The sequence below is a fragment of the Manduca sexta genome, chromosome 6, assembly GCF_014839805.1.
Source record: "Manduca sexta isolate Smith_Timp_Sample1 chromosome 6, JHU_Msex_v1.0, whole genome shotgun sequence".
NCBI lineage: Eukaryota > Metazoa > Arthropoda > Insecta > Lepidoptera > Sphingidae > Manduca > Manduca sexta.
This window is the reverse complement of record NC_051120.1, coordinates 6,832,341-6,957,345: the sequence shown is the minus strand read 5'-3', so window position 1 is coordinate 6,957,345 and position 125,005 is coordinate 6,832,341. Positions and strand designations below refer to the sequence as shown.

The 125,005-nt window shown below is 34.0% G+C and overlaps 2 protein-coding genes across 3 annotated transcripts in view; both read right to left on the bottom strand.

The window, feature by feature from the left end:
- Nucleotides 1–46,157: 46,157 nt before the first annotated feature.
- LOC115442198 (RNA polymerase II degradation factor 1) lies at nucleotides 46,158–105,494 on the bottom strand. The gene is made up of 6 exons (XM_037447402.1): nucleotides 105,359–105,494; nucleotides 56,820–56,932; nucleotides 48,634–48,689; nucleotides 47,865–48,066; nucleotides 47,517–47,771; nucleotides 46,158–47,347 (listed from the first exon to the last, which is right to left on the bottom strand). The coding sequence occupies exons 1-6, from the start codon at nucleotides 105,378–105,380 to the stop codon at nucleotides 46,226–46,228; spliced, it is 1,770 nt and encodes a 589-aa protein (XP_037303299.1). The 5' UTR covers nucleotides 105,381–105,494; the 3' UTR covers nucleotides 46,158–46,225.
- An 18,386-nt stretch (nucleotides 105,495–123,880) lies between these two features.
- Nucleotides 123,881–125,005, bottom strand: part of LOC115448242 — a 14,472-nt gene continuing 13,347 nt past the window's right edge. For both annotated transcript variants that reach the window (XM_030175614.2, XM_030175615.2), the window contains exon 3: nucleotides 123,881–125,005. This exon is cut by the window's right edge and continues 1,678 nt beyond it. The gene's annotated coding sequence lies outside the window, so the exon portion shown is untranslated.

Genomic DNA, 125,005 nt, shown 5'->3' with positions numbered 1-125,005 from the left:
TTATTGAATAGGTTCTTGAACTCAATAAAATAAAGTTTCTATAAGATTTAGTTGAAATACAGTAAATGATACCAGAGAGTCACGAATTGTCGCACCCACTATAGCAGGTGAAAGAACTAGGCTCGTTCAAATATTGTATAATTAGTGTCACCTACAATATATAAATTTACAAGTTACAATAAAAAAGATACTGTAGTGGATGGGAAGAAGAAAATTCAATTCAAATCTTCGTGGGGTTAACATGTGTCATGTTACTTTTTATCCTACTCATATAAAAGGAAAAGATTTTGTAAATGTTTTGATGTTTGTCAAAAGTAGTCATAAACAGCTGAACGGATTTGGATGAAATGTGGCATACGTTTGGACCATGTCCTGGATTAATACATAAGCTATGTACTATTCCGGTAATTTGCTCACATGGGTAATAATATAATATTTTAAATTGATTTTTTAAAGAATATTTAAATCTAATTAAAATATTAGATTATTACAATCGATATAGTGTTTTGTTTAGGAGCGGCGATAGCCTAGTTAGTTGTGAAACGGACTGCCGAACGAATGTCCGCAGGTTTAAATCCCAAGGCACTTCACATTAGTAAGGTGGTAAATATAGTACTAGTTTTGCTGCATATGAACTACATACCGTTGCATTTCAGAACGAATTCAAACGAACTATAAACTAGAATTTCAAACGTATTTCACAAAACTTTACGTCTAAAATATTTCATACGTCATAATAATTCAAATGCATATTCCATATATGAGTTCAAAAGGACTATAATGAAAGAATGCCTTTTAAGAAAAACTCATAACTGGTAAAAGCTAGCTTATAAACAACCTTGTGAATGTTATGTAAAATACAAAGAAGTTGGTATTAACCAGATTATGAAGCTGAGATTCAATTCAATTGGACGTCTTGCGCATTTGCATATTTCATACTGCATAATATTATACGATATAATGTTATTATTGTTTTGTATTGGATAGATAGATAATAAAATGATTTTTGTTAAGCTCTATTTCAAAAGAACTACGATAGGAAGACAATTGCTGTTCGTCTCATAATGATAGCCTTTCATGTTTTAAATTTCTCGTTTTGAAAAGAATGAACCTAAATATGAACAAACATTTGGCCTATTTTCCAACTATCTCTTTTGTCTTATGTAAATAAAAATCAAGGATTCCTGAGGCCGCAGTTCATACCTTTTTACAATCGTTCACACTAGTAGAGAATCGCGGCTCTAATGTTTTAGTTTTCACCCGACATTTCGAAGCCTTTCCAGCCTTCGTGGTCACGGGGGAGACGGTTTAATTTTAATAACTACTAATAAAGTGGTGCACGGGAAAACAAAATTCGCAATAACGTTTATTTGGACGACAAACTTATTCCAGATTTTCCGTTTTAAAAACATTACTATTGAACCGATATTAAAAATATTGTTATGGGACAAATAAACAGCAATTTTTTAAATAAAAATTCCAAATCGTTTCATAAATGACTGAGTTCTGAGATTACAAACATAAATAAAATACGTGTCGAATTGATAGCCATACGTATTGAAGTCATTAAAAATATGGAAATGACATGCTATCAATAAGTATATGACTGTGATGTGTCATACATAAGGTTAATTAAGGCATTTGGGCTACGGACTTGCTACCATATCAATTTCACTAAATAACAAGCCACCATGTAAAACAATTCGTAATATTAATACCAAAATAGATGATAAAACAAACGAAATGCCCCAAAGTGATTTATAACGTTTCAAAAATATTGGAGTGTGAAATATGATATGTATGAACAATAACAATTTCCTTGTCCTATTCGATGATTGATCGAGTGGTTTCATATTATTTTTATATTCCGATATTTCTCTCAAGCGTTTATGGCAGTCAATCGGTGAAATCAGTATCAAGTGCTTGTTCATACTTGTGTCTACCGTCTTTGTTGCGTTATAGAATTTATTGCTAGCCTTTCTATGGGTCATTATTTCTTGTCGCTGTTCATTTGGTTTGGTTTTATGGTACATCAGTATTACGGATTTGTTACCAGTCTCTTATAAGGACGATGTTTTGTTCTTTTGTCAAGCCCCTCTTAACACCCATTTTTTTTTAATTATATAAAATATATTATAGAAATGCTCCGATTTTGGAATAAATACCTATGGACAGTAGAGATCGTTTTCCAATTATGTAACTTGTTTACTTATCGTTTTTCTGTTACACACAAAAAATCTCTAATTTCTAGCCATAACTCACATTTAGCAAAATATTTAAAAAGCTCGCATCTCGTTGAAAGCTGAGCGCTAGAAGCTCATGTTCGTCTGCAGTCTGGCGTGGACTCAAACACGGGTTAATTTCAGATTATATAATTTCATAAGCGACTTTTTAGATCAAATTAATGGAGGTTTACGAACTTAGGGTTTAAATCATTATCTTTAAGAACGAAAATAACTTTCTGCTCTATTTATCTAAAATATAGTTAAAGCTAAATTTTATTATTTTGTATTACAATTACTGATTTTTCATAGTCAACTATAAAATATATGAACTACGTACATTTGGTATAATTACTACATTAAAATATAACAAATATATTGGTATATACATTATAACCGCGTTATATTATGTTAACGAATCTATAAATCATAGTTTAAGAAAATAAAAAAATGTTTGTACTCAAGTCAATTCGCAGTGAGAAAGTTACTAGTTCAGCAAAAAGACAACTAGTTCAGTCACACGACCGGAATTCAAGAAAACTTCTTGACTAAAGTTCCCTGTCTCTCTTCCAGTTATAGTGTAGTGCCAAAGTTTACGTTCAGAAGTTAACGACCTAATGGCATTTTATTTTCTACAGGAAGTTAAATGATTTTTAAGAAATATGAAAAGTTGATACGTCGGTATAATTTAATCGGCACTAAAAATAAGGACGTGTTTTAAAATAAAACTCTTGCGTATATTATCGCGCTTCTAATATGATTATTTTCTCAAGACGTTGTGGACTGGGAACTCGTGACTACGAAGGCTGCAGTCTCCGAAATATCGTTAGAAAATTATAATATAAAATCCGCGACAATTTATGCAAAATGGTTTTATTTTAATTTTTTTCATTCACGTAAACATAAGAAATCATTAAATACGTGTATGTATTAACTTATTCATGTATCGATATCAATTCCAATTATAGTTGAAACCGATTGAAATTCAGATAACCATGGCTTTTAAGTAAACTATCGTATCTAACTAGGATTTTCAATTCATGTTGGTATTGATTATTACCAAACTCATAAAAGTAATAACTATACATAACATTTAATAACTATAATTTAATGGGTTTGGTAGTAAAGAGTATCTAGATAACATTACGCCACAAAGTTGAAATCGTAATTTGTTAGATATGATAGTTTATTAAGGAGCTATTGATAGTTGGTGCAACGCATTGTCACACATTCTACCATCGTAAGTGTCATAAATACCCTTGTTTCAACGTAAAATCTTGGAACATCCGTAACTCCTTCTACATAAACATTGACAAGCTATATTATATAAGTTAATGCAATGAACGGGGTAAGGTGATGATCGTTAAAGAGTTAACACGTGGCTTCATTGACTATAAAATGTACACTTAACTTTATAACTGTTTACTAATAATTATGCATAGCTATAAAAACCTTTCGTTTATAAAGAACACTTGCTTAAAACAATTGTAGATGTATCTTTATCTTTCCTGCTTGTTCCGTCACTTGTAGCTTTTCTCATATTTCTATACATACTGAATAAATATCTAAGCTAGGTAGCTTGGTAGGTACCTAGCTTAGATATTTATTCAGTAGGTTAGGTTTACCGGGGGAGTTTAATTAGTTGGCACAATTAACACTAAGGTGCAGAGGCATGTACCCCAAACTACCGAATTAGGTGCACGAAGTGTAATACCAAAGTTGCCAGTGTAGTACTTTTTGTGATATTGTGGTACCATCCTAGTCAAGCTAGTCCATTTAAGGAATGAAAGAGTCTAGACCCTAGTGCTTCCACTAATAAAATTCATAGTAAAAAGGGAAAAATGTTTCCAACCCTATTTTCCAAGTGCTGTTTATGAAGATATTATATAATTAATTGCCCACTCAAGCAGCTACAATTAATTAAAACTGCAGCTAAACGATGACGGGAAAATCATAGCCCACCTGCACAGTACGTACTTATTGTGTAGGACAATATGTTTGCTCTGGTTTACTATTTTTTCAGATTTATTCAGCGAGAGGATGAACTTAGTACACTTGTTTGGGGGGCATTACCCTAACCTTCTAAATATTGTTAGAAACCCATTGTGTTTTGAAAACTGATGGTATTGAGTATAATTATTATGTTATAACCAACTTGTAGAGACCAATAATCATCCACAGAAACTAGTTCTGTAAAGTCGCGTTGTGGAGTTAGCTTAGGCACCCCGGTCGCATTTTAGTGATTCTCGAGATATTTTGCTTTCTTAACGGCTGACGTCATATGTGTACTATACGCCAACAAGTGCAGTTTAACAATGTTGACAAATATAAATATAAAGAAACTGATATTTAAATGAAAAATGTAGAGAAAGTTAAGGAGGTAATGGTCACAAAATATTATTCTGCATATAGTTTCTGTATTGTGGTTCTGTATTTGATGAATAATGACACTGTCGTTTATGACAATATATTTATTAATTAAGACTATAAACATTATTGTAATGAGACATGACCAGGCCAACCATATCGGGACGTAAAGTGTGCGGAAGTGACAGTGGCCGGAAGGACGCCACATAGTGATGTCACTTTAGTAAGCTGAGACTACATCACTATGTAACAGTTTCCACTCGTATACAATTTATTAATCGATTTACTTTTTTAAATTTGACCTAAATTAGCCTTAGTTAATACCCGCAAAATAACGCAAATAAAAAAAATCATAAGTGCCCTATTACTCTAAATACACCTCTGAACAAGAGAACAAAAAATATGCAACTTTGATATCGAAAGGTTACACTAAGGTTTCAGTAAATGCCACTATAAAAGAAATGACTAGAATCCATTAGGCGATGGGAGTGACCTATTAACGATGGTCACCATCATTTATAGAATTTAGTGGCTATTACTGAATAGCCATAATAAAGTCTGATAAGTGTGGTCAATGTCTTCGTTTTGTGGTTAAATTTACTTTATTTTAAGAAAAATATTTTGCATTTATTTTTATTTCTATAAGGAATGTGTGAGGTAAACTTCATTTAATTCTAAGCGCCTCGTTAACTTCAGAAAAAGTTGGAACAATATAAAGAATAACGATTTTCATCATTAGTAAATATAATATGACTAAAAAATCGGCTAGGAGTATTTTATCAAGTAAAAATCTCTTCATTCAACATTTTTTCCATTAAAATATTTTTTGTAGAGTACTTTAACGTACTGACAAATAAGTCGCATGTTCTCTATTAGCTCTACGACTTCGACATTTCAGCAGTTGAGTTACGGAGTGGAGGAATGTTCCAGAAATTCCAAAATACTCTTACATTGAGTGATTTAAATTTCATTTCGTCGTACCTGCTTGCTATTTCCGATATTTCGTTAAAAGCGTGATCAATTTTAAAACGTTTTTAATACAAAGTGCCATCAGTGACTGCATATATATAATTATACTCTATGAAATAAAGTCTATAGTTGTCTGCGATAAATAGTAGCTTGAATGTTAATTCAGGCCGTGGTCGATCTACATACCAAATTTCATGGAAATACGTATGGTTTTTGTGTTTATTTCTAATTAGCTTTGACTCGTGGTTGCGCCGTGTGTATTATTTTCCGGTATAAAAGTCCAGCTATATAGTTTTCCAGGATTAAAAGTAGCCAGTCCTTCCCAGGGTATCAAAGTACCTCCAAATGAACTTTTATCGAAATCGGCTCAGTAGTTCGGCTCTCAAAGCGATACTCACAGATTTACTTTAGCATTTAAAAATATGGATTGTAATTCAAAGTTCTGATTAATGTTTCAATTAGTCGTCGTGCACTCAAACGATTTGTTAATCCTTTAGTTGCGAAGAGTAGGCTAACTATTTTAACTCTCAAAATCCCACAATTTTCTATATCTCGGGTGTTTCTTAGTTTTAAACTATATCCAAATACACGACAGCCCGATGTTAGTATTGAAATTAGACGATTCGATGCCAACATACTAAATCAATAAATCGATTAAAAATTATAGATAATGTACATAACAATGACTACCCATCGATATATATTATTATGTACTACGTACTAGATTTGGCGTTCCGAACATTTTCTGTGTTCAACTGAATTGAACAGCAATCCGTTCAAACTGACTTTAGTATAGTGTCAATATTGACAACTTGTGGTTCTGTACGGAGCGGCGCTCATAATATAACAACTCGAGTCTAAGTCTAAACCTGAATGTAAATAAAAAATATTAGTCAAATAAGTAAAATTATTTGTCGTTTAAGTAAATAAAGAGGTTGTTGTTTTGGTTGCCATTTTAGTTTAGATATTGATCAAATAGTTTATATGGACATTCGTGTCTATAGAATATACGTCAATGTGACTACCAAAATCTTTTATTTATAGTTCTAGCTGACTTCGATTTCCAATCCGCTTTAATCAGTATCTGCCAATCAAAAGCGTGTGATGTCACTCCAATTTGAAGTTCTGAACGAACTGGATTACTTTCAGCGATAGTTTAGACGTAGAATGCCCTTGATCGTGGTTTATTTATTGCTTAGATATACTCGTAGGCGCTTACATTAATAATATACAGGGTCATTTTGACATTGCGTTTCTAAATGAAAACACATACCCATCTTCACCAATGCTGACATTGTGCCAAAAATCAAATTATAACTAATATTTTCACGAAAAATGCTGGTTTTAGTTTCTGATTTCTTGATCATTTTGTATTTTAATGCGAATATGGCGTGTGCTTGGGTGTATTTCTGACTGAAAGTATGATGTTGCTAAAGCAACGAATTCTCCTAGAGCAATAGTGGTGGCTTTAGGGCGCCTAAAGTTTAAACTACTTTTATTAATATTTATTTTGTTCGAAACAAACACTTTTTTATTTTAACTTTAACACTTTTTTAGTTTTTCTATGGCTCAAGTAACGTATTGTAGTGTTATTTCCATATATATAAGTATGTGGTTTCCCTTAGTAACGTGATGCCAAAATAAGCCTGAATAATATTACACATTCTCGCCTTTTATCCTCGAAGGAGTAAGCAGATGTACAACTGGTGTACCCACTTTCTGCCGTGTTTATTCCGTCCCATGATGTAATGGGGTGAACCTATCGCCATAACGGGTACACATTTCAGGTTCCGGACTAATACTGAGCAGCAAAACCGAATATCGCTGCCCGTCTTCTATCGAACCCGAGGCCTCAGCACTCCAGTCGTACTGTAATACAACTACATCCCCGACGCGCCAATTCAGTTCAGATTTTGAACAAATAGTTTATATGGACGTTCGTGTCTATAGAATATACGTCAATCGATGCAGTCTTAATATTATCATACATATTTTTTTCATTATATTTTATGGCATCAATGTTTCCGTGTAAAACAAAATAATAATTCTCAATAAAGCTTACGTACGAAGGTTCACACGGAAAGGTCCGAGGCTTGTTTATCAGACTACGTTGGACGCCCGTCAGGATTTCATTTGCCCGCACTACGGATAAATCAAATTGGATCCGTGACTGGAAACACTGAGTTCGGACTTGTTTTTGCGTGTTTTATCCGGCGATCAGTTGGAATTTTCGGTTATTGATAAGTATTGCAGATATGTTCAGGACAATTTTTATTTTTATATATAAGGTGTTACGGCTAATAAGTTTTATCATAATGGTATATCCTTTTCAAGGGTAAGTGGCAATATATCGTGTATTAACAAGTGATACAGTTTTTCGTCCAAATGAAGATCTTTATAGATATTTACCAAACTGATCCTAACCGTTTGCTTTACGGCTAATAAGTTTTATCATAGCGCTTTTTCCTTTTCAAGAGTAGGTGGAAATATATCATATTATATAAACACACATATTATATATCATATTTTTCGTCAATCTATATATGTTTATAGCTATTTACCAAACTAATCTTAACCATTTGTTGACAAAACAAATTTACTGGAGAACCAACCCGGGAAATTACCACGAAAATCGAACCGCATATGTCTCACTACATTAACGAGACATAATTAGTGATATTGTCACAATATAGAAATAAAAAAAGGAATATTTATTGCTGGCATTAAATCACAAAACAAAAAAACAATAAGAACGTCTATATATCTACAGAAGTCTGTTCGCACGTTATATACATAGATATGATATGTTTTAATTCTTATGTTTACGCGAAGTTTAGACATTAAAATAAAACTATTTTTCGGATTTTATCGGGGTTTTTTATTATAATATTCTCCCGACGTTTCGAAAACTTTGCAGCCTTCGTGGTCACGGGGGATAAAATTCGAATAATAGTTTTTCTTTTAATTATATGTTTTATAACAATATGCATATACAGGTATCTTATAGTACTAACTACTAGTCTTATGAGTGTACACCGTAACATTAAGAAGGCGGTTAGGTTAAGATCCTTGTGCACTGAAGCGATGAAGTTCATTTCCTTTACGATTCGTTACACAGGAGTAAGTCGTGTTCTAGGACTGTCTTACGAAAGACGTTTTGTTGTATGTCTTATTCAATATGTTTTCACACGTATGCAGTACATTCCCGTTGTTGAAAATACGGTACTATGGCACATAGAGACAACTCTTATTATTTTTTTCATGGCTATGAATATACAGAGTCGTCTTGACATTGCATTACTTATGAAATCACGTCTCTTGTTAAAAATAACATTTTACAATGAATTACTCGAACTGTAGATGTAGTATAAAAAACGCGTATTTAGAATATAAATATCAATAAAAAACAATTTTAATTTTTCGCGGCTTAACTCACAGCATCAACATCATTTTTAAGTAAGAAATATGCACCTGGTATATTCGTGTTAAGCTACAAAATTATCATAAAATTAAAAAGTAAAATCGAGATATTTGATTAAAGTGTTCGTTATTCATGGATAATTTTTAACACAATGTTTGAAATGGTAAGGCGAATTTCGTTTTTAACACTATGTTAAAATGACCCTGTATATTGCCAGTTTATTTATTACGCAGCTTTACACACAATAATAGAGTATACTATATGTAAAAAAAATAAGTGGGTACTTTTTGTCAATGAAAGAATTTTCTAAATCAGTTTACAACCTAGAAAATAATAACTATAAATAAACGAAACTGCTATATAGGTACTATAAAATTCTTTTTAAAGCAGGCCCACATCCCCAAGCTATTATAGTGGAGAGCCTATAGCGTAATCTCATAATGAAAAATTGCAAAAAGCACCTAAGACTTTGTTTAATATATCGAGTTGTAAACATTACTAGCAGCAAGGGAAGGCAGTATACAGAATGGTTGAGTCCCTCAACAAAGCTAACTAGTAACATAATTTTTTGTAGCAATATACCGGCTTATACTCTAGGACATAAGTAAGTTATAAGTAGTAGCTTTACGCGGCTTCGACTATGTGAAAAATATATTCCAAGATAAAAGTCACTATACATTTTCAGTGGACAATAACTAGCCTATGTCCTTTCCAGGGTGCCAATAGATGTCCATATAAAATTTCATCAATCCGTTCGATAGTTTATGATTTTATTGCGTTCATATAGACTGGACATGGCAGTTTTTTTTATAATATCTAAGGATTGTCGCGAGGTTTATCGTACAGGTTACAATATGAGAACCTGTCTTATTTATAATTTTTGGAGTGCTTTGTCTCAGAGGCTCGGGATTTGTTCCATTACTTTTGGTTATAAGTAATGGACAACAATTAAATCAAGTTAATATTCTAAGTAATCTATTTAGAATTTTTACAAAGATTTTATAGTACCGCTTATTGATCTTAAAAATCGTTGATATTGGCGTAATCACTGATGAACTGTGGAAGCCATCAGTGGCGAAGGGAATCTTTTGAAATCTTTCAAAAGATAACCAGAGGCAAAAAAAAATGCTTTGGTTAACATATCATGACAACAGAAAACAAGAACTGTAGGAATCGGATTGTATGGACGCTTCGCCCCTGGAAGCCATAATATAAAAAAAGCAGAAGATTTAAAAAATCTTATTATAGGTACATTATTTATACAGGGAGATCAAAAGCCAAAATTACTGCATTTCGATAGGTACCCAACCTCTTTTTATAATTATCTTATACCACTCGAATGAATTATTTTTATATAATTAATCTTCAGACAGAAATTTTATATCAGCAAGACAAAATCCCCGCCAAACGCTGCAAATTGGAAGCTTAAATATACAGCCAAGTTGACATTTTGTTACAATTGTCATCATTAGGCTTTGAGATTAATGAGAAAAAATATATTTGCTTCATTAAAAATCAAAGTATAAATAAAATTTTTAGGCATTAAAAGGAACAAGAAATTTTAATGAAGACACCCTTAAAAATAATTATACTAATAGTATTTGATTTCATCATTACGCGGCTCATCCTACCAGGTCAAATAAGGTTTTCCTTCATTACAGTCCTAAAAATAAATAATAATTATATCAACCCTGTATTATATACTGTCCTACTGCGGGGCACGGGCCTTCTCTACTACTGAGAAGGATTGGACCATAGTCCACCACGCTGGCCTAGTGCGCATTGGTAGACTTCACAGACCCTCAAAATTCCTACAGAGAACTTTTCAAGTATGCAGGTTTCCTCACGATGTTTTCTTTCACTGTTAAAGCAAGTGATAATTCACAAAGAATACACACATATTTTTATCAAAGTGTGCTCTTGGATTTTGAACCTTCAGACATTCGTCTCGACAGTCCGTTCCACCAAAAACTAGACTATCGCCACTCCTTACAGTCGTATATAATTAGTCAAATTCTGAGGTTTCTATTTATTTAAATGTAAATTTATTTTATATAAGACATGATAAAAGCTTACCACTATTTTACTGGAGCACTTATTTTTGCTTATAACATGGACGGTTAACGAAGATTAATGTTTCGAATAAGAATTTACAAAAATAAGATAAAATGATGATGTACACGCTCCATTAAACATCAGGGGCGCATATGTTTAAAATAATTTTACAATATCATTTAAATAATGGAGGCAATTTAAATGGCATTACCATGACTATTATTCAACATTAGTTAACCCCGAAAAATTCTTTGTTTTTTGTACCAAGCATCTGAGATTCGCAGTTGAACTGGCCGGTATAATTATTTTGAGGGGTAATGGATGATCTATTGTAATTCTATATTCTATCTGCCACTTTTTTACTATTAGGTGCAGTAAAATCACTTTGTCGTAAAGCAAACCGATTTCTTTAGGTATACCAACCAGCACCTCTATGTTTCACGAGGTAATTGTAAGACTTAACTGAAGGAGCACACACACACGCACGCACACACACACTCATGCTTTTTATCCGAAAGGGGTAGGCAGAGGCTCAATAAGTGCTCCCACTTTTCGTCATAAAATATATCTTGTCCCAAGATGAGACTGAAGAAATAAATTCGATAAAGCAAAATACATACTGTGAAAGTAACACAGCTGTTACTAAACAGTAAATATGACCGCGGAATATATCCTGTTTATTTTCGCGAAAATCTTTTATGACATCATAATGCTTGAGTATTACCGGTCCACAATATACGCGTGGTTAGTGGACGAATCATAAAAAATTATATAAACCTTGACTTTGACATGGTGTGCGCTAATCTTAGGAACTTTCATTTCACTAATAGGAAACTATGGTATTCCCGAGTAATATAGGTTAAAATATACAGCGGGATTTGTATCCTGGAAAAACATTTTCACGCGGGCGGTGCTGCGAGCAAAAACTAGTATTTAATATATGTTTAATTAATATTGAAGTGATGTAGATGAGATTATTTTTTATTAATTGATTATAATCGATAATGATGATAATATGAAGAGGCTCAAATAACCGACTCTAAAAATAACTTTGTATTTTTCTTTATGTTAAGCAGATTACCTTTTTTCTTTGAAGTCAGGGCCTAATTTTAAATATTGTTTATTTGTTACGTAGCTTGGTTTGCGAATGTTGCGCTACTATAACAAGATATAATGTAGTACCTTCAGTTTTGATTTTTGCTTGTCATCATAAAATGGAAAATTGATTGTTAATTTATCCAACGAAGAATCAAATATAGATTTAGATCAACCTAAAACGCATTAAGAACTATACACACGAAACTACAATATGAATATTTTAGAATAACAACATATACTTAAGCTAGATTTAAGTGGATATATTATTCAGTCCTACTTATAAATTTGTTTTAGCGTTAAGAGGTGATTAAGAATTGCTTAAATAGCTGTAAAAACATCACGAGTTTTCTAGTTTAAAACTTATTAAGAAGCAAGATGGCGGGTTTTGACTTACAGCTGATCGAGTAAATTTGTGTTTTAACGAAGCATAGCTTTGCAAATTTTTTATATGTAAGTAAGACTGTATGTGTGGCCTGCGTCGACTAATACTCGATGACTGATTCAGATCATAGCATCGTAGACAAATTCTTCGTAGACAAATTAATTTTTTAATGCTTATTATGTCATATGTTAAATGTCATTATTTTGAGAACATGATAAATTAAAAAAAGTGATTCAATATATTTGACATGTCTATATACACTTAACACTACATGATAAATAAAAAAGGGATTCCATAATATATTTAGTCAGTCTATATTCATTTACCACTAAGTATGCTTATGTATATTATTGATTTAAAATCGCAGTGCAGCTTTTAACGGCTGATTTCAAAATGTAAAAATTACTATGAAATGTCTTAGATCGAAAATTCCTAATAAGTTCGATTAAACCTATGCTGAACAGTAAGCCTATCAGTGGTGAAGAGTGAAATATTTCAAAAGATAATCAGAGGCAAAAAATTGCGTTAGTTAACATATCGCGGCCAAATTAACAGAAAACAAAATCCAAGACAAACGTAAATAAAACTAAAAGGGAAGCCGGTGGGTATCGGGTTGTAAGGACGCTTCACCACTGATGCCTGTTGAGGGTCGCAGGGAAGAATCCAGAATTCCGATAAAGCATATGCATCATGCCCACTATACTGAAATCCAACGCTGATGGATCTCCTGGAGACTCTTGACTAAAGAGAGTTATCGATCAATGTATCAATGACTCGACGGCATCAAGCAAGCTAAGATAGATTAAGTGCTTTCATATATTTCAACAGTCTAGATACTAGGGGAGTAGCTACCGCTGTATCAGCCGCATCAGTGATTCGGGGCCCCCGAGTTTTGGGGTCCCCCTTAGCCCATACCTACATTAAACTAAGCAGGCGCCTAAAAGTTCGCTATGCCCTGAAGAGCCCCCAAAAAATATAGATATAGGGCCCCTCTGTGCTACGCTACTGCTAGGTACACTACGTATATTATAATATTTTTTTGTATAATATGTTTGATTTAGAACCGCACTGAAGCTTTTCTAACGGTCGATTTCAAATTTCGAATTAACTATCTTCGAGTTGATCGCGAATATACCAATCAGAATATATTATTTTTGCCGGCTTATTTTGATTGGTTTATGTACGGCCAATTAGAAGTGCACACTGACTTGATTCGTGCCAAATACAAAAAACTTCGTTAAAATCATCGATATATATGTACTACGTACTAGTTGTGGCGTTATATTATTTGTTGTTAAGGTGAACAAATAGGTTACAGCAGTGACTTTTCGTTATAACAAATAGTTTATACAGACGTTCGTATCTATAGAATATAAGTCAATGTTACTCATTAAACAAAGCATAAACTATAATTAATTTAGGAAAATATATTTTTATTGTATCGATTAGGTCACGGATGGGTTATAAAAGTGGCGGTGGCACTAAACCGGCAGTAAACCCATATCAATAGGTTACGAGGACTCGCAAGTAGGTTACACCGAGTGACGTCACCCCTGACATTTAACCTGTGACGTCACGGGATACCTTTGTTTACCGAGCTAGGTTTGCTCGATTGATTTATAATTGTGTTAAAGATAGTTGCAGTATCGTTCATTAGAGGAATTATTTACATTTTTGATAAATGGTTGTTTAAGTAATTTAATGATGTTTATAACTTCAGGTAACTTTGTTCAGATAGAAATAATGCAAAATTAAATCTTACAATACAATAAATAACTCTTTATTGCACACATGAAATACAAATATAAAATGGACACAAACCAAAAATTATTCTTTATATTTTTTTCTTTGCTTAAATCACTTTACACAAACGAGATGCGACTTTAAGGCAATCGAACTAACGATCTGTTTTCAACTCTTCAAGGAAGCTGTCAAAGGAAAAGCACTTACGTAATGCGTTCTTATGCGCTTGATTGCAAAAACTGAAGCAAGATTAATGATGTTACGTACCGTTTTTGCTCTTAAAGTGCTATTGCTTTTAACGAAGAACACTGAAAATAATAAGGACATCTTTTATTATTTATTACTTTATGTTTGATCGTAGAACAAGACAGGATTTTATAATATTGATGGTTGAAAGCCTAATTGGCTTAAGCGACATTTTTTGTGAGACAAGTTTCATACATATTTGAAATTACCACGTTTTTCTATGTTTTTCTTAACCTAGTTAAAAAAATCGAAAAAATGTCGCGCGATTAGCCTTTTAACCATCGAAATGCATATTGCGAAGACAAAAGAAGAATATGGAGTCATTTATCAGCCGAAAGAAAACCATTTAACTACTTAGAACCCATTTGTATACCAAACATTAAAAAAATATCAACTTGATGGCCTACTAATAAATACTGCCAATATGTATGTATTACTAAGACATTGATACCAGTATTATATTATTATGAATTTAAGACTATTTTTGTACGTGCACGGGAAAGTGAACCCAATGTACCTAATGATAAGTGGAATGGGGTCCAGTAGAATGTCAACTGACGAGAGAAGATTACTCCTCGGTAGTCGACACAATTATGCCGGTCTATTCAAACCGGATATATACTGGGTAATCCCGGAACGCGACACTTGTACGTGGGCCACTATGGCGGGTTTAACACCTTGCTTAATGGTCGCTATCCGGGCGGATATAAAATATATCGTACCACTAGGAATGTTCGCCATATTTTTATACTTAAAAAGAAGTCAATGAAACTTTTTAAAATTATAATGATTCTAAGAAATTCAATAGAGTACACCGGCGGCAAATATTTGACAGTTTGAAAATTCTAAAAGGAAGTTTATTGACTAGAGATTACTTTGACAAAACGGCTTGTAAGGCATTCTGTGATAGTACTTCAAGAAGAACTATTGGAAAGATTACTAGAGGACTGTGGAATAAAGAATAATACAAGTTACTCAAAAAAAAAAAAAAACTTTAAACTAGCAGAAGATGGATACAATTTTTCATCATACCCAGGCCCTGTATTGACTTCTCCAGAAGAATCAAAATTCAAAGAGTGTAAGTAAATTATTGTAAGCTTATTTCACCGTAACTATTATATTAAGAATTAACAAAAAATATGTTCATATTATAGAACTGTCTTGTTTTTAATAGAAAATGTTATACAAGAATATGAGATTGCTTTAAATGCCATGAACTTAAATATTGTGAAAAAAGGCTTCTCACACAATCTTATGATTTTTAATCAACCTTAAAAAAGGAGGAAGTTATCAATTCGACGTGTAATTTTTCTGATAAAAGATCTGATATTCTTGTAATGAATTTTCTGAATTTACAGTTGATGTTTCAAAATATGAAAATATATTTTGTTTATTCTTAGTACCTTAGGACTTAACCGATCATTTACCAATTTGAGTTTCTTTTATTTGATAGAATAAACTTCCAGATTGGTCCCATAACTTTCTTCAAAAACGCTTTATACAGTAAAATTATAACAACGCAGTTATGTTTACTCACATCCAATAACAACTCGCATAAGATTTATTTATATTAGCTAAAGAATGATAAGAATATAAACCCAAAATTCAATACACAACCTTTTCCACGATATACAAAACACATGATAAAATGAAGCCGTAATAAAAATACATCTTGACAATTTTCAATTCGGTTCCCTAATTACGTCGCCTCGAAGGCTCGAGCCACGAAACTCCGGGACTTCTAATGAAAATCGCTAAGGGCTTTCAGATTTTCAGTTAAATGAATGTTTCCCGGGTTGTATTCATATTTCTGCGGGAAAATTGAGGTTTCGACGAGCGAAAATTGCCGACCTGTGCTTCAACTTTCTTATGTACGAGCTTTTATTTTCCACGTTGATATAACTTTGCATACAGTAATGTTTATTTGCTTGTTATAAATTATAATTAGGAGTATTATTTGATGTGGGTGGTTTGTGGTTCTAAAATGTAAGAATTAGTTTAAAGAAATATCTGTATAATAGCAGTGAATTTATTAGGTTGACAATTAAACTTATATTCAACAATGTCGGTATTAAGTTATTTTGGTAAATAAGGAGGAAATAGGATTGCATAACTTTTTTCTACTCTTAAGGGGTGTCCAAAGACGTTCTTCGTTCATAATATATTTATTTGTTTTGGTCAAACACTATAAATTAATGTGTCAAACTGCTAGAAGATATTCCACCGTATTTCAAGGCCGACCTTCAGACTATTTTTTTACGCGGTAAGAAACACTATAAACAAACAAAAGACAAATAAGACGGCTAAAACTAATAAACAACTTATCCACATCCTCAAAATGAAAAACAAACAGTTTGAATTGCCGCCAAAAAGTCTCCGAAGTTTTTTCCACTTACATTACAAACTAGCTTTAGCCCGCGGCACCGCCCGCTTTGAAAAGTTTTCCCCGTATAAATATTTTCCTCGGATATAAAGTAGCTTAGCATTTCGAAGTTAATTAGCTTTCTATTAGTAAAAGAATTTTCAAAATCGGTTCAATAATTCCAGATATTATCCCCTACAAACCTACAAACAAACTTTTAATCTTTATAATATTCGTATAGATAAGTAAGGATAACACAAGGTAAGAAGGGATAGAAGTCCTGGTAACTTACCCAGAAGCGTACTGGTGAATTATTTCTCGAATGATTGGTAGGACGTACATGACTACACGAAGTAGCTTCTGTCGTAATCGCTAGAGGCAACTAACGTAATTGAATTATAATATGATACGGATAACAATGTTATTTTGTCGAAGCTCACTGTTATTCATAAAAATATTACAGTAAACCCTAAGTATTATGAAATACAAGAATAAACGTTATTTTATTTATGCTTTGATAAAGCAGTTTGTTAACTTAACATGACCATAGACAAGGATGTTGCAGAGTAAACCATAAAGGTTTTAATTCTGTGGTTTGAACTATTTTTAATGAGTTGTCATGCTGCACTCTGAGTGCTGCACCGTCAGTAAAAAAGGTTTCTTGGAATAAGTCTCAATTATTCTTTTGTTTTAAAGTAGCATGTATGTGCGATATTCCAAATAAGATTATAAATGTTGTATGTTTTTGCTTTTTTTTGGTTTTAAAGTAGGATGTATGTGCGACATTGCATATAAGAAGAGGTTTTCAATTCAATGTTTATTTAAGCACGTCGCTGACATCTATGAAATATGTTAAACAAATTAACTCGTGTTTAAAATCTCACGATAAATTTTGGCCCTGCTTAACACATTGCCAAAGTATCTTTTGTACAATAAACTTGAAACTATGGAAAATACCACAACAAAGGAAAGGATCACCCTTTAAAGCTTTATTAAGCTCAAAGCGCGGAAAACCAAAGCCTTGACGGCAAGTTATTAAGCATTCTCAAAGCGACGGATATGCGAACTGATGTTGATGTCGCTTGTACTGACACTATTTATTATGCAATAGTGTTTTCATATTTCTTATTGTGTCAGAAATTTATTTGCTCACTGCATTGTTTTTTTTTTATATTCGTGTAAGACAAAGTGACTCTACTGTACCTGATAGTAAATCAAATGAGGTTCGATAGAATGTTGACTGACGAGAGATGATTACCCCTCGGCAGTCGATATAATTATGCCGGCCTGTTAGAACCGGATATACACAGGCTGATCCCGGAACGCGACCCCGTTATTCGTGTAAAATAAAAGAGGTTTTACCTCAAAATCAAATTGTATTATCAAATGTTTGGTCAGTAACATAATGGTTTTTATTACATGTATGTGAAAGTTTTATCTATAAATTATGATCAATATTGATAATTATCTTCATTAAAGTAAACCGATTATTGCTAAACTGAATTTTATTATTATTATTCAAGTATTGACAACTACGCCTTAAATATTCTCATGAAAAACGGCTTTTAACCGTGTTAAGGGGTAATCTTGGCTTTAAAAGTAATATATTTTCTCCTGTCAGATTACAACGTGAGGTTCGTATCTTGTTTTGACACGTTTATTTAAAGACGCCGCGTCCCTTGATTGTATTTTTACAGACTTAAAAAAGAAATTCTCATTTACTTACATTACAAACATTGATCAAAATCAAACACTGTTTGATATATTTTAAAATGTAAATAACTTAATAATTATAAGTATTTGCCATTTTTGATTAGTCATTAAGTATATATCTTTTAAGTGTAATAAAATAAAATTAAAACACTTTGAAAAAAACACTCTCTTTATTAATTAGGAAATTACGTATTGAATAGTATATTAAATATTATTGATTAGAATTATCTTGTTTTTTTTTGCAGCAGGCCGAAAAACGGGCGTGTTGTCTTGTATTTAGTTTTCACTGTTCATAATGCCTTTCATTTTATCAAGAAATATTTTACCACGATGTCTATTTCTCAGAGTAAGTTAATGTTATAATGTTATGAGTAACAGCAAGATTTAAACTGACTGTAAACGAAAGAATATATAGTGATATAAATAAATACCACCACTCACCATACCATACAGTCAGAGGAATTGTGAAGGCGTTAGAACTAGTCTTCAGTCTGATTGACATAAATTAATCAAGTCTTGGACGATATTCGTATCAAAGGAAATACCTATTTTAATCTTTGACAAACTTATGTCGTTTATATCGTAGGTTTTGAAAATACAAACATTTTACAAATGAGCTATTCCATCAACACCTAAATAGGTGTAACGCTCCTTTTATTCAGACGTTAGATTATTTCTATAAAATGTAATGAATTCACCTCTAGTTCCCTTCATGAAAACTTAGAATGCAAATACTTTATTAAAATATTCCGTCGCAAAATTCCATTCAGTTTACATAAACCTTTTAGTTGGTACAATTTCGTACCGTATTCAGCAATATTTTCAGTGACGGTACGAGAATAAAAATCCAATTTTTCACTGCATCATTTTCTCGATAGTGCTCAAATTGAATCTGATTTGTCTACTGCAATTCTTTGTCCTACATCTTATCGAACATCTTTGTGTCTATCGAATGAAATGTTTGAGGCAGGTTTGTACTCGATGCCTATTCTTTTATTTTGATAGGTACAGCTTGACCTGCTTGCGATTTGTGTCAATTTCTTGCATATAAGGTACTATATAACTGATTTAGTACGATTCTGTTTCAGCTGATAAAGATGGTTATTGTGATGGTTTTAAAATATTACGAAGGCTCTGGGTGGGCGAATCCGACTAAATAATGACGTAATATTATTAAAACTTACGCGAGACATATTAACCCTTAACTATGGACGTCATTTTTTTGTTACACTACCATGGACGCGCGGTCTCACGGACCGCTATGTTTTGAGTTAAAAAACAACGTAAATATTAGTTTTATTTTTACGCTATTATATTTATTATTTTCTAGGTATATTAAAATGAAATAATTTAGAAGCTTTTAATCAATCTTTATTTATTTCTCACCTAATTAAATCATATTAACAGTTAAAGGCACTATTTGGCGTAAATTTACTTGAGATCGGTTTTAGGGCTGAAAACTTAAATAACTTAAACTTTTTTAAAAAAATAACATTTTTATCTATAAATCTAAGGCATATTGTAACATAAAATCAAAAAAACGTCTTCTCAAATTCAAATATAAAAATTTTGACAATGGTCCAATATGTATCAAATTATTGGCAGTTTTTACACTAGGGTTTGGAACACTGTAACCATATGACCTGTTTATAACTTATACAATTAAAATTGGACTTTCTCTTTAGTTTTGGGGGACAAAGGCGACATGCTGTGCGCTTTGACGAGTCAGTATCCTGACTAGGGGGTTCGTCTAGAGCAGAGGTTCCCAAATTTATATTTCTCATAGACCCGTTCAGAATTTTGCTGGTTCCGGTGGATCTTTATATTTTTTTAGGTTTCACAGAGAAAGTGCATTACAACTACCGCCCATACATCGCGGGGTGCTTTCTTGTGGTCATCGTGCCTTTTACGACTCCTATCAATATTATCTGCCTGTGTTGATAGGTGACGTCAAGCCAATATTTTAGTACTGTACTAGCAAACTAGATAAATTTTCGCGGGCCCCTGCTTGGGGCTGATACTCCTTATAATGTTATCGTCTATGCTAGAGACATCGGTATTATCTTCATAGTCACTTATATATTTTCGAATAAAATAAGCTTCTGATAAAAAGTAATCCTCAATAGTTTCCTCGTTATCAGACTGGTCTGACTCTAAAAGAAGATCATAAATATGTTGCAGCTGTGACGTTGGCATTTGTATTGACGTAGATGTACTTTCATTAATATTTGTTAACATTATAATGAAAATAACGTAAAAAAAAAACAAAATAGGCGTAAAAATTTGTATCGGAAACGTGGACGTGCGGTCTCACAGACCGCAGTCAAAGTTTAAAGAAAAATAACTGGCCTTATTTGCAGCCGCCGACACAGTCTCCCGTTTTAACATACGTTACGCCACTAAAACTGAAGCTACTGAGCGCCTTATACACGGGGCGCAAGTGGAAAGGTGTAAACACGAAATTTTCAAACTGCGAGCGGCCTGTGAGACCGCGCGTCCACAGTTAAAGGTTAAATTTTCTCGATCACAGTGATCGAGAGGCCTCCGCGACGCGACGTCCTCTTAGCACTCGCCCCTGAGGATGACCTACTTAATAGGTCGAAACTGGTCGGCGATTCCGAATACTTTTTATACTTGAGTAAAACCGTATTGTTTTCGACTAAATAATGACGAACCACGGGTCACGTGACGCAGCCCATATTTATGGTTATACTTTCTTACTTTTGACCTTATTCTTATAAACGGAATAAAGGTTTTTCGTCAGATTTATATTATGTGAAGGAACGTTCATTGATTGATTTTATAATCTACATTTTTTTATTGCTTTGAATAGTGAGATGATCTTGCCGTTCACCTGATGGTAAGCGATACGACCGCCCGTAAACAGTAGAAACATGCTAAGACATAGGGTGTTAAGTCTTATTATTACTAGTAGTTACACTGGCTACAATGTCCTTCAAACCGGAACATAACAGTGACTACACACTGCTGCTTGGCGGCAGAAATATACATTGCAGTGGTACCTATCCAGGCGGACTTTCACATATAAGAGACATACCAACAATAAAATCCATGTTACATGCTAAATTTACATTTAAAAATCAACAGCGGAACACAACATTTCGTGCTTAAAACTAAAGAATTACCTTCGTGTCCACACTTCACTCTGAGTTATACTCCGAGCCCCACTTTCCTTAATATTTGAGTGGCTCCCTACGTAGGCATATGATACTTTTTGATGTAAACGTTAGTTGCATGCCATCAACTGAGTTGTTTACCGTCGCCGAGGCTTCAACAATGTCTTTGTTCTTGCTTCTGACACGACTATACCATCATATTTGCCATTATTTTCGTCGCTAACACGTTGTAATAAGGTTGATATTAGCATCAGTTACTGGACAGGATGGGCTAGTAAGCTGTTTGAATGCATTTCCACGTCAAGCTCAAGCCATTCCATTTGCGCTGTATAAATTTGACGGAGGCATTTATTTATTCGTATTAGTTTATGAAGTCTATTGTTGTAAAACTACTTTTGTTCATTTTCGAAACGATTTAAATTACTTTAAGCTTATTATTATCTTTCGTCTGCTTTATTAGATTGACAGAGTTTTAATTAAATTTAGAGATTTAAGGTGTCAGATATGTTTATGAATATTGTATAAGCTCTGAAAAAAAAAATACATTTTCTATTTATTGCCTTGTAGTTGAGTGAGGTATTCAATTACTATTTGCATTTTAAATTACAATATAACTTATATTTTTTATTATTATTTGTGAATAATCGCTTGCTTTAACGGTGAAGGAAAACATCGTGAAAACTACATACCCAAAAACTTCTCTATAGGAATTTTGATTGTGTGTTAATTCTACCAATCCGCACTAGGCCAGGGTAGTGGACTAAGACCTAATTCCTTAGTAGTAGAGGAAAAGTATATAATGCAGGGTCGATATTTCACTTTTTATATTTCACAGCACATTTCGGTGTGATTGTAGTTTAAAATCTACATAGATCTAGACATCTAGAGTCAATTGGATATTAACGTGATAATGGAACAGTACATCAGTAACCAGTATTTTCCCTATCTTCTGTAATTTTAATAGTATGAAATCATTACAAAAATCCCTATAGCAAAGTTAAAACGTATAAAAGAAGCGCTAAGAGTCCATTTTGTAAATAGAAACAAGCTCGTGAATGCAGTATTAACCTTGTTAATTCATATTACAAGCATAAAAATCAACAAAAGCACGTTTAATTGCACAAAATGTATGAGAAATGTAACTGAGTCGCGACACCGTCAATTAAAACATGCACAGAGCTGAAATAAAACGAAACGAACGGCTGCGGTGAGCTTTTTATTGCTGAAATGTAAATTTTAATTTTTGCGTTTATAATTTTGAAATGTGATTTATGAGCAATGTTATCAGGATTATTATTAACGTGTTTTTAAATTAATGCCAAAAATATTTGCACAATACTTTTTTAATTTAAATTAATGAAAACAAGAAAAATAATAACTAACAACTGTTTCCCAAAGACAATCTCAATCTCTTTTTTTGATCCTGCGTGAATACAGACCAATAAGGTCTTTATGTTATATTAATAAATGACTTATTTTTGATTGGTTCATTCTCAGGATCAGATCGAAGATTAAGATTCGGTTCAGTCTTGTTCACAAAGTTAAAGTAAATCTTATCCATTAAAGTATTAAACAACTAAAGCAGATTTAATAATCATTATTTGAGAGCATATTTTACAATGTTACTTTTGAAATTGGCCGTCTTATATTAAGTAGGTATCACTCGAAGTTAAACAGGTGCTTTACCTAGAATATAAAATAAATGTTTCGGAAAAATAATAAAACATTTGTGGTTCTCAATTACGATGAATTTGCCTACGGCGCGACAGAATCTGGTACGTTGTTTGTTATAATTAATTGGATATTTTGCTGACATTATCCTTATTAGGACAGGATATTTTTCGTTACACTTGACTATATTAAACCCAGAGGGCACTTGGTATGAAATTGGGTATGAAGACTGATATAAGAATGGAGCTTTATATTATTATTTTCCTAGTTACTTTATTCGCTATTCCGCCTGTGTGGATTAAATTAAATAATTATTTGGATGGTACTTTGTTTTATTAGTACATATCTATAAATATTATAAATTTAAGTTGGGATCCGCGTCCTCCTGAACGACGCAATTTTTTAGAGATTTTTTCTGTTTTTTTTTTTTTTTTTTACTTATATATAATGGAACACATTAAAGTTTAGTCATAATAAAACTTTTCAATAGTCAAAATAATTCAATTCATCCTAACAAAATCGTTAAAAACAACGATTTACGGTGACTCCTATGGCATGCCTTGGGTAAATAAAAGATTCAATAAATGAATTTACTTACAATGATGTAATTTTTCAAAAAGTCTAAAGAAAAGTTCACGATGTTATAGGTATGTCTATCTCCTACAGTTAACTTAAAATTACCGGTTTTTTCTTTATAAAATTAATTAAAAATGTTATATTATGCTATAACATATATGGCTGTTCATTACGTGAACTCCCTGCACTATTTATTACGTGAACTCCGTGCACTATTCATTACGTGAACTCCTCCTTGCACTATTCATTACGTGAACTCCGTGCACTATTTATTACACGAATTCCCTACACTATTCATTACGTGAACTCCCTGCACTATTCATTACGTGAACTCCCTGCACTATTCATTACGTGAACTCCCTGCACTGTTCATTACGTGAACTCCGTGCACTATTTATTACACGAACTCCCTGCACTATTTATTACGTGAACTCCGTGCACTATTTATTACACGTACTCCCTACACTATTTATTACACGAACTCTCTACACTATTCATTACGTGAACTCCCTGCACTATTCATTACGTGAACTACCGCACTATTTATTATATGAATTCTTTGCACTGTTCATTACCTGAACTTCCGACACAGATTGTAGCTTCTGATCGACGTAAACATAATATAAACCAAACCATAGGTAGTATTGTCAATTTAACGCGGGCAGAATTTAGCATTCGAAAGACCTACCAAGTCAAATGTTCCCAAATACAGCCAAGCCGGGGCACTGGTATCATACTTTACGTGATAATAAAATGAAATGAGAAAATAAAATGAGTAATTTTCACATCTTTGGCTCAGACTATGCCTTTGGAAACAAAGCCTATATCAAACATATTATCTCAACATCTAGCCCAAACCGCTTGGTGTTTGCAAAACTAGTCAAAAACACATTCACAAACCAATGATGATACTATAGCAGCAGTATGTTTCCAAATAAAACGTCTATTGGGGCTTGAAGTGGCAATAAATCGTTCTCTTGTGGTGCTAAAACACTTTTAGTGAACACCTGTAGTGAACGCTGTTATGAGAAGTGATAGGTTAAGAGTAAACAGCTTGCCTGATAGTTAACAGGCTACCAGCAGCAACACTATATAACTGGGTTATAGTATTCTATAACCCAATATATTCTTGCCAAGCATTCGTATCTGAAAAATTATCATCTCATCTCACTATCATCCATCTATCTGCCGGTCAAAACCCTTTAGCATAGGCACGCATACAAGTATCAAGTTGGAGTTTATATCAAAACTCGGACCTACGGTCCCTTTCAGCTGTAAAAAATCCAACTTGTAAATCAATCAATGTTTGAAAATTAGAAATTAATAAACTAAGGTAAAATGGAAAAATCAGTAAATGTCGTCAACTATTAGAAGATAATTATCATACTGTTATAACATAAATTTTAATTACTATTTCAAAATTTATTTCCATATAATAATATTTATTTTAAAATGTGAATACTTTGGGATATTATTGATACTATTGGATAGATTTCGATCAAATATCGCACCCAGATAATCCCGGATAACCATTGTAAGCTATATTTTTCCCTGAAAATATACAGGACACGTTGATAGACCATGTCCTGGATCAACATGTAGCTGAATTTCTTCCCGGAAAAGTGCCGAGTGTTACATTTATATCTAGAAAGGACCTTTACACGAGTGGAGCCGCTGACAGAATCTAGTTATATTTACTTATTACTTTCAATTTATATGAACTTCACTTAGCTTAGCATGAGATGCAGTGAAGACACTTTGTCGAGCCCCGATAAAAAAAAGCCATATAATGCAAGGCTTCCGATACTATTAGGAACATGCGCCGAGTCTATCGATTTTAACAACAAAGCCCGCGTTATTGTACCCTACATTAGTTTATGGGCAAGTTGAGTTCATTAGATATACGTACTACGTAAATATGTGATGTAATTAACTAGGAACAAGAATATTAAATCTAGATGGGGTTAAACATACGCTTGTGGTAATTTAAAGGTGGAGCTTCTGTTTCGCAGCGTTTGGTTGCGATTTTGTCCGTCTTGAAGTACGATTTAAGTATTGTTAAGTAATCTTCATCATCCAGGTAATTTTACTATTATTTTTTTTTATAATTGAGTCGATATGTCCGTTTTTTGGCTTAATTTCCACTCAGGAACTGACCTTTCAGTATAAAACATATCCTACATTATGTTAATTCAGTAGATAGTCTGTATCTATCTGTTAAATTTTATCTAATTCCGTTCAGCACTTTACTTCTAACAAACTTCACAAACTGACGCATAATTGTAAAAGTTAATGCTCTCTTTATTCAGGAGACTATTGAAAATGTAATCTTAACACAATTCATTGTTTAATTAACTTTGTCCTTTGAAAATCTCTATAGGTACAATAGGATTAACTATTTATAACGAAGAACAAGACTCAAATTGCGAGTTAAACGTAACTTTAGAACTAGGCTAACTAAACGGATAGACGGGCTGACAGCGGTTCTAACGTAGTACTGAACTTGTAGTTACTTTATTGTGTTAGACTGGTAATGAAAGACTTATTAAACTTGAGGAGAGAAACTCATGTATTCAATATATTTTGAAAATGGTATTTAAATGAATGGTATTTAAATGAATGATATTTAAATGAATTGCAGATGCCACATTTTAAATAAAAATACTACGCAATAAAATTAATTGTTCTGATCTTTTACACAAACTCAAATTTAATGTGCCTACGAAGAGTATTAGATATAATCCCTCGTTATGTGCCCCGAGTGTATCTTCTAATTATAGACTAAATTCTTACATGGTGCGATCAATTAGAGATTTTAATGACATTTGTAAGGATTACTCACTGGATCCTTATTGTGTAAGTGTGTAGCAGATCAGAAAGCAACTTAGTCAATTTTTTTTCCAAACTTGATTTATTTTATTTTATTTAAGTAAACATTTTTCTCCTGTTATTGTGTACTTGATGTTAGTGTAAAGTGCTCTAAAAACTCTGTTACTAAACTAACCGTGATGACCTGCTAATTACTATCTAAACTGTAATCTACTACTTTTTGTATTTATACCATTGGTTGTCGTTGTAATTAAATAAATAAATAAATAAAATATTCCTAATAATGTTATGAAAACCAGAATATCATAACTAATTTTGTAAATATAAAAAGAAACAATGCAATATAAAAACATTTAAGCTTCTTTTCTTTTGACTCCGAAATTATACGACGTGACGTAAGGAAAAATTTGATATTACACAATCATGCGTTGAGTTAATAAAAATGTGTGTGTGTTAAATTTGAGTTTGGATCAATATAATTAACAATGTACCGATTGTACCGCTTACATCAAGATTTTTACCGTGCTAAAATAAAAAGAATTCTAGTCAAAATTAAACTAAGTATTCTTAAAGAATTTGAAAATATTTCAGTCCAAACCACCAGGCGGAAAAATAGTGAAATGTCACAATGATAAATGTTTGTACGTGGTCAGGGTTGGTACAACCATTAACGAGGTAACAAATTAAAGATACTCTGGTACACAATCAGGTAATCGAGTGAACGGTACGTTCAGTAATGGACCAAAGTGCAATTAGCAGCATCGGGCTTCACTAATAAAAAGTGGATGTTCCAAATTAAGGAAATTGTGTCTGCAGGTTTTTCTAGCAAAATGTGTGAAGCTAAAAGAATAATAATTCGGGAAGTTGTGTTTGATGGTATATTAGATTCGTAGGTATACTACATGATGGTAAATTTACAAGTAAAAGGTTTACGAAAACAAAAGAACAATATACAATAAAATACAATGTAACTACTAGACATAATAAGACTTAACATCTCATGTCTCAGGATGGCGAGCGCAGTAGAATACCAAACAATACTTTGTAATTTCAAGGTCTTGGATGGTGTTTCTACTGTTTATGGGCAGTCATATCGCTGATGGTAAGGTGAATAGCAAGACGTCTCGTTGTTCAAAGAAATAAAAAAAAACTGGTGTTTGTATGAAAGGATCCCTGAGGGGAAGAGACTAAAAATTTATTTTACTATTTGCACGAGGCTGTATATTTTTGTAGAAATAGTCTTGTTATTGAAATGTATTAAGAGTCAGTGGTCACTTGTATAAGAGAATCACATCGTTCATGGAACTTCGACCTAAGACGTAACATAGTTCGTATTACATGATTGATGAATTCTGATGCTCCAACTTGTGCTGTGACATCGGATGCTATCAATTTCTATTGCGTCTTCGGAAATATGTGAGATGTAATCAAAGCCCTATCAATATTAGTGTGTACAGGGGTATGTTAGTGTTGTTATTTATCGCTTCCTAGGTTAGTGGCAGCTATTTCTGAATTTTTCTTTTAACCTGATTTCCCAAAAAGATGGTGCTGGCTTCGTTTCGTACAAGTTATGTCATGGATCGCTACAGAGGGACTTTTGTAGCGGAAAATACTATCAATCAACGCGAAGTCGTGCGCAACGCCTTGTAACAAATTATAATAGTACTAATCCTGTATTGCCCTGCTGCTGGGTACGGGCCTCCTCTATTATGAAAAGGGTTAAAGCCTTAGTGGACTATACTGGCATAATTGAAGGTTGGCAGACTTCAGATACCTTCGAAATTCCTATGAAGAACTTCTCAGGTATGCAGGTTGCATCTCGATTTTTTCCTTCACCGTCAAAGTAAACTAATTCACAAAAACACATACGTTTAGAAAAGTCAGATATGCGTGTTCTTGTATTTTGAACCTTTTTTTTTTTTTTTTTTTGGTTTCGCGGAGAAAGTGCCTTATTACTACCGCCCAGCCTTCGTGGGGGGCGACTGAGCGGTTATGCTGGGGTAACCGTGCCTTACGGCCCGGCGTTGAGCCGCCCGGATTTGATGATGACCTTCGGGCGACCGCCGGGCCGAGTCCCTAACCCTATATACAACTTAACCTATGCACGGCCTACCAGCTAAAACTCCGCGGTGACCCTCTTCGGCGCATTAGGGACGGCTGCGGGCTTCCTCTGACGTTGAAGTGTCTAGTCTGCGACCGCAGTCGCCCCTGCGCGGTGCCATCTTGCGGCCCGTCTCCTATGGGGGGGGGGGCTCAGAGGCCCCCGCGCACCGAAGGACGCCCTCGGCGTCTACGGCAGTGTGAGGCCAACAGCACACTGCCGCCCATCCCGGGGGTCAACCGAAAGATGTGTAAAAATGCACAAAAATGCACTAGGGCGGACAGCCCCCTGCTGCCCGCCGACGACCCCCTTCGTGGCCCCTATTAGTCACCTCTTACGACAGGCAGGGGATACCGTGGTGGAATTCTCCAAACGCCCCCATTCCACAGGGCGGGTGTATTTTGAACCTGCGGACCGTCGTCTCGGCAGTCCTAACTAGGCTATCACCGTTATCTAGGTTAGTCATGTTTTTAACTAGTTCAAGCCTCCCACAAACGTTAATGTCTCAATGAACCGGAAAATAATGGACATCTTGTTCATTCATAATTCTGCTTTATTTTCTCATCTTGACCTATTATTAAGTCCATTGTTGACAGATTTCGTTTTCAATTACGTCCCACGTAATATCGGTATTCCGAAAAAATCCTCGTTGATTATTTTGATGTTTCAAGAATAAAATAAACTAAGCAGAAGCTAGTAGTTTTGAGTTCCGTAGACGTTTTGAGATTTTATAGATCTAAGTATATTACCTTTATTAATTGTCGACATCCACAGATTTAATTCTCAAAATATAATTAGGTATTAAAGAAACGAATTCGAGTGCAAAATTACTCAGTTTATTTATAGTAGGATATACGCACCAACATGGATAGCCAATAAGCTCAAAATTGTCTGGTGATCCATTTGAAATTTTAGTACGTCCTCATTTAAGGCGGTTTTATAACTCGCTAAGCAACTCTAATGAAGATTAATATGTTTAGGTTATATTAGTATTTTTAAAGTCATTGCTGTTCTTTAATGTTTACCTTAATTACACCATAAGTTATTTTAAATACACTAGAATTGCAACGGCAAAATCTTATTTCCATTGATTTGTTCAGTCAATGTCCCAATATCGGTTCATTCAGATGATAAACACATATAGACTCCATAACGCGAAAAGAAGAGTAATTCATGTACAAAGCTATTGGATGTTTCACTCAGAAAGTTTATTTATGTCTTCAGTTCTGATGCTTGGTTGATGTTGTATCGTAAATATCGCACTTGAGACGTCGATTTAGGCGAAAACTTTCTGTATAGACAATTTTTGGTACCTATAAATGTCTTAAGTATGCTTACGTTTTCTCAAGTAAAAGACGTAGTTTTGCAAAAGGAATCAACTTGTAATAAAATATTATGCAATAGTTTGTGTTTGAAATGTGATTTTGTTGAAATAGGTGATTGGTGTAAAAGGGCTTGCGTTTCACAAAATAACAACTGTAGTATCTTGGACTGTTGTATCTCCATGAGAATAATAAAGTTACTACTTATCATTAGTAACTATGTCCCATATTAATAGATGCAACTAAGTTTTTTCTATGGAGTATGATACCAGCTAACACATTGTCAAGTCAAAAACAGCATCTTAAGATCATTGCCATTTATTAAACAGATATCAACACCGTTTTAAATGATATCTTAAGTCATAGTATATAATGGACTTTGACTTTTGTTGTATCTATTAAACAGCGCCAACTCAGCTGAAAACAGGCGCTCAAATTATAGCTCAAGTTTTGTTTAGTAGTTCAATATCTTAAATGTCTACTTAAGATTCCACGTAAAGATGGTTTATTAATATGATGGCTCTTAATTTTGACGTGCTCAAATTGAACGAGCTTAAGTATTGGTTATTTTATGCACAACTATGTCCATGGTTGATAATAAATTCGCTTGTAATTTAGAATTTAATATTTTTAGTTTGAAGGAAATTCCTTGTTGAATATTTTTTATTTATGTTCATCATAATATTTTATAAGAATGCAAGCAATGTTGTTCTTCAAGATTCCAAGTGACTTAAAATATTTTGCGTATCTTTTATACCTCTTTTATCTTTCACGAGAACCCTATAAACAATTTAATATGTCTACATACTTTGGTAATAGTCTGTTTTTTGTTGCTTGCATCAAACAATTCTGCAATCTTTAAAGGTCAAATCTAAAAAAGTAATGATTCAAAGTTTATTTTCGAAAGGAAAAGATATTAGTGCAACTGGCGCACCCAATTTACGTCTTGTTTTTTCCGCCCAAGATGTGATAAGAGCGAGCGTGTTTCCAAATTTTAAACGCATATTTCATCTTTGCCTTTATAAAGGTATTTTAACAAGTATAAGACAGAACTTAAGGAAAACATCTTCATTCAATAAAAACTTAATTTATGCTGTACCATAAATAATTCTTCGTTCATAGACAAACTTTAAATTGACTTAACCTCTGTGGGCGACACCCAATTAACATACGTATTGAGCCGCCAGCATACGATTAAACTTAAAATGGATTACCGGGGCTGTTTGCTTATCCGCTGTATTAAATAATACTTATTGGAAAATTATTTGCGTTTGTGTAATTATGTATATTACTTTTTTAGTTTATTTTCTCGGATAAAGCATAAAATTGTTCCTGGAATGTGTCAATCTAATTTCTTATAGCTCTTTTTAATAAAACAAACCTATTAGTTTTTGACTGCCTCGGTGGCGTAGTTGTATTGCACGTCCGGTACAATAGCGCTCTGAGGTCCTGGGTTCGAATCCCGGGTCGGGCAAAGTGATATTTGGGTTTTTCTGCTCGGTATCAGCCCGGAGTCTGGAATTTGTGCCCGATATGGCGATAGGCTCGCCCCTATCACATCATGGGACGGAACATACTTGGCGAAAAGTGGGTGCCCTAGTTGCGCCTCTGCATACCCCTTCGGGGATAAAATGCGTGATGTTATGTATGTATGTATGTATTAGTTTTTTTTCGATCCATAGCTAATATTGACTAATCAGAACAAAGGTTTTTTGACCTATTTCTTTATTTATATATTTAAATAAAGTTCACGGCACTTGGTCAAAACACTTGATAGGGATCATTTACAGAAAAAGGCCGTCAGTTCGCTAAAATTATCAAGACTAGAAAATTAATCGGAAAGTCCATTCTCTTATTATACTCATTTAGGTTGATATATCATGCTAGCTTCTGCCTGCGACACCGCCCGCGTGAAAAAATATTAAAGTAACCCATAGAGCAGTCAGGAGTGTCCTATTAGTGAAAAAAAATCAAAATCAGTTTAGTAGTTCCCGAGATAAGCGTATTCAAACAAACTTTTCAGCTTTATATATTAGTACAGATTTAGAAAAGGACAAAGTATGTATATTTAAATATGTATACTCGTAAATTATGACTTTATCAGAGCTCCCGAGGGAATATAATCAACTTCACAGCAATATATTACAACTGCAATTTCTATATTAGTAACTTCTAAAATGTCTAATTTTCGCACCATTTAACCCTCTTAGGATTGAATATGAAAAAAATATTTTTTTAAAAGCTGTCAAACTTCTACAGTCACCGATTGGACCTGTGCAAATATATATTTTTGTATTCCAATATCAGCCCTGTATACTGTCCCACTGTTGGGCACGGGCCTACTCTACTACTGAGAGGGTTTAGGCCTTAGTCCACCACGCTGGCCCCGTGCGGATTGATAGATTTCACACTTCCTCGAATTTCCTATAGAGAACTTCTCAGGTATGCAAGTTTCCTCATGATGTTTTCCTTCACCCTTAAAGCCCTTGCTTTAACGGTGAAGGAAGTGTGTATTCTTTATGAATTATCCCTTACACACAAAATTTTAGAAGAGTTAGAGGTATGTGCCCTCAGGTTTTGAACCTGCGGACATTTGTCTCAACAGTCCGTTCCACAACCGACTAGGCTATCGCCTTTGCGTCGCTATCGAAATTGCCATCGATCCAAAAAATCATAACCCAAATCGAAGCCAAAATCATAAGTTGTATTATATTCTAATATTATTTCGTTTTTTACGTGGATCTTCAGAATCCCAAAGTTCCATATGTGTCATGTATCAATGTCAGAAGGGTCGGCAAAAAAGTTGTGCTGTTCATGCTAAAAACAAACTAAACAACTTCAAACTTCGTACACACGCTTCCTGTTTAGTATCTAATATGTTTATTCATGAGTTCAAATTTACGGAGAAATTATATCTTACGACGTATAATAGGGTACCGGACTCATTTTTGTTCTTTACTATTATCAAATATTTACATAATATAAATTATAACACAGAAGGAATTATTAAAATCCGGTAAAAAATCAACAAGTTATAAGTCTTTGAATTTCGATAGAAGGGGTAATTAACGAGAAACAGAAAAGAGACGAAATACCCACATGTGACGTCATCGGGAATTACGACGCGTGCGGAAGAAAGAGATGAAGCGATATCCCCACATCGCGCCCACTTCGGCACGTTACAATATTTTAAATATGAATTACTCGCTCATTTTTTAATCAATTTTTATGCAGTTTTCGCAGGAGTGCTTCTTTTTCGTATTATTAACCATTAAATAAAGAATAATGTACAAAATCAAGCATAGGCCGGTCCCCTATTTACCAAGTTTTCTCGTTATTTTGAAATGAATAATGTTTTAACTTAGTATAGTTTAATCCTTGTTTTATTTATATATTCATTAGATATTCTGATCCAGAATGTGCGTGAAGATGTGACGTCACGGACATTATGTTGCGATGGCTTTCGGGGGCGTAGATCGAAGACATAATTAATGAGTCCAAACGACATGAGTTCTAAACGCGTTAAGAGCTTAATTTGAGGTCAAATATCGCATTATTATATATTGGCTGATTTCAATTAACAATCAAAATAACTTATCGCGAATCATGGTATACACTAATCAAAATAATTCGTAAACATCTCTAACAATCTGATTGACACTTTCTCACTGTCGATATAAAGATAACTGTATGTAAAAGACTTTTTTCAGGATAAAACGTAGCTTAAGTCCTTCCCAGGGGATCAAATAATCTCCATACCACATTTTATAGAAATCCATTTTGTAGTTTTTGAATTAGTCGCGTTCAGACAGACAGACGCGGCATGTGACTCTTGTTCATAATATTTAAGATTAAGTAGGTGTGGCTTACCTACAGTGGAATCTTTTCAATTTTGACTATCAACTTGTACAGTAAAAGTAATTATGAATTAATTATTTATTATTACTTTGAATGACAAGACGACCTTGCTGTTAGACTGATGGTAAGCCACACGACTGTCCATACTCAGTACGAACATCATCTTTACACCTTGAATTACAAAATATTGTTTTGTGTTCCACTGCGCTCGCCATCCTGAGACTTGGGATATTAAGTCTTATATGTCCAATAGTTACACTGGCTACAGTTACCTTCAAACCGGAACACAACAATGACTACACACTGCAGCTTGGTGGCAGAAATAGATATTGCGGTGGTACCTACCCAGGCGGACTCTCACATTTGAAAGACCTACCAGTCATTATCTCTACCTAATCCATCAGTACTAGTGCGTTTTTATTTTTATATTTACATACTTCACTGAATTTTATGATCTAAACAATGTACAAACTGCAGTATCTAGTTTATTTAATGTATTTATATTGAGTAAAGTTTTCAATTTAACGAGAAAACTTCTACATTGTTCGGGAAAAACTTTAACGAACTAAGAAGCATTGGTCAGTGCTTAAATAAATGTCCTGCTATTCGTCTGCTTGAAGAATGTAATACGCTTTGTAAGATGCTTTTTCTCAAGACTGCCATTTGTATGAAGAACAGTCTTAGCATTTTTAAGTTAAGTAAATTCTACATCTTTTCTGCTTGTTAACATAAAATGAAAGATACTCAATGTTCGTCGAATGAAGTTGATTTAATTTAAACGATTAATGCCGGCAGAACTCTTGGATATTATACCTTATACCTAAAATGAGTATGTTTCAAACATTGACGTATATTCTATAGACACGAACGTCCATATAAACTATTTGTTCAAAATCTGTACTAAAGTGGCAACCAAAACGTCACTGTTATAACCTATTTATTTACTAAAACAACAAATAATTTTACGTATTTGACTAATATTTTTTATTCAAATCCAGGTTTACATTTAGACTCGAGTTCTTATATCATGAGCGCCACTCCGTACACAACCACAAGCCGTCAATATTGACCATATTAAAGTCAGTTTGAATGGATTGCAGTTCAATTCAGTTGAACACAATGAATGTTCGGAACGCTAAATCTAGTACTTTATTTAATTTATTTTATTTTATTATATTTGGAAAACAAACCGTACAGTTATATTTATAATATTAATAATGACATTATGACTAATACATAGACCAGTAAAGTTTTCACTGATAAATATTGAAAATACCGTAATATCAAATTAAGTACGTAGTACATATATCGATTGTTTCAAATTGTTACTATATTAGACGGCTTCTATGGTTATATGTTTATGTAATAATAATAATAATAATATCAGCCCTGTATTATATACTTGCCCACTGCTGAGCACGGGCCTCCTCTACTACTGAGAGGGATTAGGCCTTAGTCCACCACGCTGGCCTAGTGCGGATTGGTAGACTTCACAGACCCTCGAAATTCCTATAGAGAACTTCTCAGGTATGCAGGTTTCCTCACGATGTTTTCCTTCACCGTTAAAGCAAGCGATAATTCACAAAGAATACACACATATTTTTTAGAAAAATCAGAGGTGTATGCCCTTGGGATTTGAACCTACGGACATTCGTCTCGGCAGTCCGTTCCACAATCAACTAGGCTATCGCCGCTTTTTATGTAATATGTTTATGTGACTTTTCAATACTGTTATAATAATATTCATTTTTGTTCACAATAATATTTTTAGTTCAGCCGATATCAGTTTTAATATTCATGCAGAAAATGCGATAACATGTGTTCTGCATCCATCTCTGTCAGCTGTACAATTAACCGAATGCAATCTCAGCATATTTAGCTCGCGTTTAAGTAAAATATAATATATTATTGGACTTTTAATTTAATAAATTAAACTTGTATTTTAAGGCAAATATGAAGTCTTAATCTTAGCACTTATTCAACTCAAAATCTCCATTTATCAAAAGATTTATTGTGATTGGCTTAAATTATTTTATCTAATTATATCTCGGCATTTTAATTTTGCTAAGTATATAATTTGTAACCTAATATTATTAATTAATTTATGTTTAATAAAAGTCTTTATCTAAATTGAAAACACTGAAATTAATATTAATTTAAAAACTAAAATTGATAGGGCGATGAACACAATTTGCAGACCTTTTTAACAGCAGCTGCTTAAAATTATTAAAATAAATAACTCGACTTTATGTAGGTAGTAAAAATTATTACCTATAGTGATAAAATTTTTACACTTATTATATTTTTTAACTAGCTGTGCCTGCGGCTTTGCCTGCGTGGAAATCTGTGTGTCAAAGTTTTTCTCGCATAAATCCCAACCAACGAGAATCTTTACTACCACGCGACCTCTTCACCAGTAATCGTTATATTTCAGTCAATTTACATGGAACCGTCGTGTACTAACAACCTAAACCTTCCTCAAGAATTGCACTATCTTTTAGTGAAAACCATATAAAAATCTGTTCAGTAGATTTTAAGAAAATCGATCGCATACAGACAGCTTTTGGAGACTTTGTTTTATAATATGTCATATATTTAACTATAAATGTGGCTTAATATACATTCTAAGGTGATAACGTTCATAATGGGTTCGGAAATGCGACCCCGCAATAGTAACCTAATAGTGGCAATACCCAACTTGATCGTTGTATGTGGTAAAGCTTTTAACTTGGGGCTTTTTGCTCCTTTATTACTGTAATATTAAACGAACGAATGAACTTATACACTTATCCAATACAATTTATATAAAACTTAGTACTTTCTATTTTTGGTCTATTGATTTCTACCGACGTCTCTTTGGTTTATAACTGACTTCTAAAAAGGGATAAGGTTCTTAATTTGTGTGATTTTTTATATATAAGCGATTAATTCAAGATTTGTGGTTATATTATGGTGATTTTTTTGCTTCTATCTTCACAATTGCGCATATTCTTCAAACGAGGTTTAAAAAGGATTTACTATCGGCTTGGCTGTGCGTTTAGCAATACCTATGAGTATGGGCAACGGTAACCATAATGTAGGCCGTTAACTTGTCTGATAGGAAATAAAAACACAAATTACATACACTAATTAGATTTATATAAATATTCTCACTTAAACGCTGCATAATTTAAAAAGCAATTATCTGAAACCAATTATTTCAAAACAATATCAACCATGGAACTCGATGATCAAAACTACAATAGCAAAACAAAATAAAATGTACACTCGAGTTCCAGAGAAACAAACCGACGGACTGATAACTTTTTTTAACTAAAAATGTAGCACTGTTTTTAAAGCTTTGTTACCGAATTTTTGAACTGCATCCAACGAGTATATTTAAAACCTTTATTACGTAACAAAACTAGATACACTTTTATGAATGAATATAATTGAAAGTAAATGAATGTTTGTTGTATGGTGTCATTATATGCATTAGGCAATTATACACGCGGGCTATAACAGGAAATATCAGGATAGCATTTTCAATACTGCCTACTAAGTTTCCATAAGCATTAGAACGCTACCGCATTTGCCTAAAAAGAAAAACTTAAATATTATAAATTTACTAGTATAACTAAATCAGAAAATATAAAGCAGGACTTGTTATGTAGAATAAATAAATAGAAATAATGCATAACATTATAATAATACACATACCACACTGTATATTTTATAGGTACTACGAATAGTAGATTTTAAATTTGCCACGACGTCAATATTTGATATTCCTCATAAAATTTATTTCCATTTCATCTGAATTAATGGAAAATTTATGGAATGGTTTCCAAATTGATTGCTCTGTATCCTCTATGGATGTAATAAAAGTCAGTGTCAGACAAAGTTGCATAGTTTTATGACTAAAATGAAGCCACACGCCATCCCCTAGCATTTATATCAATAGTGGTCGATAGACTATCATTTATTATTTATGAACAAAATTATAGCTAGAAGTTAGCAGACCAAATTATAATTATAGATACACGAAGTACTGTACCAAATATGTTGCTTATCTATAATTAAAAAAATGTTTCTATAGGTTAAATTGTTTTTAGTAAACATCTTTGTAATTAGTTCGATTCATAAAGGCTTATTTATTCATTTAAACGTAACACGAACAGACACGGAAAGAAGAAACGGCTTACTGAGACGAATGTCCGTAGGTTCAAAATCCAAGAACATCTCTGACTTTTCTAGAATTATGTTTGTATACGTTGTGAGTTATCGCTTGCTTTAACGATGAAGGAAAACATCGTAATCTAACCTACATACCTGAGAAATTCTCTATAAGAATTTTGAGGGTATGTGAAATCTGTAAATCTGCACTAAGCCAGCGTGGTGGACTAAGGCCTATTCCCTGTTAATAGTAGAGGAGGCAAGAGCTACGAGACAATATATGATACAGGGCTGATACTATTATATTTATGTTATATTACAAACGTAACAAGTTGGTAATATATTTTACAACTATATAATAAGGAAGGCACGTTGCTTTGCCGACAACGTACACGGAAGTAAAAACTTTTAGGAAGAAATTGACATGACAATTTCTATGATGAGAAATTGTCATTACGCCAGTTTTTTTTATTTCGTTTTTTATTGCAGATTTATTTGTCATTGACTGAACGTTTAGGGAATTCAGTGAGTAGATTCTACCCTGTATAATGTACCGAGGAAGTCACTCGCCTGAATGTACTGTAGGAAACCAAATATCTATATTACAAGCTGTGCATAATAATGCATTGCGCTAGATATTCAAGACATGTTAAGCCTCATAAAGCCTAGTAATTACATTGGCGTACAATAATTAATCATTAAACAGTAATTCAAACTTGGCCTTTGACTGATTCGGTGACGTAGTTGTATTGCGCGGTACGAAAGCGCTCTGAGGTCCTGGGTTTGAATATATACCTATTAAAAGTTAACATCCACGTGTTCCACAAATATAAATCAAAAGTATATTGGAAATTCTATTAACGTTAATTAATTTAAATAAAATCAGTGTTTGTATTTTTGTCCTCTATGAGTTCCGAAACCATTGTTCAGGTTATGATGAAACTTTGGTAATTCTGGGGACTCCTGCGAGGGTTCATGTACAAAAAAATGATAAATAAACTTATGAAACTAATTTATTTTATATTATTATGAAACTTATTGCTTTAGTAAAAAAAAAGGATTTTTTGTTTTAAACAAACTTTTTGCACTATCTGTTATCTGTATCTGATATTATTTTGACATATATCATTTATCATACTATGCATCTTATACTCTATTTCATTATACTTTACAGGAAATTGTAACGCATGCCGGATACAGCTAGATGAACATATACAATTGGTTATGCGATTTATTCACTCCCATTATCTTCTTCCATTATAATATCTCGACTCGTATTGGCTGTAATATACTGTAGAGACCCAAATCGTTTAACCCTCAAGGGACGAATTGACTGAACTGTTCCCAAAGCCTTTTTGCCCGAAACTATTTTTGACCCAATTTGGATGGGTGTTGCCGTTTATTAGCTGAAAATTACAGGGCAATAGGTGAATGTGTTCTGGTTACAGGGTTAGTTAATACTTAATTAATCTATGATAGACCAAAAAGGAAATATATAAAATATTCTAGATATGATGTTTTTTAAATATGTTGACATAAAATATTTACAATCCAAAATTAAATACTGTGGAATTAAATAATCTTAATAACTAACTATTTCGTATTAAATTCATTTTTAATTTCTATCTTTTTCGATTCACTACACTCCAGTGGCGAAGCGTCCATACAAGCCGATTCCTACCGGGTTACCTTTTGTAAATTAATTAAAAATAATGAAAGATAAACATAACAATATAACTAGAATAATAATAGTATACTCAAACAAGTCATCTTATACTTATTCAATTAAATCAATACTTCAACGGTAACGGTACATAGTATCAATTCGTTAAATCGTAACTCGCGCGCAGTGCTCGCGCTTTAGTGTTCGAAGGAAACCCGGCCGCGCATAGCTTCCCTCGCGATATTGTTGTCTCTTTCACACGCAGCGCGGTGTCTTTGTCTAATCTTTTGGAAGTGACGAAAAAATACATGTGTGCGTGCGTGTATATGTATTGCAGGGTAACCCGAGAATTTGCGGCTTCACGTTAAGCCATTGGCGCGAATTTTTTTAATAATTTTGAATGTATTAATTAGTCTTTTTGTATAGTGTGCGTTATTAATATTTGTTGGACTCTTTTAGGTACCTATGTTCAAAATAATATGTGATTATTTTTATAATTTAGAGTTTAGACATGTTTATGTTAGAAGGAAATAATTAAGTATTACGATATTTTACTGATTTTATTTTTATTGTGAAATGCGTATTACATCTGTAGAAAAAAATATTTCTTCGGGTTCCCTTTTGAAAATTTTCACCCTTCGCCACTGCTACACTCTAAAACGTATCAAGAAATATATAATGTATGCACCCAACGTAATGTAAATCACGATATACTTTAAACCTATTTTACAGAATTAACAAGTAAAGAACGTACCAGTGATTATAGAAAATATTTTACAATAATGTGAAAATGATCCCGGCTGCACGCGATATGTGGGTGGGGCACTCACCGATACACTAACCCACTTTAGCTTTATACTGCAAGTCGCAACATGCTAATACTGCCTGGGTGACGAAGTTGTATTACAGTACAACTGCAGTGCTGAGGTCTTGGGTTCGAGCCCCGGGTCGGGCAAAATGATATTAGAGTTTTCTGTTCAGGATCAGTCCGGAGTCTAAAATTTGTACCCAGTATGGCCATAGGCTCGCTCCCTATCACATCATGGAACGGAATACGCACGGCGGACAGGGAGTGTACTATATGTGCCTCTGTCTACCCCTTTAGGGATAAAGGTGTGAGTGAGTGCGTACGTGTATACTAACACACGCACGAAAAGATCTTTATTATAAGCACACACACTATTATAACCTTCTCAGTGCGTTAGTAATGCGAAATGCCCTAAACAACTTGATTGATACTGATTACAATTCTACTGTTCTATTTTTCAAATGGCAACGTTTTTAATATTCGTTTCGAAGGAGGATAACGTCAGTAAGGCGGCCAGTCATTAAAATAAGTCAAATTCAAAGCAAAATGCTAGCTTTGATCATTTATTTGCCATGCTTAAAGTTGTATGTTGCGACGACATCAGAGGGTAATACGGTCACATAAAAACATTGAGTTTAAATACAATCATTAATTCATTTATAGTAGTAGAATCGATATTATAGATCGAAAATATTTTGTCTAACTAAAAAATGTCGTGGCTTTGAGAGACAACAAAACCAATGTCACGGCATCTATACTGTAGAGATGATCTCAAGATTACCGGAAGTTATTACGGCGCGATAGTGCGGTTTTATTGTCATAATATAAAATTGTTAAGAATTTACGGCGCTTGCGTTTAATGTACGGGAACCGGGAAATTCTTGTGTTGTCCTCTCATACCCGGAATATTTTCAGATGATAGTTCCATCAGTGCTCGAACACAGGTTGGTATGAGTTGTAAAGAAATTTTCACGTTTATTTAGATTTGAAATCCTGTTTTTGAATAAATAATATGAAAAATTAAACATTTTAATCATGTTTAAAATTATAAATCTCATTGAATGATCTACAGTTGTAATACAAACTTTTTTTTTACTGAAGTATCTTATTGATTAGTTTTTATTTTCTAACAAAACAAGATTATAGAGATTATTTAAACACGTCTTCTGATAGGTATCTTAGTTTTATTTCATTTTTTACAAAATATCTGTGAATACAAATGAAAACTTTTCAATTTCATTTTCCGCCACAATATCCGGGATATTAATTGCTCTGACCTTTCAAAAATATATTAATTGCTTATCGAAGAATAAATTAAATTATTTTGAATGTAGATTAGTCTGGAAATGGATTTTACGAGGGAAGCCGGCGGAATAAAACATAAAAACAAGATTGCTTCGTAAGAAACCGATCCAACAAAGTTCTTTGAGAATTTGCTCATAATGAGCCATCTGTTTCGGGTTAATTGAGTTTTACAGGTGTTTTAGGGATTTTTCGCTGACTTTTAATGACGGCAAGGTAATTAAATAAACCGGTTTTTCTTTCTAATGCTTTTTTATGGATTCAGATACGACTTAACTTTATGTCTTAATTATTAACTCTGATGTAACAAGATTTTAATATTGTCGGTTAGATTGGTTGCCTCTATAGAGAGCAAAATCATATTTAATACGAGTAATCAAACGGCTTCACTGTCGGATCGTCGTCGGCGTCGGCTTCAGCCTTTAAAAGTCGCTAAAACAATATATGACATCAGCGCCATCTGTCAAATTTCAGAGTAAAATAATACATTATTTCCGATAAGAGAAAAGTTATCCAGGACATAGTTTACCCAAGTGAAAAATTCTATCAAAATCCGTTCAGTTGTTTCTGCTTTTACTTCTAACAAACACCCAAAGATTTTTACAAATTTTCCCATTTATAATATTAGTAAGAATTAAGATAAAATTTAATTAGCAATGAAGCCTTGCTTCTACTATAATAGAAGTATTAATAATTCACCAACTTGACATTGTAATGAGACATAAGAAGGTCAATGACTAACTCTTAAATATTCCAAGGATATGATGTACCTAGATATAATTACGAAGAAGAAAATCTTCCGCGAGAACACCAGCTAGGAGAATTACAGTAACGCGATTTTACAATACGTTTTAGTGTAAAAACCAAAATTTTGATGGAAATTCTGAGGGCGCTTGGGTTAGGTATACCTACCTATTAGGCATATTTTAAAAATCTGAAATTTCTAAAATAGGTAGGTGAGTGTTTTCAATGTTATTTATTTGAGAAAAGAATGTATAATCCTTTATTAGAAATCTTAGTTTAGTAACATTTCTATACATATTATATAAAACAAAGTCTCCAAAAGCTGTCTGTATGTGATCGTTTTCTCATAATCTACTAAACGGTTTTTTATACGGTTTTTACTAAAAGATAGTGCAATTCTTGAAGAAGGTTTAGGTTAATAGTGCTAGTTTTATAATAAGACATAATTTGAAATTAAAATAATTTTTTCATAATCATTTCATAATATATTTTGGATCATTTATTTATTCATTAAATAAATTCTGTCTGTCATGACAACTTAATCAATTTTTATTCCAAGATTCATAGATGAATAGTTTTAGTGTTATGTTTAGTTATTCACAAGTAATTTGTATTCATGTCATCCCCGACGTCACATAGCGAAGTTAGTACGAGTTTGAAACTTAGGCTTGTTATAATCTCAACACCCACGTCACATGTTTACGAATCTTAATTGCGTGTTTGATTTTTCATGTATTTATATATTCTGTGGATCAGTGGTAAAAGTCAAATTTTTTGAAAGGGAAGCCGTCACAACATATTGGTAATTATATGTATGATCGATCTGCAAATCATTCGAATGATATTTAAATTTTACATACATTCTACGTAAAGTGAAGCCGATAGCAATCTGGTTGTATGGACCTTTCGCCACTGCTGTAGATAGTAATATTCTCTGAAATAGAAGTAATAAAACCCTAAAATAAGTTTACAAAACGGGATGTATTCCTCTTGATCATTGAGAATGTTTCCTGTGACAGAAACAAAATTATTCCTATATCAGACACATATCGTAAAAATACTTACGCGATTTTGAAGCTTACAAATAAATAACTTGGCAGTTTCAATAGAAAAATGTTATAAATTTGTAATACATTATAAACCCAAATTAAGAAAAGGCAAATACTGCTAATATAAATAAACAGAATTTATGATATTTGTCCGTTATTGTAATTCTAGTTAAAAATGTGAATACAAGCTAAATTATGTTTTTATTTATGTATTTAGATGGATGTGAAGTAATATTCCGCTGTGTCGAAGTATTTTTCATGATTGACAAGCCCCAAGCCGATTCCGATATCCCATTACCAAGAATAATGATAGTATAATATATTCGGTTCGCGAAGCCAAATAAGTTACCCGTGAAGTGTGAAATTGGAAGGATGTTAGATGCTTACAATACATAAAGAAAGCTACATTACTAATGTTAAATTGAAATTGGTATAAATAAAATTGTGATGGAGAAAATAAGCTAAGTTTAGTGTACCGCCATTGATTAAATTATTTAATTGTTAACGTGTCAATACCATTAATAACATAGTTACGTAGCTTCGAGAAGGCTATTTAACTCGTTTTTACTAAGTTTATCAAAATTATTCGTCGTTTAAATTCTAGCCTAAAAAGCGCGATCAAAGTCTGGTTAAAAATCAACAACACATAAGCCTTTGGAAGCCCCAATGGAAGGGTTAGATACCAAAAAATGAAAAATGACAAGAGGAATTAGAATGCGCGCGAAAGAAAGAAATGTAACAATTACGTTATTTCGCGCCGATTCTAACTCATTGCAATATTTGAAATAAGAATTGCTATTCTAAACCCTTTTTCTGCTCGTTTCACCAAAGAGCTTCTGTTTTCTTTTTTTTTCCACTACGTATAGAATAATTATATACATCGAATATAATAAAATACCCTTTTCGTATCCAAAATCACTCTCTCCGGAATCTGGTTTACTCGATACTAAACAGAATAAACATGTATGTACATTATACTGTAGGAGGCTGACATCAATTAAGGGTTCACATATATTTTCATTATCATGCCATTGTCTCTTATCTGGACTAATGAGTTGTGATGGACAAACAGATTGAGACTAATAGGCAGCTTAGTACCAGAATCCATGTCTTGATAAGAATAAATGTAAATTCTCGATGTTGTGAATATGTTTGTGATAGTACAATATTTGCAACTATAATTTGGTCAACAAATTTTGAATAACATTCGTCACGTTATTAATGTAAGACTGCAATGTTATAGAGAGAGTTACACTACTATATATTTTTATCCTCATTTAGTTATATATTATAAAAAAATCTCACAGGAATTCGAATATTCAAAAGTATGTTTCAAACTTATAATACGCAAATTAATTAAATATTTATTTATATCCATAACATCTACTATAGTTAAATTGAAAGGTCTTTATCTATTTGGACATTTCAAGACCTCACATTTATTTAAAGATAAACATAATCTGAAAAGCAATTAATCTAAAGGGACTTATGAGGATATAAAAGTGTAACCTATAGGGAAAATAAAATTGAAGTCCGTAAAACCGATATCGCGTGGACAGGATCCATTTGGATTAAGCAAAACTGTGAACTCGTATTGGGAAAACGGCGCGGAAAATAAAGAAGGCTATAAATAAAATGGCAAAATAAAAGATGCATAGCTCAATAGGCAGTTGAATTTACGAAATCTGCACGCGATCACATAATATTATAAATGACTCGTAATTACAAATAAGAAGATTTTTTTTTTTTTTTGTAAAGAGATTCATGGAAGTTTTAGCAGAAAATATTTTTTTTTGTATAGGATGATTGTTTCAGCGGCTATATTACGTGAGCGTCATGATTATCGTTCTGAGATCTCTGAATATTGAGTGCACAATTCACCTATCCCCTCGTGTATAAAGGACGTGAGCGTGTGAGTATGTAAGATTCGTGTAATTGTCTTATAGATTTTCCGCCCTAAGTTGAATTTTCTAACTAGGCACTATGTTGTTAAGATCTTTTTAAATCGATATACTCGAAAACAATCTTTCACACGCGATGGTGTCAGATAAGGATTCCTAAAAACATTACCAAATCTGTTGTGACAATTAAAAGATACGAACGGAGTAAGTCCATTTGAAAGAAAATTAAAAGTATCATAGTGTTAAAAATAGATTGTAAAAGCCGTCCCCGTCCTATAAAATTAGTTGCAGTTGTACCCTCACATATCCCGCCTGTAATTGCGGCTTTCATATTAAGCATAATGAAACTAGCGCTTGCAGCGTGCGGTTTCATTTTACGTTCCATCTTGGAAAATATAATTTATACGTTTTAATTATAATATCTGCGTTCAGGTGACTTATGAAAGTATCAAATGAAACGACGTTTACAAAATATAGCTATCTTATTTTATGAGATTATTTCTAATACTATGTACAAAATGGTCGGTGTGTTTAGGGCGCGTCATCTCCTCTTAAGGGGAGATACTGGTGTCTGCTGATAGGGCGACGTTTGGGTTGTGCTGTCACTGGCTGCAATGTTACTTGCTCCACTGCAGATCTTGATTGCGCGACGTCAAGGTTCAACGCACTAACTGGTATCGGCGTGACTGCGTATCCAGCCGCTACTAATGCTGCAAATTCTTCAGGAGTGTACGCTTTGTTATTTTTCGGCGGTGGTAAGTGAGATCTCTGCTCTTCCAAGCTTTGGCCATGTTGTTCAATGTTCACTTGCTCGACGTTCGATGGCTGCTCGTGTTTAATTACCTGTTCTTGTTGTTGCGCAGGCTGTTCGATTTTCAAATTTTGTTCTTTTAAAGTCAAGGGCTGTGGCCTGGCCAATTTCCTTGGTGCTAAGTTCTTGCTGACGTAAATAGATGACTGCGGCTTTCCTTGCTCAACAACGCGTTGCTGTTCAGGCTTCAGAGCAAGCGGAGGCAATTCGTATCGTGGACGCTGATCATTTGTTCTGTACACAGGGCGCAGCAGATATTGCTCTCCTAAAATCTGAGCGGGCTGCTGCTGCTGTTGCAAGGATTCTTGAAAAACAGGATCGTAGATTTTAACAGATCGTAACTTTTCAGGTTCAGGGTAACGTTTTAAATATGTCACTGGTCTTTCAACACTAGGAGACTGAAGACGTTGTTCTTGACGAGCGAATTGAGGCCTTGCGGCTTCTATAATTCTGTATTGCTTCGGAACAGCTTCAGGCTGATATTGAGGGATAAGCCTGTAGTTCAGTTGACCTTTTGGCTGCTGTAATTGTTGCAGTTTAGGGGCAGCGACTACTTTCAATCCTTGAGATTCAGGATGTTCGTATAAAGGTTGTTGGACTGACTGTTGCTGAATCGATTGTTGTTGAATTGCTTGTTGGAACGGAACATAACGCAGCACTTGAGGGACTCTCTGCTGTTGCGGTTGCGGAGCGGGGCGGAATTGTTGAGGCTGTTGCTGGTTGATATTTGTGGTCTCAATCAAGTATTGTTGAGGCGCAGCAGGGATTTGAGGAGGAGCAATTTGAACTTTGGAACGTAGCTTCGAAGGCTTCTTACTTGGCTTGGTTACGTAACGGTCGACCTGAAACCATACAAATAGAAAATGCTGTGTGAAAAATATTACTACTAGAGAAACACTTATACACTTCGTAACCTTTCTCCAAGAAACTCTATATTCAGAAGGGTGAGAATCAAACAGTCGTTAAAGAAATGATAAGCCTTCTCCTATCCGGATATTATTAAGACTATACCTGCTGATATTGAGGCGCTACACTCTGCACCGTCGAAGCTTGCTGCGTTTGAGTAGATTGGATGTATGCCTGTTTGCGAGGCTCTTCTGGTCTTACTGGTGCTTGACCGAGTAAAGCAAGAAGTTCTTGATCAAAAGATTCAGCGGAGGCCGCACCAGTATCGCTCACTGAAAGAGCAGCTCCTACAGAAGCTTCTCCACCGTTAGAAGAGTAGTTTGGACGGGCAATGACTGCATGTGATGGTTGGAGAGCAACCTAAGAAAAAATAAAACAAGATTCAATAAAATATGGTTATAAATTTTGAGAAATTTATATCAGTAAATTTTGTTTTTGTTTGATAATATTTACCTGTCGTCCAACCTGGCCCTGAGGTTCTAAGTAGTAAAACTGCTGTAGACCTTGCTTATGTTCCGCTTGAGGGTTGCTATACAGTTGCTGCAACAACTGGTTGCTACTGAGAGGCGCTTTTCTCTCTGGCTGAAGCTCTAACAGCTCTTGAGGATTTAGAGAGAACACTTGCCCTGGCCGGTATTCTTCGCCATCTGATCGACTGCAAGACATAATTATTCGGTCTGTTTATGCAAGACAATTTAGATATTAATTATAAAATATTATTTTTAATGAGAATTGAAGTTAGAGTAATATTTATATGAAAACAAGTAATAAATGATACCTCCGCCTATTTTGTATTATTTTTTAAGATATTGTTAATATGACATATTATTTCCCAATCTTTTATAAGTTTTAGTAAATTCCATTCAGTAATAGTCTACAAAATCGCAGTTTATATTTTTAGTTAGTAGCGTAATAGGTACTCTCCTGTAATACTACGTCATCTCGTCGACTCTAACGGTGAGTAACAGTAACACAGCGTGCCTAATTGTTTGAGTATATTCAGTAACTTGTAAAGTCAGAGGCTAGAACTTTGGTGCCTAGGTTCGCACCGGCGCTTGGGAAGTTCATTCCTATCGCCAGCCTAACAATCCTTTCAAACCTCTTTTAGGCATTGCCGTATTCTATATAACTATATAAATATATTACGTACAAACTACTACGTACGCATGTGATTTTAGATAGGTAGCCCTATTAGTAATTTAACTAAATGAAAATAAAATACCTAACGGGAGCTTTGTCATCTTCTTGTTGTGGTTCTTCAACGGGTGCAGCTTGTTCCTGTAATAGAAAAAAATAGTCAGTAAACAACAATACCAAAATTACTATAGAAACAAAAAAACTGTTTCAAACATAGTTCTATTCTCACACAAACGTATTAGTTTTGTGAGATGTCAAAAACTTCTAGAACGTTCTAGCCCACGATATGAAAATTCTAAACCAATAAAGAGTTATGAGTCCATATTGGCATCAAATCCGTGGCATATAGACTAAACGACGCATCCGTTGCAAGACAGTTCAAAATTATAGCAAAACTAGAGCTTCAAACAATTACCAAACAAAAAAGCTATAGCAAATTGACAGTAGCTACGTATGTCACAACAACAACGACAACGCTATTATGTGTTACACTTGCGTGGTGAAAGTAAAAAAAGACAATAATGCAATTATCGACCGTTTTCGACATAGGGCGGACTCGACGACATGGCTTCTTGTGCAACAGTTTCCTGGCATATGGCTTAAGTACTACTCCAGTTCGAAAGCCTAGTATTTTTTTATTGTTCTAGCACGACAAAGTGATTGCGCTGCACCTGAAACAACCTAGTATTTTTTTTTTTATTTTAGCTCAGCAATGTGACTGCATTGCCCCTGATGATAAGCACAATGCTGTCCAGATAGAGTATCAACTGGTATCAGATGGCCATCTCATGCTATTCGACAAAATCATGCCGGCTACTTCTTCTTCATTCTACTGCAGGAAGGCCCAGGATTATAGGTAGGAAGAAACACGCGCAAACGGACGAAGACGGCAAACTATTCCAAAACCTGGTGGTGAAGTAAAAGAAAAGAGTTGCGAACCTTCTGGTTCAGGTCGAGATGGTTTTTATCATCAAGTTGTAGCTTCGCATGCTGCGTACAATTCCGCTGAGCAAAGGAGAGGAGGGGATCAGAATGAAGTACAACCAAGCAAAGAGCAAAGTTTACTACGATTATCATTACCTATTTCTACAATGTATTCTAGGATACATATTGTTCTAAGCAACTATAAACAAATAAATAAAAACATCCAAACTATTAGATCGTGTTATGCTAAAGTAAATTTTTACAAATATATTTCGGTTTCACACAAATACAATAAACTTTCACATATAATTTTATGACAACACATTATTTGCATTATTATCTCTCCTTCAAAACTACACAAAGATATAGAAAACTCCACAGCCATATTCATACAAATCATCAAAACAACATTGTAGTTAACAAAACAGCTTACTCAAGCACTAAACATAACTTCCGAAACAAAGAAGACGCCATCTTACTTGCTAGCGTGTGTATAATTAACGAAATGTCAACTATTTTGAAACTGAAGCGTAAAAAATTGTTAAATATAAACGTTTGCAATGTTGTACGGAATATAAATATAACAATCGATATTAAAACGAAAGCTATAATGAATAAAGTTGTGACTATAACGGAGGTTGCAAAAGTCTTGCTTAATGTCATGAAGGAATATGGAAGCACAGAAACAAATGTAGCCTGATAAAGTGAATGTTCTGCAATTATTAAGCACAGCTATAAATGTTGTGTACATTATTTTCTTTACATATAACTGATAATAATAAAATGTTTGGATCCAAAAATTAAGTCTACATGACGTAGCCGAGACGCCTTTTTAGAATGTTTTAGCCTAGAAAAAAACAAAAAAATATGTATAGGATCGACATATCTAAGCGACAGACTTATCGCTAAGTTATGTCATTCCCATATTTTTCTTTTGTTTTCTATTAGCGGCAACGATTGAAGAAAGGCGTCCTGGCTATGATCTTAGGGCTAAATTCTCGGGTAGGATTTCGGTATCAATATTTCTCCCATTCCAATAATAATTATCCATCCATATATGTTTTTGTTACCTTTTGTTAATTTGCCTGTTACATATCAAAAATAGATCTTTTTGAGCTCCAAATATTGTACTTGTACTTCAAACTGTTAGCGAATTTCTCGATAATTATATGCTTAGACAATGCACATTACCCATTATATATTAACTATGATTAATCATACCAATGATGGATTTGGTTGATTATTCCTTCCTAATCGAATTTTGGCCATGTACGCAGGATATGTTATAATGTACAAATGTGTGCGCAATACACAAGTGCATCTTTATAATAGAGAAATTATAAAGGTCATATGGAGAAATTGTGGAAAGCTACAAGGCATATTTATATTCCGCATTGAGAAATCTCCTGAGTGATTCTCCACATTATCATGTTCGCCTGCCGCTCCTCAGAGAGTAACTGTATTTCATTAGTTAAAGTTGTCGATGTTGATACTTGTTTTGTTAAAACAAATAATGTCACTGATATTTCGTGAGCATGATTACATCCTAGATCATATTGTATCAATATTTTGGTGTCCTTTAGAGTATTTACTTTAATCCTGTGGCAGTATTGACCATTATGGTATTTTGTGAAATCAATTGGTACTTTATGACTTGAAACAAAGGAAACAATGTACATATCTACAAAGTTTTTGCTTTAATTTGTTTTTATCTAGAAGCATGATAAAGTGCAACCAAAACTGCTAAATAGATTGAAGATTTAAATATTCAGATTTCTCCAACTTATTAAACTACATACGAAATGGTTTACGACTAATTTGATAGTCATTTGCATGTTTATATGAACATAAGACATTCCTCTGTGATCCCATAATTATGGAAAATATTAAGTGATTGGACATTTTACGAGCCGCCTGACCTTTTCTAAGTAGTTAAATCGTGAATAAAGTTGATTTGCTATATTTATTTAGTAAACTAACAATCTCTAATAATCGCGTAAATAAGAAATCATTATAGTGACTTTAAATAAATACTTTCATTATCCTGGCTATTTGTTGTTGCAGTTAATTAATATGAACGTCTTATGAGGGAAAATGTTATTACTAATATTTAAAATTAAGCTCTTTTTACAGACCCATTAAAATGACGTTAAGAAATGAAAAACCTATTTTTTTTTCCATTTCTATGCGTAAATGATAAGTTACAAAATTATCGTAATACTAATAATTAAAAAGCGAATCCGGCAATTTAAGCGCACTCTTAAGTTATAAACTGATGAATTTTAATTTATTTAAACATAGTACCTATGTAGTACATAAAAAAAATATATTTCATTCCCAAAGAGACCATTTAATCAATACAATTTTCACTCTTTTTTAGTCTTATATTTAATGTAAAAATTCGTAGTAAATAATTAGCATCTGCTATTGAAACACTCTCAAGTATTTATAAATGCAACAGCGTTCATCAGGCAATCATCGCGTCAAATGTCGGATGCGATCGCTTGTCAATCACGCTAATAACACATTTTCAAGAGTAACTGTTTCAACAACTGCGACAGTTACAAAATAGCAGGGCATTGCTAACCTAATAACGTGTTATTAACGTTCGCACTTGCAATATCTGCTACTTTTAGCCGTTATTTTAAGCTATTATCGCGTGGCGTAACAACTACATTAAAAACGTACTTAGAAAACAATGGCAAAGGAATAAATAAAGAACATATTACGTGTGGAATTAAAATTTTTGAACACGCAATGTTTTGAATGTGGTCAATAAATAAGGCAATAGCATTAAAGTTTTTTAAAAAAAAATTGATTATGACTGTAATGTTTAAATTTTTATGAGAATAAAAGTGCTGTGGTAAATTCATTAAACATTGTTTATTATCGCGACTACTTCTGTATATTGAAATGTTGCTCTCCAATCGTTTGTAGTACATATAAATGTAAAATACAATTAATAGTTTTCCAAAAAACCAACGTTTTAATAACGTTGTAAAATACTAGTTAGTACCATAATGGAAGTAAAATTTGTTTTTGTCAATTAACTTGCCTGTGTTACACAGATATTTAGCATTATTTTACACGTGAAGGTTAACCACCAAATTCACTAATATTTCGCCACTGCCAGTGCTAGGATAGGTATTAAAATGATCAAGCTAACTACTAGTTGCCTAACGTTTAGAAATTATGTACTAACGACGAAACAGGTCCCCAGCCTTATGTTTTCCTTCACCTTAAATTAAATTCAACTTTCAAAGGATTTTAACTCCTAAAGTGTAAAGTTTGATATTCTTTAATTATTTTCAATTACGTAGCAATTTTGAGGATGAAAGTATAATACAGTTTTCGAAAAACTATACGGCATAAAACGTACAAGAAACTGAAGCGAAATTATGATTGAAAAACGGCAATATGATCCGTGCAGTCTCACCGGTCAACTTTTGGAAGATCATGTCGATAAGATTATTAAAAGTTGTTATTGATATAAAATAGGTTCCATTAATATAAAGACACATAGTATACAAACCAATTTTATTTTGGTAAGACTCTTGCGTTTATAGGTAGGTATTGCACATCAAATAGTTTACGACAGATCGTGCGCGTGTTAGTAATTGTATACCTCTTATTAGTTAACGATAGTCTTTTATATTTTCAATTTTATGAAGCTGTGCGTTAGCTAATCAGCTCCTCTGTCGAGTGTACATACCTAGCTATTTCTTTACCTACAATTTCTCAATGAACTACAAATAGGTACCTAAAAAACAAAACCAATAAAATATTCTTCTACATGAAATACAAGGCATTGTGCTAATTCTACAAAATCAATAAATTTGGTTTACAGTCAGCAACAAAAATAGCTGAAGAAATTCAAAAAAAATAATTCTATTCTACACATTAACTTCAATCGAAATATTCGTCTTTCTTTATCTACAACACCTTTGAAGAATAAATTTATTAAAAAACCATGATTGATAAGGACAGGACACAAAAGTTTAAAGGCGATTTGAATTTTGAATTCGTTCCGCTACTTTTGTTTTGACTATACCTATGATTCGGTAAACATCACTACACTGTCGTAGACAATTTATAAATATTATATGGCATGGCGTGCTTCAAACCAATTTATATGAGGCTAGTTTGAAACATTATCGATACTTAATAGTACAGTGTACATGATAATATTCACTCTTTGTGTCTAGTTCTACGTATGGTACGATATTTATAGTCTTGCTAGTGGCCCAGTATATACATACATACATAACATCACGCATTTTATCCCCGAAGGGGTATGCAGAGGCGCAACTAGGGCACCCACTTTTCGCCAAGTATGTTCCGTCCCATGATGTGATAGGGGGCGAGCCTATCGCCATATCGGGCACAAATTCCAGACTCCGGGCTGATACTGAGCAGAAAAACCCAAATATCACTTTGCCCGACCCGGGATTCGAACCCAGGACCTCAGAGCGCTATTGTACCGGACATGCAATACAACTACGCCACCGAGGCAGTCTATAACAAGCAAAACACGCTATAGTGACCCACATAAGTGTTTCGGGTTTTGACGTTAGCTTGTATGTATTGCTAAGAAGTCAGTCAACACTCTATTTGGACCTCACCCTGCTTACCATCAGTTATAGCGGGGTCATCTTGCCGTGCTCGTTTCAAAAAAGTTTTTAATGTTGCTATTGGTTTTTGTCAACCACGATAGTAAAAAAAACGGTCATTTAAAAACTTATTTTGCGTTTAAGTTACTTGAACTTGAGTTATAAAAGAAAATCTTGAAGGAAGTTATTTTATGCCCAAGAAAAAACAAAAAAAAAAATAGTTTAGTGACCAGTCTTTTGCCCGCAATTTGTCTAGGTCTTCCCGATATAAAAAAAATGCTGTAATTTTCCGCTAAACAAAATAGCCTAAAACATGAACCCAGAATTCAAAGCATTCCTACTCAAATGTAGTTCGATCCTTCCAGAGATTGATACATTAACTCAACATCCAAATATCTACAAACCTTCATACATAATAATATAATAAAACACTAAACTTATATATAGTTACAGTACATCTATAATTTATAAACACTATACAAGTTTACCAGACCAAACAATCCTCTTTGTCTATTTAACTATAGACATGTTTGTAAATTCCATTCCACCTTCCTGGGCTCACGAACTTGTAATAGTTCTACAGATTGACCGGTTAGTGTCGAAATCTATGCCACAGTGAAAGGAGTGGGACATTGTCCGTCCCCTAGTTGATTCAATGGGGAACAATGCTTTAGAAACTGATAAATTATACCTGCAATGTAATGGGGAGATGGCGTGACGGCGTTTATACTTCGTGTATTTAACGGAATGTTGTTTAAAAACGTACATGAAGTTGCTTGGGTTTTAATTTCAAAGTATAAAAATATATTGTTTTCAAAATAAAACTAAATGAACCCGATTATGAAATACTCTTTTTTCATTACTTACTTGGTTATTATTTTTTGTTCTGATCTAAAGTTAAATATTCGATGAAATTATAGGTGACAAAATCTCAATCCCAATGAGAATAACTTACAACCCATAGGAGAAACACAATAGGATTCGTGTTCGCAGATTAGTAACGTAACCAAAATACCTACAAGTCTTATTTTGGACTTTGCTTAGTTACAAATTCTAGTATTAACCAGTATTATGGAGAACAGGGACCTTGCACAGGGAGGGTGCAAGGGGGTGCACTTACACCCCTCTATTCAGAAATAAAACACAAAGAATAAAACCCCGAATAAATCTGCTACAATGCAAGCTATCGATCGCAGAACGAACCAATTGTATTTTTCTTTTCTGTAACATGTAATGTAACTTATAACTTAAACTGATTTTGAAAAGAACGAAACCAGAGTTTCTTGCCCGTTCTCTGGTGAGAACTGCTTTCTGCATAAGTGGTAGAGTTAATATTGACGGAATCTAAATAATGTATAACATTTTATAGGTTCAAACTAAATGATTTCATTTCATGTATCATTTCACGGAGATTTTATTGAGGCAAAGGGTATCAAAATACATGTAGTCCATTGAAATGTTACATTTTTTAGGCCTTACCTTGCGTTTTTTAGAGGACGCAATTTTATTTTTTTGAAGTGTAGGGGGGGTCAGTCTAAAGCTAAAACCAAGTTTGTGGGGTCGCCACCTTTGTCCCACGGCCGCCATCTTGAAAATAGGGGTTGAAATGGTTTTTACGATGTATTTCTTAAACTATTTATCTCACAAAATAAATGTATGAACATTTTTTGTTGCAAATTAAATTCTCTACAACTTTGGTCTAGTAACTTTTGTCGTAGAACTATAAATAAAAAGTTATAAGCGAAAATGTTAAGAAATTCAATGTTAAGCAATGTCCATTGCAACGTCATCAGAACGTGTGTTTATAAGGTTCATAATACTTTTTTTTGTACTCTCATTAATACCCAAATACCCAAGGGACCATTAGGGAACAAAAGAACCTCTCTTTTTGTAAGAATAGCTGATAATATTGTGTTGAAGTTGTCGTTCAACTTATATCTTTTAGTTGTGCTACATATTTCTGTACGTGCGGATGTATTTTATTCTGTTTTTAATTGTGAAGACGATTTCGAATGATTTTTAGACACGATTTTAACTTTAGTGAAAACTACTTTTTTATTAGCATTTTGACTTTTAAAAGTCTTTTAAAAGTCAAAATGCTAATAAAAACTTTCTACTTACGACAACTTTAACACAATATTATCAGCTATTCTTACAATAAGAGAGGTTAGAAATAATAATAATAATAGCAGGCAGATGTTCTTTTGTTCCCTAATGGTCCCTTGGGTATTTGGGTATTAATGAGAGTACAAAAAGTATTATGAACCTTATAAACACACGTTCTGATGACGTTGCAATGGACATTGCTTAACATTGAATTTCTTGACATTTTCGCTTATAACTTTTTTATTTATAGTTCTACGACAAAAGTTACTAGGCCAAAGTTGTAGAGAATTTAATTTGCAACAAAATATGTTTTTACATTTTTTGTGAGATAAATAGTTTAAGAGATACATCGTAAAAACCATTTCAACCCCTATTTTCAAGATGGTGGCCGTGGGACAAGGGTGGCGACCCCACAAACTTGGTTTTAGCTTTAGACTGACCCCCCCTACACTTCAAAAAAATAAAATTGCGTCCTCTAAAAAACGCAACCCCAAATGTAACTTTTCAATGGACTAATGCGCGATATGAATTCGATATTAATTTGACATTTATTAAGTACTAAGTGTAGATGCAGAGTCACCTCCCTAATGAATCAAACAATTGAAAGTAAAGAATAAAGAATGAATCATACCTGTTTCCTTGGAGATCTGTAAACGTAATGTGTCGGCACTAATTCCTCCTCGGTTTGTCGTTTGCCTTTGTCCGTGTCGTCTACGCTGGTTGCGTGAACACATACCACGAGTGCTGTAACAATTGCAGAATATACAGTTAGTAATACACCATCTTTCATTGCGATAATTAACACATCAACCAATTTCGCAAACCAGGTACTCTGTTCGGAGCAAATTATTTGATGACGATAAATAAAGTAATGCTTAACATGAAAATCTGTTTATTTTTATTATAAGTATCTACAATTTCGCAAACCAAGTACTTCGCTAAAAGTCAGAGTAAACTTTTTGATGACAATAAATAAAAATGCCCAACACAAAAACCTTCTAAAAAGGAAGTCTTTATTTGAACTGTAATTTTATTATAAGTATCTAGTAATATTTTGATATTCGTCGCGTCGTCGTGTCAGGGGAATGCTAAAGAAGTAATTTATCTCCCCTGTCCGGTGTCCGGTTATTTAAATATTTTATAAAAAAAATATTTCAAAGTCATATATACAATAAACAAATTATAATTGTTCCCATCCAATATCTATTTCATGAATAATAAAAAGAATCACAGATAATAGAAAGAATTAAATCAATGTAATACTAGCTCTTGCTCGCGTTAACGCCCATTATCAAAATTAAAGTATAGTACCTATTTTGGGAGAGTAATGTAGCTTCCATTATAGGGGCAATTAGTGAAGGAATTTTCAACATCGGTTTAATAGTTTTAGAGTTTATCTTCTTATTCAGTTTATTTAATCTTTTCCATTTATAATAGTTTCAACAAAATCATATTTTTTATCAAATCAAAGTGTAGCAGAATAGGCAATAAATCCCGGTGATGACCAGTCCACACACCGTGACAAACCCATTAGTGTATTAGTACATTGAAAGGGAAACGTAACGCGTTTTACCGCAACCACATTTTAAAATAGGAAATACAGGAATCTGTTGCAATTCCTGATCTGACTAAATGAAGTAAATGCAAAATCCCCTGAACGAATTTAGGTGAAATTTGGCGGACAGGTAGGCGTCGTTCTCGAATAAGCTACTTTTATCTCGCTAATTTCCTTTCTCGGAAAATATTTGAATCTTTTTATTTTATTTGTTCAACAGATGGCGCTAGTGACATTCTTTCGTACAGCGGTTTCCGCATGTACATTTTACAAACATCCAAATATTACGTATTAGTTAAGATAAGATAAGGTAAGATTTTTTTGTGCACTATCGGTGAAAGTCGCTCCCGTTTATTGTTTGAAACTTGCCATCAAGTTTACGATGACTTATCCCATTGGCTCTGAAGCGACCCTACCGAACTTCAAAAATACTTATTGAAAAATGAACTGTATGCCACGTGGTTTAAGAACATTTCTCAATAATCTATTTTCAGACGCCGGAGTCATAAAATTACGACCTTAGTCATCATAATTTGTGAAGACAACATAAGCTAACATCATCTCAGCTCATAATAAAAATTTGATACAGTTAAATGAACTTTGTCCCTTGAGTACCAGAACAAATAGCATAGTATATATAAAAAATGTACACAATCGGGGAATGCAAGCCGTCATTTCTTGAATATTAACACCGATTTGCTTAATACCTTAAAACGCTTTAACCTCGGTAAAGACGATATGGTCATCACAAAGCACGGTTATAACAAAATTCGATATGGTAATGGATCGGAGTGACAGGCCAGTGACATGTAGTTGAGGTCACGTGAACTGTAAATATTTTACAAAGGGCGATTGAAGTCTATTGACAATATATTGGTTCACAAAGGATAATTGACGTTTTGACAAAAGGAAGAGGATAGACTTTGGAATGGCAGCAAAAATTAGTTTTTTTGTTAACAGAATTAGTAATTTACGATCTAGTTACTTGTACTTACTCCATTTTAATAGCTGCGTGGGGTGTTGTGACATTATTACGAAGTAGAAATTGCGCACTTTATTGCAGGATTATTAGTATCATAACATTGATAGATGCAAAGCAAATCTATGTACATTTACAAACGAGGAGAGGTCTACATGACAAATTAAGTGAGATTTTAAGGAACGTAATTAATAACTAAGGACTTAAAGAATTGAAAAACATGCTAATAATCAAAGATTTCCAAGTATTTAAAATCTGCCAATAATCGACTGGATTAGATGGACTTGTTTGGTTAATAATTATCTAACTTTGCTGTCTATTTCATCGCGTCTTCAACAGATATTAATTGCCCGCCGAATAGGTCACAATTGTTTTTTGGCCAAAAGTAGACAATCTTAAAATACGTTCATAACCCCTAAATTAAACAATGAATCATACCATATAGTACTATATATTATTTACAAAGAATCTGTTAAAAGTAATACACGAATGTTAACAATTCTTAATATTCAATAGACATCTTCACATAAAGAATGAATTCGTAACATAGCAAATAACTCAGAATCTTGAACACCTGACGCCATTGATGGCAATTTCAAAGGAAAGTGATGTGATTCACCGTTCAATGATTCGCCGAAATGTGTCGTAAAATTACTTTCTATTCTCATAGATGCTACATGCCGAATTTTTAACTTCGCATTTATTGAATCGAATGAAAAAATTATTGGCTTAACTGTTGGTATTTTAGACAGACTATTTTAGTTGAGCCTGTATATGTATAAGGAAATTCAATAAGAAAAAAAAACTAGAATAATATGTCTCATTTGGGAAAGATAGTACGACAAATATCAGTCATAGAGTTCCGTGTAATTTTCAAATAGAGTTTTGGACTTGATAGGACATCTTTATCATTTTAATGCAGGGGCCTAATTCTCTATGCCACACGTTATTTTGACAGTTCATGACAAACACGTAACATATTGCGTTGCGTTTAAGACAATAGAAATTGACGTACTGAGTACCAACCCACGCTCATTTCACGAAGATAACGTAACACGGCTGGGCCCTTATTCTGTATGATAGTGTAAACGCGTAACGCGGCCGTGTCATGTTATCTTCGAGAAATGTGTGTGTAATGGTATTCTGTAAGCCAAATTTCTATAGTACTAAACATGATGGATTGTGTTACGTGCTTGTTACGCACTGTCAAAATAACGTGCGGGAAAGAGAATAAGGCCCCTGGGCTACGAATTTACACGGTCATAAGGTCTCAGATGGTGGTAGGAACCATTCTTACTAATATAAAAGCAAAAGTAGCAAGTTAGTTAACCTTTATGGCCAAATCAATATTTTTTGGTGAAGATTACTCAGAAAGCTTGAATAGGAAGAAAACATAGTTTTTTTTTTAATATATTTGTCTGTAACCAAACTCCATATCAGCGAAGAAGCAAATACTTGTTAAAATATATCAGCTTTAAAGACCTTAAAATATGTGGGTCGAGCGACGATCTATTTTCTACTTTATGCCTTGTAACATATTCTGGAAGTCATCAATCTCGCATGCATGTCGTGCCAGAGATTCATCTCGCGAATAGTTCACGAAGCAATTGGAAACTAGTATTTTCCTGCATATCCGATCGCGTAACTGGAGGAAATTATTTTTCTGTATGGCCACGGTATAAATATCCCACTATGGACTTTTTCAGGAGGTAGCTTATATGTTATTTTAGAATTATTATTGGATCTGTGACATTCTGTTTGCGGCCAGCTACCCGCAGAGTCACGGAGCCTTCGGAATTTTAGAATAAAAATTTGAAATAGCCATAATATTTGCTACATTTATTATATTGATTCGATATTCACAAACTTACATCTAGATAGTAACCTAGAAGGCCAACGCACTATGGATTTGCTCTTTATAAATCGAAAACAAACCAATCATTAATGATTTCTTATTTGACGCGATTGTTAGACATAGAAATAAAACTATTATAAGAGGAGGTAGCCTACCTCCCGACCACGAACGCTTCCAAGTTTTCGAAACGTCGGTAGAAAATTATAATATAAAATCCGCAAAATAATTTTAATTCAAAACCAATTTTTTTTAAGTTTCTTTTTTTAACCATTCCGTTTAATCGGAATGTTACCGATTTAACTACGTACCGCATAAGTCCGATTTCCTTGTTTTTGTGTCGATCCAGTAGTAATGTGTGAAAACCTGTTTTTCTTCCGAATAGCTAAATGCAGTCATTTTAACGCTACCACATTTTACGGAAGAAAATTATTACAGCTTACAATGGTTACTTGAATGTGAAGTGGTCAATGGGTTATGTTATTTTTATATTTTATTTTAGGCACCAGTATTGTAACTATTTTTTAAAAGGCATTTCTAGAATCACAATAATAAAACCAGTAGAAATTGTATGTAATAGTCCATTCTTTTAATAAACTAAACATTAAATTGGTACTGCTCGATGGCATAATAATTGTATTAGGAAATGACTGCAGTGGTAAGTTGTCGGGATCGATCCTTAGGTTCAGCATAATGATATGTTTTTCTACTCAATATGAGACCGGAACCCCGATATTTTCCCTATATGGCGTTAAGCTCGCGCCCTATAATGTCAAGAGACGGAATATTCACGGTGTAAAGTGGGGTGCATTTGTTGCGCATCTACCTACGCCTTCGGGTAAAATAGTGTGTGAAAAAAAATTAAGACAAATTTTATTCGTCTTCCACATTTGAAAATTGGTATATTTTTTTCTCTGTCTTTGGCAAAAGGTATAATTTTTATACGTGTTCCATATTTGAATATTCACACCGGCCAGTCGCAACCGCATTAAGGTTTTATGCAGACAGTTGTAATGTGTTCGACAAACTACGATTCGCTTAGACCACATTCACTTTTTATATGGTCATGTCAACTGATACGATTTTAAATGAGTCCGCAAAATGACTATGTGAGAAATACAAAGTACTGCAAAAACTATGATGAGTATCGTAGAGAGTGTCTTAAAGGTGTCATGCAATTTGCAAACTCTGAATCGATTTTAAAGTTAAAGTAATCGGAAACGTTAGAATTACCGATTATTGATATCTATTGCCCGTAAACAGAGGCAAAGTTTAAAACAATGTATTAAAAAGTTAACGGGTTCTATGTTCCATATTTTGTTATGAACAAAACGATAAATGTGTACGAATATATAAAGCTGAAGAGTCTGTTTATTTTGAACGCGCTACTCTCAGGAACTAATAAACCGATTTAGTCTTTTTTCACTAATAAACCACATTAATTTTGAGTGCTATATACCATTTTTTATCGCGAAAATATTGATTCCGAAAAACTTTTTACACGGGCGGAGCCGCAGGCCAAACCTAGTTACAAATATAGGGAAATGTATTCTATACAAGCTTAATAAAAAAGCAATAAAATAATTTACATACTAGAGCATCACAATCTGTGAACGTAAAAAAGATTAAATTATCAGAAACTGTGGGTAAAAACGTGTCTTCCCCAATTTCCTTTTAATTTTCCCGTTCAGTAGGCACGGCTCATGTGCGAATTCCGGTTACAATCAATCTAATCAGTGATTACATCGTTTCTTATGAATGTATCTGGGTATTTTTTATGAAATTAAATCGCCTGTGGAATAAAAGTCCTAAGTATCTAGTAGTAAGACCTATAGTCGTTTGCTGTTTATTCCGTAAATTTTATCTATTTACTTGATGTTAATAAGATATCATGAACACTGAAAAGTTTTCGTGTTATTTTATACATTATAAAGTTTATGAACGAAATATAAATTTCAAGTCCAATAAAATATTAATTAAACTTTTAGTAATTATGAGATCAAAAGCCTTAAATTCTATTTTATTTGAAACTATATTGCTATGAAAGTTCTGCAATTTCTTGAAATATCATTAAGATTAAAAACGAAGTTTATAAATAAGTCAAGTACAACATTCAGCGAACGATTAAGACGATATCTTGCATAATTACTATTTTAATTAAAGTTGTTTGGAAATGTGCAAAGATTTTACAATAAATTAAATTACAAAGACTTGGCAATTTAACTAAGGTAAGGTAGGTTTATTAGATAAACACCATTTATTCGTTATTTCAAATTGAGTCAATTAAAAATTGGAGATTAAAAGAAAACGCGAGGCCCCCACGAAATAAATGGAATACAAAAGGCAACCAACTTTAAACGGTAAATGCATTAAGAAATCTAACGAAGCTGATTTTTTTTGCATATTTTACACGTATAACAAATATCTAAAGATGAAATTCAATATTATAACACTGCCACGTGCCAGGATATGGAACGATCTCATTTTAAAACGGGAACATACGCGTAATATGATAAAATGTGACACGTGCCGCATTCCTTTCATAAAAATATTCAGCTGTACACGAGTTGCAAAGGACCCGAGTCGCCGCTCAAATGTTGTCGAGACCAGCGAAGGCCAAAGACTCTTATATGTACGGTTGGCACAACTAAATACGCTATTTCAAAAAAATGTGAAAATAAACTTTATCACGTTCGATAAAGGGTTTAATTTAATCTATGTCAAATTAAAGATATATTTCGATTTATATATATTTTTTTTAATTGTGTAAAGAATTATTAAAGCTTATGTATATTGGCCAGTAAAATATGAAAATAATTTTAATTTTGGATTGAATAAAACTACAAAATTTTATATCTATAGCTTAATATTACAAAATACATAAAATTATTATAAACATGTTATTAAAGTTTTTGCTTAAAATAAGGCCTTTTTTCCATTATATAATTCGCACTGGTATTATAAAAGATAGCAATAGCAAAAGGTGAAATTTTCCAAAAGGGCACCCGACACAACATATAGGTACTAATATGCATAGATACGGTCAGCAAATCATTCATCATCATCAGATTCTACAGAAATTCTATATAAAGGGAAGCCGACAGGAATCGCATTATATGGACCCTTGGCCACTGAAAGATTGTAGATTTTGGCTGTGCGTGGACAAATTAGGTCAAACCGATCGAAGTTAAGACGGCTGCTAAATGAGACACTCGACCGAGTGAAGGGATAATGTCGAAGTCACAATCTAACCATTATTGTTCTACATTTTATCACCCGATTATTGCCAGTCGTAAAATCTACCGAAACTCCATTAATTTGTGAATTTTATGTTTCAGTTGCGATAGTTCGAAGTTGTAACAATAGTTTCAAGTCGCAATCGTATAAAAGTTTGTGTAAATAGTAATGTTGTGTTTATATGATTTATATTACGGGTATACTTTCTTTAAGTTGTTAAGTGCTATAATTTAATCTGTGTTATTTAAAGAATGATGACCAGCATAAATTTAGGACTAATCCAAGGTAAATAAAAATGTCAACTACTATCTAAATGTTATAATTAATTTAATGTGCTAAATTCCTGACGAATAAATTGAAAAATATATTAAAACTGATCTATAACTTATTACCAAAGATACACTTAATGTCAAAATGTGACGAAATAACGTTACTAAGTAACCAATTAATGTCGAATAATGATTCACTAAATTGCATATGTTGTAAATGACATGTCATCTTAATTCATTTTCATTATTTCTACACAATATATTACCCATATAAACTTATAAATTAAATGTAACGTGTTTTGCTGACTGTAGGCTCATTGACACAACCTAGTTCCCACAGATCAGCGCTTACCGTAATGTCAAACGGTGAGTGCATATAAAAATATGGAAATGTTGACACCATATAAAGTAATAATAGTTTTTTATATAGACTGATAGAGAATCGATTGATTTGTAGATGTTCCATCTAATTGGAGCTTATTTTGTAGTATAATTTATTTACAAGCAAAATATAATGCAATATATACAGTAAATAGTGATAAAAAATTTGTACTAATAAACAAATAACGAATAAAAAATAAAAATATTATGGAAACGTATTTTGCCAATCAATAGAGTAAGACTGGACACATAAATATAATTTTTAATATTTTTTAATTTCAAGAAAATTTGGTCGAAATACCTGTATCATAAAGAGTAATACTAGTAAACAGCTCTAATATTCCGATGACAAGAGATAATAATAAACAGTGAAAGTGAGCACATTCATTAGGTTGCTTTAAGAGAACGCAGTGACGAATCAAATGCTATTCGCACAGATTAGGAGCTTGTAGTAGACATATAATGTTCTAATATATCAACGCTCTTTCTTGCGACATTCTTTATCCATTACAGAGTAAAAATGGGTTTACACGTTATGATTTGTAACGCCTTAGTTTCTGCCACGGTGGTGCAGTATTGCGGTATGCAGTGCTGAGGTCTCCGGTTCCATCCCAGGAACTGGCAAAGTAATATTGGGTATTCCTGCTCAGTATTAGCCTGTAGAGCTCAAGAGAGCTCAAGCTGGAAGGTCAACAGAGGCTATGCGGGTTTTAATATATTTTGGACATAGCGTGACAGAAACTAGACAATCTGGAGAAGTGTGTGCTCACGGGCAATCGAACAAGGGGCATAATCCGAAGCGCTGGTCAGACCACGTCGCCAACTCACTAAATATGCTAATGAGCGTCGCGGTGCACCAGGCCAAAGATCACGCCTCCTGGAGAAGACTGCTGAATGACTTTGGACACGATCACGATCCTTAGTAATGAGGGGCCGACTAAAGAGAGAGAGACATTAGCCCGTATCTATTTGTGCCCGATATGGCGCAGGCTCGTCCCCATCATGCTATGGGATGGAATATTCACGGCAGAAAGTGGGTGCACCAGGTGCCTACACCTTCGGGGTTGAAAGGCGAGTGTGTGTGTTCTTTAGTATCAAAATGCGATTAACAGATCTAACACAGGAATGCAAGTGAAAGGTTGTCCACTGATTTTACCAGATTAAGATATAGAACTAGGTTAGGCTACGATATTAATATTATAGTCATTCAAGGAGCCAGCAAATTACATTTTGTTATAAATAAACCAATTATCATCATACCCTAAGATTTAAAGTAATACAGATCCTTAAATATATAATCATAATATACTATAAATATTCTATATTTGCCTTATCGATGATGAACTAAGCATGGCTTCGGACAAAAACGAATTTTAATGAGCGAACACTTTGCTGTACCTTCTTACCCATATTCTCTAAAGAACGTAAATGCAGTTAAACAACTCACAATGGATAGTATCTATAGCTTTGTATGTATATAATGCTCATGCGTCGTGCTCTACATAACTCTAGATACTAATTAAAACAGTTAATTAGAAAATAAATTGCACATCCTACCAAAATGTACGCAATAATGTGTTTGTTTAGTATTTTATGTTTGTTTCTAAATCATGCTGTTATTTCTTAGTGTTTTACAACAGATTTATTAGACAAAAATTCAGTATAAACACATTTCAACCTGTTTTATAGTCACAATATCCTAGATAAAACACGTGTAATAATTAATAAAATAGAGTTCATAGTTCATGTTTTGAGTCATATCCTTTCGTTAATGAATACGCTTTATCGAATTATATTAATCTATTACTCACGATTAGTATAATAATAAAATTAATTTCTGTCTTAAAAGTTCTTTGGGATCTTTTGAAAGAATTTCGGCGAAAGCGATGTTTTAGACCAGTTATATACAAAAATATTTCCTGAGAATTAAATGAAATGTCTTTGTTTTAAAGATATTACAAAATATCCTTCCAACGAGGGCACATACTCCTAAACAATGTACCAAGTCTAGACTGGTTAGTACGCAACATTTGATTGCGTTTCCTTTACAAACTACTTATAAAACGATACGATAACTACAAACATTTGCGCAACAGCATCCCGTAGTGGGTCGTTGCTGTTTATGAATATTTATGGACAATGACATTAATAAATATGGCAATATTGTAGCGGTGGTCACCTGTTTTGCAGTTTAGTGGGATTTTGGACTAGGCCAAATTTGAGTGAAATAACCTAATGTATTAAATAAATTATGCTTAATTTGAATTGCGTATTTTAATAAAATAATCTAAAGCATTGTTCGTCATTTTTATTTACTTAACTAATATATGCAATATTTACACACGTATATAATTATAAAATATATAACATTAAAAAAAATCTCATCAGCACGATATCTACGGACATAGTTTAATAGCAAAACAATCCTTATATCAACAGTTATAAGTAAATTTAAGTTTTACTATAAGTATAAGTACAACTCCTTACATAACAAGAATCCACGCGGCATTGTTTTCGTGATCAATTACCTCTTTATTTAAATTATCAAAGTATATGTTAAAACAGTCAAAGTCAAGCCATTAAGGCCATACCATACCATTTTAAGGCACTGGACTACATTTCTTCGTCTGTTTTGTCTTTGTAGCAAAAAAAAGTTTGAACACATTCTAATTAAAATTAAAGCTAATTTTACAAATCTCATCCGACAGGCCCTTACGATCTCATTCAAATAAACTTTTACTTTCCATATTTATTTACACATTCCAATGTTGATTATAAAGAAATGTGTGATAAAAAATGTTAAGCGCATCGTGGACACTGCCCGTCGGCTGAAAGTCGAAAGTGGTCAGGCGTCGCGTGCGCGGGCGCAGTTAAACGCAACCGAGCACCAGTAAAAGTAAACTTCCTAATAGTACCGTATCTGATATGTTATTGTGATCTTGATACTTTATATTGAAGATATCTAACAAAGTAAGTTTGACAGTTTACAATCAAGAAATTGACAATGAATTAATAACGGCTTTATAACTAATTATACGCCATAAAATATTGTTATTAAAATAATCTTCTTATGGAGAGATATTCCCCACATTAAATAAAATGCAGCAAATACAATGAATAAAAATATAAATTTAAAAACAAAAAAATTCAAATATAAAACCAACTTAGTCCGTAAGAAAGAAATTCAATAAAGCTATGACTAAAATATGCCTAATACGTTATGTATAATTACCTGCTTTTTATGCACGTTTATTTAATTTAAATAATAAATGCCTATTGTATATGTATAACTTTTATTAAAAATGATCTTTTAATTCCGAAAGTATGGATAATAACCTTCGCGTGTTCGTACCACGTTCAAATCAAAATAATTAGTAATTAGGGCACGAGTTACTTCGCATTCCATCTTACCAAAACAAATTTTATTTTTTCCTCGTATAAATCCCATTGTATTTTATTAAGTCGTTTGTAAATATATTTAGATGCTTTTCTATATTAATTTAAGTAAACTCAGAACCCAGTTTAATACACACACACAGCAGGCGGAACCAGGGCACCCACTTTTCGCCAATTGTGTTCCGTCCCATGATGTGATAGGCGGCGAGCCTATCGCCATATCGGGTACTAATTTCAGACTCCGGACTGATACTGAGCAAAAAAAAACCCATATATAATTTTGCCCAATCCAGGATTCGAACCCAGGGCCTCAGAGCGCTGCCGTACCGTGTATACAGGTACAACTACGCCACCAAGGCACCCCTGTAATATGATCGGATCAAAATTTGGCACTGATTAAATTCCAGATTAGAATATAATATTATGTTAGGTCATCCCAAATAAACACGCAATTATAAATTTATTTTTGTATTAAAGCAATTTCACTTGGACTGAGTTAAAAGCTAGTCCTACCAAAACAGCTTGTGTATAGACATCGTTCGTAAATTACGAATACCACGCGAGGTAACGAGAGATTTGGAACACCGTGTCAGTATTCGGAAGGTCAATGTCTTCACATAAAGACGCTTGGTATCCAAATGTTCCGCTCAATGTATCGAAATGTTCGTTAATGTTTCTAAAGCCAGATATAAAGGCCATTAAGTATACATTAGCATAATTTTCCGGAAATACAGCGTGTCATCGTTAATGTTTTGATCTACTTTAATATTTTGTTGGTTTTCTCGAACATAAACTTTTTATAGAAACATATTTTATTATATTAGTAGTGTTTAGAAAATTGTATAATTATTTAATATTCCCATTTACATTTTGAGTATCTTCTTCTTCTACAAAACATGGGTATGAATTTTGATAGTATTCGCCTTAGTGGACTAGGGCCTAATCACTCTCAGTAGTAGAGGAGGCCCGTGCCCAGCAGTGGGACAGAATATAATACAGGGCTAATATTATATAATAATTCTATTTATCCAATTTAACACTAGATTTAGTATCTGGTTGGTTGTAATTAGTTACTGGCCGAGGGTATCGCGTGGCCGTCATCCTCGCACATAAATCACTGTCTCCATTGAGATATCTACATCCCCGAGTATTGGATGGCGTTGAACTTTGGCATACACGCGCAAGCAACTTTGGGACTTACCGTGGTAATATTGAAAACAGATTTTTGGTCCTTAATGGTATAATTGTTATATATGTTGCTGTATTGATGTTTGGTAAGCGCTGAAACTGAAAGTAACTAGATCACATTGGTTATGACCAAGGAAACTTGGTGCCTTGTATTTCTGGTGGTAGGATATATTTTATATCCGCCCAGATATAGTACACAAGGTGTTAAACTCCGCAATAGTGGTCCACGTAAGTGTATCGCGTTCCGGGATCAGGCTGTGTACATCCGGTTCCAACAGGCCGGCATAATTGTGTCGACTGCCGAGGGGTAATCATCTCTCGACAGTCGACATTCTATTGTAACCCACTCCACTTACCATCAGGTACAGCGGGGTCATTTTGCTTTGCCTATATAAAAAAATCTCTATCCCACACGTTATTATAACAAGACGTAACGCACCGCGTCGCGTTTAAAAGAATAGAAATTGTTATCATCCTACACTAATTTTAGGAAGATAACGTAACGCGGCCGCGTTATGAGTTTACATTGTCATAGGGACTAAGACTCCGTTACTGTTGGCAAGACAGTTGTGTACAGTTTTGGACCACCGTACACAAGGTGTAAAACCCGCCATAGTGACCCAAATAAATGTATTGCGGATTCGTGTACATTCAGTTTCAAATAGGCTAGTATAATTGTATGGACTGGCGGAAAACAATCAAATCTCATCAACGGGAGCCATTCCAATTACCATAATGCAGTGGAGTACATCCGATTAGTTATTGTAAACTTTCGCAAACTGCATAAGATTTGTAGCGTAGGTTCATAGTTTATAGGCACATAGTTTTAATTTATTGAAAATATATAGTTTCAGCATTCGTGCGCGACAGTATAAATATAAAAGTGGTGAACTTATACGATAACCATTCCAATAAACACCTTAGAACAGTGAACACACGTATAATTTTCCTCCTTCTGATAACATACACATCACCCTACAAACAATATCGCAAAGGTTTATAAAACGGTCAAACTATTTATAAAACCGTTCCAACGTTTTAAATCAGAAAGTTGGTTGTTTGTTATTATACAGAAGTGATCTTTCGATTTCTGCATGTCATGGTAATTGAAGTCCGGATTTTCTAATCCTACTTGAAATCTGTTTACTAAAGAATACTTACGATAATCTCGCTGTGTAATGGGTACGTTTGAAGTCATTACATTGCGCCAAAAGGCTCTTCAATTTGTGAACACTTAAAATAACTACATAATTTGGTTTATACTAAACAAATTATTTTATTTGAAGATGCAGATGTAAGGAAGTCAAAGCAAAAGGATGATATTATCTTGAGAGAATTCCGACATTCATTTATATATTTATCTTCTTCCATTTGCATTAAAGATTAAATTATTATTTTGAAAGAATTCTGACATTATTTTCTTTTTACTTCAACTTGTTCTAACTTTCAAGAATTCTATAAAAACCAAAGTAAGATAATACCTACTGGATAACCACAAAAATAAAACGGAAAATCATTTTTGTGCAACACTCAAAGGTACCAATCTAGTGAATGAATTATAGTAAGATGGTAAAAAGCAATGCGTACAAATAATAATGCGGTATAAAGTTGTGTTCACAATACGCTTCATTAATACTATGTTATCTTGGGAAATGTATAGATTTTTTTTAAGAAATAAAAAAACAAGCAAATCACTAGTCTGCTAAATATTTTATAACCCGTTTTAGCTAAACTACCAAAAACTCTGCATGGCTTGCTATCTTCATCTCATTTCTAACACAAATAACACGATTTCCAATGGGTTTAAATGTACAGTGAAATACAGATATAAAAGTTAGACTCTCGTGTTAAATGCCACGTTTGAAGCTTCATGTTACAAACAAGTTTGTATAAATTGCTGGAACGTTAGCCAGCCCAATTTGCTAGTAATGGTTTTCACGTGGGCAATAAATTTAGGAGGTAAACTTGAACACAGCGCGTGTTAATTATAGTTGCTACATTTACTTGTATTTCAAAACTCTTTATAATATTTGTAAAACCATATCGGGACTTAATTTGTATTCCTTTTATGAAGGCACATGTTAACGTATGTACAACAGATCTCCACAGCGCAGTTCAGGAAAAATGAACGAACAACTACCTTTGAATAAAATGTATATTAATAAAAATATACTTAAATCGAACAAGTTACATGTATAATTGTTACTCCAACTACACATTAATATTGAATACATTGTAAACTGTAAACAATATGCCTCGAGTCATAATCCAAGCTTTACAATTTACATCTTACGCAAAACCACAATAGATGGCGTTAAATAATAATAAGGAACGATGAATGACCATAAAGTTGAATGAGTTACGCGTAATAAGGCAGTACTGTTAGTATTACACCATCATTCCTCAAAGGAAATGTGCCGTAACTTGATTAATAAAGTGTAACGTTTCTTTTTCCGCAGATTAATCAGTGATTACGGACGTTTTGTTTTGCATAATTAATTCGTCCTGTGTCGGTTGGACTTATGGTTTAAGTTCCGATGTTTTTCTTTTGTTGAAATAATGATTAGAATCACCGCAACATTAGATCTCAATGTCTCATATACTAAAGTCTAAAACAAAAAAACACCTTCAGTCTAATAATTTGTTGTGTTTACATAATGTTAGACATTTGGAATAAAACTATTTTTCGGATTTTATCGTGGCTTTTTCATATTATAATGTTCTCCTGACTTTTCGAAAACTTTGATTCTTTCATGGTCCCCCCATGACTTTTGGTTTTGTTGCAATAAAGTTTTATATTATTATTTAAACCTTTCAGTTTTATATAAGTTTAGATTATATAAAAATGGCTACAATATACAAATGGCAATTACAGGTTGCATTTACTCTAATTAAGAAAAAGGGTTCTATGTAATAAGTAATAAATATCTCTATCAAGCGTCAGCAAAGTAAAGACACAAGTTTCCTGTTAGTTGAACATTACCTAACCATTGGCGCCATAATGAAGTAATCAGTTTAGTATAAATCACCGGACACACAGACGTTCTAAACAACGTTTATGGTAAACACATCCTTCCATTCAAGTCTGTTTTCATCTTAATATCGAAATATCACACTGATGTTATTTTGTGAAGATTTTTGCACTTTGTGAGAAATAAACTTACTAACTTATATTCTTAGATATTTTTTAGTACAGAGATAGATCAAAACCTGAATTGACATATATGCCACCTATTTTTTATTCCGAAAAATAGTGGAACTTTTTGCCGGGAAAGAGCATTTACGCGAGAAAATTGCGAATAACACCTTCTAATAATTAATGAAACAAAAAACATGTGCACATTTGATATTATTGTAAAATTAACGGGCTATTTTAAACTTTTTTATATTTGTTGTGTTATAAATTATTTTATATATAACAGAAAATAATACAAAAATATATTTTTCTGTGAAATCAGCATCAAAATTTGAAATGTTATCGTAAGCAAAAGTGGGGGTGTTATTGCGCTATCTCTTTCCCACGCACGTATCATTATACTCAGTGACGTCATAGTTTGCAATGTATGTAATTCAACGACTACCCTTTGCACTACATTTCAAAGCCTTATAACGTATTTATTGTGCATAGATTTAAAAAAATCCTTACATTTTAAATGACAACATTTTTGATAAATTTAGTAAAAAAAATAGTCAACTACCTAACTGCATAACTTAGTATTCGCGTTGTTAGTGTGCCTTAATAAATAATAGTAAATAGGGCCAAAAGCATTAGCTCATATATTAGATAATTACTCCTAACAGAATTACATAATTTATTGTAAAGTCTTTAATGTAAAAGTAATCTAATCCAATTGTTTCCTACAAAACGAACATACATTCATTCACGTCAATCATTTAGCGTGGATAGTTATACTATAATCCACTTGTAATTGTAAATGATCGAGCAAAAAATATTGTATACACTACGCGTAATGTTGGCTGTCTCTGATTTATCGACAAACTTTTTAAAAAGTTAGCAGTCGCTACGACGCCCATGTGAATGACCTTTCCCGGAACGTCCTATTGTGTAGTTTTCCAGGATAAAAAGTAACTTATATTTTAATCCCTAAGGATATGCTCTATTAGCATATCAAAGTTTATCTAAATAAGTACAGCGGTTTCGTTTACTTCGAATATTTAAACCCATAACAACTTCAATAATGTTTGCATTTTTATTAATGACATTTAATTAATTGATACAAAAATACCACAAAACATAAACTTGAATTTTTTGTTTATGAAGTTGCTTGAATAATTACAAACGATATCGTAAACAATCCAAAGTATTTTATGAATATTTCAAGATCATAATCAAAGATGCAGTCCCTATTTTCCCAGGACTTTCACCGGCTAACACAGCTGACCTTTGGCTCCGTAGCAAGATATTTATTCCTCTTATAGCGAGAAATGCATTCGATTCTAACGAAGACATGATTTGAATGAAACTAAGTAAACAATCCAATATGGACGGACACCAATGATTTCTAAATGTTAACAGGTTTTCTAAATTTTAAATATGTCAATAAAAGATAATTGTTTTTAACCTGTAAAGCAGATTTTTATTATTTTGACTTATATGGTTATCTAAAATATTAGGTACTTACTTTTACTAAATATAAACCTTTAAATCATTATCCATATTTCATGGCGTTACTTATTAGGTACTGAGTAGTTGTTATTTACTACCTCGAAGGTATTTTATAATTAAAAATGATTTGCAACAGCAAATATAATCAACAATATAATTTACATCACACTCAAACTAAAACAGGCATAGAGTTTAATGTTCAACAACTCTAAATCAATTATTACGTCATATTTTAGTGTTCTACATTTGAATCACGCCACATTCGAATCCCAACAATTAATCAGAGGTATATAGTCCACCATTAATATCAATCGATATTTGCAGTCACTAACAATATCGCGTCACGCATCAATGGCCAAGTATCATCGGATAGCCGCTATTGTTGTCAATTGTAATTATCTTTGCTTTTAAATGATACGTTACGTCTTATTTTTAGAAAAAAAAAAATATCTTGTTCTTTTTTTAAATCGATTTTATTTAATATTAAGTGGAATTTTATGTAGCGAAAAAATAAAGATTACTTTGATTATGTGGTATGTCTAAAAGGAAAGTAAAAAGAATGGAAGCTCGTGTGGACAATAATGTGAGTAAGAAGGAAATGATTACTGAGATGATAGGAAGAAATAAAAACCGCCAACAACCGCATGTATACCGACAACTACGCAAGTAGTGAAATAGTCATAATATCTTAGTTCCGCGAGTGGCGTTTAGTAAGACTGCCTCGGTGGCAAAGTTATATTGCGTGCGCGGTTCGACACCGCAGTACAATCCCGGGCAACATGAAATTGGGTTTTTCTTCGCGATAGGCTCGCCCCAACATATCGTGGCACGGAATATACATGGGGAAAAATAAGTGGCGCTTAGCACCTCTACTTAACTCTTGGAGGATTAAGATGTAATGTGTATTGCGTTTAGGTAAGCTCGCATTACTAAATTGACTGACTGACTAAATATTGAATGAATGATTAATTCTGTCGATCAATAGAAAAACCTTTCAAAACCTTCAGTCTTTTTGTCGATTAGATATATCATTATATTCTTTCCTATTATATCTTCGAAATCTAGTCGTGGCGCTTACTACAAAGCGAGTAACGTCGTCACGTCATTAAGTTGTATAAAACAATAATTACATTTCTATTTTCTACTAGCTGACCAGACAAACGTTGTCTCGTCTTAACTATGAATTTGCAGTGCGCATTCTGTCAATTGCTGACAGTTACATAAAATTAATATTTTCGTTAAGTTTTCTTAAATTTTCTAATTTTTCGCGCAATTTTTTGAATTTTTTCTTACATAAAAACTTTCTTCTGTCAATAACAAACACAACAACAAAAAAATGTGAAATCGGTCCAGCCGTTCAGGCGTGACGACGTGACCTAGAGAAATAGGGATTCATTTTTATATATATAAATTTATATACAAAATAAAATAGCACATAATACAAACGTCAAACATCTTATTTTACCTAAATTTATTTCCGTAATAAGACTAATATCGTAATTTAGATAAAATTCACTAAAATTAATATGTAAAATGCCTATTTCGAACATGAATATTAATAGGATGTTGATGAAATTTGTCGACCCCTGATTTATGGCGTGTTAATGCATTATTTATAAGTAACATTTTTGCTTATGCTCTTCCTTTAGTATGACCTCTAACCTTTCTACTTTACGACAGAGTAATCTGCTTTGGAAATTGCTAGACTACGCAATCTGAGTGAATGTAGCTTAAGCATAATTCATTTGCAAGATTCATTGCTTTTTAGAACATATCATGTAAATATTGCAAAATGCAAACATTTATAGGACAGAGAGATACAGCGTAATATGAAGAAGGTTCTTTGGTTTGAATTTTTGAACATCAAAAAATTAGGTATTATTTTTTTCATACGTGTACGACAAAGTAAATCCCACTGCATCTGATGGTAAGTGGAGTGGGCTCCAGAATATCGACTGACGGAAGATGATTACCTCTCGGCATTCGACACAATTATGGCGGCCTGTTGAAAGCGGATATACACAGGCTGATCCCAAAACGCGACACACTTACGTGGACCACTATTACGGAGTTTAACACCTTGTGTACCATGGTCTCTATCTGGGCGGATATAAAATATATCCTACCTCCAGGAAATTAAATTAAATTGTAGTACAACCGATCCGGGAAATATAGCGAGAATTTAGAACACAATCATACAATTAAATGATAATCATCGCTCCGTATTTACTAAATGCAAACAGTTGCAAATAGCTAACATTATGCCAATATCATCCATTGATAAATGTTTTCGCCATAAATCCCAGTTTTAGTTTTCTGATTTCTTATCATTTTGTAGTTTGGTGCGATTTTTTTTATGCGGATTTATATTCGTGACTGTAAGAAAGATGTTGCCGTAAAACATGTAAAATTAAAATAAGTATTTGTTAATATTTATTTCGTTCAAAACTTGCACTTTTTTATTTTTAACATATTATAATAATTTATGATAAACTGTTGTTTTTGAGAAGACAAGCATATGGTTTCATTTATCGCAGTGTCAAAATGACTGTACAAGTTAGTTCCATATACTATTGTTCTACATTGCCTGAGGGATCACACGAGTGAAGTTGTAATGAGGTGTTATTTGTCAACTAAGCTGTAAAACGTTGTAGCATTTGCATACATGGTGAAAAAGTTTGATTAGTTGCAAAACTTTTTCATTATTTATAGACTATGTGATGTAGTGCTTCCTAGGGAAAAGGACTAGTTATATTAGCTTAGTTTCCACATTAATTTGAAGTATGTGTAAGCGAATATTCGTCGCACGCTATATACGTAGGTTGTATTTTTCGAATTTAATTTTAAAAGTAATTTGTATTTATTATTTAAAAAAAAATACAAGAAAATACTATTTGCAATGTTTGTGTGTTAAATAATATTACAATAATAAAATTATTTCACTTTTATAATATTTTGTTGAAATGATCATTGTTAATTTAAATTCTTATTCATAAAACCACAAGAACGTCTCTAATTCCATTACGCATTACTTTCGATTGCGTTTACAGACAATACATTTTTATAAAAAGTTGAAACCTTCGTTACGCGCTGTTTAAACTATATACGCACAACAAAAGTAACTGTTTTTATGAACTAAATAGTTTTACAAATCGCATGTAATCCTTACTTTCTACTGTTGCAACGATTATGAAATTTAAAATTATTCAAATCAAATTTTATGACAGCAAACAGCGTTATAAAAAGAAAGAATAATAAAATTCTTTGAGCGTATAGCAAGATAATGTAAAATTTTAATACGAGTTTCTATGTAAAGAACATAAATTTCAAACATTTTACTTATGGCAAAGTGATATTGGGTGTTTTTACTGAGTATCAGTCCGCAGTCTGATTTGTGCTCGATATAACGATAAGCTCGCCCCTATATCATGGGACGGAACACCCATAGCGGAAAACGAGTACATCAGTTGCGCTTCTGCCTACCATTTTGGGGATAAAAGAGTGTGTGTGAAGTTGGAAGTGTCAGATTAATACTTTTTGAAGCGCGAGCAGAGTAACCGTATTTTTTTAAATTAAATAGAACTATCACCCATTTTGTGACGATGAAAGCGTTCTAACAAACGAACGGTGGTACATACATGTGGTTTGTGGGACGTAATTAATTCATCTACTAATCACCGGAACATTTCAAATACTCGATAAAGATGCGTATTAAATCACGAGATTGCAAGTTTAATGCAATCCAGCTGTCACACGTTCGTGCCAATAAACGCCATATTAGTCGAAATTTGAGATCAATAAAAATTACCCTTAACCGTTTTGGACCGCGTAGGATCTATTCCGATTTGATTAGCAATTCTATGACCCAATATAAAAGCTTGAAGGTAGACTTAAACAAGAAAATATAACTATATATACTTTCATATCTCAGCACTTAATCTAACTAGAAACAAACAAACTAGATGAAGTTGTAAAAAGTAAGTCAAATAATATCAAAGAGAACATTACCTCGGCCGCAAATGAGATGTTTTATGACTGGTGAAAGTGTCACCGCGGCCGTCTGAATTATATCATCGGAATGTATTTACATAAGAATTATCGCCTATGAGATGAAATGTGAGATTTTGTGTTTTGGTGTTTATTATCTTGTTATAAGGTGCAATAAAAGTGTTTATTGCCTTCCAAAGTATGATTTTACGAGACCAATATTATTTTAGATAAAGGAAAATTTACATAAAGATATGTTACATCCTTTACATAGATGATGACTATTATCATTTATAGTAACCATATTTTTTTATTAAAGAGCTTTCTACTATACAATAATCTATGGTTGTAATAACCATTTCCAAAGATATTCTAAGCCGTCTATATCGTAAAGCCGCGTAGGCAATTGCGGTTGAGTCCGATTCGTAATTAGGTGACCCAATGGGCAGCCATAACTTAACGCTTACTAGGTTAGCAAAGTAAAGGCGGACGGACTTTCCGGCTATTAATGACTATTGGGCGAAATTACTTTCTCAATGGCGAGTCTGATCAAGAGAAGGTTTGATAATGTCGTTAACTTGGGAAGAACTAGTTAATTAGGTGATGACCCAGATCTACTAGGTACTAATACCAGATAAACCCAGATCTAATAGGTTTTTCATTTACTAGGTACTAAACACATCTGACAAACTGACCAAGAATTAGTCATAGAAACCGGGGCAGGCCTTCAATGAGTTGGACCGACGACCTGGTCCATGAGGCGGAACGAAGCTAGATGAGGACTGCCCTGGACAACATGGCGTGCATTGCAAGAGGCCTACACTCAGCATTGGGTGATTATATAGGCTGAAGAAGAACACACCTTATCTGCATTTTGCATCATTCCATGTCCCAAGGGTGGTCTGGTATACCATTATAGATTTATGACATTGCAAGAATATTTGGTAAATGTATTTCCTGACTATAAATAATATAATTGAAATTAGAAATGAAAGTGTTTGAGGCTCCAAAACATTCCCAAATTTAAACTAAATATTATATGCTCGCTTCCTATCAATAAGCTTAAACCACTAATCATCACCGAAAAATATAACATAATATAAAAGAAGAAGAATTAAAATTACTTAAAACCCTCCCATGGTATTCGTGTTCAAATAACACAGACGTGTTAACAGTATTATGAAGTGCGAATCAATGTCACGCTCGCGTCTATCGTCTGCGAAGCGAATAGACTTTGTTGATACAACATTCACGCGTATTACTTTATTAGTCTATGCGTTTTGTAAACATAAAACATAATTGTTATAGGAGCATGATATATTTTCATGGGAACTTTGTTTGATATTGGAATATGAAGGAATCTTTAGGAGAAAGGCAAATGTGATATTTACATCGTTCCTTGGTCGCGAGTTGACCTTTTGTTTAATGTCGTTTGTTTACGAGGGATGTTGCAAAAGTTTGGCTTCATTTAAAATACTCTTACAAATATTTTTGCTACATAAAAATTCATTAAGAAACTGGATTCCGAACTTTGGTGAGTAATACGGTTATTAATATGCAAAAAACACGAATTTTGAAATTTGATTAGGAATATAAGTATAACAAAGTACATATAGATCTATGATATTATATATGTTTCGCAGCACGTTAATTGTCTATCAACTTTCAAATACTGATTCCTCTAGATATACTAGGGCTGATACAATTCTTCCGGCAACTTTTATCCACTTCAATTATCTACACGCATAACATCGTGTGAAAATACAAGTGAATTGTCCACCACAATCCCTGCAATATTTCTACGTTTCACCACAAAGTGAGGAGAAAGCTTATTTTCCGGTAGAAATCTTCTCTAGTAATTATAGATCCGGAATTTAGACTTCGGAACTTGTCAGTTTTTTTGTGTGATTATGGAGTTCAATGAGGAAATTATACTCTATGTTTTTTGCTTTAGAAGCCTTTACTGACGTAATTTGCATTCCGAATCTTAGGCCGTGTTGTTACGTCGATCTTTTTTGATACTTCTCCTTTCATTCATAGGCGATCGTCGTTTATTAGGTTTAGTTTCGTTGTAAACTATATTTATAGAGTTGTATTGATTTGTGATTATACTTGATGTGCTCGCCTCTCGAAATACCAATCCCATAATAAAAGTGCTGTATGTACTATTCAGTAATCTGAGACATGCTCTAAATGAAAGCCACATCCAAATTCGTTCAGGCAAACCATTCAAATCTTCTTAGTTCGCTTTTAATAAACATTTAAATAAATACAATCTTACTTTTTTTATACGTGGACCGAAAAGTAACCCCACTGTATCCCATGGTAAGTGGAGTGGGGTCCAATACAGTGTCGACGGACGAGAGATGACATACCCCTCGACAGTCGACACAATTATGCCGGCCTGTTGCAGCCGGATATACACAGCCTGATCCCGGAACGCGATACACTTACGTGGGCCACTATGCCGGGTTTTAACACCTTGTGTACGGTAGTCGCTGTCCAGGCGGATATAAAACATATCCTACCACCAGCAGAATTACGTATTTATATCATTCGCCAGATTAGCTACTGATAATATAGAATGTATTAAAAAAATATTGACATTAAACTTGACTCTAATTCCGATAACACGTCGGGCTCTACAACAGAGCAGGCATTGATTAAAATCTCATAAAGAAAAGTCTTTAGTAACACGGGCGCGGTTAATTGATTAGTCTCTGTAGAACGCGCCGAATAAATGGATATGCCTTGATTAATTCCTCGGTAAATTACATCGGCCGGCTTCCAATATTGTTTGTTTCCAAAGGTAATTTATAAGGGTTCCCTACATTTCGGGGTACTTGGTGAATGATACTAGGTAGTAAGTCAGTTATATCACGTTTTTAAGAAGTAAAAATAATAAGTTTTGTTTTAATGATTCTTGTGTTCACGCGTTGTTCGACGTTGAAATAAAACTCCTAAAAAAAAAAAATATAATATAAAAAACCGCGATACAAAGGATGGAAAGTAGCTTATTTCCAGGGACTTAAATTATCTTCATAATAAATATCATAAAAATATGTTCAGTAGATTTTAAGAAAATAGATAACATAGAGACAGACTGAAAAGGGGACATTGATTTATAACATGTATAGATGTAAGTAGTTATATTCTAAGTAATTCGTGTAAAATAAAACAGCTGGATGATATGTATAAGGAGAAGACAATAAACTCAATTGCGTGAGATATAGTAATGAAGTAATTTTGTATACAATGGACGAAACTTTTCTCAGCAAAATAAAGTACCTAGTACAAATTGCACAACTGACCTACAAGCAAATGGACCAAGCAGAACACTGTAACACCCAAATTACCCGATTACGACCTCTATGCAAAATTGTTTACATTTTTCATTGGCGGTATGATGCATTATATAACTTTAACATAAGATATTATGGTATAAAGAGTTCTTTAGAGTTGATTTTTACCATATTTATATAATTTTGCATAATAAATTTAATGTTAAATAAAACTATATGTATAATCACAAATAATTATGCTATAACTCATAATCGATGCACTCTAGAATCGATATACAATACAATCGAAATGTCGATCGTGACGAAGGAGACCTTGGCGCGTCCCCGAAAAAAGCTTATCAGCGTTTCCCACGACCTTCAAAGCTAATAAATGTGGGATAGTATGTATGAGTAACAGCGACCTTTGGGCTTGTTCACATTATTGTTTAAAATGCAAGGAATGCCGTTTAGTACTGTTTCGTTATGTGAACGGCTAAATTAGGTCGTAAAAGGCGTAAAGATTGCATTACGAAAACAGAGAAATTAAAAGTATGTAACTGTGTGTTTATTTTAACAAGAAAAAGACGCTTTTATTTCGAACTAAATACAAATTACAAACTCTGAAGAAGGTAAGATAATGATAATGGTTATTCGATAGTTTTCTTGACCACGATATAAGAAATTAAATGTTGCTATTTAACGAAATGATCGACACCTACGTTACTTTACAAATTATTATCATCCAGCCAGACTCATAATTCAGCAACGTTTTTAATTCAGTTTTAATTCCTAAAGAAATCCCAGATTTTAAAAGCAATTAATAATACAGGGTTTAACACTACTAACTGCCGAGAAACTTTTTTAAAGTGAATTGTATTAAAGGGGACATGGAAACGACAAACTCAAAAGAGATGCAAATTTGTGTACGACAAAAGGACAATGGCAAGTCGGTGTAATGAAAGCGGTAGATGTTTAATTATACAGTATCCTGCAAGAAGAAAAAAAAACATAATCTTTATGAGGGGAATACCGTTCAAGATCTTGAGCTTTAGGCACCTAACAATAATGTATTAAATTATTCGTTTCTTTTGTTAAACTAGCCCTACCTATTTATAGTATATTTTAGATATTAAACACAGTATTTTAGTAAATCTATAATGTTACCTAGTACGAAAAATATATCAATAATCATAAAAGTCTGAATAGCTTTATTCGCTTTGATTTTTCGCTATAAGCTTCATTTTTCGAGCTCTTATCCCTCAAATGTTTTGAGAAACATGAATAATTATCATTTTTTTATTCACCTAACTGGCTCTGTACAATAATCATTATAATCAAATTAAATGAAACATCACTCGTAATAAAATAGCATCGACATGTTATTTAAATTCATATCTCTTCGTGTTTACAATGGCAACGTTTATACGAAACGTTTGCATAGCCAACATTACTCGACGGCGTAACGAGACATGATTTGAGGATTTGGACGGGCCGCGGATATAACTAGTTCGTTTCATGTGTCAATATTGATATACTGAAACGGGACTGCGATATTGGAATGTTAAGGAGGCTTTGATTCTTCTCTGGTTCTGTCTTTAATGTGGAAACTATGAAATATATTTTATTGCTTTACATAAAAATAGAGTTATATATTAAAATACTAATAAATGATCTCAAAGGTCTTTTTATATCACAGATGTAGGAAACACACACACACACAATCACAAACACATCACACCTTTATCTTAGAAGGAGTAGTTAGTGGTGTCATCCGGGCACCCACTTTTCGCCTGTGTGAGCCTATCATCATATCAGACACTTTCTGACTCCGGGCTGAAACTGAGCAGAAAACCCAACATAATTTTGGCGGATCCGAGATTCAATCCGGGGACAAACAACCACGGAAATACAACCACGCCACCAAAGAAGTCAAGGATACGTTTTCATCAAATATATGTAATATATTCTTTACTTTGAAGTACACAAACATCTATGAACACACACAAAGCACAAGAATTTAAAATTATACCATTAGAATATTGCAATAATGGGACTTCATATCACGACAAAACTATTACTTGTTAATTGAAAAATGTTTTATACCTTTGAATTCTAAACTAAAAACACTTTCTCGTACTAGACGAGATTGTAAGATGAAAATCAGAGATGGAGTCTCAGTCTGATTTAAAGTTAAACCATTCTGGCGCTACTCTAAGTTCCTTATTACGAGATAAGCTTTGCAGATGTTTGCTTCTGCATGAGTTTGCATGTCGGGTAGAGACGGGCAAAAAGCCAGCACTACACAACTTGCTCTTACGATTAAAAGTTATTGCAACACTTAGTAGACTTCATGCATACGTTATAGCGTGTTACGGAATCTACCTTAGCGAACTAGGTTTTGTCATCAGCTTCATCTGTGTGACGAAGATGTTCTTTCTTTCGTGAGAAGAACAAGTCACAATGAGAGGCTTTCCAGGAAGAAGGTACTTATATGTTATTCCAGGACATGGTATGTGTCAAATTTCATCCAAATTCAATAAACGATTTATAAAAAGACGTAATATTACTTAGTACATACATCAACAAATAAGACAAAAATAAAAATATAAAATTACTAAGAACGGTAAAGGTTAAAAGCATTTCAAATCTACTTTTCTCTACTCTTGATATTAAGTTAGAAGGCTGACAGCAAGCGGTAAGAGTTCAGATAATGCTGTCGATGTTTTACCGATGTTACCTAGAGAATTTCGCATTTCACATGCAATTATGGATGAAAAATATGTTCGTAAAGTGCTCTAAACAATAAATAGTATCATAAATACTAGTTTGTGAAGACGTTTGTTACAAATTAACGTAACAACCGCTGTATAGAAAGCGAATAGTCGAGCTTTTACGCCAAATAAAAATGTGCGCACCAGCGGATCTACCGCCAAAATCAATTATAAATACTAAGTGGCAATAAAACGCTGTAATTTTGTCAGCAACGTGCGTGACGGATGACCTTATACAGATGGCTAGAATTGGCTGGATGCAGACCGCTTTTTACACGTCGGCCTGGATATGTTTAGGGAAGGTCTATGTTTGACAGTGTACTTCCTGATGTGTGTAACGATGGGCATGGACTGCAACAATACCAACATTTAACAAGACGTAAGAGACAACTCTGCTGTGACGTTTTACTTTATGTAATAAATAGAAACAAAAAATTCAGTATGAGCAAATCAACCATGAATTATCTAGCAATTGGATGAAAAAATACTATCTAATTATTTTACGTGTTTACTGTAATCAATCATCAAAAAAACCTTGTCTACATGACAGAAATTATCATCAATAATTTATAGTGTATAACACACGCATATAATTAGTGTAGGTGGTGAATATATGAACAAATACACCTAAAAACCTGAAAACATTTACGTATCGAAACAAAATTCTAATCGCAGGTGCAAATATGCAAAGTGAAGTAGCCCGCAAAATTTAATGATCCGCACTTCTGTCAATATAGCACACAATCTCGAGTCTCATATCCTGCCATTTAATGGGCACATAGGATATTACGTCATAACCGAGTAGCTGGCTCTCAAGTCTAGACAGCGAGTGTTTGCTAGATAGATATGACTTAGGCTATACAGGCTTGGATTAGGTAATACGAGTTTGACGACTATTTAAGTTTTGTCGTCTTTGTCGCTTTTAGGTTTACCTTCTACTGAAAGCCACTATACTTATATATAATTATTACATGGAAGTAGTTATGTAATATTTAGTATATTATCTTAATATATTTCTCCAGTTTACTCATATCTCTCTTAAATGTGGAGTCTGGTTAAAATGCCTTAAGGATATGTGTGCCCTTTAGGGACATCCTTTCTATTCTGGCCATCGCATCCAGGGACCTCATTTCAATGAACACTTATAATAAATTTCCCATCTTGGATTCAAACCCACGACCTCCGGACTCGCAGTGCCTACCACCCCACTAAACCAAGACGATAGCAAGATTAAATTACAGTATTTCTTGGAAAAGGAAGTTTCTCATAATACTGTTCGCAGCCGACTAATCGACCGCTGCACGTCGTTAAATCATATTTAACTTATTACTTTTTTACAATCATGTTTGCTATATTCTTGGTTATTACCCGCCATACTAATAACACGGTATAACGCGGCAGTACGTTAAATACTTTTACAGTAATCGCCTCTGTAATAAACACTGGCTTATGTAATACGTTGAAGAAATATAGTAAATACGCGTAGGGTTTTAAAATGATTCGATAGTCGATAGAGTCGTTTCCCTACGCATTTTATGTACAGCCTGCGTATTTATCATATTTTAAATAGCTTTTGTTATCCATTATTGCAACTATTTATATCGCAAAATTCGCTCTAAAGATAGTTGCAGATAATATTTATAGCGTTAAGCGTCTACAAGTCTTGTGAGGAAAATAGTTATTTATACTCCAGCAGTTTTAAGTCTATTCAAATATATTCCTTATTTTATTTATGAAAAAAAATATCTGCACACTTTTAAATTCTCTCAAAATCCATTTAAAAATCTAAAGTGCAGGACGATTTGCAATCTATGATATCCGACGCTTTTCTATTAGCTCTAAGCAAAGATTTTTGTTTACAACTTATTTGACCTATCAACCCGTACCGCTTGGAGTTTCACTGATGATGCGATGCAAATGCGAGTGCCACAGGTCGCGGTTACATGCAACTTTGATATATTAAAAGCTTTTAGTTAATTAATCTTGTTTTCTAAACATTAAGTAGCATATATGCGTTTGTATTTATTACGTATATCTATGAAGTGTATGTAAATGAGTAACTTTGCTGTGCGAAAGAAAACTACATATCAGTTCTTTGTAATAATTACGCAGATATATGTGAAGGATCGATATGTAAATTAATGAGTGATGGACAAATAACCTGAATACCTCGTTCCCATTGTGGGAGCACATTTGGGCGAAATATGGATTTTTCCCCGGACACCTCGGAAAAAATATTTTTGCAACGCGCGGGGGCACAGGTGGGGGCGTTCGATCGTCGACTATTTTACCGTGCCTTCTTGAATGGGAGCTATTATGATTTATTTCAATTTATCGCTTATCTATAAAATGGTCAATAAAAGAGTCCAGGTTACACCCGGACGGCCCCCGGACGCCCTTCAAACTAGGACAAATCCGGGGAATTTCGGAAGGATGGCAGCCCTACCCGTAGTCAGTGTCGACGCTGCTTTTATAACCCGTAACAGAATGTTTTAGGCGTAGGGGCGTGACGACCCCCACCGCCCACTAGTGGTGCTCACTACCACTAGTGCAAGTAGTCCACCGACTAATGGCGGTAAAACCATTCCAACACGGCGGAAGGAAGTGACAAGACACAAGACGGGCAGCAGCGTCTTGTGATGAGACTTCCGCCACTGCGATCGCCAACCCGCCTGCCAAGCGTGGCGATTACGGCAAAACCCCCTATGGTAAGGCCACATAAAAACCGGCCCCTAGTCCCCGGCGGCCCCGCTATTCCTGGCTACGGTAGCGGTCATGGTAACGGCGGGGCAAGGGGTGCTAAGAATCCCCGGCAGAGACCAGGCTACCACAACCGACGAAAACTGGCCCTGGCAACATATAACACGCGCACACTGCGGACCGACGAGAAGTTAGTCGAACTGGAGGAAGAAGTGAGCAGGTTACGGTGGGACGTTATAGGATTATCTGAAGTCCGAAGGCAGGGGGGAGGACTCGATAATCCTCAAGTCAGGTAACCTGTTCTATTTCCGGGAGGGCGACCAGCAGTCCCAAGGTGGTGTCGGGTTTATCATCCACAAGTCCCTCGTAAACAACGTCGTGAAGATCGAGAGTGTGTCGGCAAGGGTGGCGTACCTGATACTCAGAATCACCAAACGGTATTCGCTGAAGGTTATTCAGGTCTACGCCCCGACCTCGGCACACTCCGATGATGAGGTGGAGGCTATGTACGAGGATATATCTCGGGCTATACATAGCTCCCAGACCTACTTCACCGTTGTTATGGGGGACTTCAACGCGAAACTGGGCACACGTAGCGGCAACGAGCTGAAAATGGGGAAATTTGGGTATGGGCAACGAAACGCGCGGGGTCAGCTGCTGGCCGACTACATGGAGAGGGAGGGACTCTTTATGATGAACTCCTTCTTCAAAAAGCGTAGTCAGCGCAAGTGGACCTGGCTGAGTCCCAAGGGTGCTACCAGAAATGAGATTGACTTCATCATGTCGACCAAACGGCGTATATTCAATGATGTCTCTGTGATCAATGCGGTGAAAACCGGGAGTGATCACCGAATGGTAAGAGGCACATTGAATCTTAACGTATCGCTTGAGAGGTCTCGACTGATGAAGTCCATGCTCCGACCAGCATCTGCCCATATCAAAAACCCCGAGAGCTTTCAGCTCGAACTCCGGAACCGCTTCGAGTGCTTAGGTGAGTGCGTAGATGTGGATGAGTATAGCAACAGGCTCGTGAAAACTGTCCAGACGACTGGGTCTAAGTTCTTTAAGACCCAGCGTCCAAAAAGAACTCAAAAGATCTCAGATCCCACCCTACAGCTCATGGTAGAAAGACGCAAGATGGTCCTGCAGTCTTCTGGTGACGTGACAGTCTGCCGGAGGCTCAATCGACAGATCTGTAAGTCCCTGAAACGTGATATACGCCAATTCAACACTAAATGTGTTGAAGAGGCTATTGAGCGGAACAGGGGCTCTAAGGTGTTCGCCAGGGATCTGTCCATTGGGCAAAGCCTGCTGACCAAACTGAAGACCGAGGACGGCAGGATTATATCTTCCCGACCGGAGCTCATGGGTGAGGTAGAGAAGTTCTACGGACAGTTATACACGTCAACACGACGACCTGTTTGCAGTGCGGCCACAGATCCAAGAGCCCCACTAATCCGACACTATACCGAAGACATCCCGGACATCGACCTGTGCGAGATTAGTATGGCTCTCGGGCAGCTGAAAAACAACAAGGCTCCGGGTGATGACGGAATAACAGCAGAGCTTCTAAAAGCGGGCGGACAGCCAATATTAGAGGCTCTCCAAAAACTATTCAATTCCGTCATTCACGAGGGTACCACGCCCCAGGCATGGCACAGGAGCGTGGTGGTGCTCTTCTTTAAAAAGGGCGATAAAACCCTTTTAAAGAATTACAGACCCATCTCGCTCCTGAGTCACGTCTACAAGCTGTTCTCGAGAGTCATCACGAATCGTCTTGCTAACAGTCTCGATGACTTCCAGCCTCACGAACAAGCCGGATTCCGAAAAGACTATAGTACCATAGACCATGTTTAATTTTTATTAGTTCATTATTTGGAAGCGCGGACAGATTCGGCCAAATTAATTTACACACAACACAACACACATAAATATATATATATAGTATGTATTCGAATATAAAATCTTTTCGGTGGGGGTAAAAGAAACTGTCAAATATTATTAAAAAAGAAGAATGACATTACTTTTTTTGAAGAAAAAACTACTATCGGAGTCGGCAAAGAGAATTATAATTTATAAATCGGAACAAAAAGGGCTCCCGGGAGCATATGCATTAAGAAAAAAGGAAATTGGGGTGAGTTTGTTTAGCTATATATTAGTATGTATGTATAAGACCACACAGGATCGAGAAGTCCGCACGTTGGCCGAACAAAAATTTATGTATTACCATCTATTACATAACATTTGGTCCTTCGAGCCGGATATACTGGTTTTTAGCGGCTTCCGCTGATGTGCGGGGTTCTCTTTCTGTACAAAGAAAACACTATCGGTTCCTTCTCGAAGTATTCTGGCGGTGTATGAATACTTTGATAAGGTAATATTTATTCGTGGTTATGCGGATCATAAACACGAATAATATATATATTGCGGATTTTGCGGATAATATTGTTTAAAGTCATATTTTTGCAGTGATAGCTGCCATTTCTCTTTTCACACTTCACAGAGAAACTCATAATATTGCGGTAGGGCTACACATATATTTATTTCGTTTCCCTTATTATAATATGACATACATTACGTATCCAAAAGATACATTGCACACTCACAACGAAATTGATTTGGTCTAGTCTGTGTACGTTTCTTTGTGGAAGAATTAATATTTGTGTAAGTGGTCTAATATACATATATTTTGTGCGGTTATGCGGTTTTAGGGATTATATTAATATAAAACGCAAATAATAATTTATTTTTATGGTGACATTTTTTATTTGCGTGTCTGACAATTGTATGTCAGAAAAGTATTTGAAAAGCGATTTTCTCTTGTCGCTTAGCGGTCTAGCGGTTGGTGCGGTATAATTTCATAGTGTGGTGTGATCTTGGACGCGGGTTCAAATCCACCTGAAGTATTTGTATTCCTTGCTTTTGTATAACAATATAGATATTTTATTGCGGGCCTCAAATTGTCTGAGGGAGTATTCTTTTATTTTAATATTTAATAATTTTAAATTTCCTTAAAATGCCTCCTAAAAATCAACTAAGACTTTTAAAAGTGAAGTATGATACAGCGTTATTAAATTTAAACAAACTTCACGAGATTTCACAGTCAGGGCTATGTACGGAGGGAGAAAGAAGTGAATTCAAAATAAGATATGCCGATTTGGAACACATTTACACGGAATTCACTTCTAGTCATATGGAGTACCTAGCTAACTTGGAGGATGAATTTGAAATAGAAGAGTTTACCCAAAAATACATGGTATATAACCAAAAATATTATGATGTGAAACGGAAGTTTTTAGATTTATTTCCTGAGGGCAGCTGTCGGTCTGAATATGGCACTGCTTCTTCCACAGATAGGAAAAGGAACGAGCATGCCATTTTACCAAAAGTTCGGTTACAAACCTTTAACGGGAAATTAGAGGAATTTACATCTTTTATGGAATTATTTGAATCATTGGTTGGTAAAGATCCAAAATTGTCTGATACTGAGAAATTATATTACTTACTGGGGTCTCTTGATGACGAGCCAAAGAGTCTTACTAAGCATTTGTCCGTCACAGGTGACAATTATTCAATAGCTTTGGATTTGTTGAAAAGACAATATGGTAACAAACGAGCATTAGCCGATAAATTGTTACATAATTTGTGGGCAACGACTAGGGTTATCAATAATTATTCTTCTTTGAAACAATTTCTTAACACTTTGGTTGTGAATACAAAAGGGTTAGAAAAAATGAATTTCCCTGTATCGGAGTGGTCTTATCTTTTATTCTATATAAATTTTCAAAAACTTGACTCTAGTTTGAAAAAACGTTTTGAAGCGAGGTTATCTAATAAGGAATTGCCTGATTTTTCTGATTTGATTCAGTTTTTGGAGAAGGAAGTTAGGATCTTAGAGTCTAGTGGCGATGGTCAAAGCAGTAAAAGTGGCTCTGTGAATTCTCGGACACACCATGCCACGTTTGTAGGTGAACCAATGATGGTTTGCAAGCTATGTAAGCAAGGAAGTCATCATTTATCAAAATGTGTGAAATTTTTAGCATTGAATCCACACCAGCGGAAGGAGCATGTAAAAGAATTTCGGCTTTGTTTTAGGTGTTTAGGGAAGCACAGTATTGATCAGTGCGTATCGAGTTGGTCATGTTACAAATGCAATTCTAATAAACACCACTACCTTATCCACTTTGATTTGCGGCCGGTGGTTACAGCAGGGGACGTGTCAGGGGTTCCACGATCAGGTGGTGGCCCACGTTCACCAAGTGCTAATGAAAGTCGGGTAGTTGCACACAAATTGGACACTAGTGGTGAAAAGGCTACCTGTACCACAGCTAGGGTAGGGGGACCTGTTAAAGATCATCATGGGGTAACTGCGTCAGCAGTGGATGATGATATAGCTTTATCTGTCTCTAACATAAATAAAAACTATAGGCGGACAGTGCTACTAGCAACAGCTATAGTACGTGTCATGGACAGATATGGGGAGTATCATGAAGTTCGTGCGCTACTAGATGGGGGTAGTCAAACTACATTTATCACCGATACCGTTGTTAAAAGGCTTGGATTAAAACGATTTAAGTCCAATTCTATTTCGGTAACGGGTTTAGGGGGAGGACTTGTGAGTGATTGTAGAGGAGGCGTAAATTTGGTTATGTGTTCTAAATATTCGGAACATCCTAGATTGGTAACAACGGCAATAGTATTAGGCACTATCACTCATAACCTGCCGACTCAAACTCTGTCTCAAAATTTTGCGGAATGGTATAGAGGTATCTATTTAGCGGATGACCAATTCTTTGTTAGTCGACCGGTTGATATTTTAATAGGTGCCGATCTCATGGGTGAAATCATGATTGGTGATTGTGTGAAAGTTAATGATTATTTGCCACGCGCAATGAATACGGTGTTTGGTTACGTATTGATGGGTCCAGTAACCCATAAGATATCTCAATGTAATGAGCGGTCTCAAACATTTTTCGCGGCATATGTTACCACAAACCAGATTTTGGAAAAATTCTGGGAAGTGGAAGATATACCGGATTCGGTTTCAGTTAATCCTGAAGATGCGGATTGCGAAAATAGGTTTTGTGAAACGCATCAACGGGATCAAACGGGGAGATATATAGTGCGGTTACCTTTTTTAGAAGATGAACCTGAATTGGGGGATTCAATTTCGATAGCCAAGAAACGGTTCATGGCTATGGAAAGGCGGTTAATCTCGAATGAGGCATTGCGGGAAAAGTATATTGCATTTATGCGAGATTATGAAAAGTTAGGGCATATGTCTGTCTGTGATCGGCAACCAGAGGACTATGCAGAAGATAAAGGGTACGTCATACCTCACCACGGTATTTTTAAAACAAACTCGGATAAAATTCGTGTGGTATTTGATGCCAGCTGTAAGACTACGACAGGGGTATCATTAAATGATAGATTACATGCTGGTCCAAAACTACAGCGGGATATAATGGAGATTATTTGTCGGTTTAGGATGTTTGAATATGTCTTCAGCACGGACATCAAGATGATGTTTCGACAAATTCTTATTAATGGGGATGACTGGAAGTATCAATTGATATTCTGGAGAGAGTCACCGGATCAACCTTTGCTATTATACGCTTTGAAAACTGTCACGTATGGCATGAAGTCTAGTCCATATCTCGCGATAAGAACCTTGCGACAATTGGCGGATGATGGTGAAGCAAAGTATCCGGCGGCAGCTAATCTTTTAAGATTTTCAGTTTACATGGATGACATTTTGGGAGGCGCAGATACTGAAGCGGAAGCAAAACAATTAAAAGCGGACCTAACTAATTTGCTTCTTTCTGGTGGTTTTGAGTTGAGTAAATGGGTGTCTAACAATAAGCCTCTATTAGATGATATTTCAATTGAAGATTTAGAGAAACCACGTACTTTTGATAAAGAGGGTGGACCGGGTTTTTACAAAATATTAGGGGTAGAATGGGATCCAAACCGAGATAGTTTTTCAGATCATTGTAAAGTTACAGATTCTGGGAAATGTAGTAAACGTATAATTCTATCAACCTTGGCTAGGACTTTTGATCCGCTAGGTTGGATTGCGCCAGTGATATTCCAGGGCAAGATTCTTATGCAACGCCTCTGGAGATTGAGTTTAACCTGGGATGAAACTCCGCCAACAGATGTGATAGCAGAATGGAGATGCATTATAAAGGATTTACCTCAAATCGAGAATATTTATATAGATCGTTTTGTGTTAGGTGGAAATAAAGTATGTGCCCTACATGGTTTTTCGGATGCATCTGAAAGCGGTTATAGCGCAGTTGTATATTTAAGGGTAGTGGACGAACATGGTGTTGTGAAGGTTTCTATTATGATGAGCAAATCGCGTGTTGCACCATCAAAAATGAAAATTACTATTCCGAAGTTAACTTGAAACAACCTGGCCTGCAGATCAGGCAAGGCAAACTAAAGATGTTCCGGGTTTGCGGAAACCCTTGGTAAATGTCCATATGGGTACAACGAAGTTTATTAATCCACTGTTTATCAGATATAGTTCTTTAGTTATGCTACAAACAGTCGTTGCGTACTGTTTTAGGTTTGTACACAATATAAGGAACCCTTCTAATAAACGTACAGGTGTTCTGACTGTTAAGGATCGGAAATCGGTCTTGGATCGGCTCGTTAAATTAGTGCAGCAAACGGAATTTGCTGCGGACATAGATTGTTTGAATCGACACAAGCCGTGTTCGACTCGGTTGAGACGTTTGTGTCCGTTTCTGGATAATGCGGATTTGTTGCGTGTTGGAGGTCGTTTAGATCATTCGAGCCTTCCATTCCAATCAAAACACCCATTAGTTTTACCCAAAAATCATTCTTTGACAAATTTAATTATTGACCATGCACATCGAGTTTATTGTCATGTGGGTGCAACAGCACTGCAGGCTATTTTGCAAAAGGATTTCTGGATTCTGTCGGCTCGGCAAGCCATTCGAAGTCGAATTTTTAAGTGTATATCGTGTTTCAGGTCTAAGGCTAGGCCGGTTGAGCCAGTTATGTCTGCATTACCAAGTGACAGGGTAAACGCAACTGGTATATTTCATACAGTGCAAACGGATTTTGCAGGACCTTTTTCAATTAGAGCCTCACGTCTTAGAAATGCAAAAATGTTGAAGGCATATTTGTGTGTTTTTGTCTGCTCTACAACCAAAGCGGTGCATTTGGAGGTTGTTGGAGACTTGACAACAGAAGCGTTCGGAGCTGCGTTGACGCGTTTCACATCTCGGCGCGGACTCCCGAGTGTGATACGTTCTGATAATGGTACTAATTATGTAGGAACAAACAAACACCTCAACGAGGTTGACAAGTATCTTCGGAATAGGGAAGTTGAGAATAGTCTTAAGAATTTTGCAGCCAAGAGTAGTATTACTTGGTTATTCAATGTGCCTTCGGGACCTCACTTCGGGGGGGATTGTTTGAAGCGGCTGTCAAATCTGCAAAAACCTTATTAAAGCGGATGATCGGGGAGCAGGTTTTGACTTATGAGGAATTGACGACAGTGTTCACAAGAGTTGAAGCAGTACTCAACTCTCGCCCACTATGTCCTCTATCAAATGATCCTACGGATCTCGAAGTGTTGACCCCAGCACATTTCTTAGTCGGCAAGTCATTGCTTTCTGTGCCTGAGTATAATTTCGAACACGTAGTTAATACGCGGTTGGGACGTTTTAGATTAGTTCAGGCTATAGGTCAACGTTTCTGGAAACAATGGAGTGACCGTTACCTACACTGTCTCCAGAATCGTAACAAATGGACAACGCCGGTTGATCCACCTAAAGTCGGGGACCTCGTTTTAATAAAAGAGGAGAATGTCCCTGTCCTTAAATGGAAGAGAGGGAGAGTTTTAGAACTTTTACCTGGGATTGATGGGGTTATCCGAATTGTCAGGTTAAAGACTGCCTCAGGGAATTTACTGAGGCCTGTAGTAAAAATTGCGAAGTTGCCGCTGGATTAGTTTCCAGTGATAGTTTTTTGTTCTTTCCATTCCGATACTTTAATGGTTAATTACTTATTATATTTATATTGCGTGCTTATGTTTTAGAATGGTAGTATAACTTTCAATGAAAGGGGCTTGTTGTGTTATTTGATAAAGGCTTTTCACAGCCTTTCTCGGGCGGCGGGATGTTTAATTTTTATTAGTTCATTATTTGGAAGCGCGGACAGATTCGGCCAAATTAATTTACACACAACACAACACACATAAATATATATATAGTATGTATTCGAATATAAAATCTTTTCGGTGGGGGTAAAAGAAACTGTCAAATATTATTAAAAAAGAAGAATGACATTACTTTTTTTGAAGAAAAAACTACTATCGGAGTCGGCAAAGAGAATTATAATTTATAAATCGGAACAAAAAGGCTCCCGGGAGCATATGCATTAAGAAAAAAGGAAATTGGGGTGAGTTTGTTTAGCTATATATTAGTATGTATGTATAAGACCACACAGGATCGAGAAGTCCGCACGTTGGCCGAACAAAAATTTATGTATTACCATCTATTACATAACAGACCATATACACACGCTGCGGCAGGTTATACAGAAGTCCGAGGAGTATAACCGGCCCCTCTGTCTAGCGTTTGTGGACTATGAGAAAGCCTTCGATTCGATCGAGACCTGGGCAGTGCTTCAGTCTCTCCAGAGGTGCCAAATTGACTATCGGTATATTGAAGTGTTGAAGTGCCTATACGAAAACGCCACCATGTCAGTCCGCCTCCAGGATCAGTACTCGAAACCTATCCAGCTACAGCGTGGCGTGAGACAGGGAGATATAATATCTCCGAAACTGTTCACCGCTGCACTGGAAGACGTCTTCAAGCTTCTGGACTGGAGAGGACTCGGCATCAACATCAACGGCGAGTATTTGACTCACCTTCGATTTGCCGACGATATCGTAGTCATGGCTGAGACCCTAGAAGACCTTAGCGCAATGCTCGATGACCTCAATAGCGTTTCCCAACAAGTGGGTCTCAGAATGAACATGGATAAGACAAAAGTCATGTCTAACCACCATGTCAGACCCACCCCTGTCAAGATAGGAGACGCTACACTTGAAGTTGTCGACGAGTACGTCTACCTGGGACAAACAGTCCAATTAGGTAGGTCCAACTTCGAGAAAGAGGTCACTCGTCGAATCCAACTCGGCTGGGCAGCGTTCGGGAGGCTCCGACACATCTTCTCGTCCCGAATACCGCAGTGTCTCAAGACGAAAGTCTTTGACCAGTGTGTGTTGCCAGTGATGACATATGGAAGTGAGACGTGGTCGCTCACTATGGGCCTTGTCAGAAGGTTGAAAGTCACTCAGAGGGCAATGGAGAGGGCTATGCTCGGAGTTTCCTTGCGGGATCGAATCACAAACGAGGTGATCCGCAGGAAAACCAAAGTAACCGAAATAGCCCTTAGAGTTGCGAAACTCAAGTGGCAGTGGGCAGGGCACATAGCTCGTAGAACTGATGGCCGTTGGGGCAGAAAAGTTCTGGAGTGGCGACCACGAACCGGGAGACGCAGCGTAGGCAGGCCCCCACGAGATGGACCGACGATCTGGTCAGGGTCGCCGGAGTCCGATGGATGAGGGCGGCCCAGGACCGGTCCCTGTGGCGCTCAATGGGGGAGGCCTATGTCCAGCAGTGGACGACTCAAGGGCTGAAATGAAAATGAAATGATGAACAGAATGCGTGGTATTAAATTTATTTTCTTAGATGATAATGCTCCCCTTTTCCTAAACTATTACTTTAACTTTACAAAGTAAACAAATAACTATCAATCACAACGTTTCAACATTCACAATGAGTAAAAGTTTTGTTTTATATGAAAACGAACGGAGCAAAAACATTTCTAACTTATGCTGAACTCATATGTATTCAAATGGAATAACATTACATTACGTACAATACACAAAAAGAAAATAAATTTACTTCTGAGTTGTTATTTTTATGCTGTTGTATCTTATATTTCATTCGCCATTAATCAGTGTTTCACAAAATCAGAACTGAATGAATCTCTCCTAACTGAATTTCGGCCACGGCGGCCAAAATCAACGAAGATCAACCACGTACGCAAGATATTTTATAGTGCACAAGTGTGTGCGCCATACACAGGTACAATCCCTGTTCTCTCACTCTAATAATCCGGTGAGAGGGCAACCTGACATGACCGGAGAGAAGTCAGGCGCAAGACCAACGGCTTTACTTTACTAGCTTTCCGAAGCACGGCGATATCACACCGCCAACTTCCTAACTCCGAGCTGCGACTGCGTATTTTCTCTTTTATGGAAAAACCCAGCTACAATTATTTTTTGCTTGACCTAGGATTTTAAACCGTGTATGCGATACAACTACGCCACTGAGGCTATCACGACAAATCAGAACTGACTTCTGTACAAACAAAAAACATACACCTATACATTGTAATCAGTAGGTATAGTTACTAGCCATTATGAATCTAATGTATCAGTGTGGAGAATGCAGTATAGTGCTGTTTAAGTGTATATTATACGGGCACGGGAGAATGACCCATTGCTAATGGTAAGTATCGACTGACAAGAGATGATTATCCCTCGACAGTCGACACAATAATGCCGGCATGTTGGAACCAGATAAACACAGCCTAATCCCGGAACGCGACACACGTGGGCCACTATGGCAAGTTTTAACATCTTGTGTACGATGATCGCTATCCGGACGGATATAAAATATATCCTACCACCAGCTAAGGTAGTCGCTCGACACGCAAATCGTTCATCTCATTCAGTGTAAAAGACCTTGCAAATCGTAAGAAACGTATCTCGAACAATCACTATACAAGTCAAAACAAAGGACGGGTATGGGAACTATTTCGAGATCGATATCAAATAATTGTTGTATTAACGCTCGCACTTCGCATTGTAACTGGAATTCTGTACGCCAGCGGAAACTACGCAATACTGAGATATGACTGTCTTGTCGACTTGTAAATTAACTGTTTGCTGATAAAGGTTTATATTTTTGGGTGTACCTGTAGAATTTAAACTTCAGCTTATGACGTCTATATATTATTTATGGATTAAATAATATCTTCTCAATATTATTCACTGTTGTAAAACTGAAAAACCTCGACTTAAGAATAAACTTCCTTGCATTCTTTAAAAGTGGACAACGCATTCACTCCCCGTATATTTAATAATGGTCAGTTTGCATCAGATATTTCATTAGTTCCTATACCAACATTTTACTACCAACACTGACTAATATAATTAACTAATCAGAAATTGTGTCGCTGACTCATTTCCCGGAACCAAAACTCAGATCTATCAAATTAGCTACGTAAGTAACAAAATAAGCCATTAATTGTAATCATTAGTTAAATTTTACGACTATTACAGCAGCTTAATTAGCAAAAACAAAAGAACAGAAGTTATTTGACATTGTACGGTGATAAATTGTTCAAATATTCTTAGAACAATAGAACAAAACGGTTGACAAGATCTTTGGCAGAACATAAAATAAGCTACGTCGTTCGCATTCTAGAATTGGCTATTAAAGTTTAGAGGTTACAGAAGTTAAACATGAGTTTCCTGCAGCGAAATAGAAGTTATATGAAATCGCAATCATATTTCCTGGTCTGGTTTGCGGGACTGAGTTTTGTAACTTTCCAATCTTGTCTAAGTTACAAAATATTTATGAACTATGCATAGGTTATAATAAGCTTTCTTTAATTGACATTTTAGACAATAAATCTCACAGTATTGTCTAATAGCCTTTTCAGTATAATATTTAGCATTCTATCAAAAAAAAACATCGGTATTTAAAAGAAACAGAATTCTGTCACCATGTGTGAAATAATATGGGGACCCAAACCTATAAATTCTTGTTTTATTTATGATTTCCTATGCTTTCGCCAATGTAATACATTGAAACAAAACTATTTTTGACCATAGCCATGTGACAATGAAGATTGCAAAGTCTTCCAAACGTCGGGAGAACATTACAATATAAAAAACCGCCATAAAATCTGGAAACATCTTTTTATTTCAATTGTTTATTTAAGTAATAACATGTGTAATTCTCCGTTCTTAGATATTTTTATCATGGGTGCGGCAAAATGGGCTCACTGCACTGAATGGTAAATGAAGACATGCCCAAAAACATGTCGAATGCCAAGAGCTAAGCATCCCCGGACGGTCGGCACAGTTATGCCGGCCTGCCTCATTGCTTCTCCACGCTCCTAAACTTATACTCCTTGTTATATTTTAATTGGTTGCAAATATAAAAACATTTAAGTCATTAAAAATATCTAGTGATTGGAAATATTTATTTAGTATATTATCCCGTATTATGATTATTTAAATACTACATTTTGTAATTTAAATATTGTCGCTATGTATTATGTAATCCAATAAATAACCAAAGCAAAGAAATAGACTACCAACAAGATTATAATTCCATTAAGAAATACACAAAGTATTTGTATTCCCTCAGAGGGTAGGATATTGAATGTTTTCATATCGAATAACCGAAAATCAAACTGAAGTTCCAAAAGTGTCGGTTTGTGAACAGACAGCGAGTAGATTAATAATTTGTAGGAAACATGCTCATACCGAATTGTTTTGTAATAATAGCTATCGGCTTAATTTATTATTATCAATATCCTACACCAATGTGTAGACATAGTTTTTTAATGTGTTATAGATGTATATGTAGTACTTAGAGTTTTGCGAAACGATAAAGTACACGAACGTCCAAATTAATTGTTTATATTTACAATCAAAGGAATAACAGAAAGTGATTTATTTCTTTTTTATTTTATTAGGGACTACAAATAATTGTGTAATAAGACTCTGAATGAAAACAATAGTATGTTTTATGTTATAGGAGGCAAACGAGCATACGGTTCACCTGATGGTAAGTGATTACGTTCCCCCACGAACATCTGCAATACATGCGTTACCGACCTTTTAAGTGGGCATACGCTCTTTTGTTTTTAAGTTTGCCAGATCGTATCCCTCCGTAAATGCTGCTGGGGGCAATTGGTAAGTAGAAATATAACAATTTCAAAACCAACACCATTATCCACTGAGTAAAAATGAGTGATAGTTACCCATGATTAATCGAATAGAATATTGCAGAAGGAAAAACTATGGTGAAACGCCAAAACAGAAAGTGAATTTATTAGGAAGTTTCAATATGTGATATACACCAATTGTACCGCCACAGAGTTGTTATGGTTAAGGTTTTAACTAGGAAACCTACCTGATATCACTCCTGTTTAGGGAACCAAAACCTAAAGAAACCGTATAAGAAAATCACCAGTGTTGCATGCCCTTCGGACCCAAGATCTCCTTGATAACGGCCATTATGTTCTGTTGATATAAGACCAAGCTAAAGTCTATAGTAATAAATAAAGCTAAGAGTTTGTATGTTTGTTTATTTGAACGCACTAGTCTCAGGAAGTACCAGATAGATTTTAATTTTCTTTTCAGTAATTTTGGAATTGGACTAAGGCCTGATCCCTCTCAGTAGAAGAGGACGCCCATGCCCAACAGTGGGATAGTATATAATACAGGGCTGATATTATTATTTCAGTAATGTAGGAAGCTATATTACTTCTGAGTGCTATAAGCTACTTTTTATCTTAAGAAAATTTTTATTCCGGAAACTTCACGCGAGCGGAGGCACAAAAAAAGCTAGTATATTATAAATAAATAATTGCAATGAAGGAAGCCAGAGTTTTAAAGTAATAGATGATTACTTCAATAACACCAACATTTTCTAAAGTCACAATGATTATTTTAACATTATAACCAATCAAATAGACATTACTATGTGTAAAAGGGTGTAATAACAATAATAATTGACTATATTGTCACAATAAAGAATGGATCTATTGTAAACAAAAAATATTTAACCATTGAATATGAAACCCACTCTCATCGCCTATCCATTGTCACGCGGGTTCTATGAAAATTGTCTTTACTTATAAAGAAACGCGTAATGTATGCGTCTGTTTATTTGTTACTTTATCTATCTCCGGGGAAAAGTATATGTTAATTAGGCAATGATGCATGTAATCTTATTGCGGTGCTGTAATTATTTATTTATATTTAGGGAATATTTAATATGTTAATTAAATAATAAATTTGAACAAAATGATCCTCAATTATTTCGGAAAGGATACAATTCTAAAACGAACTAATTATGGTCGACTTAACCTTCATTGTTGCTTAAATTTCTGTCATTCATAACATTATCACTCACTTTGATTCACAACAACAATATGAGTGCTCAAATAAATAAAAAAATCTTACACAATAAACATCAAAACATGAAATTATCCTCTCATATCTAATACAACAGCAAAATTTATTAATTAAAAACACATGATAGCCTTTAACAACTACCTAACTATAAAATATATTGCGCATTGTTCCAAAACCGCATTCAGAATACATATCTACGAGTAATATGCACACAGTAAAACATTCATTCGTTCCCACGTGAAAATCTACGATTTGATACTTAGCACTTAGAACAAGGTTACAACAGAGATACTAATCTCAGAACTATACCGGTGCAATTAGCATTATACATGGTTTTAATGTGAGATGTAAAGATAGAAAACAACTGCACACAGATTTACTTGAATAGCGTTCTTAATTAATAAATAACATATACATCATCACGCGTTTATCCCCAAAGGGATATGCAGAGACGCAACGAGAGCTACTATTTTTTGCCAACTGTATTCCGTCCCATGATGTGATAAAAGACCAGCCTGTCACCATAGCGAGCACAAATTCTTGATTCTGGGCTGATACTGAGCAGAAAAATCCAAAAATCACTTTGCCCGACCCGAGATTTGCCACACCGCGCGTACAGTACAACTATGTTGCCGAGGCAGCCTTAATAAATCTATTTTATAAATAATTAAATTAATCATCTCATAAATAAATGTAGTCTTATACTAGATCGAAATCTTACCTCCAAGCCAAGGGAACCTTAAAGTCTTTCCATGGAATATATACATTTTATTCATAAAAGTCTAATACAAATAAAAGTAGATCACAGTATATTATATCCGCCAACGCCTCGATTTAAAAGCGTCATATAAATCATGGCTAAGCATGCCTAGCATCATGGATATTTCGGCCTTTAAAATTTAATATGACGAAATTTTATAGGCCGAAATATCCATGATTATTAATTATTTTTACGTTTTTCTTTCAACTGCGAGAACTAATCACTAACTAGACGTGAATTTAAATTCTTTACTTGCCAATACTTGTTTAGTTACCCAGATTAAAGGTGAAACAAAATGTATGAAAATGGACCTTGAGGTATCGCCTTAAATAGAATGTCATCAACAAGAATTACAAAGGTGCGCTTCGTTAACGCGAGCGTGTCGAAAGAATGATTGAGAATCTAGTTTAGACACTTATGTTTATAAAATAAAGGAATTAGAACCTAAATATACTTTAAATTAAAGTGTTAATGTTACTGTAAAGGTTATTGTGATTACCCAAATGACGGTTCATTACAGTCGTAATTTACTACTGAATAAAATACGATTGTCACAACACATGGCAATTCTAGGGGATCTTTGGTACTAAGTCGGATAAACATTAAGTTTTTATTATTTAAAACAACACTTATCTTGAATTTTGGTACTAACATTACTTTTGATACTCGTCAATCCAAACAATCATTCAGATATAAGTAAGTGGTCATAAAAATTTCCACAAATTGTGAAGTTAAAAACCGCATACAAATTTTACACATTCACCAATTTTAGGATTTTAATAATAAAATAAAATAATTTATTCATCATGTAGGCGAACATAGTTGCACTATGATAAGTCAAGGTGCATGAGAATACCTAATTATTACTCAAATTAATTATCAGTCGCTTATATAACTACAGACATTTAATATTGGACATAAAAAAGCTGAAAGAGTATAAAATAAACAAAGAAGCCAGCTCGGGCTAGCAGGAGCGAAATAATTTAAAAAGATCACAAAAATTGCACATGGATATCGAAATTCCACTTGCAATATCTAAGAATTTATTCTGCCAACTAACGAGGAAAATAAACAGATGAAGAATGCAATTATTATCCTAAATTAAGTGGGATGTGACCAAATCGTGCGTGTAAACATAGATTTATTGCATTGGATTAACGCTTTAATGAAAATACTCGAATGAAAAACACACTCATATTTTGCGTGAACTATGTTAATAATTCTAAACTGATCTATGGATGTTTATTTTATGCTAAGCGTTTACACTTTGAATGGCGTGATATCATGTTGATATTATGGATGCTGAGAATTCTATCGACTTCTGCTTTCTTATAGCTTTATTAGAAAAGTATTTCTTTAGTTCTACATTAGTATTTTGGCAAACTAATTAGTGGAGTTTTCTCGCAATAACATTTTTTAACATTCGTAAACAAGAAAGGTTCTTTGTTTATTAACTTTAAAATTAAACAGAACGTTTCAAACGAATCTAAAGAGAGCAATCAAAGCTAAAATTTCAGCTCAATGTCCTTCAATAGACCTTAATTACATTGAACTTGGAACTAGCGTCCGTAAAAATTGTAAATACAAAGTAAACAAGTCTATGGATTATTTAGATGTATTTTTATTGAACTGTTGAAGTTATCGTTTAGATATAGGAACAAAAAAAAACAAATGTTTATTCTCGTAGGAGTAGGCAGGTTTGAAACTGACATGGTTTTGCCAAGTATGTTCCGTCCCATGATATGATAGGGGGCGAACCTATCAGCATTTTGGACACAAATTCGAGACTCCGAGGTGATTGTAAACTGAAAAACCTAAATATCACTTTGCCCGACCCGGAATTCAAACAAGATGATCTCAGAGCAGTGGTCGTACCACGCATGCAATACATTACGATTCACTACCGAGTATATAAAAGTTACAGCATCGATTTAAATTTAATAACAAATATTTTGAATGTCAGTAAAGTATTATTAAAGACAATAAACTAATTCTTGAGTTCAATATTCATAGATCTTATGTATTCAACATCTCATCTATTTCATTGTATAATATTTATATATTTATTTAAATTTATACCATACGGTTTTATAACATGGCACGTGTATATTAAATAAAATTTTATAGTATAGAGCATTGTATTTACTTCTTAAATATATTTACAACTTGCTCCAAGAAATTACTAAAATAATTAATTGTATGTGTTAAAATTTTTTATAATTTTAAATAAGTACATTAAATAAACTGTTTCCTAACATAATGACAATAAGGTACATAAAAAACAGGACTATACCAGGAGCCGTAAAAATATACCTATAAATGTACCTTTCTACAATTATGAACACTAATAGAAAACAAAATATATATGGAAATTACATATCCTATCGATTAATCTATCTAAAGGATTACAGTTTAAACTATCTATTGCATAAACTTCCTAATATTTGCAAATAGTTCTAAACAATTGTGATTGCATCTATGTATCTATACTATAATATTACAAAACGTACTCGTTGAAATAATGTATTGACATTTAATACATGCCTTTTATTAAAGTGCTCATTAGGGAATGCTGCTTTGTGATTTGTGTACGATAACAATCTCCATAACATCACCAAGATGTGATCCTTATTGCGATAGATATAAGAGCCATGATTCTGTGACATGGTACCGCCAATACACGATCAGTCTTTCACAATGTGACGATTCTAAATAGAAGATTACAGACGCAATATCGCAAGAAACAATTATGTTTTTGTAACATCGTTATAATACTTTAGGCCTTTACGTTTCCTGATATCGTTAATATTATTTCAATCGAATCTGAACCGTATAGTAAAGATACTAGAATACGTTTTATTGAATTTCTTATATGACAAAGCCTATTATCGTGTAATAAAGACGGCATCCCTAAGGACATTATTCTATTAAGGGCGGGTAATTTAAACGCAAAAATTGAATATGAGAGCGAGTGTTGCCACTATATAGAAATTGCTAATGTATGAAATTCAATTTTCTTATTAGATCTTTTTATCCGCCTATAATAAAATACAATAAAATACTGTAGCAAAGCATTAATCCTGCGAAGCAAAGAACACAATTAAAAGTCTATTGATGCAACACAAATATGAAGACATAAAGAGATTCTTGAAAATGCATAAATACTTAATTTAATAATGACATAACGTAACACACACCTATACTTTAGAATACTAATAATTTCTATTTAGGATAAATTGAAATACAAATATGAAATTAAAATCTATTTTTACGATACAGACAAAGCCTAATGTGGAAATTACCACAATACATATGTGTTAATAATTAAAATCCGCAATTCACTCACAGTGCGAAATGAATATTCGTATAATTTCCAAATAATACTAGTGTTAAAAATATCCCTGTAACCATGATTCAAAATCATTATTCAATCTACGATTATGATTAGTACTGCAGAACATAATTATAAACCCAGAATAAATTTAAAAGTACCTACATATTTATAAATTTAACTAACTCAAGACAAAATAAGTACTTCAGTTAGAATAGAACAAGCTTTTTACGTAAATTTTCATATGAATTCACTATACACAGCGCACTTTGCATTTTCCACCGACATCCTATTCACAGCAGTTTCCTTACGCAAACACAATAGAATGCGTTTGTAATCGACTGATCGCATCGCCCGTTAAATTTTCTTCGCTCAAAGGACTACAGAACAATACGTCTGAAGACGACGTTTCTCAACAATACAAACAAACTTGTCTTTGGTCCCGAGCGCGGGGAATAATTTGTTTATACCGCAAGTGTCGTTTGCGGCTAGAGGAAGCTATAAAAAATGTTGCGGTTTACGATCATAAATACTTGCAAATTACATTCCATTAGCTTTCGTTAATGTATAAAAATAAAACTTACCAAAAATTACAATGAACTTCATTTTCTCCACTGGCAACACTGGCACGTAAATAAGGGTTCGATTTTTGAAATTTGAAGTTTAGTTATGGCGGCGTACGTCGCGTTTCACCGCCAAGCCGCGTGTGTTGCGCGCACGCTTCGCTGACGGCCCGTGGTGGATGTTCACATTCACTTTCTAGGTAGTGGGGTGGTCGGGAGCATAGGGAAGCGGAGGGTTTGTTGACACTACTGCACTACGCATAACCATTTATAATCAGGCGAATTAATTATGAATTTATACCGGTTTTAATCTACACGTATCATTCCGCATCGATAATACCAAAATTTCGTTACAATATCGCATACTCAATGTCTTATATTAGATATATCTTGTCATTAATAACTAGGAATCACATTGCTTATTTTCCATCTCATTTCCATACGCTTTCTTATGGCAACACAACTATCTATTCTGTATTTCTGACATTTTTTGTTAAATGTATGGTCGTGTGCACTTATAATTTGACCCACTTGTTCATTACGCTATATAAACATGCAAAAGTAAACACGTTTCTTTATTTAGCACTTATTTCCTTTCATAAAGAAAACCCCATAAAGTTTATTCTCATGTTAAAATATTTCTTCTAAACATGCAACTTCGTCAAGTGTAAATATAATGCAGTTTCTTATTATTTTATTAAAAAACAATGTCTAATTAAAAATTCTTAGTCTTATAGCGCACATACGTATTTAATTCTCTACATACATATTGTAAAGTTAACTGTGATGATAAAATTTACAGAAAAAAAAAGTTAATTGACGTGATAACTCTGACGGTGGATATTGCTTTACAATTATTTATCAAACAGATTTAAGAACCTCATTTCCATATTATCATACCCTTAACCATTACGTTGGATCATTCTAATTTCAAAAATTTCTGTTTAAGTTTTTTAAGATCACCCAAGCGTCCATCCCTTGGAAGCATTTCAATTAATTGCAAAGTGTAAGTTCAACTGATATTTTAGTTCATTATCAGACAACGGCCAATATACTTCGTATCTTTTTCAGGAATAACATAATCGGATTAAATACTCAAGAGCTCCGAGCATGGAACGCAGCTGCACTTGGTTCCCGATCGACCTCAATCTTGTCAAGCCCACGGGAATCTGCGAGCGTATCAGGATAGACCTTGATACAGTGTATACTTTTAAGTGTACAGTTTAGGAAGTAGCGATTAGTGGGTTTTGGATATATTTGATACAATGATAGGTAGTACTGGTAGATATTTCTATTCGGTCGAATATCGACCAACGTAACTGGCCCACTTGTCGCAATCCGGAATTACCCTTTGTACAGATATCCAATTATGAACAGAGGTAAGTGATTGTGTCAACAGTCGAGGGATATTTTTTTGTAAAACGATACTTTATCTGAACGCCACTTCTCTTATCGGGCTCGAGTATATAATAGCAGGACTATTATCCCCGAAAGACTCTGGCAAGCGAAGTAAATATAATGTGTAACTGCGCGAGCTGTCATTTTTTTCACCGAACTGAACTCCACTGCACCCGAAGGTATACTTAGCACTGGATAACCGCGGGTAAAAGTAGCCTATATCCTTCCCAGAGCCACAAAGTATCTTCACACCAAATTTCATTTAAATCTGTTAGTAGTTTTTGAGTTTACTGCATTCACAGACAGACGCGCGGACTTTGTTTTAATATGTAAGGTGGGATTCACCATTTAAGTGTACTTGTATTAAGGTAACAATTGCTTGGAAGGGAATCGGATATATCTATTATCTACTTATTATCTTACTATATTAGACAGTGATCACCGTAAGCATAGTGCATAACCTAATGTAGTAATTTAACGAATCTCGTTTCCTGTTGCCTTCGTTGCTATTAGTGAGCTTGTAGACAAGTGACGAAGGGTAACATTTTTCAAATGGTAAACTGAGGCAAAAAAAAGACAATCGTAAATGAACCTAAAAGGGAAGCCGGTAGGAATTGTGTTGTATGGACGCATCACCACTGCTGTAGACATATAACAGTCGGAATACACAGCCCACCATAATTGAAGTGACATTCACGGATCCAAAGTACAGTCAGCACCAAATACATATATACATTGAAAGGCAGAACATAATATGTAATTCATACGGTTTTTATCTGTTTATACATTTTTATAGATTGACAACACCTCGCACTTCATACATCAGCTGCATTGAACTTATGAAGAAGAATAAAATAGTAACAAGAGCATTTATTGTGATAGCATTTCGAAAGCGAATGGAATCCTGTTCGAGAAATCTAGTGAAATTAGTTAAAAGATTCATCTCAAACGAGTACTGATGAATGATACTGATATACTCCGAATCATATGGTTAAGTGGATATGGCCGGAAACATTTAATATATCAAACTTTTTTTAAGTTCCCATAAAATGGAACTTATTATAGATAGGTCAAAAACAAAATTTTAGCATGAAAAAAAAGAAAAAGGAGGTCGCAAACAGAAATTCGTTTTTTACCGATTTCCACAAATTATTAATTTTGAAATAGGTCATTATTTTATTAAGAGAAGAAAGATAAAAAAGATGTTCTTTTTACTAAAAGACGGGTCACAAGCAGGATATTATTTGTTAGATTTTTCTATTAAGGGGATAGTGCCGGTACCCTCCAATATATTTTAAAAAAAAATAAGATATTCTTTTTCATTTAAAAAACGGGTCACAAGTAGGACTAGATAGATTTTTCTATACTGCATTGGTTTAGTTTTAAATAAGGAGAAATTTTTGCAGCATTTATTTATAGCCTAATATAAAAAAATGCTGACGGGTATACAAAAACGTAGAAAACAAATTAGCAAAGTTCCTTCGGGCTATTTAAAAATTATGTTTGAAAAAAGAACTTAAAAAAAGTACCACGTCATTACTCCATTGATCAGTATACAATACAATTTAATATTTTGAATTAATTGCATAATTGCACAGCTCTTAACATCCAACGAAGTAAGATTCAAATGCAGATATAAAATAACTTTCAAATATGATTTCTTCAATCGTATGCATTCTATCTGATTGCGGACGATCGGTATAATATTATATTATTAATCCAATGTACAGTCAGCCACAAAAGAAGCTGAACAAATTAATAATTGCAAAACGTTTATGCATATTAACTTCAATCGACGTATTATTTTTTCTTTGTTTAAAATAAAATTAACCTTTTGAAGTTTATTTTAGTAACGAAGAAACAATTGTAAATAAGAACACAAAAACTTAACTTCTATGACTGACTGAACATCTATCTATCAAATGTGTATAGAGGTATGTTTCATATAGACTCCAAAGTAGCTGGAGCGATTTTAATGAAATTTTTAATGATTAAGCCGGCCGGGTGGATTTATAAATTTAAAATAGAAAACAAAAAACCAGCTGTTCTAATCTTAAAATTCCATCACACAAAATTGGCACTGCGTTCCATTTCACGCAGAATACGATTTAATCACATAACAAACAATACTCGTGCGATCTATTCCAGTTATCAGGAATCAAATCTACGTTAAATAAACAACGTTCCGTTCCACTCGGCAAATAATCCGCCAAATTGCGCACGAGGTGTCTGGAAAGTTGTCAAACTTCGCCATAGCAATGTTTTCTTAGCGTGTTGTATTTAAGCCCCAGATCAGGGACGCTATATTTATTCTAGTTAAAGAAGAATTTCAACATAGTTTATGTGGCTGTATGTCTATCTACTTACAGTCAACAATACGGTATAAAAACTTTCCAAATATTATAATTAGCTTTATTAAGGTATTTTTTATTCGCGACATAATAGCTACGATTTAAAATTTATATGTAGGTAAATAGCACTCTAAATTACGGTTAATTAAGGAATTGTGAGATATTTAATATATCTAGTCTGATAAATGAATACAATGTAGGAAAAAGTGTCATTTCACTTAACTAGAAATGACGCAGCAAAACTAGAGCCTAGAACTTCATTCGTTGTATGATAAATGACGTCCTAATGTCCTTTCCAAATGATCTTTTTCATTACCAACGTAACTGTGTATTTCTAGTGAAAACTCAACATTTATTTAGTTATATTTCATAAATTCCATCTCAATAAGTGTATCAGAAAGACGCAATTTCTTTCACATCAAGAATAAAATTGTAGTTACCGATAAACATTTATTAACTTTATTGCCGCACGTAGACGTTACTTAAATTTAATAATGATAAGGGATTTATAAATCAGTTATTTTTACATCGAACGCGATTTAGCATCAATGTTTGTGCTCAATAAATAAAATAATTAAATTAATAAGTTGGCTATATTTCTTTATAACTAAAATTAATTGTCATTTTTGAGTGACAGAGAAATAACAATCTGAGACATTTTTCTGCACTCAATTAATTGCCAAACCTGATGCAAATTGTTTATTGTCAAATAGAGATCTCAAATCCATCTTAAGAAAGTTAACGAACCTTCACAAACATCTTGAAACAAAAATATTCATATGGCAAAAAACTGAACAAACAAAGTCATATGAAACTTCAGCTCCCATTGAATTACGGGGACGTCACATAAAATACAAGGATTATAAGAAAGGGGAATAAAGTAAGCCTGCGAAATGCATGAGCTAATGTTTACAGACACTTATTTATACGTTATTACAAAGCAAATAAATAAAAGAGTAATTAATGCTAATAAATATTTTATTTCTTGTTATTTCTATGCTGTTAAATAGTAGCTACCTTTGTATAATTTTATAGGTGTACGACTAATTGAGTAAATTTCCATTATTACAACCAAAATATTGAACCTTTTTTGCTATATATCAACCCAGAGTCTGAAATCTTGCCCAATAACACAGCAATAGGCTCGGCCTCTATAAGACTTAATCATAGCTGACGAAATGTGTGTTACACCTCTGCCTACCCTTGAATAGGGAAATAAGCGTGATGCCAGGTTTAAGTTTATGTAAATTAAATATTACGGATCTAAGTCTCATAAAACGAAAAAGTGTCTTTAGTCTACTCGGGAAGGATACCATTAGTCGTAGGACACTCGCCGCAGAGTGTTGGAGTTTCAGTCTGTAAATAGTTTATGAGAAAACCGTTGTCCAGAAGCTTATTGATTTAAATTGCTTGTAGTTTAAACGGTAAACACTGTTATTTCGTTTTCAAGAAAAACTTATATTCAATTAAAATACCCTAACACAATTCATCAATAATGATATTCCATTTTCTCATTTTTTACACTTCGATCTACTTATTTCTTTAGTCGCAATTAAATTTAAATGTCTATTATTTATATCATCTAAATCTTATAATCATGATCATAATCTTAAATGCATAGGACATTTCAGGCCAAAACTTAAATCACTTTAATAGAATATCTTCGAATTTAAAGTTTTTTTTTAAATAACCATTGTCAAAAATTATACCGCCTTCAAAAACACTTAAAACCAAAAATTGTTTTACATTACCTCTATACTGGTTACCAATTTTGGAGTCGGTGCCTAATAAAAATTTCATATAAAAAAAGAATCATCATAATCGGTTCACCCAGTCAAAAGTTCTGAGGTAACAAACATAAAAAAATCCAATCGAATTGAAAACCTCCTCCTTTTTATGAAGTTGGTTAAAATCGCCGCTGTTACGGTTAAACAAACAAGAAGAATAAAAACTTATTTTTAAATTTTGTTGAGCGAATTTCTTCTTTATAATTAAGTATTAAGCTTCAAGTTAGGATATATTTTATACCCATCTGGATAGCGACCACCACACCAGGTATAAAGCTTGGCATAGTTCCGACGTAAATGTGTCGCGTTGCGGGATCAGCCCGCATATATCCGGTTTCGAACAGGGCAGCATAATTGTGTCAACTTGCAAGGGAAAATCACCTCTCGTCAATCGATATTTTGTCTGGACCCCACTTACCATTAGATGCAGTATGAACGAAATTTCCGTATTTTCGGCGCTATTGACGTACTTATTATTGGAATCAAATCTAATAGCTCATATGATTGAATCTTTCATTTAATTTTTATACGTGGTGCGCTATCTGGCTTTTCTAGTTGTAAACGTAGCTCAAAATGCCCCCTTAGTTCATTATTTTGTCTCCGCTTTGCTATGGAGGGAAGTGGACAAATAATATTTCCAAATCCTCTGTATCTTTCTATTTGATTAATTTCCTTGCGAGATAAACATTAGTAGGTAGTTCCTGAGACTCGCCGAGCTTCACCTCTCGGTGTCAGAAAATGCATGCCACTGCTAATCCTGGCTTACAGGATTTTGAGTTGTGGGTGTATGGGCGGAAAGTTCCTTACCATCCGATGCAACGCAATTTTCCGTGCGTGTACAAAAAATACTTTCAGTATGTCTTCTATTAATGTTATAAAAATTATGAATGCCTCGATCAATTAACAAATAGTACTCTATTTATTAGCAATAACGATTACAAATCCGGTCGGTTATTTACAAGCGCATCGAAGTCATAAAAAATAATACGCAATACACACGTATTAAATCAAGATGGTTACTAAACAAACTGACAGGTCATTAGAATCGTTTCTTATAAAACCAATTACTATAAAAACTTATAGCCAAGACCTTGATGCGAATTATTTTATGCCAAACGCTTGCGTGTAATACGCATTTGACGCAACAAGACACTGTAATTATTTATTTTTCAAACTGAAATATTTTTTGTTCATAGGAAATAGGGAACATAGGAAATTTTCATAATTATGCATGCAATAAAAGTTTAAACCAACAAATGATACTTTAACAATGATACTTAAAGAAAAATATCGTATTATTTCTCTTAACTTCTCATAAGTGCAAGCAACAAATAACCTTTACGTGGGTTGCAAATTAAAATCAAGAATAAGTTATAGCTAAAGCTGGGTAATAATAATAGCTAAAGTTAGTCATTCGTGTGTGCAGACGAAGAACTATATAGCTATGTACTAAGTATATTTTTAAGGAGAACAAACTTAATTGTATTTTTTGTCATAAACCAGCGTAATGAACCTTTTTCCGTTAAAACAACTCTTTTCTCTGTATGTGTTTTATCCAATTACAGTTAAAATAAGGTTCTCTCTCTCTCACTCTCGCTCTCTCTCACTCCCTCTCTCTCACTCTCTCTCCCTCTCTCTCTTTCTGCGTAAATATAGAAATATATTATCCAAATACATTGAAAATTGGGCGACATACTCAACGTGGAAGTCACTTCCAAGTAACAGCATCGTATCGCATTAACGCGGCAATCAATAGGCATTTATCGCGCATAATTCGCTTCGTGTGAACAATGAATTATGCTTTCGCACAAAATATTGCAGTAATTTTTCTATGGTTATTTTATTTCGATTTTATATTTTATAACATCCATTAATAATAAAACGGAATATATGAATGAACTACAGGGTCGGTTATATTTTACAACATGTTCTGTCGGCAGATACATTCTGCCGTTAATTGATTAAATGTTTCAAAACAATACTATTTCCTTCTACAACACCCTCTGGTGTCAGGATTAACAAAAATAAGTGTAACAAATAATAATATACTAATCCTCTTTGGACGCCTTTTGAATTCGAATTTCGTAATTTATAAATAATTGTCAGTCGTATTAAACAGTAATATATATTTACTACTAGCTTTTGCTTGCGGATTCGCCCGCGTGAATGAGTTTTCCGGGATAGTTTTTTTTCGACTTAATTGATATGTATCGTTATATTATGATCAAATTACACATAATTTCATAAATTGTAGCCTATGTGTTATTCTGATTTATAAGCAATATTACTGTAAAATTTCATCCAAATCCGCTCAGGAGGTTTTTCGTGAATAAGGAACAAACATACATACATCCATGTTCACAAACTTTCGCATTTATAATATTAGTAGGACTATATAAAGCCGAAGAGTTTGTTGGAACGCGCTAATCTCAGAAACTACTAAACCGATTTGAATTTTGTTCCACTAATAGAAAGCTACATTACTCGTAGTTTTTATCCCGGAAACAATAAAACACTCAGGTGCAACCACAGGCAAAAGCTAGTTGTTGTATAAAACGAATCTCACACGTGCTCTATAATTTATTAATCCAATGACCATCATAGTAATAGATCTGTAAATCGTGAGGTAGTAATAAAAGAAATTACTTAATAATAAATACAAGTGTTTCGTTTAGGATCTCAGGAATTACTTAAGACCTTCGCACCAAAAACACCTAAAACTATGTAGTAAATACACACAACATCACGCATTTATATCTGAGGGGGGATGCAGAGGCGCAACCAGGGCACCCACTTTTCGCCAAGTGTGTTCCGTCCCATGATGTGATAAGGGGCGAGCGTATCGCCATATCGGGCACAAATTTCTACATTCCGGACTGATACTGGGCTAAAAAACCCAAATATCACTTTGCCCGACCCGGAATTCGAACCCAGGACCTCGGAGCGCTGTCGTACCGCACATACAGTAAAACTACGCCACCAAGGCAGACAATAAATTCAACATCTTTGAGTTATAAACAGATGCGCCTCTGCCTACCCGTATGGGCTTAACAAGCGTAACGGCGTAAATGCATATTTGCATTTTATTATAAACTGTTTGAGTAAAAGATCCTTCAACGTTAAAAGGTATGTAAATGAGTGCATCAATAGAATATATAAGTTTAATCACACTTAAGATTTATCGTAGATGAAATACCAAAAGGTTATCTGCTAAAACAATGCGTCGTTTGTCATGGATTATCTAAATTATTTTATTAATGATTAAGCAAAAGTAAATCGATAGAATAAAGTATTTTTAATTATTAATAAGTGAGACCTGTTGCACGAAAAATAAAAACAATAATTATAGTAAGCGATTCAACACAATATTTATCGTAAATAACATCCCAAAAGGTTGCCTGTTACAAGTCGTCGACATTTATCATGGATTATCTGAATTCTTTTATAACATTTTGCAAAACTAAATCATTGTAATAAAGTATTTTTAATTAACAATAAACAAGACCTGTTGCCCGAAAAGTAAAGACGACTATTATAGTAAGGGATTCATCAATACCAATCTCTTACTACTACTATTTAACAACTAAGAATTACAACTATTATTGAACACCGTTATGCGGTAACAATCACACTTTGTCAAAGTTGAGAAACAAACAGTCCCAGACGGTCATAAAATAGCATTTTCACACATGGAGCGTGACCCGTGTTTCTCAATAACCTATTCTCTTGTAACTTTACTAAACTAAATAACATAGACGATACGTTTTAAAATTATTCTTGCTAGCTATTTCCTGCGGCTTCATCTGCGTAAATCTTTCCCGTTAACAATTAAACTATCATTTTTATGAATAAAAACTAGCTTATATCTTAATTCAGGATATAATATAATAATTATATTATAGCCCTGTATTATATACTGGCCTACTGCTACGCACACGCCTCCTCTACTACTGAGAGCGATTAGCGTGGTGGACGGAGTCCACCACGCAGGCCTAGTGCAGATTGGTAGACTTCACACACCCTCAAAATTCCTGTAGAGAATTTCTCAGGTATGCAGGTGTCCTCGCGGTGTTTTTCTTCGCGCTTAAAGCGAGTAATTCATTAAGAACATATACATATTTTTTTAGAAAAGTCAGTGGTGTGTGCCCTTAGGATGCCCACGTAAATCTTTCCCGTTAACAATTAAACTATCATTTTTATGAATAAAAACTAGCTTATATCTTAATTCAGGATATAATATAATAATTATATTATAGCCCTGTATTATATACTGGCCTACTGCTACGCACACGCCTCCTCTACTACTGAGAGCGATTAGCGTGGTGGACGGAGTCCACCACGCAGGCCTAGTGCAGATTGGTAGACTTCACACACCCTCAAAATTCCTGTAGAGAATTTCTCAGGTATGCAGGTGTCCTCGCGGTGTTTTTCTTCGCGCTTAAAGCGAGTAATTCATTAAGAATATATACATATTTTTTTAGAAAAGTCAGTGGTGTGTGCCCTTAGGATGCCCACGTAAATCTTTCCCGTTAACAATTAAACTATCATTTTTATGAATAAAAAGTAGCTTATATATTAATTCAGGATATAATATAAAAATAATATTATAGCCCTGTATTATATACTGGCCTACTGCTATGCACACGCCTCCTCTACTACTGAGAGCGATTAGCGTGGTGGACGGAGTCCACCACGCAGGCCTAGTGCAGATTGGTAGACTTCACACACCCTCAAAATTCCTATAGAGAATTTCTCAGGTATGCAGGTGCCCTCGCGGTGTTTTTCTTCGCGCTTAAAGCGAGTAATTCACCAAGAATATATACATATTTTTTTAGAAAAGTCAGTGGTGTGTGCCCTTAGGATTCGAACCTATGGATATTCGTCTCGGCAGTCCGTTCCATACCCAGCTAGGCTATCACCACTTATTAAATAATAATTATATAATTCAGGATATATGTGTAAAATTTCATCGAAAACTGTTCATTGGTTTTTCGGCTACTTGAGTTACTTCTAACAAACATTCAAACATGTCCACAAACTTTTGGATTTATATTATTAGTAACAAATACAATAAACTCCGCCGTTCTAAAGTTCAAATCACGTTAATTTGCTTCGTGTCTGACTAATTTCATCATAATGACCGCACCAGATTCGGAGATCTAGACAATGCCTTTGTTTGCCTTGGTCCGAATAGAGATCTGTTTTCATCACAAAATTGTTCTGTTGATTTCTGATATTTGAAACTAGTTTGTAATTTAAAATGATCATAAATATTATTCATGAACGTTTATTAGATAAACATTAATCTATTTTGTTAAAACGCAGCCATAAATATTAACTTCAGATAGGTGTTATTAATAAAATATATTCGTATGTTTTACATTGCGTTACGAAACGCTACTTACTTATTTTAGACCCGTAAATGTAAAATAAAACAAGGTACGTTTCTAACAAAATAAATATCAATAAATAATAACATTAATTTTACAAGCCCTAATGCTACTATACGAGAATTCATCACAACGCTGAAGTCACAGTTTCAGTCAGAAATACACTCACGCATACGTCATATTCGCAGTCATTTACAAAATGATTAAAAAAGCACAAAAACAAAATCGAGGTTTCCAGGAAACTTTATTCTTGGATGATTTTTGGTACAATGCTACTGAAGGTAGACGAGTATGAGGTTCCAATTATTATTTAATGTCAGTGACCCTGTATAATCTAAGGTATAGGATATTTATTATACGAATTTTAATAATTCAGAACAATCTTAAAGTAAAGCGTGAACACAACCACCGGCAAACTTTAATCGCGAAAACTTTCCTGCTTCTAGTAATCGTCTTCGCAGTAAACTTTTAATAAAACCTCACTCGAGGATTCATATTTCATAAAGAACTTGGGGTAATTGAAAAGACTCAATTATTTATGTAGTAAGTTGAAATGTATGTAATTATAGAATCATTATGTTACACACGTTGTTAATTCGTATATAATCATCTAGACGCCCGAGGTAATTCTTGTGCGCTCGGTCACCACACTGAATGCACGCCCGCACGGACATTTGCCGCGGCCCTAGGAACACAGTTCAGTTAGTGTCCACCTCTGAATGGCCCTTCGTGGATAATAGCGTGATGTATGATTTTATAATTTTTATATTAAATATAGAACCAAGAAAAGATCCAGTCTCAACCTTTAAGGCTTCCTTTAAAGCCAACGAATATTATGAATATTAAAGTAATTACCACAATCGAATATGGATTTATTCGTGGCCCACTTCTATAACAATACGAAAGAATCTATAAAGACAAGTTAAATTTCGCAAAATTTTAACTCACAATCAATAGATAGTGGCCTATATTCGCAACACAAACTAAATACCTTGAATGTATATTGCGGTTACTATTAGATGAGCCGAAAACTTGTTTCAATAATGGAAAAAGTTCACACGCCGCAATGTCGAGTGTGTATTACACTTATTATGAAACGTATTACAAAATTGGATCGCATCGTTGTGAAATATGTGAAACAACGCGAGGATGTTAATTCTTTTAAATTAAATTCCATATTAAAATATATTTCCGTATGACAAAAGGAACCAGATCATCTGACAAGGCCCTGAAAAAGCCATCACTTGTTTTACTAATTATATATAAATAGAACATATGCTATACTAATTATATTTAAATCCCTTTGTTCTTATCAACAAAGGGATTTAAATATAATATTATCGTAAATATTGCATTTACTTTTCAACACCCAAATCAATGTAATATTTTAACCAACTATAATCACATACTTACATACATATGTACATCTACTATTTATACAGAACCATTTTTTTATACTGACAAGGCAACGTGACCCCGCCACACCTGATGGTAAATAGAACGGGGATCAATAGAATGTCGACTGACGAGAGATGATTACCCCTCGACAGTCCACACAATTATGCCGGCCTTTTGGAACCATGCATAAACATTGCTATTTGAGTTAAGATTTACCTACATTCCAATATCTACAGATTCTTTTTCCCGAAATGATTTTATTAATCTAAAAATATTCATGCATATTGCAGGATTTATAATAAATAATGGCTAAGGTTAAATTCCATATATTGAAACAATAAATTTCGCAGTAAAGTTTAATGTTGTAAATTTGAAAACACTAAAATTAAATATTGATGTCTACCCACCTATGCATTAGAGTAACCTACAAGAACAAATAACATCATTAGATTTATTTATTAATGTAAATTTCTTATGCAACGGAATGAAGCGACCTTAGCCATGTTGTGTAACCTCTAATCTGTAACACTAAAGTGCATACACGAGATAGGTTATTGATTGAAAACTCCAATCGTACTCCTTTTAAGTAAATGCGAAAGATCATTAAGATCTTTGGATGTTTGTTAGATGCGAACGGTGGTATCGCTGAGCGGATTTTGATAAAATTTGGCACAAACATAGACTATATCCTAAATTATCATATAAACTATGTAAGTAAATTTACCCTGGAATTATATTAAATAGTACCTTTTTAGCAGGAAAGTTGGTAGAGAAAGCTGCCGAATCCGCCTGTAATAGGTAGTAAGAAAATATATGATGTATTTATTTATTTGAACAGCCAACAAAACATACACCATACATAGTTTGTTTTTTAACAATTCCATAAGTAATTGCTGCAGTGCTGTTTTAATTACTGGCTGTCACAGCATGACTATATTAAATACATAACAATAAACAATTGGCTGCACCATAAGTGCAGTATATAGTAAATATAAGACTGAATATAAAACTAAATTTAGGTTACAACAAGCGAGTTCAATATTTTCTTTTTGAAGATAGAATGCGAGTCATTAAATATGTCAATACAATCAGATCTACAATTCGGTTATATAATCTGGATAGGCGAGGGACAGGCGAGTGACATATTAAACATTAATAATATAATGCAAAAGTTATACGTCCAATAACGCAGTGTTATGAAATTAATAGCATTTGGTTTTGTTCTTTAACTAATGGTATAATTGAAATTAGGATCATACAATTTGCGATAAATTTTGGACCATACATTTTGGATCTTTTAAATTAAAAAGAGATCCCAAATCCGGTTTATTATTTCCCTGGTCAGGCTTTTATAACATGATTGTTGCCATTGCTTTTAAGTTTTACTTTGACATTTACATAACAAATATCTACAAATGTAGATAAAGATCATCGCCTTTAACATGTAAAGATAGTCCTTGTACCAAAATGCACTTCCAGTATGTAAATCCTTGCAATATGTCTATATCACTAATGTAAACATTTACATAAAAGCCAAAGATATTAAACGGTATAATTAGTTATAGACCGGACAATGGGATCAAAGGAGAATGCCCATTTTTGTATGAAAGTTGGGCTACGCTTGCGTCTGTACAAAACCTTCACTAAACTATAGGAAATATATCCTAAATCTTATACAAATTGAAAACAATTGGATATTCGATGGGAGTTCGGAGTAATCAGAATTTTTATAACTCGGTTATTTTGAGGTTAAGTATGGACTGCAATAATGTACGGAAAGTACCTACGTGCCTAATTAAGTTCAGTATTGCAGTTCCTTCTTTTAACATTCTTTTCACTTAGCTTTAATCGCCCTCATAAGAAACTGATAGGTATTAACATATCTGATGAGACGAAGCTCCAATAAAACTTCTAAGATAGTATGGCGGAATATTAGTTTTTCCACTGAGCATATAATACCCGACTCTTTGTATAAGTACATATTTTTCTGACTTATGACTTATTCTATTGCATGGATTAACTTAATCTTTATTTTCACCTGCCATTATCTCATTTCAATATGGCGTCAACACATATTGTAGAATAGATTCAGCTTAGTTTTTATGACCGGCCGTATTCCTGACGCCAACCCTCTTTGGAGGATTCCGATCCCAGGCAAGTCATGTCAGAAACACCGAGATAAAATGTTGCTTGGCCTGGAAATCGAACAGGAACCCAGGAACTAACTTCACAGCATGATTAGGCTAATAGTTACTTATCATAGGAAAAGAAAAATAAAACAAGAAATACGAAATCCGATGTATATTTTTATATACATGTGTATTTTTGATAGATATGGCTTCCCAGAAAACAACCAAGAACTTGATGTGGCCGCAATACGCTTATAATACTGCTGAAGTGAGTGAATTACTTCTTGCAGTGCTGGTCGGGTCATGTCATGTCGTTGTTGTCTGTGAACCTCTTTATTAACTGATCTACAGCAGGCAGCACAAATTCATTCCAGCCTTGAAACCTAAAGTATAATGTAGAAGTTGAGTAAACATGTTCAGATTATTATTATTTTTAAACTGTTTTCTTTAGTTTTTGCAAGATTTTTCCCACATTGTGGGTAGGTTAATAATAATCTACATAACTTACAAACTGGATAGCTTGTCTAAGAAATATACTTACCGTTGCTGTGGCACCGCAATGGTGCAGTTAATACACCGCCGGGATATGTCGCCTCGATGAACTGTCCTGGGTCTAGTGGTCTAGGCTCTAGACGACGTTGTGTTGCTAACTAAAAGGCTTCCGGAGTTCCTCAAAGTTCGGAACACACACTATACATCTTGTTTCTTAACAGTGAATTTCTCGACTCAACATTAAAATACATAAGAATAACACTCCGATCTTGAGTAAAATATTTTAATAATGAAATATTTTCATTCGGACAAATCTAAAGTGTCAAATGTCATTTATTTCAGCTGCCAGTGTAATAAAAATCAGTACCCATATATTTATTTAATTAAAAATAAAGTCCAGACATGTTTAAGCTGACTAGTATTTCTGTCAATGCAAGTACAAGTCGCCATTTGTTTGTTTTTAGAAGGATTAATATTTTATCTTTTTTACCAGTTATTTGGAGTTTGGTCATAATTATTAAGTAAAATATATTTTTTTATAATAATACTTTTGTTTAATGAATAATATATTTAATCCATATATTATAGATTCAAGTACAAGCACATTTATTAATAATATGCACATATTAACTTTTTTATTCCATTTAAAAGGGGAATTTGTTATAAATTAGTATCAATTCGCCATATTGGCAATTAATTACCCAGTGTTTGATTTGCAACAATTTAACAACTGTTTTTTTCATATCTTTATAACCCCTATTTGCTCATGACTGAAATAAATTCAAATGAAGTAATAATTAAAATTATGATTGTACATGGTTATTTGGTTAAGACGCATGACTGACGCAAAGATAGCCTGGTTTTGGGCATTGTCCTTTATGCTCCGAAAGTTACTAATTACCAATTAGTAATAAGTGCTTGTCGTATTTGAAATGTCCGTGTGACATGATGTCACAGCGTCCTTAGATATATAATTAGATATGCACATTAAAAATATGCAAATCACAACATGGAAAAAATATAGCGTATTTTACATTCTTATTTTGCTTTTCACGGTACATTCCACATGTCCGCTCTATATAATCTTTGAAGTCACTGATATAGGCTCATTTATATTAGTAATTAATCAACGTTAAAATGGTAATAAACGTTTCATAACAACTTATGCATTAATTTCACGAGTATATATGTTATCTCAATACAATATACATAATTATATAACTCTCTTCTTCAATGATAAAGGCGTGATACCAAAATGGTTATTATTCATACAAAAATCGCGTGGTTTATGCACAGTTTTGTAAACACAAGTTTAGATATGAGTGGAAAATCAAAGCACGCGATCGCCACACGCACACATTTAAGTGACCTTGTTATTTTCTTCACATTTTACTATTAACCATTAACTTTATTAGTCTTGTGCGAATCAGTGGCGAAGAATAAAACACACACACACACTCACAAATTTGGACACTATCTATAGAACCTAATAATAATATATAGAAATGCGCTCTGGAAATCATCCTAATGATAATTACATTTTACATAAATTACGTAAGGAAAGCTGGTAGGAATCGGGTTATTTAACCCTTCGACGATCATGCCAATTTGTCAATAGACAGCTAGTAATGCCCGACAAGAACATAATATTGTATATTGGCTTCGTTATCGCATAATTATTAACAGCATTCCAATTCATTCTTTAAAATTATGGTTTAACGGCTTCTTTAGTTGTTTTTTTATTAATATGATACTGTACTTATGATTGTACGTCGCAGTCTCAATAATATTAAAACAGTACAACACTGAGAGTAGAGCATTACAAGACGTTACGATTATTATTGGTGTATTATTGAATACTTTCTCACATAGTATTCTACAGATATATAACGAGATTTAAAGGCGACGACCTTCCCACGATGTGTTTATGTTTATGCCTACTCATCCTATTAGCGATAAATAGTCAACAATCACTTGAGAGTAACTGCTTACTGTAGATATTACCGTTGGTCCTTGCAGTTAACTGTATACACCAGAGTACCAGATAAAAAAAAATATGTTATTCATTTTTAATAATTTCTTTAAAAGATGTTTTTGATCCCTAATAGAACTCAATATTTACATCATTTTTCTAGTTAACGAATTAAAATTGTTAATACCGCCATCTAGTGAACGCGTGGAAAAGTCTATGTGAAAGTTACGTTAAAGCGGATGGTACAGGTATCGTACTGAGCGAATTTGAGTGACTTCGAATTTCATATAATTCGCTATGTGGGCTAGAGATGGTGCTGTTACAGAGCTCATATGAGGAATCAAGAAAGTCTTTAGTTACTGATATAAACAATAGATGGCACTATACTTCAAGAATAATTTAATGAACTTAATAAATAACTACGATGGTTTATTATCGTTTTGTACTCTTAAGAATATATTAAAGGCAAATATATATTTCAACAACATACTATTTTATCTATATTGCATTAAAAATTGTCAAGAACCATAGTGTCATGATAGATAAACTCGTGTTAAATTTAAATGTTTTCATTCTAAATTTACTGTTTTATACTATTTAACACACCTTATGATGATTTGTATGAATAAGGTATTTTAATTCTAATTTGTTTTCCTTTATGACAAAATTATAATATAATGAACATATTATAGTAATTTCAGTTATATACATAGTAATTTTAATGACCGCCTAAGCCCTCGGAATTAAAGTAGTAATGTGTGCATTTTTGTCCATGTTAAGAATTAGGTACGTTAACTTTAATGTTGTTCTCTCAATGGCTTCTCTTTATAATAATATTATGGTATTTTTAAATCCACCCATATTGTTTCAAAAGGTTTTATCCAATTGTAACAATATGTATAAACGGATGTAGCGCCATGTTGTGTATGTCCGGAAGCGGCCCGCTCTTCCGGTACATTTGTAAATTTTATACACAAACGGGATTTGTTTGGATTTCGATATCTCCTGCGGGATTTTGCGTATTTTGTTCCGTTTTTGTTTGTTTTCATCCCTCTTGTGAAGATACACCGCAAGAACATCGTGTAAAAGTTCAGTTTGTATAATGTAGAGGGATATAATTGATATTGAAGCTTTGATATTTATCAAGGTATGTTATAAAAACTCTTAAACATTATCATTGTATTATTCTGTGATATTCATAAAAACTAGCAGTTTAACATTTTTATTGTGGTACTTTATCGCTTGGAAAAAAAATGTATTAAGGCGAATGCTAATATAGCGTGAAATCCCAGAAACTACTCAATTATTTCATCGTAATTATCAATATTCGACATACATGAGCATAGCAATACTGGATCAGAAATTCTCAACATATACATACTAAAATCAAAGGTCCTGCGTCGAATTTTACTATTGTACTAAAAAAATGTATCGTCCTAAAATGTAAGTAGATACAGTAACTTATACTTTTCGGACCATCTACATCTCAGTCCGCCCTGGGACCATGAAGACCTGCAAACCCATCGAAACGTCGGGAAAAATAAAAATACAAAAAACCGCGAATGAAATGTGAAAACTAGTTTTATTTCGATTCTCTACAAAAAATCCCAATTGAATCCCCTATAAATAGTATGCTGTTAACGCATTTTGGCCTCTATTTAAACGTGTTGAATGTTCCAGCCATTACTCTTCCTCGTGTCTCACATGAAGTGATGGAGCCAAATAAATCGCCCTTACGTCTCACATATCACATGAAAATCCATGATACTATCGATCTCGACTGGCAAATACCTTTCGTTTATTGGACCTAAAGTTTAGGCATCATCATAAAATCTTTAGAAAAGTAAAAAGACGATCTATAGTTATTCGTAACGTATCCAAAATATAGGAATCAGCCTGTGTATGTCCAGTTCCCACAGGCCGGCATAATTATGTCTACTGTCGAAGGGTAATCATCTGTCGTCAGTCGACGTTCCACTGGACACCACTCATCTTACAATTAGGATCAGTAGGTCACTTTGCCGTGAAAAGACCTTAGTACACAAAGTTGAGAATAAACACAAAACCCATTTAATAAATGAAGAATGTAAGACCCACTTAAATCTGACAGAACGATATTCAGTGGAAACGTACGCAAAATAACGATTCTGATGCGTTGCCAACCACGAAATGCTTTTAACCTGCATTCTTGAAGTGCCATCGGTTTGCAAAGCAATGCATTACCCAAAGTGATTTTTGAAAATAAAGAAAAATGATTACAAAACCCAGCGTGCATTTATTAAATAACCTAAATTACATAAACATTAACACGTAAGTATATAATTATTAAAGAATATAAAAGATGTTCCAAATTAATACATTGATAAAGATTTATTTATCCCGTATTATACGAATTTATTTCCAAACGTTGCTTGACGTAATATGTCGCCAATTTTCAATACATTTGCTTATAAGTATTCTCTTTGATGTTAAAATATTATTAAACATATTTATCATGTATGTTAGTACGTGGCAACTAGTTGGAAGAATTCACGATTTTTTTTATATATTTAAAAACTAAGGAAAATAGAATATTCGTAATAGATTTTGGTTGCTTCTAAACTATAAAAACCTAGCTTAATTTGGTAACCAAGCATTGTATTACTAACTTAAAACTAAATACAATTTTGGACAATGAGTTCTAAAATCACAACATAGGTAACGTTTTATGCGCGCGTTTACAATAATTATAATATTTAAATATACTTAAAT

Bases quoted from the DNA above. Each gene is read 5' to 3' on its own strand.
- LOC115442198 (XM_037447402.1), bottom strand. From the start codon at position 105,380: ATGAAGTTCATTGTAATTTTTG. The intron at 56,933-105,358 runs GTAAGTTTTATT...CAATTGTTACAG, and splicing joins GAAGTTCATTGTAATTTTTG to CACTCGTGGTATGTGTTCAC. The intron at 47,772-47,864 runs GTAAATATTATC...ATTTTTTCTTAG, and splicing joins AGGGCCAGGTTGGACGACAG to GTTGCTCTCCAACCATCACA.